Source organism: Malania oleifera, chromosome 3 (genome assembly GCF_029873635.1).
Source record: "Malania oleifera isolate guangnan ecotype guangnan chromosome 3, ASM2987363v1, whole genome shotgun sequence".
In the NCBI taxonomy this organism is placed as follows: domain Eukaryota; kingdom Viridiplantae; phylum Streptophyta; class Magnoliopsida; order Santalales; family Ximeniaceae; genus Malania; species Malania oleifera.
In genome coordinates, this window is record NC_080419.1 from 16397647 (window position 1) to 16541825 (window position 144179).

The 144179-nt window shown below is 35.9% G+C and overlaps 6 protein-coding genes across 6 annotated transcripts; 3 read left to right on the forward strand and 3 right to left on the reverse strand.

The window, feature by feature from the left end:
• Positions 1–6565: 6565 nt before the first annotated feature.
• LOC131151176 (uncharacterized) lies at positions 6566–8238 on the reverse strand. The gene is made up of 2 exons (XM_058102427.1): positions 8047–8238; positions 6566–6835 (listed from the first exon to the last, which is right to left on the reverse strand). The coding sequence occupies exons 1-2, from the start codon at positions 8236–8238 to the stop codon at positions 6566–6568; spliced, it is 462 nt and encodes a 153-aa protein (XP_057958410.1).
• Positions 8239–22369: 14131 nt separating this feature from the next.
• Positions 22370–32283, forward strand: LOC131150233 (endo-1,3;1,4-beta-D-glucanase-like). Its single transcript, XM_058100837.1, has 7 exons — positions 22370–22717; positions 23554–23575; positions 28973–29099; positions 29519–29609; positions 29764–29853; positions 31003–31103; positions 31960–32283. Exons 1-7 carry the CDS (start codon positions 22570–22572, stop codon positions 32098–32100), a joined length of 720 nt encoding a protein of 239 aa, XP_057956820.1. The 5' UTR covers positions 22370–22569; the 3' UTR covers positions 32101–32283.
• A 9973-nt stretch (positions 32284–42256) lies between these two features.
• On the forward strand, positions 42257–53285 carry LOC131150234 (ribonucleoside-diphosphate reductase small chain A). The gene is made up of 9 exons (XM_058100838.1): positions 42257–42631; positions 48172–48332; positions 49212–49260; positions 49353–49479; positions 51637–51702; positions 51816–51932; positions 52123–52285; positions 52427–52497; positions 52886–53285. Exons 1-9 carry the CDS (start codon positions 42475–42477, stop codon positions 52998–53000), a joined length of 1026 nt encoding a protein of 341 aa, XP_057956821.1. The 5' UTR covers positions 42257–42474; the 3' UTR covers positions 53001–53285.
• Positions 53286–68794: 15509 nt separating this feature from the next.
• LOC131150235 (mediator of RNA polymerase II transcription subunit 33A) lies at positions 68795–89597 on the forward strand. The gene is made up of 12 exons (XM_058100839.1): positions 68795–69406; positions 70399–70509; positions 71900–72247; positions 72638–72957; positions 73073–73164; positions 74102–74462; positions 75931–76141; positions 85188–85302; positions 85506–85667; positions 86635–87289; positions 87607–87813; positions 88214–89597. The coding sequence occupies exons 1-12, from the start codon at positions 68799–68801 to the stop codon at positions 89329–89331; spliced, it is 4308 nt and encodes a 1435-aa protein (XP_057956822.1). The 5' UTR covers positions 68795–68798; the 3' UTR covers positions 89332–89597.
• Positions 89598–90433: 836 nt separating this feature from the next.
• On the reverse strand, positions 90434–93077 carry LOC131150236 (pentatricopeptide repeat-containing protein At5g19020, mitochondrial). The gene has a single exon (XM_058100841.1). The coding sequence runs from the start codon at positions 92956–92958 to the stop codon at positions 90838–90840; it is 2121 nt and encodes a 706-aa protein (XP_057956824.1). The 5' UTR covers positions 92959–93077; the 3' UTR covers positions 90434–90837.
• Positions 93078–120732: 27655 nt separating this feature from the next.
• LOC131150237 (uncharacterized protein At5g19025-like) lies at positions 120733–133822 on the reverse strand. The gene is made up of 2 exons (XM_058100842.1): positions 133049–133822; positions 120733–121124 (listed from the first exon to the last, which is right to left on the reverse strand). Exons 1-2 carry the CDS (start codon positions 133720–133722, stop codon positions 121082–121084), a joined length of 717 nt encoding a protein of 238 aa, XP_057956825.1. The 5' UTR covers positions 133723–133822; the 3' UTR covers positions 120733–121081.
• Between the last annotated feature and the right edge of the window lie 10357 nt (positions 133823–144179).

Below are 144179 nucleotides of genomic sequence, written 5' to 3' on the forward strand. Positions count from 1 at the left end.
TCTATAACATCAAAATACTGTTATGATATACAACCTCCAAAAGTCAAAATAACACTAGGATTAAATAACAAAAACTCCCGATCCTAGTTCAATGCTTACCCTTCTAGTAGGGAAGCTCCAATCACTCAATGGCGGCTCTAGCCCGCCAGTCTCACTGGATTTCCTGAAAATCATTTAATGTTCGGGGGTGAGACACTTCTCAGTAAGGAAAAATAAACTAAATACAGCTGTGTGGCAACATGAATATTTAATGCATTTATACGTATACAGTACATTTCATAATTCTATAAACATCATCATATCGTACTGGGTAAACATATATTTTCACATCTGTTAATAAATCATAACATACATAAAATCATCTGTTATAACTGTAGTACTGAAAACAAACCTATGATGAATAGCTAGCTGATGTCATGTATTACCCCCCATGACGGGTTGTGCAGCCCGAAGGCAGGACCTGACAATGGCTGGCCGACCATTACCGAATCAAATATGTCTGTAAGTACGATGAGCCCGCCACACCCTGGTCCGGACTTCCAGGTGGACATCCACACTCTACTGAAAGCCACATCGACTATCCATCTCCCATCCCCTCGTGGGATGGTTAGCACTAATCTGACGTAGATATCTGATCTACACATATAGCTACGGTACTGAGCCTCTGAACTGAACTAAACTAACATTCTGGTGATGATAACATATAATACATGATCATACATATAACATCATTACGGCCTCGTGCCGAAAATATAGTAATTACGGCCTCGTGCCGAAAATATAAATACGTGGCCTCGCGCCAATAACATAAATACGGCCTTGTGTCGATAACATAAATACATGGCCTCTCACCGATAACATAAATACGGCCTCGTGCCGATAACATAATATATGGCCTCGCGCCAAAATTGTTTTAGGTATATATATTCTGAAAATACATCATTTATCACATAATCGTCAAAACCATCACAACATAACTCATATTTTCATAATACTTGAAATCATGCTTTGTTCGTAAAATCTTTCACATCATAATACATTTCACATGAAATAATATTCATGTCACACATATGCTGTTAAAAGTCATACTTCATATTCTAAAATCGTGAATTCCTTACATCTCATACATACATATACATTTTAATCATCATAGCAGTATTTTCCTAATCGTACATTTCATTCGTAATACACAATATAATATATGCTTTTCTGAAAATAAATTTACTCATAATCAATAATAATTTGTATGAAAAATTACTGTTTTAGTTTATTCCCTTACCTGGCTACTGAGAAATTCGTTAGGACGCAAAATTTCACGCCCTTGGCGCTCGAAATTCAACTCCTGAAATTTATATTTTCCTCAGATTAATTAATTTATTTCTCCAAAATAATACTCATCTAGCCTTCCTTAGGCTCCATATACCTCAAATTAATATTTAAACTATTATTTAATATCCCTACTTAATTTTCCAAATTTTGCCTGCGGGTCCCAAAATTACACCCGCGGAGCTCACCCGGGCCCTAAATTTCAGAAATCCTATTTCAGTTCCAAATGTTTAATATTTTAGCATTTCTAAATTAATGCTAACTAATTAAAAATAAGCCCCTTAATAATCGCCGCACCCCAAATTTGAGATTTTGACCCAACACCCTCACGAGAATTCCGTCCCACTAGACTTGTAGAGAATCATCCTTAGATTCTCGTGGTGGTGTCCGTTCGTCAATTGGGCTTATATTTTGCAAGAAATAAAAGAAAAAGAGAAAAATGGCTTACCACAGGGAATATGCTTATGCCGCCCTTACCACCGATCCGCTTCGGTAGAAATAACGGCAGCAGCGAATGGAATCCAGTAGTATCTTCGGATTTTTGATCGGACAAAAATCCATCACGAAATCGAGAAGAGAGGGAGAGAGAACGTGAGGAGAGAGAGAAAGCTGCGTTGCAGCAAATAAAGAAAAGAAAAGAAAAGTAAAGAAGAAGAAGAAGAATAATAACTTTTTAACAACAAGCTTCAAGAGGATAATAATAATAATAATAATAATAATAATAATAATAATAATATATTTAATTAATATTAATAATAATATATATTTTTATTTAATAAAATAAAAATAAATTTTAATTAATTTTTTTTTCTTTTTCTTTTAAAATTCGATTAATTAATTAATTAATAATTTATATATATATATATATATATATTTTGGAAATCAATCCACTAATCTTTTATATCTCTTTTTTGGGGTTTTTACACCCACACTGTTTATAAAGTGATTTTATATGATAGTGGATTTCTCCTGAATGCACACCTAGGTCGGATAAGGGTTTAATAGAGAAAATATCACTTAATGATGATGTACGCTGATTTAGATCGGCCGGCCAGCCAGTTAAGTCCAGTCTTTCGATTGCACAATCGAGTCATGGGGTTAAACATGACTTACGATTAACAGACCTAAGGGTTGTTTTTACAATATATGTATATACATATTTAATTACGTGTACAAAGTTATTGATGATTTGAAGGTAAAGTATAAGTTTGTATGAACATAACCATTATTGTGTCTAAATGATGATCTAAATGAAACGTATAAGGAAATATATATATATATATATATATATATGTATATAATTAAAAATTATAATTACAATTTTTTTTTTTAGTTAAAAGTTTAATTTTATAGTTATAGTTTTAAAAGTTAAAAAGTAAAGTTTAACAGTTATAATATATGATTATAAAATTTTACTGTTGTAGTTGATGCCAAAAGTTTTTATACAGACATTTTTAAATTTAAATTTATTTTAAAAGCATTTTTAAAGTTATAGTATTAATTATTATTTTGCGAAATTATGAAAGCTCATTTTGTCCACACACTAATAATAATCTTATTTACTTATTGAGTATCGTCTCACCCAAATCATTATTTTACATTTCAGATCATTTTGAGGAGCGTACAAAAAATTTGGAGTAACAAGTGCATGGGCAGGAGTAGAAAGAGATGAGTAGAATAAAAAAAAGTTAGTATAATACAATTTAGAATATGATTGTGTATTTTAAAATTTTAGAATTTTGCATTTTAATAGTTGATACATATATTTGTAATAAAACTAATTAGTGCTTTGATAATAAAAATAATTTAAATTTATTTACATCCACTGAAAAATTTATATATAGGAACTCATTCGGGTTCGGGTCCTTACACGTGGAGCGTGTGGCGTGACAGTCGACCGAACTCTATAGTAGAGTTGTTGTGCCCCCTGAGTCCGAATAAGGGCAATAGGCCAGCCAATCGTACTACAGATATGGGATATATGATATGATATTTTGATCTAACCGAGTCGGCCAACTGCGATTAGATCCAGCCTTCGGACCACACAACCTCGACCATGGGGGGAAGCATGACATAATGAATATCCTCAGGGCAACTATAAGTTACAGACATGGGTATAAAGGTTACTGGGGACACTCATGAGCTAGATGGAAATGGAAATGAACTGAAAACGGAAATGAGAAAAAAAATAAGAAATGAAATTACATAAGTTAATAATATAAATAATTAAAACAAAGTGTCTCACTTCTAAAAATGAGTAGCACTAAGGCTATCCCAAGTATAGGAGTTACGTCATGTAATAATTAGCCCAAATAGGTCAGATCGTCTCCACAGGGAATGCAAATTAGTTTTAAACTAGCGCAAAATAGGTAAAGAAAATAAGAAAAGAAATTTTACTGAACATGGTTCAGATTCGAAATTTTGGGGGTTTTGAAATTCGTGATGAAATTGAAACAAATTAAAACCTAAAACAAGAACATAACGTGCATAAACAGGAGAATAACTAACATACAGTTAAACAAATACATTAACTAAGCTAACCTAGACAAAAGTCCTTCAATAATAAACTAACCTAACAAACTACTTGAACAAATATTTAAATCTGACACTAATTTTAAATAAATGCAGCAAGCAAACTCAACACAAAGCATCACTTAGACTAGATTTAATGACTTTAATTAAAAAGAAAAAAAATAAACTGACTTTACTAATAATAATAATAAAAACCCAACAACATCTCATTCCAACAAATATTTAAGATTTAAAACTAAAGGAGATAATAAAAGCAACCACTCTAAGTGACCCCAACAAGAGTTAAACAAATATTAAAATAGCACAAAGAGAGAGAGATAGAGTAGACTAAAGGATTCTTTAACAGTAAAATAAATCAATGGACAAACTAACTTAAACAAAAATTTAAATTTCAACAATAACTCCAAGGAAGAATATTCAATGTATGATTAATTAAAACTACGTAAAACATGTGTTGAATGACAAACTAAAAACAAATAATAACAATTAATTAACGAGAGAGAGAGAGAGAGAGAGAGAGAGAGAGAGAGAGAGAGAGAGAGAGAAAGAGAGAGAGAGAGAAGAGAGATAGAGGGGAGGTGGTCGTGAGGATGAGCTCCAATACAGCAACTACTGCTGCTGTGTTCTCCTTTGCTGTGGCGCAGCTTCAACCCAGCAGCCCTCAAAAACCCCTAGCCTCCAATTACCTTATTCCTCCCCTTTTTTTTCCTTTTCTCTTAGCTTTTTTTTTTTCCACATTGCCAGCCTGCACGTGCCAGCCCAAATAACTCTTCCCCAGCACCTACATCAGCTCCCAAGAATTCGTTTCTCTTATTTTTTTTCTTTCACCCAAAAGAAGCCCCCACTTTTACTTTTTCCAATTGATTTTACTCCACCTTGCCACTACCAACCAACGCCTAACTCCAACAAACACACATATTAGGCTTGCATGGCTAGGTCACATCAAGACCCGACCCACTCTTTTTTTTTTGGTTTTTTCATTTGCTTCTCACACACCTCACTGCTAGGCCAGCGCACAAGCACAATTTCGACAATACTGATGCCCGTATCTCTCAAAGCTCAAAACATTGAAAGGTTAAAGCTCTTTCTTAGATTTCTCTAGAATTTTGAATTATCTCGATCGGAGCTTGGACGGGAAAGTTATACGTGATTTACGAACTGGTGCCGGTTTTGGCTCCTGAGAATTTTCCTGCAATAAAAAAATGCCAAAAATTCATAAATTATTCAATAGAACTCAGAAAACATAAATATGACACTTTGTTAAAATATTGGACATAATTAGACATTTAATTAAAAATAAAAACTCTAATGACCAGATTAAGATGCCTAATTACGCAATTTTAGCGCGTAATCACACCCCCCAACTAACGTTTTGCTAGTTCCTAGCAAATAACATGAATGCAACCAAATCAGGGGAGAAACACTAAAATTTCAATACTTATGAAAATTACATGCCATGAAATATGTTTAATGAGTTTAGGAACACAGGACACAAATTAATCCAAGTTACGTCTCAACTGGAAGATTTATACACCATTTAGTAAAACAACCAAGGTAATGGAATATAACAAAACTCACGTGTACAAGAGAGGATCAGAATTCCAAGATTGACCACCAGCAAACATTAACGGTTTCAATCACAATTAATTAGTCTGAGACAACCACACGATCTTACTCTAATTCAAAACCATTGTACTGGCGGCTTTCACACTATTAAACTTTAAAAGGCACCCACTTTTTTTGATTAGTTAGGACCCTGGTAGTAAATAGTCGTTTCCAGTGCATAAATGTACAAAGGTGGCTTTCACATTACTACACTTTAAAAGGTACCCACTTTTTTATTTAGTTGAAACCTCGGTAATAGGTAGCTCTTTCTAATACACAATTTTTTCTCTTTTTTTTTTCTTCTTTTTGCAACTGATCCCTGGCTTGTTTTTTGTTTTCATTTGTCTCAAACTTTTTTTTTTTTCATTTTTTTTTCTTTCTAAACCATTAGGATATGGTTCATTAGAGTCCCAAACAACTGAAGTGTATATCAACCAGAAATGGCCTAAGGTAGTCTTGCTAAGTCTTTTAACTTGTGTAGTGTGTGTAGCAAGACTCTCAACATCCTTCTCTTGGTTACAACTAAATGAAGTGGATACAACTCTCTTTTGATTCAAACTTTGACTGCACTACATCCTATATGTTCCATATCCTCAAAAACGGAGAAAAAAATTGGGCATGTAATGTTCACAAATAAGGAATTCAGTATGCTCTAAGCTCAATAACAGTATTTCCCAAATGGGACCTAACTGACATGCAAACATCACATGCAATTTTCACATTAAAATTCTATCATATGGAAGCACACTAACATGCAAACATCACATGCAATTTTCACATTAAAATTCTATCACATGGAAGCACATTACATATGCAAATTCTCTCCCCTCAACTAAAATGAAACATTGTCCTCAATGTGAAAGCAAAGGGGAAATGGGAAAAGATATGCATGAGGGAAATAAACTAACAGAAAAAAAAAGAACAATAGAGAGTCACACCCAACAAACACAGTAGAAAAAGAAAAGAAAGATGCAAATAAGAACAAATAAAATGAAAAGAAAAAGAAAAGAGTAAACGAGAAAGGTCAGAGGACTCCCTTGGGGTCTTGTAGAAGCAAGACCTCCTCATGTGGATCGAATGGAGTCATGAAAGGCTTGAGATGCTAGCCATTGACTGTGAAGCTGTGGCCATTCTTTGGATCTACAATTTTTACTGCGTCATGATAATGAACTCTTTCAATGATGTACGGGCCACCCCATCGGGACTTCAACTTCCTAGGAAACAGATGCAATCTGGAGTCATAGAGAAGCACTTGCTGAGTAGGGAAAAGTTGTTTATCTTTGATTTTTCTGTCATGTAGCAACTTCATCCGCTCCTTTGCTAAGCGGGCATTGTCGTAAACTTCCCTCATAGACTCTTCAAGCTCACATACCTGCAATTTCCTTAAACCCTTGGCATCATCAAGTGAAAAGTTAATATATTTTATAGCCCGTAAAGCGTGATGCTGAATCTCAACTTACCGTAGACTAACCTGTAGGGAGACATCCGTAAATTTGTCTTAAATGCAGTTCGGTAGGCCCAGAGTGCATAAATGAGTTTTTCTGATCAGTCTTTTCGATTAGGACGCACCGTTTTCTCAAGTATGATTTTGATCTCTCTATTGGCCAACTCAGCTTGACCATTAGTCTGAGGGTGATATGGAGTAGAGATCTTATGGGTCACTCCATACTTTTGCATGAGTTTTTCAAACGGTTTGTTACAAAAGTGCAACCCTCCATCACTAATAATCACCTTGGACATGCCAAAACGTGCAAATAACTCTTTGAGAAAACGGATAACAGCCCTGTGGTCATTTGTTCTATAAGGTATAGCTTCCACCCATTTTGAGACATAATCCACAACAACTAAAATGTAACAATGCCCAAAAGAGTTTGGGAATGATCCCATAAAATCAATCCCCAATAGTCAAAAGTTTCAAGAATCAAAATGGGAGACATAGACATTTCATTCTTTATTGTGATTTTCCCTAATTCCTGACAAGCCTCACTTTACAAAAATTTTCAACATCTTTGAACAAGTAGGCCAATAGAGTCCACTTTGCAAAATTTTTGAAACAATTTTCTTTGTAGCAAAGTGGCCTCCACACGCCCCACTATGACAAAAATGCATCACAGAAGTAAATTCATCATCGGGCACACATTTGTGAACCAATTGATCAGAACAATATTTAAACAAATATGGATTATCAAAATAGTAGTGTCGTGCCTCTGCAAGGAACTTACGCTTTTCCTGAGTTACCCAATGGTCGAGCATTTGGTCAGTGACAAGTTAGTTCACAATATTAACAAACCAAGGAGCGCGCAACACTGCAAAAAGACGCTCATAAGGAAAATCATCATTTAAGGGAGAAAGGGATACAAATATATCAGGTAACTATAAACGAGAAAGATGGTCAGCTACAACATTTTCTACTCTCTTTTTATCTCGAATGGTGATGTCAAACTCTTGAAGAAGTAGAATCCATTTGATCAACCTGGGCTTAGCATTTTTTTTTGTCAACAAATACTTAAACGCAGAATAATTAGTAAAAATAATAACAAGAGATTTAATGACATAAGAGCGAAATTTTTCCAAGGCAAATACAATAGCCAAGAACTCTTTCTCAGTGATAGTATAATTTTTCTGAGCATCATTCAAGGTACGACTTGCATAATAGATGACAGAAGGCTTGTTACCAACTTTTTGACCAAGAATGGCCCCAAGAGCGAAATCACTAGCATCAGTCATAATCTCAAACGGAAAGTCTCGCTGAGGGGGTTGCATAATGGGTGTCATGGTCAAATATTTTTTCAGTGTCTCAAAAGCCTATTGGCATGCATCAGTCCATAAAAATTCAATCTTAGTTTGCAATAAAGAACACAGGGGTTTAGCGATACTACTGAAATTCTGAATGAAGCACCTATAGAAGTCGGCATGGCCAAGGAAAGAACGAATATCCTTCATTGTTTTAGGGACAGGTAATTGGGAAATCAACTCTACCTTGGCTCTGTCAACCTCTATACCACGCTCAGAAACTAAATGGCTAAGTACCAAACCACTACTTACCATAAACTGACACTTTTCCCAATTCAACAACAAGTTCTTTTCTTCACATCTTTTTAGGATAGCAGTCAAATTTTTCAAACAGGTGTCAAAAGACTTACCAAACACAGAAAAATCATCCATAAAAATTTCACACATCTCATATAACATGTTAGAGAAAATACTCATCATGCAATGCTGGAAAGTAGCGGGTGCATTGCATAATCCGAATGGCATCCTGCGAAAGGCGTAAGTACCAAAGAGGCAAGTGAAGGTGGTCTTCTCTTGATCCTCTGGTGCTACGGTAATTTGATAATCCCTAGAAAAACCATCCAGAAAATATTAAAAAGCATTACCAGCTACTTTTTCGAGTATTTGATCTAGGAAGGGTAACGGGAAGTGATCTTTTCGACTAACCGAATTTAATTTACGATAATCAATGCACATTCTCCAACCCGTTACTTTCCTAGATGGGATCAACTCTCCACTAGCATTCTCAATGACAGTCAAAACAGATTTTTTTGGTACTACCTGTGTTGGGCTTACCCACTTGCTGTCGGAGATGGGATAGATGATGTCAGCGGCTAATAGTTTCAACACTTCTTTCTTTACCACTTCTTTCATGGTTGGATTCAATCTCCGCTGCGCATCACGAACTAACCTTGCATCTCCTTCTAGAAAGATGTTGTGAGTACAGATTGCAGGATCAATCCCCTTGATGTTTGCAATATTTCAGTCTATTGCTCCTCGATGTTGCCTCAATACGTGCAATAACTCAGTTTCCTGCTTCAAAGTAAGATGAGAAGAAATTACCACAGGAAATGTGCCCTCATCTGGGCGTAGAAAAACATATTTCAAGTCTTTGGGTAGTGGCTTCAACTCAAGTGTAGGGACTTCTTCTTCAGATGACTTCATGACTTTTAGTAAGTCAAGAGCTTCAAAAGTTGGCTTACGCCAACTACTTATATAACCCGCATCTAACAACTGAGGGGAACCATCTATCTCCGTGCACTGCCCCTCAGATTCTATTAACTCTCTAGACAAAGGAACTGTCTCATAAAAAACATCAGGCTTCTCGGGAGAGTCATTCTCAAATGCACTATCATAACTAAACACAGATAACAACTCTAAAATATCAAAATCATCTATCACATCAACTACACGTACCTCAGAGTCATCATAACCACTAGGCATCTTGTAAGCATTGAACACGTTCATCTCCAATGTCATATTCCCGAATGTGAGCTTCAGCACTCCACTTCGGCAATTGATCAACGCAATAGAGGTAGCAAGGAATGGGCATCCAAGTATGACAGGTGCCTAGGAAATGGTAAAGATAGGTTGCTACATATCCAAAACCACAAAGTCCACCAGGTAGTAAAATTTGTCGACTTGAACCAATACATCCTCAATAACATCCCGTGGTACCTTCACTGATCTGTCAGTCAACTGTAGCACAATGGAGGTCTTCTTGAGCTCACCTAACCCCAGCTGCTCATATATCGAGAATGGTAGCAAGTTCACACTACTCTACAAATCAAGTAGAGCTCTCCCAATGCGAGATTCACTAATCATAATGGAGATGGTGGGAGAACCAGGATTTCTGAGTTTCTGAGGAGTTTCACTCAATATCAATGCACTAACCTGCTCTATCAAGAAAGCCTTCTTCTTTACATTCAATTTCCTCTTCACTGTGCACAAGTTCTTTAAAAATTTCCCATACGAAGGAACCTGCTGAATGGCATCTAAAAGTGGGATATTGATTTTCACCTGCTTGAAGATCTCCTGAATCTCAGTATGGTATTTGTTCTTCTGACTAGCTATCAACCTCTGAGGATAAGGTACCACAGGTCGGTACTCCTTACTAGTTTGGCCTCCACATCAACTAACTTCTTCAATTCTGGGCTTACTGCCTCTGGTTTCTCTTGGGCCTCATTTGCCTCAACTGCAACTTTCGATGTTGGGGCAACTGTTTGCCTCTCAATAGATATCTTAGGTCGGGGGACTTCCTTCCCACTTCTCAAAGTAATGACAGCCTTTGCCGTATCAATAGAATCCTTTGAAACATTATACACTGGATGTTGTTGCTACCGATATACCTGAGGATTAGGCTGAGGCTGCGCTGGAAATTTCCCCTTCTCTATGGTACTCAACTATGTACTGATCTTATTAATGGCGCCTCGCAGTTCATTGTTAGTTGCGGCCTGAATTTGCATGAACTGCTGAAGAGTATCCTCAAGAGACTTTTTCGGTGGAATGGGTGTAACATTAGATAGAAACCCTAGAGGTGAGTAGTGCTGAGAAATCGAATATGGCTGATACGGGTGCTGAGACTGTGGTGCAAAAGACTGGGGAGGCCACTGAAACTATGAAGAAGATTGACCAGCCTAATCATACCTCTATGAAAAATTTGGGTGATTCCTCCATCTTGGATTGTAAGTGTTTGAGAAGGGTTGATTGGGAGCTCTATTAACCTAATTTGCTGGCTGAATCCAATCAAACCTACTCTCTTGCATTACCGTCATGATCGGAAAATCCTGGGCCTTATGGCTAGAGTCGACGCATAGAGAGCACACCTCAACTGATTTCGCTGCTTTCACCTTCTCTAACTCCATAACCTCTACTCTCATAGCTAATGCAGCAATACGAGCTTGGATATTAGTTTTCCCCTTTACCTCATATCTACCTCCACCACCAATTGCTCTGAGATGGTGCACTGCCGTTGGTGCTCGATCAGATCGTGTATTCCACTATTGTGCACTTTCAGCTAAGTAATCAAAGAATGCTAGTGCCTCATCTGGTTCCTTGCTGAAGAACTCCCCATTACACATAGTCTGAACAAACTGCTTACAATCAGGAATGAGGGCAGTATAGAAATAATTTACCAGCCTCCAAAACTCAAACCCATGTTGCGGACAAATATTAATAAGCTTTTTGAACCTTTTCCAACAAGCTTGGAAAGTCTCATCGCCTCTCTGCATAAACTAACTAATTTGCTCCTGTAGAAACTGCGTTCTATGAAAAGGAAAAAATTTATGTAAGAACTCACGTTGCATGTCAATCCAATCAGAAATAGAGTTAGGTCTTAGAGAATTAAACCAAATCTTCACTTTATCCTTCAAGGAAAACGAAAATAAACGAAGCTTAATGTATTCATCAGTTTCTGCTCTAGTAATGAAGGTAGTACATGCCAACTCAAAATCAGTCAGATGCTGATAAGGACTCCCAGAATCCATCTCGTGGAACTGAGGTATTACTGAAAACATACCATGCTTAATGGTGAAATTCGGTGTATTATTTGGTAAAACAATACGGGATGGTGTAGTGGTGCGTGTAGGCTGCAAAAAGTCTTTCAAAGTGCGTGGTGCAGGTGGATGTTCAACCATGATTTCCTTAAAATTCTCTTCAAAAAGATCACTCAAATCAATTTCAGTATCCTCACTTACGACAGAAACAAGAAACCTACTACCTGTATTAGGTGACAGTTTGTATAGCCTATGTGAAATGTCTCCAACCCAAAATATCAAACATCAACCCAAATAGCAGACAATCACCAACATAGCAGCAGTCAAGCATGATTAATTTTTTATTTTTATTTTTTGAAAATATTATATATATATATATATTGTTGTGTTTTAAACTTATGAGAAAAATCAAAATAAATGGAGAAATAGTAGATTAAAACTAATTCTAGCACTCTCCGGCAACGGCGCCAAAAACTTGACTCACTTCTAAAAATGAGTAGCACTAGGGCTATCCTAAGTATAAGAGTTATGTCGTGTAATAATTAGCCCAAATAGGCCAGATCGTCTCCACGGTAAATGCAGATTAGTTTTAAACTAGCACAAAATAGGTAAAGAAAATAAGAAAATAAGAAAACAAATTTTACTAAACATGGTTCAGATTCGAAATTTTGGGGGTTTTGAAATTCGTGGTGAAATTGAAACAAATTAAAACCTAAAACAAGAACATAACGTGCATAAACAGGAGAATAACTAACATACAGTTAAACAAATAAATTAACTAAGCTAACCTAGACAAAAGTCCTTCAATAATAAACTAACTTAACATACTACTTGAACAAATATTTAAATCCGACACTAATTTTAAATAAATGCAGCAAGCAAACTCAACACAAAGCATCACTTAGACTAGATTTAATGACTTTAATTAAAAAGAAAAAAATAAACTGACTTTAATAATAATAATAATAAAACCCAACAACATCTCATTCCAACAAATATTTAAGATTCAAAACTAAGGGAGAGAATAAAAGCAACCACTCTAAGTGACCCCAACAAGAGTTAAACAAATATTAAAATAGCACAAAGAGAAAGAGATATAGTAGACTAAAGGATTCTTTAACAACAAAATAAACCAGTGGACAAACTAACTTAAACAAGAATTTAAATTGCAACAATAACTCCAAGGATGAATATTCAATGTATGATTAATTAAAACTAAGTGTAAAACATGTATTGAATGACAAACTAAAAACAAATAATAACAATTAATTAAAAGAGAGAGAGAGAGAGAGAGAGAGAGAGAGAGAGAGAGAGAGAGAGAGAGAGAGAGAGAGAGAGAGAGAGAATGAGGGAGAGAGAGGGGAGGTGGCTATGAGGATGAGCTCCAACACAGCAGCTACTACTGTTGTGTTCTCCTTTGCTGCGGCGCAACTTCAACCCAGCAGCCCTCAAAAACCCCTAGCTTCCAATTACCCTATTCCTCCCCCCTTTTTTTTTCCTTTTCTCTTAGCCTTTTTTTTCCACACACTAGCCTACTCGTGCCAGCCCAAATAACTCTTCCCCAGCACCTACATTAGCTCCCAGGAATTCGTTTCTCTTATTTTTTCTTTCACCCAAAAGAAGCCCCCACTTTTACTTTTTCCAATTGATTTTACTCCACCTGCCCACTACCAGCTAGTGCCTAACTCTAGCAAACACACATATTAGGCTTGCATGGCCGGGTCACATCAAGACCCGGCCCACTCATTTTTTTGTTTTTTCATTTGCTTCTCACACACCTCACTGCTAAGCCAGCGCACAAGCACGATTTTGATGATACTAAAGCCTGTATCTTTTAAAGCTCAAAACACAAAAGTTGTAGAAATCTTTCTCATATTTCTCTAGAATTTTGAATCGTCTCAGTCAGTGCTCGTATGTGAAAGTTATGCGCGATTTAAGAACTGGTGCCGGTTTTGGCTATCGGGAATTTTCCTACGATAAAAAAAAATTCCAGAAAGTCATAAATTATTCAATAAAACTCAGAAATCATAAATATGACACTTTGTTAAAATATTGGATGTAATTAGACATTTAATTAAAAATATAAGTTCTAATGACCGAATTAAGATGCCTAATTACGCAATTTAGGGCGTAATCACAAAATAAAGCATACCGGCAGAGGGCTTATTGAGTAAGGTGAGTGCCCTGATAAGTATCAGTTGTAGCCGAACTCGAGTTATTTGGGTAAGAATACAAACGATCTCAGGGCAGAGGGAAGCTGCTTGTATGGGCGAGTAAGCTTCCCTATTCTCATGAACTTCGCTGGTAGGTTAATATAAATGAAATGCCTATTTACCCGACGCCCAATGTGTGTCGGGTCATGTGAGTGGTATCAGAGGTGTTGACATGACCGATGTGATGTGTAAGATTTAATTTTTAATATTTTTTATATATAAAAAATTGGTACAAAAATTGGGGCGTCACACCTTTGCACCCTTCAACAAACCTCGCTTAATTAATTGTTGCAAAGATTTTTCTCCTGCATGTGCCAATCGCATATGCCATAACTTGATTGTATCTGAACCTATATTTTTCTCAGAAACAACAACTGCTAAGCCAATAAATGCACTACCTTATAAATAATACAAGTTATTTTTCCTTATTCCTTTCATCACCACCAACGCACCTAATTTAATCTTTAAGGTTCCATCTTTCAAAGTGATAGTGAACCCTTTAGATTCCAAGGCACCCAATGAAATCAGATTTTTATTTAGACTTGAAACATACCTAACATGAGTCAAGGTTTTAATAGTTCCATCTTGACATTTCAACTGTATTGATCCTATTCCAGTTGTTTTACAAGTATTATCATTTCCTACAAAAACAAACTCCACTACCTAATTCTTCAAAATTAGAAAATTCGTCCCTATTGGGACACATGTGATAAGAACAACCAGAATCCAAAATCCACTCACCAAAATAATGTGACGAAGATGTTCCAACAAGAGAAAAATCTAACTCACTTCCATCAGCATTGGCTACATTGGCATTAGAATGTGCTTTGGCATTATTCTTCTGCTGTAATTTAGGGCAATCTTTCTTCCAATGCCCTCTCTCATGATAAAAGACGCATTCATTTTAGTAGGTCTCCCATGAGATTTACTCCTTCTATGAGATTTACTCCTCCTTCTAGGCTTACAACTCTGAGAACGTCCCCTTATTATTAGTGCTTCTGTTGTTTCCTTATGGACCCTCTGATCCTTCTTTTTGCATTCAATACTAATCAATGTAGTACAAACAACATCAAAAGTAACTTTATCTTTCTCATACAATAAAGTGGTGGTCAGATGTTCATAATCATTAGGGAGAGAATTTAGTAACAATATGACTTTATCCTCATCTTTCACCTTTTCATCCAAATTTAACAAATTGGCCAAAATTTTATTGAAAGCATTTATGTGGTCATTAATCGAAATACCTGGTTGATACTGGAAGTAAAACAATTTTTTTTTCAAATAAAGCTGATTTTCCAGACTCTTTGTCATAAATGTATCTTCCAATGTCTTCCACAATTTCTTTGCAGATTTCTCCCTCATAACACAATATTTCTGATTCTTAGCGAGATACAGACGAATCGTACCACATACCTGACGATTGATCTTTTCCCAATCTCTGTCACCAATATCCACTACTTTATCATCTAAAGTAATATCTAATTCTTGCTTATACAAGATGTCCATCACCTCACATTGCCACATACCAAAATTATTTGTACCATCAAATTTCTCCACCTCAAACCGAGCATTAGCTATCATCTTTGACGATGATGTTAAAGCTAAAGGGTTTGGAGTTCATGTGGACAGAGTTTCTTCTACTGCTGCACTATTTTCTGCCATCTTCTACATATTCAATATCAACAAACAAAGTAAAAGGCCTAAGATGAATAGTACGTACCAACTATGTTTACTCTGTTTTATCCTATGAAATTTCACTTTAACCAGGTCGACCTCCAGGGAGTGACCGAGCTGCAATGGTATCTGAGCACTCGCTTAGACAATGTTTTTCTTAGACATCAAACGTGGAATCAAGGATCCTAACAGAGGAACACCTCTGTATCGACACTATTCAACCTAACTTTGATACCAATTGTTATGACAGACACCTCACTTGTGTCAAACACCAACACTACAACTGATGCTATTGAATAAATAAGAAACTAAAATAATGTAGAAACTAATAATAAAAGACAGTAAAAAAAAATAAGACAAGAATTTAATGAGGTTCGGTATAGAATTACCTACGTCCTCAAACGCCGACGATCAATCCACTACTTCTTGACAAAGTACAACTTTGAGGTGTGTTTTACAAATAGAGAGTTGAACTCTTTATATAGCTCAAACCTCAAGTCCAAAAAACACTTTTCAACAACATAGGACAAATAAAGAAAAAATTCAAAACAACTTTTCTACCAATGTGGGACAAAAAACAACACTTTTTTTTATAAGTGAGACACCTTCATTAAAAGTTAATTTCATGAGAAATTATACAAGACTTGCCCCTCCACGTGTTCATGTGTCTATAAAAAAATATTAGGTTAGATAGTCTAACCAAGTCATATTTTAGACTACCAATCATATCCTTACTCAAATGACTTTGATATTGTGTTTGAGAGCATGAATTTGAAACCTAAAATTAAGATTTAGATAAACTTGAACAAATTTTAATACAATTTTATATTAGATTTTACCCAAATTCAATACAAACCTAATGTCTCTTTAAACATAGGGTAAGTGATTTTATGAAAGTTTCATTAAATAGCTATTTTTAATTTAAAATAATTAGAAATCCATAAATATGATTGGTTATCTAAATATAGTGTGATTAGACTGCATAATCTAACAATTTCTTTATCTTTTGGATAAAAAAATGTGGCAGTAGATTTTACATTCATTAATGTTGCTGCACAAAATCACACTACTTCAATTGCTTTGTCCTTTGATCGTGACCACCCAAGAATAAACAAATAAGAGTGGCTTGGAGGACCCGATGTGTACTATAGAGGATCACTCTGATGCCCAAGTTAGAGAACAGGAGGTTTAGATGGCAGCAGTAAATGTGAATGAGTAAGAATGAGATGCTTACCTCCCCTTAGGATCCCCTTTTTATGGCAATGAATATAGGTCTTTCCCCCCATATTGACATTCATGGGTTGTCAGTATGTCCAGAGGGGGTTACTAGCAACTCATGGATTGCTAGTAACTCATGGGAGGTTATGTAAGTCATCAATTGTAGCCTCCGTAACTGTATTGGTGGTTATTGATTAGTTTAGCGGGAGTTATGTGAAATACCCAACGTTATCCAAGGCCAATCTTGCGGTCGCCTGACTTCATAGACACATTTGAAAAATTTGGGCGTACTAATTTTGGCTGTATCAATTAATATAAAATGTATGAATAGAACTTATTTGTCATATATTTTAAATTTTAAAAATAAACATATAAATAACATGGAGGAACAATTCTTTTATATAATTTTTTCAATTATAAAATCTTCAATTTGTAGGTTAAAATGAAGATTTTGTTCATACAAGCCAAACTTCATATTCACTAAGAATTTCTTGTTATCCATATAAGGAACCATAAAGCTACATGTACTTAAATACATAATATTTTTTAATTGTTAATTTAAATAGTAATGGACCTCCATTTTTGGCTTTTTCGATATTATGTTTTAAATTTCATATATAAATATTAAAAAACAAATAAATTTCTCATAAAAAATACAAATAAAATTTGAGTATATCGTGTGGACCCCACTTCCCACCATCAAAGAATTATCAATTCTCTCCATGTGTGGCTCACTATTCGCAGCTAGAGATAAACGTTTTTAAAAAAATATTTTTGATGGCATCAATGCTTACGTATATATGTTTATATCGTCACCCCATACGTAATTGGGATCCAAGATTTATTACTATTATTATTATTATTACAATGAATGAGCAGTGAAAAAGTAAAAAAATAAAAAAGTAAAAAAATGCTAATTTCTCCCCATATTTAATAAAAAGATAGAAACTTGAAGTTTCAAAAATATTAAATATTTCTTATAAGATTTTAAAAACGTCATTAAAATTCCTTGAAATTTTGCCAAAAAATATATATATCTCCTAAAAATAAATTATCTTCTTACAAAAAATAATAAAAAATTTGTGTTTTTTGGCAAACTTTATAAGAAATCTCTAAAATTTTTGAAACCTCTTGGAAAATTTTGAAAATTTTAAAACTTCAAAAAAAGATTATTGTCTTTTTATCAAATTTCAAAGGATGTCAATGTATTTTGCCCAAAGCAAAAAACTCTAAATTTGATACAGTATTTAATTTATAGTACACTAATTTTGTTATGTTTTGTGCTGACATTTTTTACTTCAAATTATCTTCTATCTGTTTTTTTTGTACAAGTTTTACTTTTCATGAAAATGAGCCTTAGTAAAAAATTTAAAATTTGCACACAAATGAATTGAGTCAAATTTAATTTCTTTATATTCATTTTTGTTTTTTTAACTTTTAATTAAACTTGACAGCAAGTTGAATTGCAAATAATGAGTTTTAAAACTCTTACCAATTTCAGTTATTGAAATGCTCATGAATGATTTCAATTTTTTAGAATTCCTTACTCTGATCGGTGAGAGTTTCTTTTGATTTTGTTAGGCAAAGATGTGAAAATAAGCTCTTACTGATATTATCTTAATTTTTTTTTCATCCCTACTAAGTTAGTCTATGGACTTTCAACATTTATTGTTAGTACATTTAGGTTATGAGGTTTGAACTAAATTAAGCTTACACCCAAATATCTTTGCTTTTAAACACACTTGACACCATCAAGTCAAACTTATTAAATGACTTCAATTAAAGCCTACAATTGAGATGCTTACAAGTCAAAATGAGTTGAATCCATTCATGTCCTGCGAGAAAAATTAGGTTCTTTGTGAGGACCAGCAGGGTCCTCTCCTAATGAAAACACTCAAGTTTCATCGGATTATATGTGGACCCTATCATGTGAGATTTAATGAGAGGACCTATTTTTTTTTCCCCTCTATGTTCATACTTGATTCCTTTAACAACAACAACAACAACAATAAAACCAAGCCTTAGTCCCACTAAGTGGGGTCAGCTATATGAATCATTTTCCGTCAATTTATGCGATCATGGACTATTTCTTTTGATAGATTCAAAGATATTAAATCCTTACTCACTATCTCCTCCCAAGTTATTTTAGGTCTACCCCTACCTCTTCTACTGCCCCCCATAGTAATTAAGTCACTCTTCCTCACAGGTGCACTATAAGGCCTACGTTGCAAGTGTCCATACCATCTGAGTCGTCCTTTCCTTATCTTATCTTCTATTGGAGTTACACCTAACTTACCACGAATATGTTCATTCCTTAATTTATCTTTCAATGTTATACCACTCATCCATCTAAGCATCCTCATCTTGGTAACTTTTACTTTTTGGATATTATGTTTCTTCGTCGCCCAACATTCTGATCCATATAGCATAGCTGGTCTTATAACTGTCCTATAAAACTTCCCTTTCAATTTTAAGGGTATTCTACGATTACATAGAACACTTGAAGAACTTCTCCATTTTACCCAACCTGCTTTAACTCTATGCATTACATCATCTTCAATTTCTCCTTCAGCTTGCATAATAGATCCAAGGTATCGAAATCTACAAGTGCTATTTATTTCTTCATCATCAAGTTTAACTTTGTCTCCAATATTCCTCCTATCATTACTAAAATTACATTTCATATATTCTGTTTTATTTCTACTTATCTTAAAGCCTCTAGATTCCAAAACTTCTCTCCATAATTCTAACTCAGCCTCTACTCCATCCCTAGTTTCGTCAATTAATACAATATCATCTGCAAACAACATACACCATGGAACCTCCTTTTGAATACTCTTAGTCAATTGGTCCATCACTAAAGCAAAAAGATAAGGACTCAAAGCAGATCTTTGATGTACACCTAAGGTAATTGGAAATTCTCTAGTTTCTCCATCTATAGTCTTTACACTAGTCATTACTCCATCGTACATATCCTTAATAACATCGGTATACCTACAACATACACCCTTTTTTTCTAAAACCCATCATAGAACTTCCCTAGGTATCCTATCATATGCTTTCTCAAGTTCAATAAATATCATATGCAAGTCCCTCTTCTTTTCCCTAAACTTTTCCATTAATCTTCTTAAAAGATAAATAGCTTTTGTGGTAGATCTCCTAGGCATAAAACCAAATTGATTTTCTGAGATCTTCGTTTCTAACCTTAATCTTTGTTCAACTACTCTTTCCCATAGTTTCATCATATGACTCATAAGTTTAATTCCACAATACTTATTACAATTTTGAATATCTCCTTTATTTTTGTATATAGGTATTAAAGTACTTTTCCTCCATTCATCTGACATTTTCTTAGTTTTTACAATTGTATTAAATAAATTAGTTAACCATATAATTCTGTTATCACCCAAGCATTTCCAAACTTCAATTGGGATGTTATCTGGTCCCATAACTTTTCCATTTTTCATCTTTTTTAGTGCAAACTTAACTTCATTAACTCTAATTTTTCGAATAAATCTTATATTTTTAGTCTTTTCCTCATTTGACAATTCTAAATTTAAGCCTTCTATTTGGTTTTCGTTAAACAACTTACTAAAGTAACTTCTCCATTTTTCTTTAATATCTTCGTCCTTAACCAAGACAATATCATCCTTACTTTTTATATATTTTACATTTCCTAAGTCCTTGTTCTTTTTTCTCTAGTTTTAGCAAGTTTAAATATATCTCTTTCCCCTTCTTTTGTACCTAATCTATCATACAAACTATTAAATGATCTATATTTAGCTTCATTAACGGCCCTTTTTGCATCTTTTCTTGCCTCCTTATATTTTTCAAAGTTATCGTTGTTTCTATATTTTTGCCACGTTTTATACCAAATTCTTTTTGTCTTTATGATTTTTTTACATCTTTATCCCACCACCAACTTTCTTTGCTATTTGAGAATCTTTCCCTTGATTCGCCTAAAATCTCTTTTGCTATCTTTTTAATAGAGCTAGCTAATCTATTCCAAAGAGTATTTGAATCTATCCCATCCTCTAAGGTCCAATCCCCATCTTTGATCATTTTATCTTTAAATTTTATTATATTTTCTCCTTTTAGGTTCCACCATCTAGTTCTCCTACATTGATTTATTTTATCCTTTTTCTTCCATTTTTTAACGCATATATCTAACACTAAGACTCTATGTTGTATGGTTAGACTTTCACCTATAATAACTTTACAATCCTTGCATGATACACGATCTATCCTCCTAGTTAAAAAAAAATCTATTTGACTTCTATTTTGTCCACTTTTAAAGGTTATTAAGTGTTCTTCTCTCTTTTTAAAGCAAATATTCATTATACTAAAATCATATGACATAGCAAAGTCTAAGATCATCTCCCCAGACTCATTTTTGTCTCCATATCCATATCTTCTATGTATCCTTTCATAATTTTTATTATCTCTTCCAACGTGTCCATTCAGATCTCTTCCTATAAATATTTTCTCAATCCCTGGTATGCCTTGTATAATACTATCCATATCTTCCCAAAATTGTCTCTTAAGATTTTCTGCTAAGCCAACTTGAGGAGCATAAGCACCAATGATATTTATTATCTCTTGTCCTAATACCATTTTGATTTTTATAATTCTATCTCTTACTCTAATTACATCCACAACGCTATCTTTTAAGTTTTTGTCTATAATAATGCCTACTCCATTCTTATGCTTTTCTTTTCCAGTGTACCAAAGTTTAAAACCTGATTTATCGATTTCTCTAACTTTCTCCTCCACCCACTTAGTTTCTTGAAGGCAAATTATATTAATTCTTCTTCTAATCATTATATCCACAATTTCCATGCTTTTACCCGTAAGTGTCCCTATATTCCAAGTTGCTAATTTAATCCTAGTTTCCTTTTTAAATAAATTACAAAATTAAGACTGAGAATTTCTTGTTTATCTAATGAACAATGTTGAGGGAGGTTTTACTAAATTGAGCTTCCGAACTGCCCATAAGTGGTTTGATTCATTTGTCATCCTAATTGGAATATAATAGTTTGAATGTAGTCAAATCCATCATTTAATTCATTTACACTTATTCATGTAGATTTTTTGACATTCCTTCTCACTTAATTTGGACAAACACGATGTGATGTATATATTTTATTTTTTTTTTCAAAAATATCGAATTTAAACACTAATATAATCAGTTAAGAATGAGTATAGAATGAATGACATATTATTCATTTTGTAATCTAAATCGAATAAACTTCCTAAATTAAAAAAATAAAAGGTCTAGCACCGTTATAAAACGTGACACCACAAAATTGGTGGGATAAATTTTATGTGATGTCCACTTTAAGTTCTTAAGAAATATTAATCATAAGTATGCTTTCTCAACTTTCATCAATTTCTCAAATAAATTGAAAATTGTAATGGTTTTTAAAAAAAATAAATAATAATATATATTGAGATAAATTATGTCATCTAGTTTTATAGTTAACTTTTTTTTTTTATGATGCATTAAATAAAAATTGTTAATTAAGGAAATAATACAAAATTGGATTTTGGGTCAAAGAACTTTTCTTCTAAAGTCTAATATAAGGTAGGCAAAGGGGAGAGAGGATCCAGAGCTCTCTGTTGATTCTTCACTCGTCGGTCTTCTTCCCCACCCTCGCTTCCTTGCAATCTAGAAAATTCACTCTGCAGAGTTTTGTTCATCTTCAAGCTCTAATCCCAGGAATTGTGAAGAAGAAATGTCGGGGCCTCAGTGCTGCGAGAATCCACCAACCCTCAACCCAAGCTGCGGAGGAGGTCATGTGGAAGAGCTTGGTGGACTAAAGTCTTACGTTTCTGGTTCCCCTGATTCCAGGCTCGCCATTCTTCTCATTTCCGACATCTTCGGTACCTACCCACTGGGCCATTTCATCTTCTTCCTTCCCCTTTACCTTCCTTTTACCTCACTCTCTCCGTGCACAAATCTAAGAATTGTTCATTTTCCAATATTTTTCAATGAATTCTCTTGGGAGGCCTTGATTTTAATTTTTTTGGGAAGGAAAATTTCAAGAAATCTATATTTTTATGGAGGAAAGTATAAAAGAAAATAAAAAATATATCAAATTTGTAAATAAAATTTTAATTTTACGTATTATTAATATTTAACTTTTTTAATTTTTATTTTTAGAAAAACGAACTTTTATTTTTAATAGAGTTTTAAATATAATCCGTTTTCTCCTTATTTTCCTTCCTTTTCTTAAAATTAAACCGTAAATGAACTGAGATTGATACAGTAACAGAGATGACATCTATATTGCTCTAATAGATCAATATTATCAATCCCCTACTCTGATATCGTGTTATCCTAGGACAATTAGAATGCCCTGTGGAGCTATAGACAGTAGGAGTAGAGAGAATTTGTAGAAAAGAGTGAACTGGCATTAGCAGCTCTCGCCCCAAAAGATAAATTTATAGTTTATACTAGCTCAAAGGAGTATACAATCACAAAAATAGCCTCACACACAAAACGTGCGGAAAATATATATATATATAAAGAATATTGCATATGCACAAATTGATCTTATCTCTTGTTCTAAATTTTACCTTGATTTTGGGTTTGATCATAACAAGCAGATTATTGACCTACTATCAGTTGTCTACTCTTATCTTTTAATTTATCAATTTATTATTGTTGTTGTTTTTAGCTACCATTTTCTAATTGTGTGTATGGCTTGGTTGTGCAGGATTTGAAGCTCCAAACTTGAGGTATTGCTATTTGTCAACTCAACTTACTCAGTGAATTGGTAGATTTCTTATACCAGATTTTCCTTTGCCTTGAACACGAGTTTGTTTTTATCAATTTATTTTTGCCAGATGTTGAGGGAAAAAGGGTAGGAAGAATGGTGAGTTTGTGGCAACCTTTCCCAAGCGTGACCATAGAATTCCTGGGGGACAAATGCTAGATGGGGCTAGATAGACTGATAGACATAACCACAAACGATCCTGTGTTAGGGGCCAAATGTTGGTGTTGTAGGCCTTTAAGGAGGTTGAGCCATAACCCAACTACCAGTTTTTGGTGGAGGCTATAATGGTACTGAGTAGAGGACCTTAGATCAAAGGCAAGAACCAAACCTAACTCTCTAGGATTTTAGTTCATGGCCTCCAATCCTTCAAGCTACATGGGAGTAAGCCCATATGTGGGTAGCATTGCAGCCTCATTATGTTTGCCACTATGTGAAGTTTTTAAGGGGTGAAGGAGCTTCGTACATTATATGGATTATACGCTACCCGACAATTTGCTTTGCGTTCACGAATGTATATATTTATATTGTTATATTTGTATGGTTTGGAAATTTTCTCTTTATTTATGTGAGATTCGGTGTGCTTGGGGCAAGGATTTGTCTCGAATAAATTAGTAGCAGCACGTTAGAATGTGTTGATTTGGGTTGTCCTAGTCTTTAGGAGTTCAATAGTTTGTTTTCATTTGTTGCCTAGTTTGTAGGAGTTGTTTAGCATGATGTTAGTGGTGCTTATTTTTGTGCTTGTAACCGTTTGTTTTTTAGCCTATATAATGACCATTTCCTTATCAATGAAGTAGTGGAGTTTTAGTCCAACTCTGTTTCCCTTTGTTTTTAGTTTATCGTTTTCTTCATCCATTTTACATCACTGGTATCAAAGTCATGGTTCAATATTCTTCCTGAGATTCCGAGTACGTAGTGCTGCCGTTTGGAGCCCGATGTATGAGGGGGAGATCGTTGGGGTTATCCTACATCGGTTGTGGAAGAGCTGGGTGGTCAGTGTCGGTTAGCTACAAGAAAAGGGATATGGAATCTCTATCAAAAATAGAGTCTGCAGAATTGAAGATGAGAAGTTGGGCTTGATAGCTCAAGTCAACATGACAACCAATAGAATGTTTCCATTGCATCTCCATGACACAACTCACTTATGTCTTTCTGCAAGATTGGGAGAGAAGGAATGGCTTTGGCATTTTCGCTATGGGCATCTTAGCTTTGGCGGGTTGAAGACTTTGCAGCAGAAGAATATGGTGATAGGTCTTCCTCAAATTACAACTCCTTTTGAAGTTTGTGAAGAATGCGTTGTTACCAAACAACACCGTAATCAATTCCCACAAGGGAAATCATGGAGGGCAAAGGCTACATTGGAGTTTGTTCATTCTGAAATTTGCGGGCCAATAACTCCATGCTCTAATGGAGGTAAGAGATATATACTTACCTTCATTGATGATTTTAGTCGCAAAAGCTGGGTTTATTTTTTGCAAGAAAAGTCTGAAGCCTTTCTAGCCGCTGGTTGAGAAAGCAGTTGGCAGTCCCATAAAAATTCTTTACATAGATCATGGTGGAGAATATAACTCACATGAATTTGCAAGTTTTCGTGAGACTCATGGAATCAAAAGGCAGCTTACAGCCGCTTATACACCCCAACAGAATGGTGTTTGTGAAAGGAAGAATCGCACTATTCTAAATATGGTGCGAAGTCTCTTAATAAGGAGCTGTATTCCAAAAAGCTTCTGGCCTGAAGCAGTTAACTGGAACATTCATATATTGAATAGAAGTCCCACACTTGCAGTTCAAAATATGACACTAGAGGAAGCATGGAGTGGACGGAAACCAACTATTGATTACTTTATAATTTTTGGGTGTGTTGCATATGCCCATATTCCAGATCAGAAGAGGAAGAAGTTGGATGACAAGGGAGAAAAATGTATTTTTCTTGGTGTTAGTGATCAGTCAAAAGCTTATAAGCTTTACAATCCTAACACTAATAAAATACTTATCAGTTGAGACGTTGTTTTTGATGAAGATCAAATCTGGGAATGGAGTGAAAATGTAGTTGGAGAGCCAATTCCAACTAGTTTTGATGGAGAAGATGGTGATGAAGCAAACCAACCGCAACAACACCTTGCTCCAGCAACTGATGCATTTGAGAATCCTCAAAATGAAACTCCTGTAGCCTCTGAAGTCACTCCAACAGCACCAAAAGCAGCAGCTGAATCACGTTCTCATCGTGTTTGAAGGATGCCATCATGGATGTTAGATTATGAGGTAACCGAAATTGATCAATCTAAAGACCAAATCACTCATTTTGCTTTATTTTTAGATTGTGATCCTACAGGGTTTGAAAGTGCTGTCAAAGAATCAAAATGGCGGAAGACTATGGATCTTGAAATTGTAGCCATCGAAAAGAATGACACTTGGGAGTTATCTGATCTTCTAGAAGGGCACAAAACAATTGGTGTGAAGTGGGTTTACAAGACAAAGCTGAAGGAGAATGGTGAAGTCGACAAGTACAACGCACACTTGGTGGCCAAGGGCTATAAGCAAGAGTGCGGTGTTGATTATAAAGAAGTCTTTGGTCCAGTTGCAAGGCATGACACAATCAAATTGGTGATTGCATTAGCAGCTTAGAACTCATGGCCTATCTTCCAGTTGGACGTGAAGTCGGCGTTCCTCCATGGATATTTGAAGGAACTGGTATTTATCGATCCACCTCCGGGTTATGTGAAATCTGGAAATGAGCATAAAGTGTATAGACCAAAGAAGGCTCTATATGGATTAAAAAGCCCCTCGGGCTTGGTATAATCATATAGAAACTTATTTTTTGAAGGAAGGATTTCAAAAATGTCCTTATGAACATAAATTTTTCATAAAAGTTGAGGATGGAGGGAAAATGCTCATTGTTTGCTTATATGTAGATGATCTAATCTATATTGGAAGTAATACAACCATGTTTGAAAGCTTTAAGAAATCCATGATGACTAAATTTGAAATGTTTGATCTTGGCATGATGCATTACTTTCTTGGCATAGAAGTGTTACGGTCTTCTATTGACTTTCTTATTTCTCAAAAGAAATATGTCAGAGAAATTTTGGACAGGTTTTAGATGAAGGATTGTAATCCTGTGAATTCACGTCTGAGTTTGGTTTGAAGGTAAACAAGGATGATGGAGGAAAGAAGGTTAATAGTACTCTTTACAAGCAGATTGTGGGGAGCTTAATGTATTTGACTGCAGCAAGGCCTGATATAATGCATGTTGTAAGTGTCATTAGTAGATACATGGAGTGTCCAACAGAGATTCATCTTTGGGCTGCAAAAAGAATTCTTAGGTACTTGCAAGGTACTAAGGAGTTTGGGCCGTTCTTCAAAAAGGGTGAAAAGTCAGATTTGTTTGGCTTTACATATAGTGATAATGCAGAAGATTTTGATGATCGAAAAAGCACATCTGGGTATGTTTTTATGTTGGGAACAAGAGCTGTTTCATGGTCATCATAGAAGCAGCCAATCGTCACATTGTCAACCACTAAAGCTGAATTTGTTGCAACAACAGCTTGTGTTTGTCAAGCTATTTAGCTGAAGAAGATTCTTGAAGAGCTGCAGTTCAAAGAAGATGGACCTACGCTCATTTACTTGATAGCAGTTCAGCAATAAAGCTCTCAAAGAATCCTGTTCTACATGGTCGAAGCAAGCATATAGATGTGAAGTATCATTTCTTGAGGGATCTCACGAATGATGGAGTTATTAATCTGATTTACTGCAGAAGTGAAGACCAGATTGCTGATATTCTAACAAAGCCTCTCAAATTTCCTGCATTTCAAAAGGTCAGGGAGCTACTTGGTGTTTGCAGTTCAAAAGACTTTATCTTAGGGATGACACTTCAAAGTTTGAGTTTTATTAAAATGATGTTATGTATGGAACATCAATTTAAGGGAGGGTTTGTTGAATAAATTATTAGCAGCACGTTAGAATGTGTTGATTTGGGTTGTCCTAGTCCTAGTTTGTAGGAGTTGTTTAGCATGATGTTGGTGGTGCCTATTTTTGTGCTTGTAACCGTTTGTTTTTTAGCCTATATAATGGCCATTTCCTTATCAATGAAGTAGTGGAGTTTCAGTCCAACTCTATTTCCCTTTGTTTTTAGTTTATCGTTTTCTTCTTCCATTTTACATCAATTTGAGTGGTTGATTTCGATTTCCGTTGTACCTCCACTTGGTTCATAGTGAAAATTCTCTCCACTCTTGCTTGTTGACATCGGCTTCAAAAACAAACCGCGTAAACCAGCTGATGTGTGTGTGCATGTGTATTCTTTTGTTATATTTGTAGGGTTTGGAAGATTTTCTCTTTGTCAGTGCGAGCTTAGGTGTATTTGGGTTTAGGGTTTGAGAGATTGATTTTGATCTCCATTGTACCTCCACTTGATTCATGGTGAATACTCTGTCCAGTCTTGCCTATCAACATAGGTATCAAAAACCAACCACGTTAAACTTCTTGTTTGCTTTGTGTATTTTATTTATTTATTTGTTCTTTTTCTTGTTTATTTGTGTTACTATTGTCTTTTTGACGTAGGGTTTGTTCATAACATGGTCTGTTCTGTTTATTAGATTATATCCCATTTCAGTGAAATATGTCTCTATTTGTCATGGTTCCCTCAAATGCAGAGGATCTAGATTTAATTGACTTCATGTTGTCCTCTTGAATTTATATGGAGAGAGAGGAAGGAAGGAAATAACATCACAATTTATCTGGCTGCTCTTAAGGTGCATTATGCATCTTTGAAATAGAGTGTGTTGAGTGAAGTATTTCTATCAAAGAACTATACTAGATACATTTCCCTAGAACCAAATTTGAAGGAAATTGTAATGATTTTTGCATCATGTATCCTAAGTAGTGCCCTCACAAGTGTTGCTATAAATGACAGCTTTGCTTCTGTCAAGATGCTTGTTTGTGCATGTCCGTGTGTATTCATGCCTGGAACTTATGGCTTTGGACCATAAAGGTGATGCTGCTATAGCTGGGAAACTACCTTTGGACATTTATCATTGTGTGTGTGAGAGTGAAAGAGAAACATTGAGAAGAGGGTGGGAGAGAGGAATTGACCCCATTTAAGCACGTAATGTTGAGCTATCTTCTCCAGTTAGGCATCCCAATTGATATATATTTTTTTTGTATATTTTTCTAGCTTGTAAAGCTTAGTTACTGCATTACATATTTTATCCGAAGCTTAATGGCTTCGGAGCATTGCTTTAAAATAATGCAGAAAACTTTTATATTTAATTCTAAGCCAGCTATCGATGTGTACCTCATTGCTGCATTACATATTCTCTCATAATCATATACACTTCTGGAAACTAATAATGGCTCTACAATGAAGGAAGCTAGCGGACAAAGTTGCAACTGCTGGATTCTATGTGGTGGTTCCAGACTTCTTATATGGCGACCCTTATAATCCTGACGATTCTGAGAGGTCTATACAAGCCTGGTTAAAGGATCATGGAACGGTTGGTTCTGATCTGAATGATATATGCTTAGAAACTGCTATTAATATCAATCTTGGTGAAATAATCATGATTTGATGTTTGATATCAGTTTTGTGGTTTCCCATTCCCTTGTACTTTCCCATTCCCTTGTACGATATTTATCTCTACATAGTTGTGGAATTTTGCATTTTGTGCTGTTCAAATATGTTGGTAGACCTACTTGGTTCATCTGCTTCTCTGCCACAATGGAGTATTCCATATTATTTTGTTCAGTTTACTGGTCACTAAACTAAATTATGGCTCTTTTGTTGATGTTTGAAATCAGCAGGCTTGATTCTGCTGCTTCCTGAACAGTTTTTTAAGGTTTTGATCAGATGTTATGCCAATATTAGTTGTGATGTTAATATTAGTATCTAACAACACATTTATTTTTCTTGAAGGACAAAGGATTTGAAGATGCTAAACCAGTTATTGAAGCTCTGAAAAGCAAGGGTGTGTCTGCGGTTGGAGCTGCAGGTTTTTGTTGGGGTGGTAAGATTTTTTTTATAGCATTTTTTTTCTTATTTATACAATTTCACATCAAGTGCCACTTCTTAAGACTGGCTGCAAGTTCCGTTAATGAGTATATTGTGTAATAACTTTTTACTATAGCTGGCTAAGCATTGGATTTTTGAATTTCTATCAGCTAAAGTCGTTGTGGAACTAGCGAAGGCTGGCTATATCCAAGCTGCTGTGCTGTTACATCCTTCATTTGTTAGTTTGGATGATATCAAGGGTATGAATTTTATTACCATTTTGTTTCCAATTTTGCATTCTGGGCTCGTTTAATTTTTTGGATCTGCTTATTGAGAGTGTTTAATATTGCCATTGTATTCCTATATTGTGGCCAATAGAAGTTACTCTCCTTTCAAAAAATAAAAAATAAAAAAGAAGCTTCCAAATTCCAAATACTCTCAGTTTGGTATTCTTCTCTTTCGGCAATGCTAAAGTAAGTCTCTCTGTTCAGGTGTTTAGTTGCCCCAGCTGTGCTCAACAAAGTGGACACATCATGTATTTTCTTAAAGGCAAAACTGACAACTGGTGAAGCCTAATGTTCTCCCAGTTTTAAGACTCCATTCCCTACAAGTTGAAAGATTCCATTCCCTACAAGTTGAAAGATTCCGTGGCCCCAGAAACCATTATTGTCTCCTGCACAGATGGGAAGAGCATACCTCTGTCTCCATCCATGTAGCATCTGTGATCATATATGCTGATGAAGCTTGTTCTCCCCTTTCAGGGGCTATAGAGATTCAATCCAAAATCAGAACGAGAAAAAAAATTTTGAACCAAGCTTTGACATTAATGAAAAATTGAAGATCTTATGTTTATTGCTGAGACAATTCACAGCTATATATCATCATATTCTTTGTCTGAAGGGGGCCACATGGACGGGTTGTGCCTGTTCAGACCCTTCTGAGCCTCCACATCTTTAAATTCTTTTCCATATTTTTTGCATTGTGCCCAGGATTTTTGCAAGATAGGCTGAGAGAGACATGAGGTAGAATTTAAGCAGAAATTTGTTGGGAAAAAAAGAAGAAGAAAAGATGTTACATTGGGGGGGGGGGGGGGGGGTGGAGATTTACAGTCAATTGGCCTCCTGTAATCTCCTTTGATCCCAGAAGTTATGCTGCTGCAGGCTTGGGGGGAAATGAAGAATTTATTGAAAAAAATACATCATAGAAACTGTTTGTCAGTTAGTTGTGCAAGGATTTGAATGGCCTATATGATTGGCGAGTGGGTTGGAGTGACAAGAGTAGGGAGACTGACGATAGCATTACACTTATTTTTTGTTTTGGGATATGGCCAGGACATCGTATCTTTAGTTGTAAGCCTGGTGTGCAATTGTTTCTTTTATTGTCTAACATAGTTTTAACTCAAATTTCAGGCGTTACAGCTCCCACTGCTGTCTTGGGTGCTGAGTTTGATCAAATGTCTCCACCAGAGCTCATTAAAAAATTTGAGGAGGCTTTAGCTGCTAAACCGGAGGTAGAAATCTCAAGACCAACTACAGATTAACGTAGTACTTCTTATTGAGTTGATATGCTGCTAAAGGCTTTGTTGTCAGTTGACAATTTTTAGTTCTCATCCTACTGGTATGCCTGTTTTGTTTTCTTTAAGTTATGAAGATTGGATGACCCTCCTTTTGTTAAGGGTTGTTACGCGTTTGTTTTCATATTGATTCTGTGGACTTACTTTCATCATTTTATTCTTCCATTTACTATCTACCCCCATATAATGCTTAAACCCTTCGATATTGCGAAACTTGTCTTGCAATTATTCAATTTCAAGAATGCCTTTTGCTGTCCAGCTATTGCATGCATTTTTTTTTTATTATTATTTTTACAACAGTATAATAATATCCAAGTTAATAAAAGTTTTTTTAATGATATATATAGCTGTGTGTGTGTGCGTGTGTTTTTTTTTCGGTTATTTGTTAAGGGGGGAAAGAACAAAAGTTTGAGAAACTTCTGTTGCAATTATTCAATTTCAAGAATGCCCACCCGCTGTCTCGCTATCAGGTGCATTCCTTATTATTATTATTATTATTATTTTTTACAACAGTAGAATAATATCCAAGTAACTAAATTTTCTTATTAATATATGAACTTTGGATCTTCTATTTTCAACCCCAACTCTTCCACCTTAGCCAGGCCTCAGGGACTATAACTTAAATCTTTGATGGATTCATAGAACTCCCTTGATTTGTATTTTGTTGGCTATTTTATTTTGTAGATGTTTCATGCTTTGATTTACCTTGTGTACGAGATAGTCGGCCTGACTGTGTGCAAAAATGAGTCTGTTTTTTCCTCAACAACTCAAAATAATGGTTCGTTCTTTGCAGGTCGGTAGTTTTGTGAAGATATTTCCAGGAGTTGCTCACGGATGGACTGTTAGGTACGCTACCGAGGACCAAGCAGCTGTGAAATCTGCAGAAGAGGCCCATCAGAACATGTTGGAATGGTTTTCTAAATATATAAAATGAGAACATAAATAAATGTTGCGTGTCCTCTGCATACCATATGTATGATATGAACCATACAAGATTCATTGGTGGGTCCTTATAGCTAAATTTCATGTTATGGTTAAGAAGTATTTGAACTCTTTTAATTGTTTTCCTTGACATGTATGGATGGTTTGAAGAAAGAAAATTGAGAATGATTTTACATGTTATGTGCACATTTGAATAATATCAGATGATGTCAAATCTCTACATGCAGGCTGCTTTCTATTGCAGGACTAACATTTCGTTTGCCTGTAAAACGGAATGTGATTTTGTGTGAAGGAGATGAATATATTAAGTAATAAATTTGACTTTAGTTTCTTGAATTTTATTTTATTTTTATAGAAGATATTAAGTAATCAATTTGATATGATTTGATTTTATTTTTATACCTAATCTACATTTTTACATACGAACAATGCATGTGACAAGGCCTATTCCACATTTTCGAGTGCCTAAATATCGTAAATTGACATTGACCCTCTGATACAGCAGTTTGTCACTGAAAGTTACCATGAAGCTTGGAGATTATTAATTCACATTTGGTTTGTAAGAATATATGAAACCGAGACAACTCAAAATTATCACTTAATTTCATTATACCAGTCATTCAAATTTTCATTTCATTTTCTCAACTCATTCTATTGCATAAATCAGACATGACTTGAAACCCATTTACAATTAAACAGCTAATCATAATATAAAGGATAAACACACACACACACACACACACGCCATGTAATCCTTCCCACAAATAGTCTGTAAGACAAAATCTCTCAATTAAGGATGACCTAATACATACAGGCCTCTCTGTGTGGATATGTGGATGCATTGGGGAATGGCTATCAATTAATTAAGAGCATTGATCAATATTTTTGCATCACTCCTAATCATTATTAATGATTTGACAGTAGCACCCTATAACAAGTTTATTCTTTGATTTGCACAGACCATCACTTGACAAATTTTGTAAACCAACCCTACATGTCCCAACGGGCCTCTTCAGCACTCTTGACAGCTGATTCATAATCAGCACCCTGAAATATGAAGCCTGAAAGGATAATGAACTGCAACTTTTGGTCGTTGAATTGTAATTGCAAAAAACAGCGGACAAATGGTTCCAAACATCAATTTCTAGCCACTCAAGCTCAATGAGAATTAGACAATGATTAGCTTAAACTAAGGAAAAAGGTGCTGCTATTGAGGACTTGGTGCCTTTGATTTTCCACTAATATCTGTTGGTATTATCGTATTAATGCTGAATGTTGCAAATTTTAAAAATATATGTTTAATAGTCGTCGGTTTTATTTTAAAATTCAATATATTAGTTTTAACGTTTTAAATTATTAACTGCTACTTTAACAGTTTTTTATTTTGATGCTTGAAGTTATACTTAATTTTATTTATATAAACTGTGATCCAACTTCATTTCAATATACATTTTTTCTTCTTTGAAATAGCTTCATTTTCTACTCTTTCTTGAGATTTATAGTTTATTGGGTAACTAAATAACACTACATCTCTTATCGCTCTGGTATTTGTGAGCACACACAAAATCGAGCTAGCTGAGTAATCCTGGATCTAGCTTCATTTCAATATACGTTTTTTCTTCTTTGAAATAACTTTATTTTCTACTCTTTCTTGAGATTTATATTTTGTTGGGTAACTAAATGACACTACATCTCTTATCGCTCTGGTATTTGTGAGTGCACACAAAATTGAGCTAAGTAGCAAGAAATCAGGTTTAAGGACACCAACCTTTCCACACCTCAATTTCTGATCAGTATTTGTGTTTTTATTTTATATTAATTTTATTAGTAAACATTTTTCCTTCTATTATATTTCAACATTATCTTCTCAGACTCTTTCAATTGTTCTGGTGGGAAAACATGATCAATCCCCGCTCCTAGGATTGCAGTTGGGATTCTAACATCTGAAAAAGAATGGCATTACTCACAATTATATAGTGTGAGCCTTAAAAATGGGAAACTTACTGTTGATGTCATCAACTGTAATCCAACCAAGATGCAACAAAACTGGAGCTAGAATATCGTTAGGACTTGCCAATTTCACAACTACCTCTCCTGAAACAATCACAAGAAACCCAATCTTAAGTGGCTCAATAGATACTCTTTTCTTTGCAGTGGCTAGCCACGTGCTTTTGTTGTAATATGGTTCAATATATAGGATGCAACACAAGTAAATGAAAAATACAACCAGAAAATAATAAATAACAAGAATAACACCAAGATTTACGTGGTTCGGTAAAACTTACATCCACGGAAGCAATGACATAATAATTTCACTAAGAAAATATCAAAGTATACAATACACTTTTCAATGATCCCTCTCTCTAGTCACAATACACTTAGATAAGCATAAATAAACTTTCCTCCAGAGGTTTCCCCCCAAAAACCAACCAACATAACGTCCAAATTCAAAATTTGAATTTCTATCTTGTAGCCCAGAAAGGAAACTATCGACGGTTTTCCTGAGAATTTCCTAAAATCGTCGACGGTTTGAGATACTGAGAGCATGTCTGAGATTTTTAGTGAAACCGTCGACGATTTCAGAAAGACCATAGTAAACCGTAGACAATTTTCTCCCATACTATTATACTATGTCCTTCTCCTTTGTGTAAATTTGTGATCATAAGAAATGAGCCACCATCCACAACAATCTCCACCTTGACGAATTTCTGCCCCTTAGGAGAAAACACGAAAAATATAGACCGACACTCCACCTCGAACTTGAAACGCTTGGTTGGGTTCATCTCCCTTCTATCAATTGGAGACATAGAGTAAGTTCAAGTAATGCTTGAACTTTTCAAAAGTAACTGATTTTGTCAATATATCCACTGCATTTTCAGAAGTGTGAACCTTCTCCAAAACAAGTTCACCTGAAGTAATAAGCTCTCGAACCTTGTGAAATCTCACATCAATATGTTTAGTTCTAGCATGGTATATCTGATTCTTCTCCAAGTAAATGACACTCTGACTATCACAATGCAGCACCACTCCATCTTGTTATAATCCCAACTCTTTGACCAAACCAGTAAGCCATAAGACTTCCTTTGCAGTTTTGGCAACTGTCATATACTCCACCTTAATTGTGGACAATGCTACCAAAGATTGAACCATGAATCTTCAACATATAGGTCCTCCTACAAGGGTAAAAACATAGCCCATTGTAGACCTTCTGTCATCCATATTCTTTGCATAATTATCATCTACATACCCTATAACTAAAGGACAACCCTGTTGCTTGCCGAACATTATGCCATATCCCGATGTATGCCGTAAGTATCTGAATATCCATTTGACAGCTTCTCAATGCTGTCTTCCTGGATTAGAGAGAAACTTACTTACCACACTTATAGCATGTGCCAAATCTGGTCTCGTACATACCATGACATACATCAAACTCCCCACAACGCTAGCATAAGGGACCTTTGATATGTTTTGGATTTCCTCATTTGTACTTGGGCAATCTGCAGTAGACAACTTAAAATGATTCGCTAGAGGTGTACACATTGGTCTTGCATCAACCATGCTAAACCTTTCAAACACCTTATGCACATAACCGCCCTGAGATAGCCATAATCTCCCTGTAGTTCGGTCTTGGCGAATCTCCATTCCAAGTATTTTCTTAGCCGAACCAAGATCCTTCATGTCAGATTCCTTATATAATAGGTCCTTTAACTGATTTACCTCAGTTAAATATTTTGCAACTATCAACATATCATCGAGGTATAATAATAAGAAAATGAGGGAGCCATAATCAAGTTTGTTCACATATACGTAACAGTTATACTCACACCTTTTGTAGCCAATCTTGATCATGTAGGAATCAAATCTTTTATACCATTGCCTTGAAACTGTTTCAACCCGTAAAGAGATTTCTTCAACTTTTAAACTAAATTTTCTTTCCTTGGTTCATAAAATCCCTTCGGTTGTACCATATAAATTTGCTCCTCCAAGTCATTGTGAAGAAAAACCATCTTCACATCTATTTGTTCCAAATGAAGATCATAATGAGCTATCAGCCCCAACACAGTCATGATCGAAGTATGCTGGACTACAAGTGAAAAGATCTCATCATAATCTATTCCCTTCTTTTGTGAGTATCCCTTAGCCACCAACCTTGTCTTGAATTTCTCTCTTTCCTTTTCTGAAATTGCCTCCTTCTTCCTATATACCCATTTGCAACCTATTGGTCTTTTCCCATATGGAAGCTCCACCAATTCTTAAGTTTGATTTTTATGAAGTGATTTCATCTCTTCAATCATTGCTTCCATCTACCTACTTTTCTCCTAGCCGTGCACTGCCTCTTAAAATGTAGTTGGATTGTTACAACTAGTAAAAAATGCATAAGATACCAACCCTTCAAATCTATACCTTGGCGGTAGCCTGATAGTATGTCTAGATCTCCGTATAGGAAGATCGTCAACTTACTGGTTTCCCAAGCAAGGCCGGCTATTCCATTAGGTGGCTGAGGTGCTTGCTATTTTTGGGGCCCCCAAATTTTTTTTAATTAAATAATGTTAACATTATTTATTATGCTCTCTTCCCATACATTGACTTCCCAACTAACAAATAAATGAAATTGTATTTTAAAATGTAAAATAAATTCAATTTAATTCTTTTTTTTTTCAAGTCTAATTGACTTCTCAACTAACAACTTTATTATATTTCTAACTGTCTATTACTCTCATCTCTCTCTCTTAGCCTCTCTAGAAAAATCTTTCCATCTCTCACACTCTCTCACTCTCATTTCTCGGTCTCTCTATGATTTTTGCTCCGACTCTTGTGTTCATCATCTTCGGGCCTCCGATTCTCTGTGATTTTCATCAACCCTAATTTTGATTTCAATGTTTGTGCATTATTTTTCTATTATTTTCATTCTGAATTTTTTTTTCGTAGATTTTGGAAGTTTTGAGGTTAGAGCGTTGTATTCGGTAAGAATCCGATATCTCTAAAGCCTCACTCGCTGATCGATTTGCAATAATAAAAATAATCAGGTTATATTGTTTCAATCTATTATTTCTATAGATTTATTAAATTTATTTTTATTTATTTACATAATTTGTCAATTTATAGTTAGTGTTAATTTTGAAATTTAATTATGTCAAGGAGAAAATATGAATCCAGATATGAAAATGAAGAAAGAAAAAGAAAATAGAAGAATTAGTGTCATCTCAAAAGGGAGCTCTTGATAAATTTATTTTTAGTTCTAAACAAAATATAAATGAGTAAGATGAAAATCTTCCAAGAAACAAGCAATCAGTTCCAGAGATAGAATTAGAGTTTAATATAATAACAATAATAATAATAATAATAATAATAATAATAATAATAATAATAATAATAATAGTAGTGATAAAGATAACATTGATATACAAGAAAATGCTAACTAATGATATTTCTTTTGAAAGACATTTTAAAAATATAGAAGAAGAAAAAATAAATAATGATGATAATATTTATGATCCAAAATATTGGGAAAATATAGATATCAAATTACGAAATTTATTAGTTGAAAAAGGTCCTATTAGGGATAATGATTTAATTTTTTCAAAACAAGACATTTTTTAAATATATATTATATTCGAAAATTATCAAATGGAGAGAAACATGATATAAAATGACTTATATATTCTAAAGATTTAGATAGAGTATTTTATTTTTGTTGTAAGTTATTTGGCCAAAAATTAAATAACCAACAACTAACTAATGAAGGGTGTAAAGATTGGAAAAATCTTGGTACTAAGCTTAAAAGTCACGAAATTAGTAAAAAACATATTTTCAATATGAGTAAATGGGCTGATTTAAAGTTAAGATTGTTAAAAAAATACAACAATTGATAAAAATATGGAAGAACAATTTAACAAAGAAAAAGAACATTGAAAAAAAGTATTATTGAGAATTATTTTTGTTGTGAAAACTCTTGCTAAAAATAATTTGGCATTTCGTGGGAAAAATAAACAAATTTATCAAGAGAATAATGATATTTTTTAAAGTTTGATTGAAATGATAGTAGAATTTGATCCAATAATGAAAGAACATATTCGACGTTTTCAACATGGTGAAATTCATAATCATTATCTTGGTCATAATATGCAAAATGAATTGATAAATTTGTTAACTCTTAATATTAAAAAGAAAATTATGAAGCAAATCAATGAAGCAAAATATTATTCAATCATACTCGATTGCACTCCGGATGTAAGTCATTAAGAACAAATGTCTTTAATAATACGATATTTGAATCTTTCTACAAGTCTAATTAAAATAGAAGAATATTTTATAGAATTTCTAAAAGTAGATGATACATTAGGAGAAAGATTTTTTAATGAATTAATAAATGTCATACAAAAATTTGAACTTGGTATTGAGAATATAATAGGGCAAGGATATGATAATTGATCTAATATGAAAGGAAAACAAGGTGTACAAAAGAGACTATTATATATAAATCCTAGAACATTTTACACTTCGTGTGGTTGTCATAGTCTTAATATAGTACTTTGTGATATGACTAATTGTTGTTCTAAAGTTATAACTTTTTTTTGAAGTAGTACAACGAATATATACATTATTTTCTTCTTCTATGAAAAGATGAAAAATTTTAACCGAATATGTACCAAATTTAACTGTAAAATCATTATCACAAACACGTTGGGAAAGTCGAATAGAGAGTGTTAAGGCAATAAGGTTTCAAGCTTCTCAAATTAAAGATGGCTTACTTCAATTAGAAAAAGCTAGCGATAATCCAAAAATAAAGAGTGAATCTTATTGTATAACAACTTATGAAATGGAAAATTTTGAATTCTTACTATGAATGATTATTTGGTATGACATACTATTTGCTGTTAATTGTGTTAGTAAAAATTTACAATCAAAAGATATGCATATTGATGTCGCCGTTAATAAATTAAAAGGTCTTATTGTTTTTCTAAAAAATTATAAGGTGAATGAATTTATATCTTTTATGATTTCAACAAAAGAGATTGCACTTGAAATGAATATTAAACCTATATTTCATAAAAAAACGTGTAATTAGTAGGAAAAAATAATTTGATGAGAATGCTAATGATGATATAACACACTCAACTGAAGAATCTTTTAAGATTAATTTTTTCTTATACATAATAGATCAAGCTATTATTTCACTTGAGAGTAGATTTGAATAATTTCAAACATATGAGAATATTTTTGGTTTTTTATATGATTTAAAAATATTAAAATCATTAGATGAGAATAATTTGAAACAAAAATATTTGACACTTGAGAGAATATTTTAAAATGTGGAACACATTCAGATATTAATGGTTTTGATTTATTTTCAGAATTGAGAATTTTAAAAGAAAGTTTGGAAGAAACGAGTACACCAATTGAAACATTGAACTTTATAAAAAATATAGATTATTTTCCAAATGCATTTATTGCTTATAGAATTTTATTAACGATACCTGTGACAGTAGTCTCTACAGAAAGAAGTTTTTCAAAACTTAAACTTATAAAAAATTATTTATGATCAACTATGTCACAAGAATGATTAAATGGATTGACTATGTTATCAATAGAAAAAGAAATACTTGAAAATCTTGAATATAAACTTTAATTAGTGATTTTGCATCTCAAAAATTTAGAAAAATTAATTTTAAATAAAAATAAAAATTAAACAAAATATTAAGGGTCCTTGATTAAATCATTCGCTTAAGACCCCATATTGTGAAGAGTCGGCTCTGTTCCCAAGCTAGAGCTCCTTGCAACCATAGGACCATTGCCTTGAGCTTTCAACTCCACCTGCACAACATGTTCATCACTGCTCCAACTTTCTGTCTCTTATTTCTGTTCATCAAAATTTTGAGTACACTTTACCATAATCTTTTCATCAAAGACTACATCCCTGTTAATTACCACCTTGTTTGCCATTGGGTTCCATAACTTGTACCCCTTTACACCATCCCAAAAAGATGCAACAACGAGACTTTGGGTCAAGTTTAGACCTCTCCTTACTAGATACATGAACATAGGCTGGACACCCAAATACCTTCAATTTGGAGTAGTCTACTGCATTTCTCGTCCAAATCTCTTCTATCACTCTACCCTCTAGTGACGCCCTTGGTGATCGATTTTTCAGAAAATAAGTCATACTCATTGCCTCGACTCAAAAGTTTTTCGGTAGCCCTGCACTTAATCTGAGACACCGAGCCCCTTCAGTAAGAGTTCGGTTCATCCGTTCTATCACACCATTTTGTTAAGGTGTCCGGTGTACTATAAAGTGTCTTTTAACGCCTTGCTCCGCACAAAACTTCATAAACCGAGAATCAGCGTACTAGGTCCCATTATTCTACCTTAAATATTTGATTATCCGCAAAGTATGTATTGGCATTACCATGGAGACCATCACACTATAAAGGAAAATACCCACTCAAAGAGCAAGATTGAGGCCTTGAGTTGGCAAGGCTACTTTTCTAGATGTTCGAAAAATAAACATAGAGATAGCAAAGAGAACAAGACACTTCCTTTGAATCACTTAGAAGGACCAAATGAAAGGGAGAGTAAATGACCAATTGTAAGGGAGAGTAATCTTTGAGGAGCAGCCTTTTTTCATGTTCAAGTGGTGCAGTGTTTTCACTCCTGACCACGAGGTCAAGGGATTAAAGGCCAATGTGAAAAAAAGAAAAGAAGACACTTTTTTTTGTTACTACAATTGCTCGGCTTACTCCCTTATTATCTATTTTAAATCTTATTTAAGTATCAAAGAGATCCTTTGGAGGCTAATTTGAGTAGAAAATATTGGGTATGGGACAGGTACCACATCAACATTCTGGTTGGTACTCTCAATTAACTAATAGTCTTGTGACACTTGTATTATTGGCCTCCTTCTTCCTTCCTAAAATTTTGATACCCAATATTTTCTCCTAGGTATGAAGTTGGTTCCTTTTTGTCTATCAAAAAAGTGTAGGAGCTCCTTTTTCCAACCATCAATTAGTTTTCATAAAAGTATCACCTGCATAATGATTTTGTTTATTTTAGGAAATTCATGAAATAAGCACTTATTTGTAAGTGAAAAAAGGCTAAGCAAGACCCATGATCACTGCACATCTTTGCAAACACACAAAAAGGTGAAGAATATAAACTCCCTAGGACACCAAGCATGCTTTAATTTAATTAGTGTACACTAAGACCTAAAGTTATAATTATGCACTAATCTACCATACATGTATGTATTCATACATTTAATTAGTGTATTCTTATTTTGCACATTTGCATAGAAATTAATAGATTTTGTTTAAAAAAAAAAGAGTGAACCCTAAAAATCAATTCATTTTAAAGAAACTCATTTGTTTTTAAACTTAAGATTCAATAAGTAATGAATTTTGGACAAAAATTGGTGTGAATGATAAAACATTATTTTTACAACTTCTTGAAGTCTCTCAAATCAAAGTTATTCATGAAGCAAAGTGATTGGGCTCTATTTAGGAACTAGAATTGGTAAAAGTGAGACATTTTTGGTACCAAGGGAAGTAACTGCTGCCATTGCCGCTAGTTTTAAGCATGCTTCTCATTCTATTAATCGTTAACTTCTTACTTGTAGCTCTTGAAAGTTTGGCCCCAATAATGATTCTTTGTCATTGCCAATGATTGCAATTTGGTATTGCACTTGTTCACTCTAGAATTCATATATTTGATTAAAAGAATTGATTAAGTAGATATGTAGTCATTGTTATGCATTTTCTACTCTTTTTATGTACGGCTTAAATTTCTTTTTCTTGTACAAGAGATTCTCTTAAATTACTATAAATGACTCGAGATGAAGTAAAACATTTGTGGGTGATTTGTTAAATGATGAGAATATGATAAAATATCTAGATTTTTTTTTTTTTAGCATTTCATGGATATCAATCTTTGGAGGAAAAAAATTTCAGAAAAAAATAAATTTAATAATTAGGAGTGTAAGAGAACATTTATTTTCATTTCTCTACTCTATAAATCTTATAATTACTGATATTGACATTTTAAAATTAAACTTTTGATCTGAATGAACCTAAGGTCAGATAAATATCATTAAAAAAAAAAAAGGTGATCAAAGTTGCGGTATTTAATTCGGAAAACGACGCCGTCTGAATGTCCGTTCCAGTGAAATCCCTTGCTCCCATTTCCCGTTGGTGGGGAGAAAACAGACGGTCAAAAACAGACAGGAAAGCGCTTTCTCCTCTCGTCTCGGTTCTGTGGTTTCGCTTGCAACGGTTAAAACCGTCGGTCTTCAAAGGGGTTTTGGTAGGGTTTCTCTAAATTGGGAATATATATATCTCTTCAATACTTGAAGATAAGGGGAAGCAGAGCAATGGGTTCTCTGAAAAGTGGAGTAGAAAGGGAACGAGACGAAGAAGAAGTGGAAGAGCCAATACTGATGCAACAGTCCCAGAGATTTTGTATGTTTCCCATCAGATACACCCAACTCTGGGAGATGTACAAGAAGGCCGAAGCCAGTTTCTGGACAGGTAATTGCTACATTAGTTTCATAAGCGTTTGTTATTTTTCGTTTCTTGTGTTTTTTCGATTCTCTTGTCTGAAATTGGGATTTCCCGCCGTACCCGTTTGCCTTCAAATCAAAAAATAAAATTTAAAGCCATGGATGGAAAAGAATTTGTGGGGATGCCGGGGTTAACGATAGTAGGGTCACATTAACTTGGGAAGGATCAACAGAGTTGCTTTTAATTGTAGTAGATTATTGGTGTAGTAGCTCTGATTCAAGAAGCTTTGAATTCATACAGAACCCCTGGACCTTGTTCTTGGCTCCAATTGTAGTGGAAATCTCTACGTTGGAGCATCAAATATATGAGGCCTACAATGTCAAATGCATGCCATCTTGGCCTGTTGCCTTTGTTCAGTGCGAGCCGTCCCATGGCAGGATGGAAATATGAAATGCTTTTGTAGGCCGCACGTGATGCGATTGTGATGCTTTTGTTTGTGAAATAGCTATTTCACATTGATACTTCACTGAAACACAAGGCAAAAGGTGTGGCTAAGTTGTTGGTGGCTGTAACTGTGTTGAAGTATTCCAAGTGCTGAATTATGACAGCTGTTTCCCCCTCTTTTTATGATGAGAGGAAAACATTATAAGAACTGCATGGTCTTCAATTAAAAACATTTTTTCTTCTTTGAGATCAAACAAATTGAAATTTTTCCAATGGGATTGTGAGCAATGGATGAGAAAGTCATTTGTTTGGAAACAAAAATTCTCTGCATGAGAAAATAATGGTAAGCAAAAGAAGTTGCAAATTGGGTACCCAACTCATGCACTCAAACAAATATTTTGCATGATCGGTCCCCAAAATGAGATCTTGGGGATAGTTTGTCCCATTTACTTAGTTTAAATTGACATGACCACATGTAATTTGCTAGTCCACCTGACAAAATGGGACTGAATAACTGTATCTACCATTAATTGTGTAGGGCATTCTCCTACTTTTATGCCCATGTTTCATTTTCTAAAACACCCTTACACATTGAATATGAATGTACTGCAATATAAAGAAATATTAAGTGAAAATATAAAGTAATGAAGTTAAGTTTGCATTAAAAAAATGAAAAATGGAAAAGCTACAAGACCAGAGAATATCCCAATTGAAGTTTAGGAATGCTTAGATGATAATAAAATTATATGTTTAGCTATAATTTATTTAATAAAATTATAAAAACTAAGAAAATGACAAACAAATGGAGAAAAAACACTTTAATACCTATATACAAAAATAAAGGAGATATTCAAAATTCTAATAACTATCATGGAATTGAACTTATGGGTCATACAGTGAAACTATGAGAAAAGGTAGTTGAACAAAGATTTGAGATTAAAAATAGGTCTTAGAAAATCAATTTAGTTTTATTTTGAGTAATCTACTACATAAGCTATATATATTTTAAAAAGGTTAATGGAAAAGTTTAGAGAAAAGAATAGGATTTGCATATGGTTTTTATTGAGCTAGAGAAAGTGCCTGATAGGGTATCTAGGGATGTTCCATTGTGGCTTTTAGGAAAAAAAAAAAAGGCGTGTGTAGTAGGTTTATTGATATCATTAAGGATATGTACAATGGAGTAGTGTAGAAGCAGGTGGACAGGCTAAGGAAATATCCAAAATGAGGTTCCATGGTGCATGTTGTTTGTAAATGATATTGTCTTGATTGATAAAACTAGGGATGGAGTAGAATCGAAGTTAGAATTATGGAGAGAAGTTTTAGAGTCTAGAGGTTTCAAGATAAAAAGAAATAAGACAAAATATATGAAATGTAACTTTAGACATAGTAGGAAGAATATTGGAGAAAAGATTAAATTTGACGTCCAAGAAATCAATAGCGCTAATAGATTACAATATCTTGGATCTATTATGCAAGTTGAAAGAGAAACTGAAGAAGATGTAATATATAGAGTTTAAGTAGGATGGGTAAAATAAAGGAGTGTTTCAAGTGTGTTTTGTGATCATAAAATATTCTTAAAATTAAAGTTGTAGTTTTATAGGGTGGCTATAAAACCAATTATGTTATATGGATCAGAATATTGAGCAATCAAGAAGCAACATATTCAAAAAGTGAAAATTGCTGAGATGAGAATGTTAAGGCAGATGAGTGGTATAATGTTAAAAGATAAATTAAGGAATGAACATATTCACGATAAGTTAGGCGTGACTCCTGTAGAAGATAAAGTAAGGGAGGGGTGACTCAAATGGTTTGGGCATGTGTAATGTAAGCCAAATGGTGCACTAGTGAGCAAGAGTGAGCTAGTTATTGTGAGGGGCAACAGAAGGGGTAGGGTAAGACTTAAAATAACTTTGAATGAGATAGTAAATAAGGATTTAAAACTCTGAACTCGTCGGAGAAAATTGCTCATGATCGTGTAATTGGCAGAAAACTATTCATGTAGCCTAAACCCACCAAGTGGGACTTAAGGTTTGACTTTGGTTTGTTGTTGTATTAAATAACCTAGAACTAATTAGAACTAACATTTAAATGTGTTCCAACTAATAGATAACTACACATTAATATGTTATAGCTAACTTGTAACTAATACATAGCTACAATTCAATTCTTTCTTTGGTAACTATTTTTCAATATTGTAAAATATTTCTATAAGTTTTAAATTTCAATAAAAATTTACTAGATGATATTTCCAACAAACTTACAATAATTCATAACAGTGTGTCAATGTTAGATACTTAGTTACATAGATAAAATAAACATACAACAATTAATTAATTATGTAAAAAATAAATGAGAAGGCATTATGCATGCATCCTGTGTGTCTAACTGCCAGTACATATATAAAGAGGATGATCTCTACTTTGGTGTCTACTTTTCTTTTCCTAAAATAATTTTACATAAGTGTGTGTGTGTGTGTGGAAAAAGGTAGATAACATATTACTGGAATGAGCTATCAGAGGGTACAAACAAGGGAAACGAAAACTACAGCAGAAGAATAAAGAAAATGATGAAGCTAAACAGCAGCTGCTACAGAGCACCTTCATTTAACATCAAATTGAATTATCTGTGCAGCATAATCAATCTTTAGTTGGGATTTCTGAAAAATGCAAGAGTTCTTAGCAGCCCAAATGTGATATCTGATATATGGAAACAGACCCAACTAATTGACAAAATGATGACACAGCTGCTATCATTATGGGAACTTATCCAGGAGTTTCCCCTTGCCTGTCAGTAAGTCTAGTCTGAATTTCAGGGTAGTTGTAGAGCAGTAACAAATCTCCTTGGAGAAACTAAGAGGAGATTATCCCTTGTCTCCCTGCTATCAGTGCAGAAAATGCTGCTACTAGAATAAACTTTACCGAAGCATGGAATCTGTTGTAGTATTTAGTCTGTTAAGAATAGCAAGCATAGTTCTAAAATCAGCCGTTACAGTTACGCAACAGTACAGGTGCCTTCTGATACTGTTGTGATACAATATCTTGTAAGTGTCCTGTCTCTCTATTACTCGATACTGTTGTTACAGTATTGTAATGACCATTCTGGTCTGTTACTGGCCATTTCTGTCTAGCCTTAAGACTGGTTGTGAATTCTTTTAACAGTTTTTTAATCTAATTTTGTACTTTTTTAGAAACATTTCAAGCTTTCAAACTTGAAACAGAATTTATAAACTATATTCATAATATTTACTATCAAATAGTTGAGAATTTAACTCATATGAATTGAAGATAAGCAGTCTCTTAGTAGGAGAGCAAAAGTCATATTTTAGATGTTTTTTATTTTACTTGTTAGAAATTATATTTAATGCATACTTACTTCAATTTTCCAAAAAAAAAAAAAAGGATTAAAACTTAAATTTGAAGTCAGGTAGTCTTTAGTCTTTGCTCCATGCCAAATATTCTTTGATTATAATATTAGATGTTTATGATTTTATGTGATTATGCTATGATGTACAAAATACAAATATGTTTCATTGTTTGTGTTCTATTATTTTATGATTTCTTAGTTTAGATTAGATTTATGCTCAATAAAATGGTGGATAATAACAGCTAAACCCTCAACATGTTTAGAATATGCTATATGTAAATTGATTTAAAATTTTGGTAATAATCATTTAAGCCATTAGTATGCAAAATTTTGGAGTGAAAATATAAGTTTGAACAAGTCAATTCTCATAAACGAATTCATAGACAGAGCATCCATCATGTGTTATGTAATATCCTTAACATCTGCAATGGCTACTTTGTGACTGTTGCAGTTGCCCAGACTCCCACCATTTTTTCAAAAAACTATGATAGCAAGCCACAAAATAAAAGTATGTCTTGCATGTGATATTTAAACCAGAGAGAGGAGCTCCAAGTCACTCAGTATGCTTGGTTCTGACAAAGTTTCAGGCTGAGCTGACACTAAACGTGCCAGAAGAGGTGAGATTCCAAATTACTTTGCCTTCATTACCAAGATCAGTAGGGAAATGTAGTTTAAACTTGATATCCTTAACATTTCTGAGGACTCACTGTGTCCATTTCCAGTGATTACCATCTATGAGATCAGAGCTTGTGGTTGAATCTGGTAGACCAACTGCAGAAATTTACATAAAATAAAAAAAATAGGGCGACCCATAACTCATTAAACTGGCACATAAATATGTTACAACTGACTACTAACTAATTCATGAATACAATTATTTCTTTTTTTGGTGTCTATACTTTAGCATTCTAAGACATACTGATAAATTTTAAATTTTAATAAAAAATTTACTGAACTATATTTTATTTAACAATGCACAATAATTCATATGGTGATAGTGGGTCAATGTTGAGAGAGATAGAAAATGGATTTAACTAAGTTATGAAATAAAAAGTAATTATATGAAAAAGAAATAAAAACATATTACACATGCATCACTTGTGTTCAATTGCTATATTGTCTGATTGGGAAGCAGCAGCCTTGGGAAGCAGGGAGGCTGCAAAGGTAGGGGCACCTTTTTTTTTGCACTTTCTTTGGAGGCTCATATTACCATTTGATGGGGGTAATTTTCCCTGTAACTTTACCTAAAAATAGATAATCTTTCCCTAGATATTTACCTATGGTGTATGGGGGTTTGGGGCCAGTGGTACAAGTAGTTGCTGTTCAAGGAGGCAGTGTGACTTAGAGTGAAGATGCAGTAATGGTTGGCGCTAAGATGGTGTTCGTGTTTGTGTGCTAACATGAGAAGATGGTATCACCTGGTGTTCATGATTCTATGGATAGATCGAAAGTGGCGACTTTTCCACCGGGAGTGGTGGATGTGATATTTGTGTTGGCAGTAGTAATGATGGTGTAATGGTAAGGGTGTTACACCCTCTCCAATTTGTGGAGGTAAGGCTGTGTGGATCATGCTCTTCCCAGACCCTGTTATGATGTGGGAGCCTTGGGCGTTGGGTATTGTATTTTATTTTTTATCGATGGTGTTGATAGTTCTTTGACGGCAAAGCAGAATCTAACATTCTTTTTTTTTAATTTGATCAATTTCTATGTCCTATTCTATTTTCTACAAAGTATTCTGATAGCTTTTAATGGGCTTGCAGCTGAGGAGGTTGATCTCTCCCAGGATATGCGACACTGGGAAACTCTAACAGATTCTGAGAAACACTTCATAAGCCATGTGCTTGCATTCTTTGCTACATCTGATGGGATTGTCTTGGAGAATTTGGCAGCAAGATTTTTAAATGATGTCCAAATTCCAGAGGTAAATTCCTTGACCATGCTCCTTTTTCAGAAATCTTGTTTACGTTAGTATTTAGATATTTTTCAGGTTAATGATTTTGTCTCACATTTACTACAGTGTTTTATTTATTCTGCTCACAAGTTTTCTAGAATTTATGACACCTGATGTTGGGTCCTACTTTTTTTTGACTTTTTCATGTGTGCTTGTGGTGGCAATACCGTGAGTGATATCTTTCAAATGAGTTACTGTCATTGTTAATTGCTTCATTCTGCTGCAAATCTACAAATAAGTTGAGGTTTCTATTTGTCTAAGGCGCAACCATAGATTTTTCCAAATATGTTAGAGAATGCCTATTTTTGTGATACTGAATGTTGTCTTACTTTCTTTTGGCTGGACTTCACCACCGACTACATGTTGTATGCAACTGAAAAAATAGTAAAAGTGTTTTTTAGAATATCTGTGTTCTTGTGGGTGGGTGAGTTCAGGCGCCCCGCCCGGGGGGGGGGGGGTGGTGTTGTTGTATTCTTTTTTTAAAAAATTTGAAGTGGAGAAAAAATCACAGGATAATTTTGAGTTGGTAGAAGCCACATCATTCATTTTCAAGAGAGAATGGAGTTGGTGGCTTACTAGAAATAGGTGGTCAAAGTTCTGCTGATGTGGCATGTAAAGAAGTTCCCTATTGAAGCCTGAAGTCATGAGTTCTTGCCTTTTACGTGTTGAATGGCTAGTGTAAATTTCTATGACCTCCTCCCAAAGAGAGCTCTCCTTTTACATGCTAAATAATGTTGACATGTGAAGGAGAACATATCTGTAGTGAGGATGTCTATTTCTTCAATACCTGCTTCTACTTTTTTCTCATTGAAATTGACTATCTAACATCAAAATTCTCATTCCTTTTAGGCTCGAGCATTTTATGGATTTCAAATAGCAATGGAGAATATTCATTCTGGTAGAGCTTTGTAAGTGATGTTTCTAGCTTTTTACTCTCTCTTTCATATTCAGGCCACCTGATTCTGGATGTTTTCCACTACCTGTTCTCAGAGATGTACAGCTTACTACTGGAGACATATATCAAGGATTCGAAGGAGAAGCATCGATTGTTTAATGCCATTGAGAACATCCCTTGTGTTTCTAGGAAAGCAAAGTGGGCGTTGGATTGGATTCAAAGGTATCACTTCATTCTTATTTTATAGATATTTTCTCCTTCAAAAATCTATTCTGCTTGGTGAATTTGTTAATTATCAGTTATACTCTTGAATCTATTTGCAGCATTAATCAAGAATCCTGACCTTACTTGAGATGGTTATAGACAGTTTTTGGAATAGTTTGTCTCTGATTACTCTTTCTATGTAGCAACTGTTTCATGTGTCTCATTGTTCACTTTTATATTTCGTATGCTTCTCACTCTCCTTACTCAAAATATGTCCCTCTGCGTAGCAAATGGTGATTACAAAATATTTCCACCCCCTGAAGTAGTTCATTTGGATCATGCACAGGCAGTGTATTTAGAAGGTGTAAATGAGGCACCCTTCAGGGCAAAGGCTAATGAAAAATGCCTCAAAGTGCACTTGTAAATGTACAACTGCTCAAAAGTGTTTGCCTTTTGGTATTAGGCGTATGCTCACCATTTATGCATAATTTGGCTAGGCATACACCTTACTGGAAGAAAGGATATATATGTATTTTATCAGAAATGTAACGTAAACAAATGTTTGTATCGCTCGCAACCTCTTTAGATGTTCAACACTGCTTCAGATCATTGACCAAGTTCAGATATTCTCCAGATCTTTGTATTCTGTAAGCCTTTGTCTTCTCTGGCGACCTCAGGAATTCCTGCATTGAAGACCTGCTTCGGACCTTCCACACTCAACTGCTTCAAATCTTCGACAAATCTTCACTTGGAAGTCTCTCTCTTCGCGCTGAGAGAGAGAGAGAGCTGAGGCAGTCAACACTGTTTTTAAACATGTTGTCTTTTTGACCAGCGTTTCTAGAGAGAGAGTGAGAGTGAGCGAGCTGAGGCAGTCAACACTGTTTTTAAATATGTTGTCTTTTCAATCAGTGTTGCTCCTTTTAACCCAAAAGGTAATGGTTGGATGGCACATGGCAGTGGCTCAATATTGCATGGGCAGGTACCCAGCAGGCAGCTTGAGTTCTGAGTTTAGACTCTCTAAGCTGTTTCTTTAGGGGTAAAGTTTGTATAACATGTTTTATTTTAATTATGTGATAAAATTCATGTTATTTTTAGTAGGTATAATTTATATTCTTAAAATAAAAATTGAATCATCAAAAGGCTTATGCCTCAAAGCTTTAGAGACTTAAGCCTTATCTTCTCAGGGCGCCTTGCCTTATGCCTTCACCTTTTAAAACACACTGAAAGCTTGCACTCAGCTCACGAAGACAGAAAATTTGCATAGCATTATTCTGATTATTTGTTTGAAGCATGACCATATTGTGGTTTCTATGCAATTCACATGTGAAATTCCATATGATGGTTGATATGCTTCCAGAATGATGTTGATTAATGAAATTAATTCTAATATCCACATATTGTGTGTACATAAGTATTGAGCTCGCAACACATCAAGAGATTCTCACACGAGAACAAAATATTGAATGAGTATTGTGCATGTATATGAGTATTGTGTGCTTGTACCTTGCTGGAAAACGGTAGAGTTATCTTTTGGAGTAAAAAATACTCAAAACAAAAAAAACACATGCTATATAATATGAGCAACATACTCGCCTGCAGGCATCAGTATGTAACAGTTCTCAAATAACAGACACTGTTCTTCGTTATAAAAGTTATCAAGTATTCTCAAGTTTTAATTTTTACTCTTTAAATAATTTAGGAATGGGATGAAAAAAAAGGTATGTTTGGTGGATGTTTAACAGGGATAATTTGTTAAAAAATTGGAATATAGCAGGTGCTATAGAATTAATTCTTTGTTATTGATGAGAGTGTTCCTTTTTTGGTTTGATTGTGCATGTGCGATGATCCTGGGGAGGGAGCTTGTGTGTGGAGTAGAGCATTATCAAAATTTATTTTGGACTGGAGTTTGGTATTCAATTGTCACTTTCTATTGTTCCATGATCTCCTTATTCCCTCCCCCCTTCTTTATTCTAAGCACTGCAAATTGTACTTTGATAAACTGTGTGAGTAGAAGCATGGGAGCAATTGCTATAAACTGTGTGAGTAGAAGCATGGGAGCGATTACTATTAACTGTGTGAGTAGAAGCATGGGAGCGATTACTATTAACTGTGTGAGTAGAAGCATAGGAACAATTTGTTTGAACTGTTTCTCATTCTGCCAATTCCCATCTGCAGTTCCACTTCTTTCGTGGAGAGACTTGTTGCCTTTGCATGCGTTGAAGGAATATTTTTCTCAGGAAGGTAGTGTTCTTTAAAAAAGCAATGAGTTATAATTTTCTTTCCCTCGGATTGGATGGATTTATATAAATGCAAAAGCTAAATGGTTTATTGCATTTTTATTTTTGGGTTCTCAGCTTCTGCGCCATTTTTTGGCTAAAAAAGAGGGGGCTAATGCCAGGCTTGACATTCTCAAATGAGCTTATTTCGAGAGACGAGGGGCTCCATTGTGACTATGCTTGCCTTCTATACAGGTAACTTGTCATTTTATGAATTTATGGCTTTAATATTTGATGCTTGGACAGAAATAAAAATCTTTACTCTGGACGCTGCTGCATTTGCTGTTTGCATGGAATATTGGAATGAATATAATTTGAAGCTTTCCTTTTGTGAACATAATATATAGAATTATGGAAATGGTATAATTATTGATGTTGTTAACAGCTTGTTGCGGAAGCAACTACACTGGCAGAAAGTTCATGACATTGTTCATGAAGCTGTTGAGATAGAGACCCAGTTTGTTTGTGAAGCCCTTCCTTGCGCTTTGATTGGCATGAACTCAAAACTCATGAGCGAGTACATAAAATTTGTTGCTGACCGCCTATTGGTATGTTCCATTTTTTGGTCTTAGGTGTTAATTTATTTTATAATTTTTTAAATGATTATCACTGTGAGAGGTTTGCCCGGATGGGGAGGAATGTAATGCTATTGGTGGTTTTTTGAGCTTTTTATGTACTCATATTTTCAGGTTGCATTGGGATGCCAAAGGAAGTACAATGTTGAAAACCCTTTTGATTGGATGGAGTTTATTTCCTTGCAGTGAGTATTGATGAGTAGTCTGCCTTGGACTATCTCGATTAAAATTTTCAATTTTAACAATATAGTATTATTGATTTATTAAACATTTAACAGTGTTACAGCTTGCATCTAGTTCGATATTCTGATTATTAGGTTAGTCATGTGAACATGATGCATTGCACATGGACAACCTGGTGTACCCCACTAGAGGATGCCTCTAATGAAAAATGGATTATTTTAAAAAACAGAGATGAGTTTTGTCTCTTTTGAATTGTCAGTTGGTGAGGGGATATGTGCTCTGCCTCTCTGGGATTCAATCCCTTGTGAGCATATAAAATAACAAACGCTTTTTATAACATCTACAGAGTTTGGATTCCATGATCTTTATTTTCTTTCTTTGATTGAGCAGAGGAAAGGCAAATTTCTTTGAAAGAAGAGTGGGCGATTATCAGAAGGCATCTGTCATGTCGGGTCTACAGGGCAGCGGAAAGGAGTACATCTTCAAGCTGGACGAGGACTTCTAGCATCAAAGTGTTTCAACTCCCCCAAGTATTTTGAAGATGCTGAGATGCCAAAACTGCAAATCAAATTTTGTTACACTATTCTGCAAGCAATTTTAAGTTGTCATTATGGTCACAAGTGGTCATGTCAAGCAACTTCAGCTCTCCTTTTGATGTGAAATTTTTTGTTAGAATACTTTTGTCTCTAAGGTGTCAACTTTTAGGCCTTGTCCGGATTGTGAAGGCATTTTATTTTAATTATAAAGCAGTTTACCTTGAGGTGGAATCATTCTGTTTCCACCCTGTTTACCTCTTTTAGTTTATTCCATCATCATTATTAAATGTAAACAGGATCTGGTGTGGTGCAGCCTTTACGCGGTCCTGTGAAAATTAAAATTTCACTATTGCTCCTGAATTTCGGGGATATTGCTCCCAAATTTTGGATAATCCAAGCGTAATGTCAAGTTGTTGCACGTGGGCTTCCAGCTCGCGTGATCCTCCATTCTACAAACAGCTTCTCATCTTGAAGATGGGTCTTGGAAGTTTGACGATGAAACCAAGTAATGTTCTTGAGGTTCTTGAGAGGGTAGAAGTTAAGGAGTGGTGGAAGCAAAATCCAGTCATTATCAAAATGATTAACAATCTGTTTGGCTTGAGGAAACACTTGGCAGTTGGAAGTGTTAACCACAGGATGTATAGTTTTCTCATAAATCCGTAAAGTTTTCTCATAAATCCAAGAATTTCACTTCTAATCGTGAACCCGAATGCTCCTGATTTATTCCTATTAATCGTTATTCCGATCTTGAAAGTCAAACATAATGAGACCGAAATCCTATGGTTATCCCTTTTGAGTCCACAATGATATCTGTTGAATCATGCCAAGAGAAGGAACATACTCCTTTAGGGTTGGAGTCAAGGACACAGTCCCCTTTCTTTTTATTTTACTATAGGGGGGTGAAAGTAAGACAACCCCACTTGTTCATGCTAGGCAGGGTTTTCTTGAACAGAGGGTGTAGCCAGTCAATTTGTTAGGCGCAACTTTGGGACAATAGGATGGTGTGGTCTTATATGATGTCTCTCTCAGTTTGGTAACGTGTATATATATAGTGGTTTTGACTTTGTAACATTAACATCCCAACAGCAATGGAAGACTCCTTCTTACCTACCCTCAACCCCCTATCACTCTCCCCTGTATTAAACTACAAATCAGATAATGGTTTATTAGCCTGCAAACATGCATTGGAATCCAAGAAACTATGAGAGGATTTCACCCTTTTTTTTTTCTCTCCTCAAGATTAGATATAGAAAGGATTAGTACATTTTCTTGTGATTTCAAAGTCTTAATCATGTTTGCTTGTTGTGGCAGTCATGACTGGGATTTGGAAATAGGGAAGGTAAGGCATCCCCTCTTGAGAGCTTCCCTCACCCCCACCATCACCCTCACTCTCACCCACACTGCACGTGCAACTCTTTTTGAGTGAGGTGCAAAGGACCCTTTTTCAAAGTTTGGTAGGCTAGAAAGAAAGGAGTTGGATATAAATAGAATGAAATATTATATGGTGAGTTTGTAAAATTGCAAAACCCATTTCCATGTTATTCCATTTCACTCTTGCATACCAGAAAAATCATTTTAATTGTGAAAAATAGTTTTTATTTTAAAATTTTTTAGTTTCTAATAATTACGAAAATGTCATGTTTTTTTTCCTTTTTTAGTTTTCCAAGATTATATAGAAAATCTAGAAAATAATAAAAATATTTTTTCTAATTTTCCTTTACAAATTTGAGATACTATGAAATAATATGTTTGTAATTATTTGAAAAGTAAAAATATTTTCCAACTCTAAACAATGCCTAAGGATCTTCCATGAGAAATTATAGTGGCACTAGTCTCTCTGTCTTGTAGTTGGGCTCATTCAAAACTTAAAAAAATTTAAGAAAACGAAAGATAAGTATAGAAGATTCTATCTTTTCGTGTTTCATTATCAAAGAAAGTGAAAAAGAAAAAATTAATTTTTTTATATGTCAATAACTTTTAATTTTTCTTAACTTTCAATCTTATAATTGCATTCGATATAGAGAGAGAATCAAATAAGTGTTATTTGATTTTCTTCTTTTTCTTTTTCCTGTCACTTTTTTTTTTTTTTACCTTTGAAACAAAAATGCTTCATCCAAATGGAACCTTTGTTCTCGTCATATGATAGTAAACATCACTCTTTACTTTAATTCATGATAATAAATAATAAAGTGTATTACGAATGGCAATCGGACACCAAATCCCCAACTACACGAAAGCATAAATTTGTTTTCTAATTTCTCATTATATATACTTTTAATCTTTCAAAACCCCCTTTAAACTTTATTAACTAATTAAAATATTCATATTGCTACTTTTCTTTTTGTTGGTTTATTATAAATTATTTGTCCCATTATCTTAATTACAAAACTATCCATGGATACTATTATATTAATCAACTAAGCCTAGCAAAAAAACAAAATAAAAATAACTGAAGTCATAGTGAATATGATAAGAGCACATGGCATGCAGATATTGATGAATGATGAAACACCCATCAACCAATTGAGGCAAAGAGATATATAGGTGCAAATGTGAAAGTAAAGTTACAAGCTAGGCAACCCAAACTAATCTTACTGACTCATAAAGCAACATATTCACATCAAGCATGCTTTACAGCTTTCTAGATTTCAAAGTTGAAATTCATTGTGAGGGGAGGATACCCTATTCTTCTTTCTCACTCATAAATATCTTCATCAAAAGGGGTTACCTTCCTTTCACTGATGAACACATCTCTCTCTCTCTCTCTCTCTCTCTCTCTCTCTCTCTCTCTCTCTCTCACACACACACACACACAGAGTTAATTTTTTCTTTCTTAATTGAAAAACACTAACTTGTGATTAAGACAATAATGATTGTTAACACTATTTTTTTGTCACTAGACCAAGTCGTCTAACTAATCATGTATGCCAATGAATGTTATCTATTGAACAAAAAATTAGGTAATATATATAACATCATTGCACATTACCATGTAAACATTGTGTGATCCATACAACAATTGTTAGGTAGCAATAGCAAACGAGTCCATTAAGTCGCATATTTCTATTGTGTCAAAATCATAGGATCGGCGAACTACTTAGAACACATGCAAATTTATTAAGTAACATCATATTATAATTATTATTAGGCTTGCTTACTTTTGGAAAGCAAGTTTTACTTTTTATTTTTAATATTTCAAAAAATATAAAAAAAATACTACATTATTTTTATTTATTTATTTATTTTATTTTTATTTTTATTTTTTTGGTAAAAGAGGGCGGCACTTCCTAACTTTATTAGAAAACCCCTCACTTATGGCTGAAGAATACCGTGGTTCCAAGTTTGAGACTTTGGGACAACAAAAGCAAACTCGAAGACCCTAAAACTAACTTAACCAACATAAATCAAACCAAAAAACCAAAGACTAGCAAGCAAACAAAAAAAACTAAGAACTAAACCACTAAAAGTGGAAAACAAACAAAACTCCAGAAGATAACACAAAACATCATGAGCGCAAAGAAGGAGAACCCAACAAATCCAATCGAATCATTCCCCTAACTTGCTAAGGAAGATCATCCTGGCAACTATATGATCGAGAAATACCAGATTCACTTTGTTTGGCAAAGAAATCTGCACTTTTATTCACCTCCTTGTAAACATGTCCCACTTTGAACTGTATGCCTCTCAATGCTAGCATAAGCTCTTCCCACAATTCCCATAAGTTCCAAACCGAGCACTTCCCAGAATTTATCCACTGAACCAACAAAGCAGAGTCACAAACAATCTCCACTTGATCAAATTTGAGATCTTTGCACAGATTAATCCCTAAAATAATCGCCTTTAATTCAGCCATGTTATTTGTTCCATAACCCAATAATGAGGAAAAAGTTGCATGCTTTAAATAAACATTTTTCATCTCTTATCACGCCTCCACCACCACAATTACCTGGGTTACCTTTACAACTCCCATCCACGTTCAACTTAACCCAACCTATCCCAGGTTTACACCATCTGACTACATGAGGAAGACGAGCCCCTACATTTTTTACTTGAATATCTAAAGCACGAAGGACTGCAATATCCGTACAAGAAGCATGTGCACATTTATTTAACTTGTCTGAAATGGATCTCAGCCAATATTTAATATCAAGCCACACAGTTCTCACTGAATCATGAATTTATTCCATCCTGGCTCTACATCGACGAGTCCAGAGTCTCCAAATGATGAGACTAGGTATAAGACCTACCAAAATGCCTAACTGTGAGGCCCATCTTGCACAACTAAACCACAACATTAGACTTCTGCCTTTCCAAGTACTCCGTTGCCATACAACTAACACCAACGCCACTGCTTGCCTTTTTTACATACCTCTCTAAGCAAAACGATCAGTGCAAAACACACCTGCGTATCGAGATTCAATTTTGGAATTGAACAACAATACATCGACCCGAGGCCATCTGAACACCTACTTCTTTAATACGAGTATCAATTAGAAGACAAGCGAACCAAGTCTTCCACATACAAATTGACACCCTTTTTGGCAACATAGGATGCCAGATCCATTTTGCAACTGAGAATTCCTCTTTATGCTCCCTTATCATTTCCCAAGCACTTGCCGTGGTGAATTTCCCATCTGTTGAAGGTTCCCAAATTACTGTATCTAGACCCTCCTTGCAAGAAATAGCAGAGTTCATTACTTCCTTAGTTTGATCTTCACCCAACAAATCCACAAATAAATCAACATTCCACCCATCTCTATCCCAACAAACTCGAGTTCGTAGCTTATGGCTACTGATTTCCTGAACCTTAGCACAAAGGAGACCGGAGGCTAACCAACAATCAAACTAGAAAGAAGCCGACCCTTCTTTAATTTGAACACGAACATGCTCTAAAGCTTCAGGAATCACACAAACAATCGATCTCCAAAATCTGGTTCCTTTATATAGTTTCATTTCTCTCAAGCAGTGTTTCTTATACAAATACTTGGCTTTAAAAAATTGAGTCCACAGATGATCCATAGTTAACAATCTCCACACAAACTTCATATGCAATGATTTTTTTACCTCCTCCAAATCCCTAACACCCAAACCACCCTCACAAACAGGCTTACATATATTAGACCAAGAACACCAATTCCTTTTCCTTTTGTCATTTACTCCACTCCAAAAAAAATTCGATAACATAGAATTTATCTTTTTGAAGACAGTATTAGGAATGTCCAATACCACCAATTGATGAACCACCATTGATGATAATACATACTTAATTAAAATTAGGTGGCCCCCTTGAGATAAAAGCATAAATTTCTAACCCACTATCTTTTTCCTTAATTTATCAACTAGGGGTTCTAAAATATGGGCCGTAAGACGTCCCGATACCAAAGGAACACCCAAGTATGTAGCAGAGAAACCTCCTTCCACAAAGTCAATCGTCCTTAACAGAGATCTCTTCCGAGCAAAAGCGATTCTCTTTGACAAAAAAATACTTGACTTTTCTTTATTTATCAATTGTCCAGACCAATCCTCATACTTCTTCAGAGTCTTGATAAGCATTCGAATGGAAATTCTCTTGCCATTGGCAAAAATAAGAATGTCATCCACATAGAGAAGGTGAGATACCAAAGGCGCCTCACTGGGATGATAGTAAGCCCCTATCTTATTCTCCATAAAATTTTTCTTTAGCAGCCGAGAGAGAACTTCCTGTAAAATAATAAATAGATAAGGAGATAGAGGATCTTCTTGGCGAAGCCCTCGAGAAGGTTTAAAGAAACTTTTATAAGTGTCATTCATCATAACGGAGAACTAAGGAGAGGAAACACATTCCGCCACTAAACCACAGAATCTTTAAGAGAAACCAAAGCTTTCCAGAACCAAGTTTAAAAAATCCCAATCGACCCTATCATATGCCTTAGCTATGTCTAGGGGTGTACAAAATTTACCGAAAAATCGAGAACCGGACCGAAACTGAACCGTTTGAAGCTTCAGTTTAGTTTTTTGGTTTCGGTAATTGGTTTCGATTTTGAATTTATAAAAAACAGATTTTCAATTTCGGTATCGGTTTCACTCAAAAACTGAACCGTAAAAACCGAAAACCAATTATAATTTTAAAATAATTATACCCTGTGGGAACTTTGATTACAAGTACATGTGGGAAAAATAATTATACCCTGTGGAATATATTATTTTTTTTAATTTGAATTATTGGTTTATACTTTCTCAGGGAGTGGGGAAGGATTTTATAAAGGAGGAATGAGCTACAGTGCTACTACCACAGCATGCATCATCTTCTCCATCTCCTGGTAACCTGCACAGTGCCGAGTGTCGACTGCCATGCCTTTCGACACTCACACCCACACTAGCAATGCTCGTGCCCATCACCCACGCCAGTCACCCATGTCCACATCTCCACGCCAACGCACTCACACACAACAACACCCACGCTCATGCTCACACACAGCAACGCCCATGCCAACGCCCACGCTCACACCCACGCCAGTCGCTCACGGTCACGCCCACATTATCTTTGGTGCTCTGGCCATCCCATATCGGTTGGAAATGGGAAGAAAAAAGTTTCCTCACCCTATTTATTGAAGTTGGATCTGCTTAACCTCTTCTGTGCTGGGCTTTGCAGTCAAAGCCTTGGCCCAGTTGGAATAATATAGGAGGTTGTGGGCTGTGGCCTGACTTGGCTTTATGTAATAATTTTTTTATTTTGTTAGTTTAAAATTTGGTAAAACCAAATTAACCGAACCGAACTGTAAAGTAAACGGTTTGGTTTGGTTTTAAATCGACGGTATACTGTTCGGTTGCGGTTCAGTAGTTTAAAAAACCGAGAGGTGAGGTTCGGTTCGGTTGACGGTTTTGGCAATAACCAAACCAAGCCGAACCGTGTACACCCCTAGCCATGTCCACTTTGATCATTACATTTCCACCATTAAACTTCTGCAGAGAATGAACCATTTCTTGTGCCAAAGAAATATTTTCAAATATATTTCTACTAGAAATGAAAGCTCCCTGTTCCGGAGAAATCAATGCAGACAATAAATGTCACGACCTGCTTAATTTTCACATTTTTTTTTAAATAAAATAAAATCAATATCATAATTCCCAGCTCAGCAGATCATACTACACCTGGACCTGTGGGCACCAGGGATAAATCAGAATACAACACGGAAGTCTAGACAGCAGGAAACATATAATCATGGTATTATAAACACAAAACATCCCTCTCATTACACAAATACCAGAGTCACTACTTTCACTGTAATCCAGTATATACATCCCAAAAATAAAATCTAGGGACATGTTCCACAAAAACCTAACTGTCCCTACAAAACATACCCTTCAAAAAGGGCGGGTAACTGCTCTAAATCAGCGGGGCTTTTCCTGCTCTCCTATCTGGGGCTTCTGAAAAGTTTATAAAAAATTTAGGGGTGAGACACCTCTCAGTAAGGGAAATAAACTAGTGTGTGACAACATGAGTATTCCGTGTTATACATATACCATATAGAACATATCCAGTAACTGTTTTGTCAAATTTAGAAAAACATATACATATCAAATCATGGCAGAACATATAGCATTTTCATAAGCATATTTCATCTTATATAATAATAATAATAATAATAATAATAATAATAATAATAATAATAATAATAATAATAATAATAATAATAATAACATGAAAACATTCCTGGTAGGTTAGCTGATTGTTGTCATGTATTACCCCCACATGACTGGGTTGTGTGGCCCGAAGGCGGGACCTAACAATGGTTGGCCGACCACTGCCAAGTCAAACATACAGTCTGTAAGTTCGATAAGTCTGCCTGGCCTGGTCTGTACACCAGGGGCGATCAAACACACATCTTAATAACCACATTGACCATCCAATCTCACATCACTCCGTACAATGACGTTAACACAAATATCATGATCACGAGGACCATGGACACATAGCAACGGTACCGTACAAGTGCTAGCTTAGACCAAGCCAACCAGATTCTGATATCATATAACATATATTAAAACTGTGATACATAGATATCTCATATCATTTATTTTCACATCAATCATATCATTTTGCATCTATACGTGTATCATGAAAATCATCAGCCTGTACGTCAGAATTACACATTTTATCATAGCTCGGCCTGTACGCCGGCAAATCATAACACAGCCCATACGCTGGAAAATTACATCCATAGCACGGCCTGTATGTCGGAAAACATCGCACGGCCCGTACACTGGCAAATCACATTATAGCACGGCCCGTACGCCGGCAAACATATCATAAAAATCTCGGCCCGTACGCTGGTTTGCCCAATATAAAAATCCGTATCATAATCACAATTCTAGAAAACAGTATCTCATAACATTTTATACTCATGCCACATTGAACAGATTTTCCATATTCAATATATATCATCATTTTAACAATAATTTCCCAAATAAAAATCATATATACATATACACATATTTACTTTTTCTGAAACCAGATGTTATAGCAGTATATATAATTTCAACCAATACTAGCTTAGTTTATCCCCTTACCTGGTTACTGAGAAAGCCCTCAAAACAATCTAGTCTAACTCCCGTAGGATTTCCTGACCAATACCCTGAAAACGAAAACTCTCAGTATTTAAGTTCAGTATTTCTAAGCGTATAACAATTCCTTCAACTGTCAAAAGTCCAAATATTGAGTAGAAAACCTTACCCTAGATTTGGGATGGTTTCCAACTTGCTTCCACCAACAATCTGCTCCGGAAGATTTGGAGAGAACTTCCCCAGGAACGTCGTGGTGACTTCTGATTGTTGATCCGACGTAAATCTGGCTCGAAATCGATGAAAGAAAAAGAGAGAACCGAAGGGGAGAGAAAGAGAAGAGAGATGGCTTCTTTTTTAAGTTAAAAATTGAATTTTTACATATATATAGAACCGGATTCGTCGACGAGCCACGTCCTTCGTCGACGAATCCTTCATTAATTTCGTCGATGAAATTCATTCCTCGTCGACAAAATTTAGGCGGCTTAGAAATCTCTCTCGGTATTTCTTCGTCAACGAATCCCCTGTATTCGTCGACGAAGTCGACTGCTTCTTTCTGTTTCCTATTTCCATTTCTCCTTCTCTTTATTATAATTTAAATACCATTATTCTCTGAGTCGTTACAGTAAACCTATCATCCTTGCAACAATAATTTTTGAAAAAAATTTGTAGATAACACTACAAAGACTAATAGGCCTAAACTTGTCAAAACTCTGAGGATTCTGAACTTTTGGGATTAGAACAATGTAAGATGCAGAATAAAATCTAGGAAGAGGAGACCCAGCAAAAAAATATCTAGTTGCATCGATCACGTCTTCTTTTATAATCCCCCAGCAATCCTAGAAAAAAGCTGAACCAAAACCATGCGGACCTAGGCTACTCTTTCTCGGGATAGAAAGAATAGCATCCCTTACCTCCACCTCAGACGGTTCACGACAAAGATCAATATTCTCCTTTTCAGAAACCATAGGAGATATTATATCAACAAGGTTAGCTATTCGATTGGGTCCTACACCTGCTAAGAAAGTTCGAAAATACCTTACTGCACCCTCATGAATAGCCTCCATAGAATCCAACACTTCTCCATTTGGAAGTTTCAATGAATGAATCATAGTCTTCTTCCTCCTCTGGTTCACAAATGCTGAAAGAACTTTGTATTGTTATCTCCCGCCTCCAACCATTTCTTTTTGTCTAACTGAGAAATATGAATCTCCTCCCTTTTTTCCCATGCATCCAACTCGAGTTTAGTAAGGAAAAAATCTTCCTCCATTTCTGGCGAATACCCTTCCTGAAGCTGAGCCTCTAGAGCCTCCATACTTTCCTCCAATTTTTTAATGTTCTGCTGTACATGTCCAAAAACCTGTTTGTTCCAGTTTTGAATTGCAACTTTTGTATGTTTCAATTTACCAGCATGTCTAACTAAACTCGAACCTTGAGACTCCTCCCTCCAGGCTTCCTCCTGCAAGACTTAAAAGGCTGGTGCGTGCTCCACATATTCTGATACCTGAAGGGAGAATGACCATACCGATGCAGATTTCCATGAAATCAAATAATCAATGGGTTATGATTTGAAGTCCTCCTCTTTCCATACTCAAAATAAATATTTGGAAAAACTTGGAGAAGATTCGAATTATAGAGCACCCTATCCAGTTTTTCCCAACTCCGAGAATTACCACTGTGACCATTACAGCAAGACATGTTGTTGCCAGTACCAACCAAATCCATAAGACCACAGTTGTCCAATGTTAAATTCCTCCATAGCCGATAACGGCCTCATATGACCACCAATACGTTCCGAATCTGAACGGATGATATTAAAATCTCTCGCCACTAACCAAGGGAAATCATCCCTCTTTACAAACTCCAAATCATTCCAAAGTTCCCGGTGATCTGTTTGACAACATTTAGCATAAACAAAAGAAGCCAAGAAAATCTGGTCTACAAAACTAAAAATACCCGATATAACTTGATCAGACATATGTTGTAACTCAAAGTGCACTTCCTCTTCCCAAAATATCCAAATTTTACCCCCCACTGAAGCATTCGCACAAAAATTCGGAAAATTTAGAAAGTCATCCCATTGCGACATCAGACTTTCATCAGAAAATGGCTCTGAAAGAACCAAAATAAAAGACGAAAAATTCCTCATTAACTTACGTAAACGATTTTTCGATGTGCCTAAATCCCGCACGTTCCACACTAGAATTGTATTAATCATAAATCAAGTTTCTTTGGACGGGTAATAACACATTGAGACTTCTTCTCACTTTGCCCATTAATATCCTTCAACTTAACAATCGGAACATGTAAATCATCATTCGAACAAAAGCCTTTTTCCAATGGGAGTTTCTTTAAAGTATTTGTCTCCACCTCCCTATCCAATTCACAATTATGTGGGACACACCTGGCCATGAAGGTACACTCTTGTTCCAAAATTTATGTAACCATATTACTATACGTCATCAACTGATCATGCACTACTATACCATCTTCCACTATCAGAATATCAGTGTCAGGAGCACCTAAGACTGGTTCAACACTCACCTCCCTCTGCATAATCTCATACTGATTTGTATTTCGCTGCAAAGTCTCCACTTCAGGCCTTGGATCTTCAGGAACAAACTCCCCTTCTTCCATCTCACGTTGCGGAGCTGTCTTAACCACTGGCAAAATTTGTGATGTCGTTGCACCCTCTTGAGCCAAAGCCCCCTCTACAGGGTTCTTCAACAATGCATAGATCTATCAATTCTCTCTAAACTTCCTTCCCTTTATCCAATTTCTTCACACGCCAAACTTCTTGTCGATTTTCTTATCTACCATATTCCGTATCCTTATTTCTATCCCCAATTTTCTATTTCCTTTCACTCCTTCGGCATACCACCTTTGAATACCCCTGTCTATGACATTTCTCACAATAAAATCCTTACTTTTCGTACCTCACTTCCTACCAAAATTTTTGATTTGTAGAAACAACAATCGGGAAAGCATCCACTTGATCTGCCAATAAATCCACTTCCACGCACATTCTAGGACCCGTAGCCCTAGTTCGATTAAGCGTAGCATTGTCAATTCCTAGGTATTGACCAAACCTCGTGGCTAGAATTTGTAAGCAATCAGGCTTGTACATGTGCATCGGAAGACCAGGGAGAAATAACTATTGAGGGGCCAAGGATGGTTCCTACTTCAGGTTGAAATCCTTTGTCCATCGAAAAAGACGAAACGGAAATTCAACCAAAATCCTTCCTTCACGAGACCATCCATAAAGAAAATCTCGTTCATTCTTCATCTAAACCAGTACGTGAAAATCATTCATGAAACTAACAGAAGGGATCTCCTAAAGGCCCCACGACTTTATGATATTCAAACGGATAACGTCAATGGATGGTTTAGATCGCAAAAATTTCAAAACCAACGCAAACCGAAAATCTTCCACCACTTTGTTCATCTCAGTCTCCGAGAATATAAAACCAATATCTCCATCAACATCAACTGGATATCTCATGACTAGTTTGAAAGAGGAAGACACTACATTATTTTTTAGTTACTAGTATTTTATATGAAAAAAACTTAGAAGTCATCTTATTATTATTTTTTTTTTTCAGTTTTGCAACATTTATAAAGGAATGACAAACCTAAAGATTTTTCGAGGTTTTTCTTTTTTCAAGCTATTCAAATAAATGTTTGATGACTGAAATTTTTTATAAGTTTTTGAAGAAATTAAAACTGACAACTGTTTTTCAAGATTCTTCCAATTATTTGATTAACTGTTTAAAATGTAACACAATTAGACAAACTAAATAATATTTGTAAATGTATTCATAGAAACTTCATTAACGCACTATTGGTGAATTATCTCATATTGGCACAAAGATATGGTACAATTGTTTGTACTAGATAATTTTTTTCTACCTACCACAAAGGTTATAATGCTTGGACTGAAGTATGGGAATAAAGGCACTACACAGTTAGACCTGTCCCCAATTGAAAAGTTCATATATACATATATATATATATATATATATATATATATATATATATATATATATATAAATGCGTTTCCTTTCCTATACCTAAAGCAATAATAATTTCACCACACTTGCACTTGGGCCAACCATGATGGTGATATCACCCTCTTGTCATCATCCCTACCAACCCGAACCACTATCTTTGTTTTTCAATCCTTTATCCATCCATGAAGTCCAAATTGCAATACAACCCTTTATCAATTGGTGCACAAACTCTTGGACCCTGGTGATCTGTCATTCATCTGTGGGGTGGGCCCACATTCGAAGAGATTATGTCCGATGATTAAGTGAGCATGTCTGCTAATAATCTTGTCTACTGATAATCTTGTAGTATCTGCACGTTGACACGTAAATCTTGGATCTCACATTTTGACTAGTTATGAAAACAAAACAAAAAATTTCAAGTCCAAAATCAAAGATGCACGTCCCAAAATTCACGTGTTAGCATTTAAATGGAGTAAGACCACCATTAAGGATGCGGAGTTGATAAAAACTCTTTCATTCTCTTATGTTCAATCAAAACAAAATAAAATAAAACAATGATAAGCAATTTCATGAAAAGGTTACAATTCTAAAGATGCGGTACTCATTAGCGAGCCTGCGGTATATGAAGACTATCCAAAATTATTTTCTCCATCCATCTTGATGCTCGTTGTCCAAATGCAAAAAGTGTGACAAAAAAACCTCACTATGCATACCTTGTTGATAACTAAAAAGAATGGTACTTACTAATAGTATACTATATGTTTACAGATAAATAATGAATGGATCTCATTTTTTGAAAAAAAAATAAAAATTGAGAAAGGAGCCCAAGAGGCAAGACTTAGGTTTCATACACCCCATGGCATGAAGAAAATCACAGGGTTAAATGACAAATGTGCCCTTGTGGCTAAGGTGGAAAAAGTCAGGGAGTTTGGACCTATCCATCACATTGTGGATTCGATGGTGGGCCATGGGGTTTGGTTCGTTCCTCCACCACTACATAACAAACACAGCCTGCCAGGGTGGTCCTAGCCGCCAAGTCAAATGATGGGTATACCCTTACAAACCTCCCTTCCCTTCCCTTCTTTCCAATTGTAAATGATTATTGGCTTAGGGGCTTCATGTTAAAAACACAAAGAATCAAATGCTATGCATATGGGTTTTATGGAAAATTGAGTCTCCACAATACAATGGAACTGCCCACATTTATAAATAATTCAAATATCCTACTTTAGTAATAAGTTTTTTTTTTTTTTTCAATTTGTATTTGTATAATATACATATTTTTATTCTATGTTTAGGTTAAATATTGGATTCGAATTTACATAAATTTGAATTAAATTATATATAAAATTATGTTAAATTTTGTCAAGATGCATATAATTTTAAATTTAAAGTCTTGTCTTGAAAAAAATAAAATAAATGCGAAAAGAAATTATACAAGAATAAAAAGAATATATATATATATATATATGTATGTATATATATATATGTATGTATGTATGTACATGCACAAGCCTTTAGATAAAAAATTAAAAAAAAAATTCTTTGAACAACTGTATCCCTACCAACCTAAAATAAGTTAATAATCCGTAGATGATCCTAGAGTGGTGCATGTATAAATCTAAACTAAGACTCCTTTTAATAATTTGTTATTTAATCTAAAGTCTGAATAATTTACAATAATTCATATTATTAATAAAAAAGGTTGACCCAAAATAAATAGGTTGAAGATCGACGCAACCTTTGCACATAGCAAATGTGTAAAATGCTCAATTAGAGTGGGACAATGTATTGGTAGTATAATTTCACTATTCATATTATGTGCCATATGATGGCTGTGCCTTAAGGTCAAAAGAATCACCTTTGCCTTGATTTGTTAAATATGTGACTAAATATTCATATATGATAAGAAGAGTATACTAACATTACGTTCGAGAGTATGAATTTCGAAGGTTAAATTTGGATTTAGGTGAGTTTAAATGAATTTTAATACAATTTTGTATTACATATTATCCAAATCTAATACAACTCTAAATCCAAGTCCTCTCCAAACATTGAATAAGTCTTATCCACTTGTACTCACTCATTAGTAAGAGGAAACACTTATGGATTCAATCAATGTTCAAGTATTAATATTATAATTACAACCCCTTGGCTAACTGAGACGGTCGCAAATAGAAATATGACTCCAACACTAAGTGTATAGTACTCACATTTAAGAAGCATATACTCTTATTTGCATAATATAATCCTCATGTAAGCATAGGTGCCACCAACCACCCACAAACTAAAGTTTGAGGAAGTAACATCGTACACTACTTGACGAACACATAAAGGTTCATGATCAATCGATTATATGATTAAAGTAAGAAAGTGATGCTCAAGTATAAATCCAAGGGCTCATATGTATATTTACGAGGACCATTCAACTCACCCAAATTGAATTGACCCCACCCAAGTAGACAAATTTGAACAATATATGAGTTAGATTAGGGGTTTGCATGCACCTCGCTTGATCCAACCCAAGCTGGATGTAAATGGAATAAATGTAAGGTAATAATGATACACATTTTCACACTAGCGTTTTTGGACACAGTTTGACTAATAAACATCGTAATGCCTTCCCCAACTTTCGAATCAAGAGTGACACATGATACCATTCTCTAATAGATCACCCTGAAGCTAGCTTTAATCTCACACAAAAGCCCAACTCTAAGATTTCCTTAGGATATTACACTCTAAAATTTGATAAGACATTGAGGCTAATAGGGCGCTCGCCTGGTGTCTTCTCCTAAGCTAATTAGCTTTTCTTTCCATCACATTCTCTTTCAACAACAAAGAAACCTTTCAAGGGTCTAAATAATCATAATGAGAGGTTAACGTAATAATCATCCAAATTCTACCATAAGACCATGACAACACTTTAAGTACAACTTTAGTATCTTTGAAATTAAATTTATATTTCACGATACATCTACGTGCTCAAGCTTGCTTTGAAATTATCCATGCATCATTTTTTTGCTAAGAAAAATAATTAAGGCCATAATCCACACTCCTTGACACCTAATTATAATTAGACATTATTTTTTTTTCTATAACTTTTCTAATGTAGGATAACTTTTTATACATATCTCAAAATTGGACGGTTGTAATTACTTCCATGAACGATTTCTTAATTTAAAACGTTTTCTAACAGATTAAACTCTAATTACAAGGATGACTTTGAGAGCAATTGCATTATTGCTCCCCCTCCACAATTATAATTTAAAAAAACAAGTTTTGTATTATTTTATAGCGACCCCAAGTTCCCAATCTAATATACTAATCCCACTACTGGCCAGCCCTCACCCATGTTTACTTTCGTCCCTCTTCCTTTTATGCGACTCGGAAACAGAGGAAGAACAAGTAAAAAAGAAGAATACATTCCAATTTCCAGAACTCCCACTGCCTCTGTTTTCTTCTAAGTTCCATGCACCAAGCTCCACGCTTTGCTCTCTCTCTCTTGCTCTCTCTTTCTGCGTGTGTATGAGAGTTGATCTGACGCCAGCAATGGCGGTTTCGGTGCAGGGCAGCTTCTGGGACGTTGTCCTAGAGTTGACCAAGATGGCCCAAGAAAAGCGCAGTGACCCTTTGTTGTGGGCACTTCAGCTCTCGTCGAATTTGAGCTCTGCGGGCGTGTCTTTGCCGTCGCCGGAGCTCGCCAACCTTTTGGTTTCGTACATTTGTTGGGAAAACAACGTCCCAATTGCTTGGAAGTTTCTTGAGAAGGCGTTGTCGATGAAGATCGTGCCTCCCATGCTCGTCATAGCTCTGCTCTCTACCAGGTACTGTTTCTGCTTTTGCGTTTCGCATTTGAAGGTTTCCCTTTTTTTGGGTCTCAATTTAATGGTTCTGTTCTGGGTTATTTGATTCAAAGTTGGCATTTTTGGAAATTTTAGTTGTTTGGTATTGGAGATGCTTTGAAAGTTCTATCTTAATGTGTTCATATTGGTTTATTTTATTTTATTTTATTTTAATATTGCACACATATCAATTATTGAGTTAAAAGTGTTTTTATCCCCCTCGAGACGGCATACTTTTCTTTTGACCATTCTGAAATTGGAGAAAAGAAAAATAAATTTTGATATTATTATTATTATTATGGCTTTTTTTCTCTCCAAATGGAAGAGCCAATTAATGGAAGCAATCTTATCTGGCTCAGTTGAATGGAGTTTCAGGTCCTGAAAGATTTTCAGGAAGGATTCATAACTTTGAGTTGGTTGGCAATCAAGCTGAGCCTTATTATTCTTTGCATGCTGCAGAATTTTGAACTTTGGGATCACTTTCTTTAATCCTTTGATTTAATTCACTGATGGATATTCTTAATTTTACTTATCCTGTAAATGTTTTTGATTTGTGGGCTATTCTGGTGCTATGCTGATAGGCAACCACATGCTTCTATTTTTCGTTTTCTTATCTTATAGCAGTAGCTCATTTGTTGCGAGTTCCAGTTGGCATTAGGATCAGTTGTACATTCATTGATTTTATGTATAAGATGCTGGATGAGAACCAATTCCATGTTTGTTATAATTGTTCTCGTTGTTTTGATGTGGGGATTCACCATATTTCATTTGGCGCCCTTCTTGTTTTTCAGTTTATCAGCAATTTCGTTGCTTCATATGCATTGCTGTCTTCATTAAGTTTTGCACTCAAAATCATTGTAAAATTTTCTCTATCAAATACTCAGCAAGTTCCTCGTGGAATGTGCCGTTCTTACCTGGTAGTTCTACTCTCTTCATGGTGCATCATTGTGACCTTTATTGTTCTATTTCTACAGGGTCATTCCAAATCGACAATTGGAGCCAGTTGCATACAGGATTTATATGGAACTCCTCAAGAGACATGCTTTTGCATTTAAATGCCAAATGAGTGCACCAACTTATCCACAGTGCGGCTTTGCTCTTGTGTTATATTCTTACAAGAAGAATATGGCTATTGATATAATGATATGTTCCATATTAATTGTGTTCCTATTACTTTTTTGGCTCGCATAATTGTAGACTTGGCAATTACTTTAAAGAGTGCTGCTTAGTCACAACCTTGGTTGCTGCTCAACCTAAGTAGGCTCTCTTAGTGCTTTGGCTTCTGTGGAAGTTAGGCAATCTATATAATTTTGGGATGCAATGCTTGCTTTACTATGATGGACGTCATTTGGTTTGATTTTTGAAATTACTTTTGTTGCCGTTAAAAGCAAAAATTTTAACTTTAGAGTCAACCCAAACAATACCTTAACACTTTGATTATTTTTTAAATATTTTGGCTCAAAATTTGGCTTTTGAACAAATGCCACATTACCATGCTTTCCCCATGTTCTGTTTTTACTATAGTAGTATTGTCATTATTAAAGAATCCCATGAGGTTATGTGCCTGGATTTTTAAGTCTTTCACTAGGTTGTAAAGTTAGTGCTCAATCTTCAGCGTTTAACAGCCTATAAATCACCTTGTAAACATGATTTTGCAAATATGAAATTGAATAAGCAGGAGGGGTTGATGATTCTAACCAATTCATAAGAAAATAAATAAATAATCCGTTTTAGAGTGCTAAATTGCAAAAAAGTATTAAAGAAGCAAATGCTGGAGATTGCCCAGCGGGTATATTTATCCTAAGAGTGTAATGCATCTTGCATGCATCAACCAGTGGGTTATCTAATTCTAGATTTACAATACCAATATTTCAATTTCATATTTACCAAAAGTATCTCTAATATACGTATTTGCTATATTTGTTGCCGGTCCTAGTGCTTGTTTGGGGCAGCTTTTAAAGAAAGTGATTTCATAGTGCAAAACTATTCTTAGCCTAGTCTTCAATCAGGTTGATAAATCACATTTAGATCAATTTTGGCTGTCAAAGCATTCTCCAGAGCTAATTTTAGGATAAAGAACACTTTTTCAGCTCTATAAGAAGGTTAGCTTATAAGCAATTTATGCTCTAAAATCACTTTCAGTTAAAAGCTGCATCAAACAGGCTTCTCATCTGGTACCAAAAATGCAAGTTCTCACAATTTAGGTACATTCAATCTCTTTACTTCTTATTTTTTGAAGTGTTTCAATTGTTAATATAATGTGTGTAAATACAATAAAAGTCAAGTGAAACAGTCAGCAATTATTCTAACAATATTTTAAAGTATAATAATGTTAATTTTTGTTCTCTATGTGCTTGAACATGAAGTTGGTGTTGTTGCCATAGATATGAAAATTGACTTCTTTTTTTTTCAATAGATATTTTAGCTAATTAAGGTCATTGATTTTTTTTTTTGGCTTCCTATTTTCTTCTACAGGGTCTTGAAGTCAATTGACGCTGTTCTTCATCTTTCCTTAATATATGGTCTACAAGCAAGTGAACCTGGAGTTTTTATGGTTGAATTTATCTTTTCAATCCTATGGCAATTACTTGATGCATCGTTAGATGATGAGGGGTTGCTCGAACTTACCACAGAAAAGAAGTCTAGATGGGCAACCAGGCCTCAAGACATGGAATTAGACAATAATGATAATTATGATGAGAAGAGGACTGATTATCATGAAAGGTTAGAGCAAATGAATACAGTGATGGCCATTGAGATAGTTGGCCAATTTCTGCAAAATAAATCAACTTCCAAGATTCTCTACTTGGCACGCCAAAACATGTGAGAACTATATGTCTTTAATAATTGCTTCTCAAAATTCATGCAATCTACTTAATTTTGAGTAGGTGGAAGCAAGCTGTAACCATTATTTTTTGTTCATTGCCATTTGAGTAGATACAGCGATTTTAGGAAGAATGTTATGGCTAATAAGAAACTGAATTTCATTTGAACTTGAAAAACACGTATTTACTGAATGCAAACTTGAGTCGCACGCAATGAAGCCTTGTCTCAGCCATGTTGCCAGCCGGTTGGCTACATGTTCTTGCTTTGTCATATCATTTGTGTTAATTAAAGGCATTGTGTCTTTTCTTTATATTGTAGCCAATGTCTTCCTTGGTCTTTGGCTTGAATGGAAGACATTTAGTTTTCACATCCTTGCCACATTGTCAGGCCTACGCACTGGATGGTTTTCACGCAACAATTGCAATTGCTTGTTACAAATTCATCAGCATTGAGAAGCTCAAACTTTGTAACACCTGAGGCTCTTGCGGAGGCAATGTCAAAAATTGGCACAGTCTTGTCTTGGGAATGCAAAACAAGTTCATTGCAAAAATTCCATGCAGTTATGGCTTTTGGATCTCTTGCTTCTTCTGCTATCCTCTGTCATGGTGCTGCAAGTTCTGCTTTCTGGCTTCCCCTTGATCTGGTTTTAGAGGATGCAATGGATGGATCACTAGTTCCTGCAACAAGTGCCATTGAAATTATTACGGGTAATTTCAATTTTTGTTCTTATTTTCAAAATTTCATAGTGACCAGATTTTACAATTTTAGTACTTGTAAAGCTGTGTACTTTAGAATGATAATTTATGGTTTTGTATTGTACAGGTTTGATAAAGGCCCTTCAAGCAATTAATGGCACTAGCTGGCACGACACCTTTTTAGGTCTTTGGATTGCAGCTCTCCGTCTTGTTCAAAGGGTTAGTACTTTTTTCCTGTAGATACAAACCCCTGTTATATTTTCAGAAGATAAAATTATAATACTTCCTTGGAGTCCTGGCTGATGCTCCCACACCTCTCAGTTATTTGGTCCTTCAGTCTCAAACCAGCTTCAAATTTAGCAGTCTTAGTGTTGGAATTACGCTTTGGCCCAAGTTATCTCCAGGTTCAGAAAATTAGTTTTTTAGAAGGTTTCACTGAAAATTTTCAGTATTTTCACTGAATATTTAAATATCTTTTTTCCATCTTGACAAAGATTTATGTTGAATTTTGGTGTCAATCTTAAAGTTGGGAAGGGCCTTGGGAGAAGGGAATGGATGGTGCTAATATTTCAAATGTTTAATAAAAGTTAATTTTTATGTGGTGATCACTGGGGAGGAAACTGAAACAGATCAATGTTTGTCATCCATCTGATCAAAAGCTGACTGAAAACAATCTTGAATAAATGGTTATTTCACTGAGTATTTTGAATTTCTTCCAATGTCAACTAGGATTAGGATTGTTGGTTTAACTTTTATCTTGAGTCTTGATGCTGATCTTAAAGATGGGGAAGCAACCTGGGGAGAAGGGAGGAGAGTTGTGCTAATATTTCATATGTCAAATGAAGGTTGCTTTTTATTTGGTGAACGTTGAGGAATAGGAAAATCGAAATGGATCACTGCGTCACATCCATCTGATTAAAAACTGACTGCAGACTCTCTTCAATTAGTAATTCCAGAAAGTGGTTCATGACTTGGTTCGTTAGATATGCCATACTTGTCTTGATTCACCTTCTGCTTGGTAGCCATTGTGCTGTCATGATAAACTGGATGACCAGAATATGAGGGGCATCATTCTCTAGGTTTCAATGTGTTGTCGTATATTGTAATTTTTCTGTAAATTACACTGGATGATTTTTCTTTCTCAATTAATTGCTAGGAGAGAGATCCCATTGAGGGCCCCGTGCCTCACCTTGATACTCGCTTGTGCATGTTACTCTCTATTACAATTCTTGTGGTAGCTGATCTTATTGAGGAAGAGGAAAGTGCACTAATTAACGAAACAGAATGTGGCTCCACCAATTGCTGGAAAGAAAAGCAGGTCCCAGGAAAGCGACGTATAGATTTGGTCTCCAGCTTACAGATACTGGGAGATTATCAGGGCTTGTTGATTCCACCTCAATCCATTATTTCTGCAGCCAATCAGGCTGCTGCGAAAGCAATGATGTTTGTTTCAGGCGTCAATGTTGGGAATGGTTATTTTGAGTGCGTTGGCATGAAAGACATGCCTATTGACTGTTGTAAGTATAGATTGACTATCTTTCATCCTCAAAAGAACTTCTGTGAAAAATTTCAGTTTGGAGAAAGTTCTGATTGGTGTAAAATTATAATTTGTGATAAATGTCATCTCATACATGGTAATTGGAGTTAGTGTTTTCTAAGGGTCTGCTTGGAACTGGAAAATTGTGAGGGAGAGGAAAGGAAAATATAAAGGAATCTAGTTTTTCATGCTTGGTTATCAAAGAAAGTGAGAATGAAAATATATATATAGTAAAATCGATGAATAATTTTGATTTTTCACATTATTAACATTTATTTTTTTTCGTAATTTTTAATCATATTTGAGTAAAATTTTATTTTTTTAATGCTTTTTGATGTAGAGAGAAAATAGAAAGGGAAATGCATTTTCTTTTTATTTTCCTTTCCTTTTTTCAAACAAAATCCTTGATACAAATAGGGCCTTAAATTCTCCTGTGCCATAATTCAGTTTCTTTGATCATACCTTTAAACTTGGCATGCTTCACCATATTTTTCTTTATCTTAGTGTGCAGTGCTTGGCCTCTGGCATCAATGGTTGAAGGCCGCTGGGGGCAACTTTTGCACCAGACTAGGATCTCCAGAGCCCTGTGTCTCCCTCTTACAAGGAAGATTAGAATAAAATCTTCTTGATATTTTAAACATCTCCAAAGTAGAAAACAAGTTGTCAGAGATTTCAAGTAGTATGAGAAGATTGATGCAAAATATAGTAGTATTTCCTTAGTGGTGTTTGTCATATGGAACTACCGATCTGACCTTCAGAAGAGGATTCTTTATTTGATTTTGAAGGACCTGCATGGATGATAAATAGGTCCACAAATGAACAGACGAAGAAGAAACATAAAGGGTCAATCCAATAGGCTAGGCTAAATTATGGCAATAGTTTACTATAATGTTGATGCATTAACCTAATCTGTCATGCAAATTTCCATAAAATTAAGATATATATATTTTAAAAACACAACTCATAGTGGACAAGGTTCTGACGCCATTGTGGGGGTATCGGGAGGGCATAAGTGCACAACCTTGCCTCCACATGGGAAGTTGTTTCCATGACTTGAACCTATGACCTTAAAGACTAAGTGTAACACCCTTGCTGTTAAGCCAAGGTTTACTCTTAAAATCAATAGATATATTAATGTTCAAAATGTGTTTGAAAATAAAGTGCAATGAAAAGCAAAGCTGATTCTTGTAAGTGAGCCCGTTCCCTCTGCATAAAAAAAAGGAAAAAGGTGAATAGACAAACCCATTCTCTTCTTTGGATGCTTTGTACTGTGTCTTATTGGTATGCCCCCTATTAGTATTCTGTTCTCGTCATCTTGCTGATCAGTAGCTTAAGCTCTTTGCCCAATGCTGTTGTTTCTTCATATGGCACAGCAAAGATGTTTTTTTTTTTTTTCACTCCCTTTCTTTTTGACCATAATTGTTAATTGATCTTTTCCTACTTTGCAGCTGGAAACATCCGCCATCTGATAGTTGAGGCTTGTATCGCCAGAAATCTACTTGATACATCAGCATATTTCTGGCCAGGCTATGTGAATGGACGCATAAACCAACTACCTCATAGTATGCCTGCTCAAGTTCCCAGTTGGTCATCATTCATAAAAGGAGCCCCCCTTACTCCACTAATGATAAATGCTTTGGTTTTGACTCCAGCTTCAAGGTGAGCTCACACTTACGCCTCTCAAATTTCATTTAATTAATTAATCCATGATATTATTTTTTGTTAAAAAATATGTTATTTATTTATTTATTTATTGTGGCTTTTATCACAGCCATTGGATCGTCTCTAAATCCAACGGTTGTGTGGTGTCATATATATGTTTGTAAGCCATGGGAAAAAGAGTGTATTGCTTGTCATTTTGTGCAAGGAGAGCTAAAGGGGGCTTTCTCTCTAGGAAGATTTTTTCTTCACTGGTTTGACAGGTGAAGGGGTGTACAGGGGATTTGGGATCGGGGAGAGTCTAATTAGATCTTGTACTGCCATCGTTTCATAGTGGATTTTTCTCCAGGTGCACGCTCTGTGGACGTAGGCAATCTTGCCGAACCCCGTAAAATCTCTCGTCTACATTTTTCTGTGAATGTTCTTTGTGCTATTTATTTTGTTGATCGGAAGATTAAAATCGCTGTGCATCAACAAGTGGTATCACAACACGGTTTCGATTGGGTGCAGATCTGACAAATTAGATCAGATCGAAAGAAATTTTTTGGATAGTTTTTCCGTTGGAGTGCTCAAGATTAGAGTGATTCGTACAGATCGGATTGAGGAACGCGGATTCAGATCAGGTGTTGGAAAATTATTCCGGAATTTTTCAATTGAAAAATCAGATTGAGGTACGCGGATTAGATCAGGTGCCGGAAAATTATGCCGGAATTTTTTCAATTGAAGGCGTGGAAAAAAAAATAAAAATTTGCGGATGAAGAACATGATGAATAGTGTCAAAATTGGGTGACAGACCCGAATTCAAAATCGGGTCGGGTACGGAACGCAACGGGTTGACACGCGGGTCAAGAGGTTGGGCTGCGGGTCGGATCCAAGCAAAACCCACCGGGTCAAGGTGCGGGTCAGCATCTGGGTCGGCTAGAACACGTGCGGGTCGCACGTGCAGTGGATTAGGGATCCGAGTTGAGCAGAACGGGTTGGGTTGAGGCACGGATCCTCCTCGTGGAGCGTTGACGTCATCCTGACAGGTGTTGACATTAGAGGAGAGAAAAAAAAAGGAGAAAGAAATTTTTTTTTTCAAATGGTGAGTACTTCGACTGCCAAGTTCGAGGTGGAGCCCTTTAATGGAAAAATAATTTCAGTTTGTAGCAGAGCACTTTGAAAGATGTGTTGGTCCAACATGGACTGATTAAGGCACTGTATGGGAAAGATAAGAAGCCAGAGACCATGTCAGATGATCAGTGGGAGGAGCTGGAAATGAAAGTGGTAAGTACCATTCGCTTAAGTTTAGCTCCAGGAATTAAATATAGTGTGTTGAATGAAACATCACCAGCTGAACTTTGGAAAAAATTAGAGAATATTTATATGTTCAAGTCTTTAGTTAATAGACTGTATTTGAAGAAACAGTTGTATCAGTTGAGGATGACTGAGGGCACAGAAGTCAGAGACTACCTCAATTATTTCAATAAGATAATCACGCAGTAGTTGTGTATTGAGGTAAAAATTGAGGAGGAAGATAAAGCATTGATTCTATTGTATTCGCTTCCCAGTTCACTGGATGCTTTGAAAACCACACTACTGCTAGGTAAGGAGACTCTTACAGTTGATGAGGTGACTACTGCCATTCTGGAGAGTGAGAATTTTCACAAACCAGATTATCTAGGACATAGAGAAGGGTTGGTGGCTAATGGTGAGTCTAGCCAACAACGGGGCAGGAGTTCTAGCAGGGGTAATTGGAATCGAGGGAAATCTTGATCCAAGTCTAGGGGTAAGAATGGGAACTGGAGGAGTGGTTGTTTTTATTGTGGGAAAGAAGGGCATATGAAGGACTGTTTAAGGAGGAAAAGAGATTTAGAGGAAAAGAACAAGAAGAAGACTGAGCAGGCTATTGTAGTGGAGAGCAGTTCATCAGTTTTTGATGGGGATCTTTTGGCTGTTACTATAGGTTCCAGTTACTTAGCCGATACCTGGACTTTGGATTCGGCGTGCTCATATTATATGTGTCCATATAGGGATTGGTTTGACTCCTATGAACCAATCTCCAGAGGGACGGTGTTGATGGGTAATGATGCTTCCTGTGGTATTCTTGGTATTGGAACGGTCAAAATTAGGATGTTTGATGGTGTGGTTAGAACCATTAGGGATGTGAGTCATGTTCCAGATTTGAAAAAGAATCTGATTTCCTTGGGCTCTTTGGACAGTAATGGTTTCTCTTTTTCAATTAGGGATGGTGTGCTGCAAGTGGCTAAAGGTTCACTGGTAGTAATGAAGGGTCATCTGTGTTAACTTTGGTGCAATCTCAAGATGGGGGTGAATTGGTATTTAAAAATTTTATTTCCTAGGTCAATTCACTAACATTAGTATTACTCAATCCTGGGGTTAATCTATGCAATCAATAAATAAACATACACGTGCAGTAATAGAAAAGTGCGGAAAGATAAACAGTACACACAATATGTTAACGAGGTTCGGCCAAATTGCCTATGTCCTTGCCTTGGCTACACCAGCACAAGGATTCCACTACGACTCACTTAACGGGTGGAGTGGTACCGATTACAACCAGGTCAATTCAAGGGGTTGACCTCAACCAACACGCCTTACCAGGATGGCACACCTAGCTTTCCTAACCTAGTCTAAGCCAGTCCGGGACTATTCAATAAGGCTAGTCTCCCTCTTTAGGCCTGTGCCTGGAATACAACAAATTTGTATGAAATTTTGTACACGGAAATACACTTCTTCATAAGCAGATATGTACACCAGTATAACTCAAGCAATATTGCAAGCACTTATGATATGTAAAAATGCTCAGTGCCTCTAATGTGTGCTAAACACTTAATCAAATATAGATTATCAGTCTAGATCTAGAGTGTATATCAAAGTAAGATTTGAAACACAATATGTGAATAACACAAATCAGATCAGGGTTTCAAATATGCTAAGCAAGTTGATTCAAACAATCTCAACAAGATATTTCAATATACAAAACACAATGGAGTGTTTGAAAAACTAGCTTTTGAAAAGGATTTTGCACACAAAAATATAAGTTTAGGTGTCTTGCAATGACAATGCAAGAACCCCAATCTTTTAAGTCTTCCCACACAAGATTTATCAAGTAAAATCGGTGGAAGAACTTAAGGCTATACTCTCAAATAAAATCAATCAAACAATATACCAAATGAAAGTACTAGCTAGTAAGATTAAGCACAATCAGTTTAGAAATACTCACAATACTTAAAAGATCAAGAAATATGGAGTGTATGAGTGTTTGGGAGTAGTATAGGCTAAAAAGAGATTTTTGAAATTGAGAGAATTTTGGCCTTAATCAAAATGTTAATCCTTGTTAAATATGACAAATGAATAGGTATTTATAGGTAAAGAGAAATTTTTGACCGTTGGGGACTCAATGGGGATAATTAAATTTGTTTTAAAAGTCATTAAGAAAATTAACTCAGTTTACTCCATTAAAAAATCGGTAAAAAATATTTTAACCCACGAGGTTCGAGTGCCCGACTTGAGGTTCGGATGCCCGAACAGACTCACTCAGAAAATCATTTTAAAAGAGTTCGGGTGCCCGAAATTATGCTCGAGTGGCTGAAACAAAGTCAGTAGCCAAATGTTCGTAGGTTCGGGTGCCCGGTTCCAAGTTCGGTTAACCAAACTGATCAATTCGATCATCTGAGCCCATTTTGAACATGATTGTTCGGGCGCTTGAGTAGTTGAAAAGGAACTTGACATAGGTTCGGATGCCCGGGGAAGATTCGCTCAGTATAGGTTTGGGTGCCCGAAACATGAAGTCAACATGTTGACTTGTTCGGTCGCACGAGCCATTTTACACGGCTTGGGTTCGGTCGCCCGACCCCTCTCAAGATTTTCAATTTAAGTCCATTTTTGCTTGAATTGATTCCCTTGATATAATAAGTGATGTTGGGGACTTTTTGTGCATTTGTTTAGAGACCTAAGAACTTTCTATCCTACTAGAAAAATCCGGCGTCGATCGACCGAAGGGTGATCCCTAAGGTCTTTCTAAGGTCTGTGTAGGTACCTAAAGCCCAACTAGGGTTGATTTGAGCATACCTACCTATTATGTATGATGCAAATTATTACAAACTATAGGAGTGTACAGTTCATAATAATATTACATCCAGAATGAAGAAATGAAATAACAAATACAACACAAAATTCTTCATTCCGTGGCACGAACACCGCACGCCATCATGGTATGTCTTTCAGTCCGAATACAAGTGCACAGTAAACCTGCATGCAAGCCTTAGTACAACCATCAGTACCAAGAGTATTTGTCATGATCAAAGCTGGGCGTGACCTATCAGGTCAACAATCTAAGGAACAATTTGTACACTTTGGTGGGTAGCACAGTGACAGGTGGAGCTGCAGATACTACTTTGTGGCATATGAGGCTGGGTCACATGAGTGAGCGTGGTTTGCAAGAGCTACACAGGTGGTACTTACTGGGAGGTAATTCTTGTTGTGAGCTTAAGTTCTGTAACTACTGTTTTTTTGGTAAACAGCGCAGGGTGAGTTTCAGAACAGGAAAGTATACGAGCAAGGAGGTGCTAGAGTACATTCATTCAGCTGTATGGGGTCTAGTACAGGTACAGTCTCACGTGGTGCTATTATTTTGTCTCATTTATTGATGACTTTTCCAGGAAAGTTTGGGTGTATTTTTTGAAGCACAGGAGTGAGGTATTTAGTAAGTTCAGGGAATGGAAAACTCAGGTAAAAAAACAAACAGGAAAACAAGTGAAGTTTCTGAGATCTGACAATGGACTGGAGTACAAAAACAACCAGTTAATTGACTTCTGTAAGGAAGAGGGGATCACTAGGCACTATACAGTTCCACATGGGCCATAGTAGAATGGGGTGACTGAAAGGATGAACAGAACTTTAGTACAGAGGGCAAGATGTATGAGGATTCAGGCTAATTTGCCTAAGTCATTTTGGGCAGAAGCAATGAGTATGACATGCTACCTGGTAAATAGGTCTCCTTCTGCAGCTATTGACGCAAAGATTCCTGAGGAGGTATGGACAAGTAAGCCAATAGATTACTTTGTGTTCAGAATATTTGGTTGTCCATCGTATGTGCATGTGCAGGAACAGGAAAGATCAAAGTTGGACTCTAAGTCCAAACCGTGCGTATTTCTTGGTTTCCAAGAAGAAGTGAAGGGATACCGGTTGTGGGACCTTATGGCACGGAAGGTGGTCATTAGCAGGGATGTGGTCTTCGATGAGGAAGCCATGTTGAAGGAGAATGCTGATAAGAAGGTGGAGTCTGATTCAGCGGGAGTACCTATTCAGGTGGAACTGGACAATATTCAGAATTCAGGTAAGGGTAATACTCAGACTACTGTTGTTGATTTTGTTGCACAGGATACAGTGAGACGGGCTACAGTTTCTCAGGAAATTTCTCAGACAAGTGATATACATGAGCCTACAGGGCTAACCACCGGCAGAGAAAGGAGGAATGTTAAGCCTCCAGTCAGGTATGGGTTTGAGGACTTAGTTGCATTTGCTTTGATTACTAGTAGTGGAGATCCTTTTGATTTTCAGGAAGCAGTTCAGGGTTCTGAACGAGATAGTTGGCTTGGAGCCATGGTTGAGGAGATGGAGTCTTTCATAAGAATAACACTTGGGTGTTGGTTCAAAAGCCCAAGGACAGGAAGCTGATTGGTTGTAAGTGGGTTTTCAGAAAGAAAGAACCTACTTCAGAATCAAATGGGATAAAATATAAGGTTAGGTTAGTAGCAAAAGGATACAAATAGGAAGAAGGTATAGATTACAATGAAATCTTTTCTCCTGTTGTTAAGCATGCTTCTATTAGATCCTTGTTAGCATTGGTTGCCATGCATGATTTAGATCTGGAACAAATGGACGTAAAGACAACTTTCCTTCATGGTGAGTTGGAGGAAGATATCTTTATGGAGCAATCGGACGGGTTTGTGGAACAAGGTAAAGAACACCTGGTATGTAAGTTGAATAGGTCTCTTTATGGTTTAAAGGAATCCCCTAGGCAATGGTATAAGAGGTTTGATTCTTATATGTTGAGGATTGGGTATGTTAAAAGCAGTTATGACAGTTGTGTTTATTTCAGATTGCTTAATAGTGGTGTATATGTGATCCTTATGCTATATTTGGATGACATGTTGATTGCCTTTAATAGTACTGATGAGTTGAATGTGTTGAAAGCCAGGTTACAGGATGAGTTTGAGATGAAGGATCTTGGTGCAACTAAAAAGATCCTTGGCATGGAAATCAGGAGGGACAGACAACAGAAAAAGCTACGGTTGTCACAGGGTAAGTATATTGAGAAGGTGTTGGAAAGGTTTAATATGAATAAGGCTAAACCGGTAAGTACACTTCTAGCTGCTCATTTTTAGTTGTCTGCTAAACTGTGACCTTCTACTGATGAGGATAAGTTGATATGGCTAGTGTGCCTTATGCCAGTGCAGTAGGGAGTCTGATGTATGCTATGGTATGTAGTAGACCAGACTTGTCATATGCAGTTAGTTTGGTAAGCAAATATATGGCTAATCCAGGTAGAATACATTGGAATGTGGTGAAATGGATTTTCAGATATTTGCGTGGCACTTCTAATTATGGTATCTTGTTTGAAAGTATTGATGATTGTAATGTTCAGGGTTATGCGGACTCCGATTATGCAGGTGATTTGGATAAGAGGAGGTCCATTTCTGGCTTCATTTTTACCATGGCTGGTGGTTCCATTAGTTGGAAGGCTATGTTGTAACCTACTACAGCTTTCTCTACTACAGAAGTTGAATACATAGCTTTGGCAGAGGCAGGTAAGGAGGCTTTGTGGTTAACAAGACTGATTCAGGAACTTGGTGTTATGCAGGATAGGTTGCACGTATTCTGTGATAGTCAGAGTGCGATCCACTTGGAAAGGAATCAGGTCTACCACTCTCGCACGAAACATATTGATGTGCGGTACCATGCAGTTAGAGGTTGGGTTGAAAGTGGTAAGTTCCATTTATTGAAGATTCACACAGATGGAAATGCTGTAGATATGCTCACGAAGCTTGTTACATTAGCTAAGTTCAAGCGCTGTCTGAACTTAGTTAATGTAGTCTCTTGTTGATTATTGACAGAGCATCCTAAAGCGTGGGGATGGAATGTTGTGCTTGGCTGTGATTAAAAGCCAAGGTGGAGATTGTTAAAAAATATGTTTATTTATTTATTTATTTATTGTGGCTTTTATCACAACCATTGGATTATCTCTAAATCCAACGGTTGTGTGGTGTCATATATATGTTTGTAAGCCATGAGAAAAAAAGTGTATTGCTTGTCATTTTGTGCAAGGAGAGCTAGAGGGGGCTTTCTCTCTAGGAAGATTTTTTCTTCATTGGTTTGATAGGTGAAGGGGTGTACAGGGGATCTGGGATCGGGGAGAGTCTGATCAGATCTTGTACTGCCATCGTTTCATAATGGATTTTTCTCTAGGTGCACGCTCCGTGGTCGTAGGCAATCTTGCCGAACCACGTAAACTCTATCGTCTACATTTTTTCTGTGAATGTTCTTTGTGCTATTTATTTTGTTGATTGGAAGATTAAAATCGCTGCGCGTCAACATTTTGGTTGTTGGAAATTCATGGAACAAAGTAAAACACCCTTGGGTGATTCCCATCAAGGGATCATCTCTACTCTTTAACATTTTAATGACCCAAATCAAGTTCCATTAGTTAAGGAATGTTGCAATGCTCTCATATTGCTGTAATGGGTAAACAAATATTAGCATTCACGAGAAATGCCCAATGTTGGATTGATATGATTGTTTGATAATTGATGGGGTTAACTTGTAGATAATTGAATTCTTCAGCATGTCCATCAAATTATCATTTCAATTTTTTTTTTTGTAAACCAAATGTTCAACACCCTAGTCAGCTGGAGTTTGTGGAATGCAAGACCGATTCAGAAATCCAACTGTTTATGAGATGTTGGGTTACCCATTTTCTTGTTATTATTGTTAGTCATTCTGATTCATTTTGTTTATTGGGAATGGATTGATCCTTCCATGTAATGAACTAAGGGCAACTGACATCTAAATGACTTTTGGATCCCCTCAGTTTTCCTCCTTGACTATGACCTGGTGACAGACTGCAGCTTAGGTGGCCTATTCAGCACACCTACTTTTGGAGTAGGCTCAAGAAATTGGTTCTATTTTAATTTGGATGCTGGCTGTTTTAGTAATTAGTTCTTTAGAGGTTGTTTTGTATATATTAGTTTTGCCATGTAATGCAGGATATAACTTTGTGTGCTGGGAGCAGTTGTTGTGCAGCAGAATTTGAACCAAACTTCTCTCTCTCTCTCTCTCTCCCTCGCTTCTCTTTTCTCTCTCTTTCTCTTGCTATCCTGCATCACCCACTCTTCAGTTATGCACCCTTTGTTGCTACTCTTATGATCCATTCTGTTTATTGGCAATGGATCCTAGGATTCATACAATAAAGTAGAATGATTGATACGTGTTGACTTTATATTCTCTTATACTTTCCTCAAAGGTGACCTGGTCTTTAGTTACACCTTTCTCTTTCCTAAAGCCAGGGATTTCAGATGCTTTTTTTTTTGTAAATATAGTTTTGCCGTATAATGTAGGATATAACTTTGTGTGTTCAGAACAATTGGTGTGCAGCTGAATTTCAATCGAATTCTCCCTCTCCCTCTCCCTCTCCCTCTCTCTCTCTCCCTCTCTCTCCTTTTTCTTCTTTCTCCCTCTCTTTCTCTCTTATATTTTTTTCTCTTCTTCTCTTGCTAGTCTGCATCACCCAGTCTTCAGGTATACACCCTTTGTGGTAACTGTTATGATCCATTCTGTTTATTGGCTATGGATTGGAGGATCCATACAATAAAGTAGAATGATCAATATGTGTGCGTTTAGATTCTCTTGTACTTTCCTCAACTGTGGCCTGGACTTCAGTTACACCTTTTTCTTTCCTGAAGCCAGGGATATCAGATGCTCTTTTTTGTAAACTTACCCCAGGATAAAGCAACTGAATTTAAGCTCATGGATTTGATGGAAGCTTAGCAGAGCTAGAGAAAATATTTGAGCTAGCAGTCAGAGGATCCAACAATGAGAAGATGTCTGCTGCTACTATTCTTTGTGGGGCCTCTCTAATTCGCGGCTGGAACATACAGGTACTGAGACAGAAGCTTTATGCTTTTCATGTATATCAATTCCTCGATGCCAACTGCTCAGAGAAATGGTTTGACTAGACTTTCATACATGCTCAAAATCTTTATAACTAATTTCTTGGTTTACTCATTTGTATCTTTTTTTTTCTTTTGGAGGAATCACCTTACCGAACTATTTTAAACACATTACCTTCACATGGTTGCAGGAGCACACTGTTCATTTTATTACTAGATTGTTGTCCCCACCAGTTCCTGCAGATTATTCTGGGAGTGACAGTCATTTGATAAGTTATGCTCCGATGCTGAACATTCTTATTGTTGGAATAGCATCTGTCGATTGTGTTCAGATTTTCTCACTTCATGGCTTGGTATGTTCAGCTTTTACCAACTCCAATTTTCTATTTTACAATGAGAAATGATATTATGGTTGGTTTCAAATTTCCCCATATTCTCAGATAAGCAATATCCTTTGTGCATATTTAGCTCTCTTTCCTAAGTTTGTGTCAGGTTATGAGATGAATTGTCCATGTGCAATGGCAAAAAATGAATGCAGCAGTATGAATGATATGGTTTAAGTTGAAGGCGGTTTTAGGTCAAGGGGAGGTCCAAAAGAATGTGTCTCATGGCTATTACAAAGACCTGATTGCCCATGATTAGACTGCAGATATGACATTGCGAAAAAGGTTTCTTTTAGTCATGTCCAATAGGATGAGCCGATGAGGCTTGATGGAGCATGTTTCTAAATTAGAGGGGGTGGGAGGGGTAGAAGAATAGAGGCCTACAAGACTGCTGTCATAGGTAAGATATGTTTCAAACTTAAGAAGCTTCAAAGATGGGGAGACAGCCAAAAGCCCAAAAGAAATGTGTTTTGTGCTGGTGATGAATGACACAGTGGCCTATGATCCCTAGAGAAAATATTACCTTAGATATAGAAGAATGGTGTGAAAAGGTTCTTGTAATTTTCCCCCAAATGGTGCTTTGTCAAAGTCATTATCCTCTCTGCAACCAAATAAATAAAACTGTAAATTATAATAGATAAGAGTGGCAGATTTAAGAGAAAAAAGAAGTGTGCGTTACCTGTCCATTTTGTATTTTTTATGAAGTGTGCATTACCTGTCTAATTAAGAGTTGAACCTCAACTGAGTGGAATTGGGTGGGCGCATTTTCTAGGCCTCAAGTCAAAACAGCAGTTCTGGTAAAAGAAGGGAAAGTGTTATTTATTTATTTCTTAATCATCATTTCTTTTTCTTTTCTTTTTAACAGTAATAAACTTACTGAAGACATTTCTATCAGCTATGAGCTAATGTTGTTTGCTTTTTGCACTTTGGTTGCCAGGTTCCACAACTTGCATGTGCCCTGATGCCAATCTGTGAGGTTTTTGGGTCATGTGTGCCTAATGCTTCATGGTCTCTCACAACTGGGGAAGAAATATCTGCCCATGCTGTGTTTTCAAATGCTTTTATTCTTCTTCTAAAGCTGTGGAGGTTTAATTATCCACCTCTTGAACATGTTGTGGGAGATGTACCCCCAGTTGGATCCCAACGAACGCCAGAGTACCTCTTATTAATAAGAAACTCCCATCTTTTATCTTCTGGAAATGCCCATAGTGATAGAAATAAAAGGAGACTCTCTGCTGTTGCAAGTTCATCATCCCCACAACCCATCTTTGTGGACTCATTTCCAAAATTGAAGGTGTGGTATCGCCAACACCAAGCATGTATAGCTTCAACTCTCTCTGGAGTTCATGGAAACCCTGTCCATCAGATTGTTGATAGCCTGCTAAACATGATGTTTAGGAAGATTAATAGAGGAAGCCAATCATTGACTTCAGTAAATTCTGGAAGCAGTAGTTCATCAGGAACTGCAAATGAAGATGTTATAAGACCTAATCTACCTGCATGGAATATCCTAGAAGCTATTCCTTTTGTGGTTGATGCTGCTCTGACGGCCTGTGCCCATGGAAGACTCTCACCTCGTGAACTGGCCACAGGTTAGTCTGGCCCTGAGCGCCTTATTTTACTTTAGGTAATTTGATATTCATCCATAACTACATGGGAACATGTCATATGCCTTTTAGATTTCCTGTTTTTGGAGATTCACCTTGAGATGTGGTCAGCATATTTTTAATTCTATCCTACCGGGTATTTAGATTTTTTCACCCCTCGTATATTTCACTTGGGAATTCAATGTGATCAAGAAAGTTTGTTAGTGTGGATCAGCGTAATTCCTGCTTTTTAGGGAATTTGTGATTATTTTTAGCTTTGATTAGATATGTTCTCTTGCAATCTAAGCCTTTTATTGTTGCAGGGCTTAAAGAGTTGGCTGATTTTCTTCCTGCATCTTTGGCAACCATTGTAAGTTACTTCTCAGCTGAAGTTACGCGTGGTGTTTGGAGACCAGTTTTCATGAATGGAACAGATTGGCCAAGTCCTGCTGCTAATCTGTCCAATGTCGAGGAACAGATCAAGAAAATCGTAGCTGCCACTGGTGTTGATGTCCCAAGCCTTGCTGCAGGTACAACACCCCCCCCCCCCCCTCTCCCCCCCTCTCATCCTCCCCCTCCTTACTGCACCCCTCATCATTGTTTTGGGGAATTTGAAAGTTCTAAACAGATTTAGTAAAATAAGAAATAGCTATCTGCTATACTACTGTAGCACTGTTTGGTACACAATGAGCTCTAGAGGTTAGTGTCCCTAGTCAGAAGCCTTGAGAATATAAATAAACAGATATGCAAATATTTGCACTCAGATCTTTATTTTTTGGGGAAGCAGTCCCCATTAGCATTCCTTTGTGAGGAATGTTTTTAGTTCTTGGGGAATGTTGTTGTGGAAGTTAAACTAGCATTGTGTAGCAGGTCACTATTTAATGTTTTTCAAAGTAGTTCTATATTATACTGAGCTTATATATTTGGCAGGAGGGAGCTCGCCGGCTACACTTCCACTGCCATTGGCTGCCTTTGTGAGCCTCACCATAACCTATAAAATTGATAGAGCCTCAGAACGCTTTCTTAATCTTGCGGGCCCAGCTCTAGAGTCCCTCGCAGCAGGTTGCCCATGGCCATGCATGCCTATTGTGGCTTCTTTATGGACCCAAAAGGCAAAGCGTTGGAGTGACTTCCTTGTCTTTTCTGCATCTCGTACTGTCTTCCTTCACAACAGTGATGCAGTGGTTCAGCTTCTCAGGAGTTGCTTCACTGCCACGCTAGGCTTGAATGCCACACCAATCTCAAGCAATGGTGGCGTTGGTGCCCTTCTTGGCCATGGATTTGGGTCCCATTTCTGCGGTGGGATTTCTCCTGTTGCACCAGGGATCCTCTATCTGCGCGTTTACCGATCTATTAGACATACTGTATACATCACAGAAGAGATTGTTTCTCTCTTGATGCATTCTGTGAGAGAGATAGCATGTGGTGGGGTTCCAAGAGAGACTGTAGAGAAGCTGAAGAAGACCAAGAATAGGACAAGATATGGGCAGGTTTCACTAGCTACTGCAATGACTAGGGTGAAACTTGCTGCTTCACTTGGGGCTTCTTTAGTATGCCTATCTGGTGGCTTCAGTATGATTCAATCGCTGTTGAAAGAAACGTTGCCATCTTGGTTTATATGTGTTCACAGATCTGAGCAGGGGGAAGGGTCAGGAGGGATGGTTGCAATGCTTGGTGGGTATGCACTCGCGTACTTTGCAGTGCTTTGTGGAGCTTTTGCCTGGGGTGTGGACTCTTCTTCATCAGCATCAAAGCGCCGTCTAAAAATCCTTGGGACCCACATGGAATTTCTAGCAAGCGCGATTGATGGGAAGATATCCCTTGGTTGTGATTGGGCTACTTGGCGTGCTTATGTGTCAGGGTTTGTGAGCCTGATGGTAGGTTGCACACCCAATTGGGTGCTTGAGGTTGACGTAAATGTGTTGAAGAGACTGAGTAGGGGGTTGAGGCAGTGGAATGAGGGGGAGCTTGCTCTGGCTTTGCTGGGAATTGGTGGGGTTGGTACAATGGGTGCTGCTGCTGAGCTGATAATTGAAAGTGAGTTGTAAACTTTTTTATCCATCTGAAATTTATGTAGAATACATAATTTTTTTCCTTTTCGATGTAGCTGTATATTAAGTTAGGGAAGCTGTGCAGAAGTAAGCCTTTTTTGTAGTTACGGTTCTGAATTTTGTTTGAATGTAAAAGCTGTTTCACTGAAGAGCGGGAAGTTCTGTACAAAAAGTTCTTGAGTTGATGCAACATGAAAACATCAAATTGTAGTGGAAACTGTTATGGATAAGGCAGAAACAACTTTATACAATTTCAGTTTCAAGCATATCTGAAAGGAGGCGAGTCTAGCAAGGTTATCCTCATAAAGTAAGAATGCTGATTTACTTTAATGCTGCTTCTGGGAGCATAAATTTTGAGTCTTAGATTTGAATTTGAGTGGAATTGAATAAAATTTAATATAAATTTGTATTAATTTTTGTCTAAATCCACACAAATCTATTTGATCCAAAGTCACATAGAGTAAGGATCTTTGAGTTCAGCCAGCCAAAGACTTTGTACTCCTGTTTGTGGGAACTATAGCCTTTTTGTCTTCCAGTTTATCGGACAATGGCTAAGGTTCTATTTGATTTATGAAATGTCTAGTCATGTAAAACCTTGAACTTGTATTAAATTCAATACAGTTTTTTATTAAATTTTGTCCAAATCCACAAAATTCATTTAATCCAAAATCACGTAGGTAAGGATCTTTTGAGTTCAGCCAGCCAAAACTTTGTACTCCGCAAATGAAGTTTTCAATTCCTGTTTGTGTGGACGTTCCATTTGGTTTCTGGAATGTATATTCATGTAAAATCTTGAGCTTTGTGTATTCTATCCAACATGGAATAGGCATTTATACAGTAAAATTTGAAAATAATCATTTATTGTCTATTACACATAATGAATATACAAAATTTTTTGAAGTCATTTGCATTATGATTACAACACATCTTCTTTTGTAAGGAAATTCTTATATTATGAGTGGTCTATTCTTGAGAATATACATCCTTCTAAAATGACTGCGAAGTATGCCAGAAATGTAATTGTAGCTTAAGTTTCTAAAATGACAGCAAAGTATGCCAGAAATGTATGACGTTGTATAGAAAATGTAGAGCCGAGAGATTCATCAAAAGAACAATTATCATTTCACAGATTAATGAACACCACTCCAAAAAAATATTACAAAATTTATCCAGTATTGACCACCATTTCCATATCAAAATGACATAGCCAAATTACTTCCATGGATATAGCTGGCACAAATTTGACCATCCATAGCCCATTTGATAAAAAAAAGGCACTAAAAATTAGCTGAACCCTCAGATGGGACAAATCAAATAGGGGGAAGGCAGAGAGAGAGAGAGAGAGAGAGAGTACTTCATTGCTTTTTAAAATTCAAAAAATTAGTTCTTCAAAAATTTGAAGTCCATCTTTCAATAGTCAATGTTTTGCCCAGATGAAATAGCTATCTGCATACTCCAGTCGATCAGAACTCTCAACATTTGTAGAAGAAGCTCATTACCATATCATACAACTCCACTGCAACCAGATAATCTCTGCATTCTCTGACTTTGCATGGCTTTCCTCACCAGAAATGCATCATCCCACCTCCCTGCATCTGCGTATATGTTAGATAAAAGAACTCTACCCGCTCCATGAGATGTATCCAACCTAGACAAACTCTCTGCAGCTCTCTCGCCTATTTCCACATTCCCATGCTTTCTGCAAGCTGCCAACAACGTGCCCCATATAACCACGTCTGCCTCCATGGGCATGCTTCTAATCAATTCCTCAGCTTCCTCCACTCGCCCAGCCCTGCCCAAGAGATCCACCATACATCCGTAATGCTTGATGTTTGGATCTATGTTGTACAAATTTTTCATGCTCATGAAATGCTGCTCCCCTACTTCCACCAAACCAGCATGGCAACATGCACTCAAGACCCCAATGAACGTGATTGAATTGAGTTTAATATGGACCTGTTGCAACTCAGAAAATATTTGAAGGGACATATCTGCATGTCCATGCATAGCCAGCCCACATATAATTGCATTCCACGGTGAGACAGAAGAAACATTTCCTCGGATTTTATAGAACAAGTCTAGTGCTCTGTTGATGCTCCCACATTTGGCATACATGTCAATCAGTGCTGCAGCTAAATTGTCATTCAGAGGGATGGAATTATTACATATGTATTCATGGGCCCATAAACCTTCCTTCAAAGAGCCCAGAGTGGCAATTGAAGAGAGGACGCTAACCATCGTAACTTCGTTTGGCTGGACCCCACTAGCCACCATTTCATGGAAGAGTTCCAACGTTATATCAGGCTGCTCAATCTGAGCATAACCAGAAATCATGGCACTCCACGAGAAGACATCTCTTTCAGGCATTTCACAGAATATTTTCCTTGCCTGGTTAATCATTCCATTTCTTATATATCCCGCAATAAGTGCATTCCAAGATGAGAGATGATCCTTGCTTCCCAATTCGAATTGCAAATGAGCTAGGTTGATCTTGTAGCAAGCTGCATAAAAATGGATTATTGTTGATTGAATGAAATCATTACCATCAAAGCCCCTTCTTATGATCACACCATGAAGCTGCTGACCCTCACTGACTGCCATTGAATGCCCGCAAGCTGAAATCAAATCTACAACCATAACTTCATTTGGTCCTAACCCAGTGCATAGCATTGCCGAATACATAGTCAAAGCTTCCCTTAATCTCTCTGCTTGCACATAGCCATCAATCATTGTACCCCATGAAACAACATCTTTCATGGGAATCCTCTCAAACAAGTCTCTAGCCAAATTGATACGTCCTTCCTTTGAATACCCATTTAGCATTACATTCCAAGAAACTATATTACGCTCTGGCATGACATCAAATAAGATCCTTGCATCCTCCAAACCAGAACAAAGGCAATACATATGCACCAAATTAGTTGAAACAAGAACAAACTCTTCAAGCCCCAATTTAGCTACCATAGCATGGAGCATTCGACCATCACATATCACACCTATATGTGAGTAAGCCGAGATAACGCTTGCCATTGTCACCTCATTTGGGGTCACACCAGCATACCTCATATCCTTAAAAACCTTGGCTGCTTCAATCCAACAATCATGCTGAGCCAAACCCATTATCATGGTCGTGTATGAAACACAGCCTTTGCCAGGCATTATCTCAAACAGCTGGCGGGCAGCATCTAAATGACCAAACTTCACATATCCAGTGATCATAATATTACAAGATACAGAATCCAAGACAGAACATGAATCAAACATCAAGCGGGCAGCCGCAATCAACCCACATTTTGCATACATGTTAATCAAACTATTCTGCACAAAAATGTTCGAATCAAGGCCGGACTTGGCGACGAGGCAATGGATTTGCTGGCCTTGGGAGACCGTCTGGAGGGATGAACAGGACTTCAAAGCTGTAACAAGGGCAAGCTCGAAATCCGAGTTTTGTTTGCGATCGTTGAAGCCATTGAAGAACAGACGGAGTTGGTCTTCTGGGGGCAGTAGCTGAGGAGGAGAAGTTGTGATTGCTGTAGTGGAAAGCCATTTCAGATATGGTGGTGAAATTGAAGGAGAGAGGATTATAAAGCGAAGGAGCGATCCGGGTCTGAGGGAAATGATCATGAGACGAGATCATCACCTCCTTTCGTCGGAGAGTGTTCGGATGAAAGTAGGTTTCGCTGGTTGAGGTTTGAATTAAAAGAATTCAATGTGATTAAAAAATAAATAAGAATAATAATACTATAAATGTTAAATAAAAGATATATCCCTATATAAAACAGATAAAATTCTTTCAATATTTTTTTAAAATTATAGTAAATTTCTAACATTATTTTGAAAAATAATAACTTAATTTCTAAAAGATTCAATTTGGAAATAAAATAATGGAATTAAAATTACCCTGTGCATAATAAATTTAGATTTATTTTAAATTAAAACTTGTTTTTAATTAATCATTAAGTCAACAAAAACTAACAATTATAAAGATGCCATTGAAAATTTAAATATTTTTTATGAAATGTATATATTAGAGTTTTTATGTGTAACATTATATAACTATTAAAATTAAATATGTTGCATAATTTTAATTTGAGCAATTATGTAGTGTCGTGTCTTATATCTTAAAGATTTTTAGTATCCTTGTATCTACGTGATGACATCACATATCTATTTGTACTTTGTTGACCTTATGGGTCATATCCCATTGTGATCATGACAAATACATTGGTATTTAATGTTTACCAAGTTTGTGTGCATGTTCAATTAATAAAATCATATGGTGGCATATGATGACTCAAAGGAAAAATAAAGACCTAAAGTGTTTTAATTGTTGTAATTTATATTCAATTCATTGGGTTTGTAATAATTATTTCAAAGTCTGTAATAATTTATGCATATCATGCATGTAGAGACTATAAGCTCAAGATCATAGATGGACCTTAGGGATCACGTCGATCGACGCCGAATTTTTAAGATTAGCTCAAAAAGTCCTTAGAAAGACCTTAGGATCTTGCACAAGCACTTAGGATAATCCCCCCTATCACATATGTAATTAGGGGTAAACATAAGACTTAGGTCCTTAATTTGTAAAGGCTTCGGGCGACCGAACACGTTGAAAACACCTCGGTCAACTGAATTGTTGAAAAGTCAACAGTGTTGACTTGACTTCGTCGACCGAACCGATTTGAACTAAGTGTCCTTGGTCGACCGAACTCAAAGCCTGACTTTTTCCAACGTCCTCGGGCGGCCGAACTCCATGGTCATTTTGACATCGGACGATCAAATTAAGAGGTTTGGTAGGCCAAACTTAGGTTCAAGCGACCGAACCTCGGACATTTTGAAAATCGCCTTGTTCAGCCACTTGAACCATTTTTCAGGCACCCGAACCTCAAAAATTGTCTTTTCTTGTTGTGAGTGTTTAGGCGACCAAACCTATGACTCAGTCGATTGAAACTCTCGTGTTGGCCTAATTTTACCGAGGATTAATTTTATTAAACACATTTAAATCAAATTTAATAATTCTCCTGGTGTCCCCAATGGTCGTAATTTGTGGTATGTCTATAAATATGAGCTCATTTGCAAGATTAAGATATGATTAGGGATTTAATTAGAAAATATTTTCTTTGAATTTTTTGAGAGCCCTTCTTCATACTCTAATCCAAAATACTCCTTTACTTATTCCCTTGCAAATCTTGTTGAGTGAGATTATCTTGAGAGTACCTACAATCCCCTACACAAGCTATACTCTCTTTGTTTTGATTGAGCGTTGATTTTCTTGTGAGAGTAAGTTATAAATTTTCCCCATTGATTTTAATCCATAAATTCATTTGTGGGGAAAATTTTGAGAGTCTGTGAGTCTTTGCACTATTATTGCAAGACTCTTGAGCTTGTATTGTGTTCTTGTAGAAAGCATTTTTTGCAAGTTTGGATTGCTAATATTTCTTGTGCTTATATTTTTAGAATATCATTTTGAGATATTTAATCACTTTATTCAAAAACTTTGAAACCCTATCTTGGTTGATATATATATTGGTATATTGTTTCAAAGAAAGATTGACAATACACTCTTACACTTAATTGCTCAATGACATTACATTGAGTGGTATTGCACATATTTGCACTGAACTTATAGTTCTTATCTGATTGATGTGCATTGATTATATTGTGCTGAATCGGTACACAATTTGCTTAGTTGAGAGGCATTTGAATTGTACGTAAAATTTCATACTCATTGATTGTATTCCAGGCGCGACTTGGGGGGGTTTGATCTAATCCGGAAGGATTAGTTGTTATGGCCTTCTCCGCCCCGCAAGGAGAGTGTGTAAAGGTTGAGATCAGCCCTGTGAATTTGACCTAATTGTAATCAGTGCTGCTCCACCTGTTAAGTGAGCCGTAGTGGAATCGTTGGGCTTGTGAGCTAGAGGAGGGGACATAAGCAGTATTGGCCGAACCTCGATAACATATCTGGTGTTAGTTTTATTTTCGCAATTTACTTTCTGCAGCTGTATGTTTATGTTTTTTGTTTGAATATTTGATTGACTTTTTCATTACATAGAAAGACCCTAGGTTTGTGTTGTACTGGTTGTGGAATTTGGACCAAATCTAGGAGGAAGTTTTAAATACCCAATTCACTCCCCTCTTGGGAATACACCAATTCCAACATACTTTTAAAAGAATTTTTTTTATATAAATAAGTTTGAATGTTCATGCTTTAAATATATTCTTAATTTTTAAAAATTATAAACTTTGTTACTTACAAAAATATTTTATGCGAGATTATTCACATGCACATGTTTACAAGTACACATACACGATCTTTTCATTCTTTTAGCAACTAAGACATTTTGATTAAACCTAAACACGTATTATATTAATACATTATATAAATATAATGATATATATACATAAAATGATATGTATGTCTACATATAAATATATATATATATCATATGCATATTTTATATGTGTGTGCGCGCCCGTAATATGATATACATTATTTCTATTATATATTCTTTTATAATCTATATATTTGATGTGTCAATATTGGCTTTTTTTTTTTGTTGAAATGCAATAAGGTAGTTTTTTCCTTTTGATTATTTAATTTTGAAATCTTAATAAGTTTTTAAATTATAGGTTCATATCATCAATTTGAATATATCAAATAATTAGATCATAATAATGGGAGACGAAATAGTAACTTTTATGCTACTTAAATGAGAATAGCTAATCAAAGGCAAATGACGGACTGCAATATAATAATCTCCTAAGTAAAATAATATAGTTTTATTGATAAATAAAATATCTCTACTTAACTAGAAAATTTGGTAAATTTAGCGAACGTATATTGTCTCAATTAAAAATATTTACCGATTTCAATAAAGCTATTGTAGGAAATATGTAATATAGCCTCTAGTTGTATATTGTATGGTATTGTGCCATGTCTCATAGGTATATGACTTAATTATTGTGCCACTCGAGATATGTGACGTGGCCTCACCACATGGCCTCTTGATACATGCCTATGCCTAGTATATGACTTCTGGCCTTACAACATAGTTTCTTAATATACATCTATGGCTTTATAGTGGCCTTACACCGTGGCCTCTCAATATATGTATTACCTTAAAGTATGGCCTTCCAATATATGTCATATGGTCGGTCATTGAAAGCCTTCTCTATTTATTTTTTTATTTTTATCTCTTGCTGCAAGCGATTGCTAATGGTCTATGGGTGTGATCAGGACCAAAAATCAAGTTTTGATGTCGACAACGACAGAGGCAACCAACTATGTCCTCGTTACTGACCCCAAATGTTATTGTAGTTCGGAACATTGTCGATAGAGAAAGAAAGAATTTGGTACGAGAGGAGATATTTTGAGAAGCACATACTAATTAGGTTCTAATTTAAGTAGGTGATGACAAGTGCCTGGATCCAAATGATGATAAGCTCGAAAGCCCACAATTAAAAGGCCATAATGATAAGCCATCAAATGCTTGAAGAGTTCATGAAGCACCATCTTTTGTTTTCTTATGTTTATCCACTTACTTTAGGTTTACAGTGTGGGTGAGGAGGCAATTTGCAAGTAATACTGCATGATCCATCCGAAGAGTAACATTAGGGAATGCATTTCGTCGACAATGCTAAATTGAATTGTCTATCCAGCAATGACACATAATGCAAAATTGAAAATATAGAGTTGTGGAAACTAGGCTAGTTGAATGACATGTAGAATGTAAAAAATGAGAGGAAAGCAATTGTCCTTGAAGGCTTCATGCTCATTTACATAAATCATGTAATGACTCCAAAAATAATATAAAAAAATTAAATTTAAAATTAATTAATTATTAATTTTTTATTAAATAATATAATATAATAATATATTAATATAATTTAAAAATAATATATATAAATAAATATATATATATATATATATATGTAGTGACCCGGAAAATAATAAGAATAAGGAAATAAAGAAAAAGGGGATTTTTGGTTTGGTATGGACCAAACCGTCGATGGTTTGGTGGGGGTGCAGAAAAATCGTTGACGATTTTGTAGTTACCACAGTCGGGTAAAAAGGTAAACGATTAAAATGGTTTGGTTAAAGACCAAACCATCGACGATTTTTTGAGAGCCCAAGAAAATCGTCGACAGTTTTTGCTAGGGACAGAATATTATGTAAGGCTGCATGGTCATTTTTTCTTTGCAAAATTTTTAAAACCCTCACTCTCTCTCTCTCTCAGCTGCGAACTCTCCTCTCTCTCTCTCTCTCTCTCTCTCTCTCTCTCTCTCTCTCTCTCTCTCTCTCCTCATTTTCTCACTCTAAACTCGCCCCATTGACGATTAGACTCCGTATCTAACACCTAGCGGTGATCCTCATCAATTTGACCGGAACAGAATTATGTTTTGAGGATCCCAAGCACCACCCCAAAACTGAGGTAAGGAAATGATTAAGGTGTTGATTGGTGGTTTAATTGATTTAATGGGTGCATAAGTCTAGGAATGTGAATATGAACATAATTTTGGGGTTGAATTGATAAATTGGGATTTGTGGAATACAGGGTTTTGGTGTGAATGTCGCAGGCACAGCTTAGGTTCCTGCAGGCATTTCCTCAGGGAATGAGGTAATGGTGATAAATATTTAATTGTTTGGAATTTCATTGATAAAATAGAGTATGTGGGTCCAATAAAATGTGAATGTGATATTATTTTGGAGAAATACATGATTTCAGGGTTTTTGAGTTTTGAATGCCGCAGGAGTGAGTACAGAGATTTTTAACAAGCCTCTCAATAATCAAGTAAGGGAAATATGTTATGCCAGTTATTTTAGATATTTTTACTAGTAAAATATGATATATAGTTATAGTTATAGTTATGTGCTTTCAGAATATGATTTTTGGATAATTTAGAAGTATGAAATTGTGGGTATGAAATTATGCATTTTCAGAAAAATTCAGAAACCTAAATTTTAGGAAAAATCCTACAGATATATATATCTTATACAGCAGAAAAATACAGATTATAGTATATGAGTTTATTTAATTGTGTGGCATGAGAAATATTAGTTTAGTACAGAGTTTTAAACAATTTTTATAGTACCATGATTATATAGTTTTTACAGAACCATGAATACACAGTTTTTACAGAACCATGAATATACAGTTTTTACAGAACCATGATTATTCAGATATTATAGAATCATGGTATTTTAGCTTATATAGAATCATGGTAAAACAGTAATATACAGACATAATATTATATAGTATCATATCCCTAATGGACCATAACAGATTACAGAGTACGATACCGTAGCTAATACGGTATAAATAGTGCAACCACACATCTCAGATAGAGTGTGGAATGACAGTCGATTGTGCCCAGAGGAGAGACGAAGAGCCCTTTGGCAGTCAGGACCAGGTTGAGGGGGGGCAATCGTACTATAGAGATTTACAGTTTGACTTAGCCTAGTAGGTCAGCTAGAGTTAAGTCCAGCACACAAGCCGCACAACCCGAGCATGCGGGGTCAATTCATGCATACAATTATCCATCTAGAGAAGTTTTCATAGTTATATATGTATGTAGATTTACAGAAACCAAGATTTATCTATTATAGCTAAAAGTATGATTAAATAGAAAATTCAGAAACATTTGTATTTTAAGTGACATAGGTGTGAGTTATGATATGCCTTACCCTAAAATGTTATCTCAGCTACAACTTGATTAGTAAATGTATTATTTATATAAACTCATTTGCCACACACTGGTAATAACATATTTCGTCTTACTAAGAGGTGTCTCACCCTAGAAATTCAACCATTTCAGGAAATTCAGGCCATCATGCGAAGCAAGCTCCAAGATAGAAAGGACTTTAGTACTACCCTAGCTGCAAGGTAAGAGTTCAAGTGATGACAAGTGCCTGGATCCAAATGATAGTTATGTGTTTTCAGAATAATATTATTATATTATATATATATATTATATATATTATATATATATATATATATATATATATATATAGTTATGTGTTTTCATAATATAATTTTTGGATAATTTAGAAGTACGACATTGTGGGTATGAAATTATATATTTTTCAAAAAAAATCAAAAATCTAGATTTTAGGAAAAATTCTACAGATATATATATATATATATATATATATTTCTTATACAGTGGAAAAATACAGATTATAGTTGTAACATCCCTCAATTTCTTAACATAAAATATCACATAATAAATAAAATGGTCAACTCGAACCCGTGGGTAGCGGAGACACCTGTCAAACATAGCGGAAAACCTAGCAGCAGTAAACATAAAATCTCAAACATTCAATCATAAAACATAATACCAGAGCTTTCTATAACATTATAAAACTGTACTTCTATACATCCTCATAGACATCAAAATATCTCTAGGGTCGAACATAAAATAACTCTGACCCTATTACAAAATCTTACCCTTCTCACAGGGTAATCTCACTAGCTTAACGGCGGCCTTGACCCGCCGGTCTCTCAGGGGCTCCTGAAAAATTAATTAAGTTTGGGGGTGAGACACTTCTCAGTAAGGGAAAATAAACTAAATACAGCTGTGTGACAACATGAATATTTAATGCATTTATACGTATATAGTACATTTCATAATTCTATAAACATCATCATATCGTACTGGGTAAATATATATTTTCACATCTGTTAATAATCATAACATACATAAAATCATCTGTTATAATTGCAGTACTAAAAACAAACTTAAGATGAATAGCTAGCTGGTGTCATGTATTACCCCTCATGACGAGTTGTGCAGCCCGAAGGTGGGACCCGACAATGGCTGGCCAACCACTGCCGAATCAAATATGTCTATAAGTACGATGAGCCCGCCACACCCTGGTCCGGACTGTCAGGCGGACGTCCACACTCTACTGAAAGCCACATCGACTATCCATCTCCCATCCCCTCGTGGGATGGTTAGCACTAATCTGACGTAGATATCTGATCTACACATATAGCCATGGTACCGAGCCCCTGAACTGAACTAAACTAACATCTTGGTGGTGATAACATATAATACATGATCATATATATAACATCATTACGGCCTCATGCCGAAAATATAGTAATTACGGCCTCGTGCCGAAAACATAAATACATGGCCTCGCACCAATAACATAAATACAGCCTCGTGCCGATAACATAAATATGGTCTCGTGCCGATAACATAAATACATGGCCTCGCGCCAATAACATAAATACGGCCTCGTGCCGATAACATAAATATATGACCTCGTGCCAAAATTGTTTCAGGTATATATATTCTGAAAATACATCATTTATCACATAATCGTCAAAACCATCACAACATAACTCATATTTTCATAATACCTGAAATCATGCTTTGTTCGTAAAATCTTTCACATCATAATACATTTCACATAAAATAATATTCATGCCACACATATGCTGTTAAAAGTCATACTTCATATTCTAAAATCGTGATTTTCCGACACCTCATACATACATATATATTTTAATCATCATAACAGTATTTTCCCAATCGTAAATTTCATTCGTAATACACAATATAACATAAGTTTTTCTGAAAATAAATTTACTCATAATCAATAATAACTTGCATGGAAAATTACTGCTTTAGTTTATTCCCTTATCTGGCTATTGAAAAATTCCTTAGGACTCAAATCCTACGCCCTTAGCGTCCAAAATTCAACTCCTAAAATTTACATTTTTCCCAAATTAATTAATCTATTTCTCCAAAATAATACTCATCTAACCTTCCCTAGGCTCCATATACCTCAAATTAATATTTAAACTATTATTTAACATCCCTACTTAATTTTCCAAATTTTGCCTGCGGGTCCTAAAATTATACCCGCGGTGCTCACTCGGTCCCTAAATTTCAGAAATCCTACTTCAGTCCTAGATGCTTAATATTTTAGCATTTCTAAATTAATGCTAATTAATTAAAAATAAGTCCATTAATAATCGCCGCACCCCAAATTTGAGGTTTTAGCCCGACACCTCCACTAGAATTCCGTCCCACTAAACTTATAGAGAATCATCCCTAAATTCTCGTGGTGGTGTCTGTTCGTCAATTGGGCTTATATTTTGTAAGAAATTAAAGAAAAAGGGAAAAATGGCTTACCCCAGGGAATACGCTTACGCCGCTCCTACCACCGATCCGCTTCAGTAGAAACGACGACAGCGGCGAATGGAGTCCAGTGGTATTTTCGGATTTTCAATCGGGCGAAAATCCGTCACGAAATCGAGGAAAGAGGGAGAGAGAACGTGAGGAGAGAGAGAAAGCTGCGTTGCAGCAAATAATGAAAAGAAAAGAAAAGTAAAGAAGAAGAAGAATAATAACTTTTTAATCTCCTAAAGCTTTCTGAAGCTTCAGGAGGATAATAATAATAATAATAATAATAATAATAATATATTTAATTAATATTAATAATATATATTTTATTAATAAAATAAAAATAAATTTTAATTAATTATTTTTTTTCTTTTTCTTTTAAAATCTGATTAATTAATTAATTAATTAATAATAATAATTTTTTTTTTTTTGAAAATCAATCCACTAATCTTTTATATCTCTTTTTTGGGGTTTTTACAATAATATATGAGTTTATTTAATTGTGCGGCATGAGAAATATTTGTTTAGTATAGTATCATGATTATACAGTTTTTTACAAAACCATGAATATACAGTTTTTACAGAATCATGATTATTCAAATATTATAGAATCATGGTATTATAGATATTATAGGATCATGATATTTCAACTTACACAGAATCATGGTTATTTCAGTTATACAAAATCATGGTAAAACAGTAATATACAGACATAGTATTATATAGTATCAAATCCCTAATGGACTAGAACAAAATTATAGAGTACGGTACCGTAGTTAATACAGTATAGATAGTGCAACCACACATCTCAGATAAAGTGTGGAATGACAGTCGATTGTGCCTAGAGGAGAGATGAAGAGCTCTCTGACAGTCAGGACCAGGTTGAGGGCGCCAATCGTACTATAGAGGTTTATAGTTTGACTTAACCTGCTAGGCCAATCAGAGTTAAATCCAACCCACGAGCCGCACAACCCGAGCATGTTGGGTCAATTCATGCATACAATTATCCATTTAGGGAAGTTTTCACAGTTTTATATATATATATATAATGGTGTGCAAGTTTCTTCAAGAAGCTTGTTTAGATTTTTTTTTTTTGGAAGTGCTCTCTCTCTCTCTTCGATTCCGGGCCAGTTTTACGCCAGATCGACAAATCGAAGCCACCATGACGCTCCTGGCGAAATTCTCTACAAGTCTGCCGGAGCGGATCGTCAGGGAAACGAAGTTGGATTTCATCCCAAATCTAAGGTAAGACTTTATACTCAATATTTGGATTTTTGACAGTTGAAAAAAGTGATATACGCGTAAAAATACTGAACTTTAATACTAAAAATTTTCATTTCCAGGGGTGTTGATTGGGAACGTTGAGAATCATCCCTAAGTTGAGGTAAGACTTTTTAAGTCGAATTTGACTTAGTGGTAGTTATAGAAAATGTTGTAGGTACGAAAATACTAAACTTTAATTCTGCGAGTTTTCATTTTCAAGGTATTGAGTTGAGAACCTTGTGGGTGTGTGGAAGATTTTCTTAGGGGCTTTTCAGAAATTAGGTAAGGGGATAAACTAAACTAATTTTGTTTTGAGAAAATGTATGTATATATATATGTAGCATCTGGTTTCAGGAAAAATAAATATATTTATATATATGATTTATATTTGGAAAATACTGTTTAAATGATGATATGTTGAATACGTGGAAAATTTGTTTAGTGTGGCATGAGTATAAAAATGTTGTGAAATACTGTTTTCTGGGAATGGGGACGATATGGATTTCTATGATGGAAAACCGGCGTACGGGCCGAGATATATATATATATATATATATATATATATGTGTGTGTGTGTGTGTGTGTGTGTGTGTGTGTGTGTGTGATTTGCCGACGTATGGGCCATGCTATGTGGATATGTTTGCCGGCGTACGGGCTGTGCTATGTGGATGAGATTTGCTAGCGTACGGGCTGTGCTATATGATTTGCCAGCGTACAGGCCGAACTATGTGATTTGCCAGCGTACGGGCTATGCTATGTGATTTGCCGGCGTACGGGCCGAACTATGATAAAATGTGTAATTCTGGCGTACGGGCTGATGATTTTCATGAAATATGTATATGTGAAAAATGATATGATTGATTTGATAATTATTGATATGAGATATCCATGTATCACGATTTTAGTATATGTATATGATATCAGAACCTGGTTGGCTTGGTCTAGGCTAACACTTGCACGGTACCATTGCTATGTGTCCATGGTCTTTATGATCATGATATTTGTGTTAACGCCGTTGTACGGAGTGGTGTGAGATTGGATGGTCGATGTGGTTATTTTCAAGAAGTGTGCTATTATCGCCCTTAGTGTACGGACCAGTCTGGGTAGACCCATTGGACCTATAGACTACTGTTTGACTTGACAGAGGTCGACGAACCATTGTCAGGTCCCGCCTTCGGGCCACACAACCCAGTCATGTGAGGGTAATACATGACAACAGCCAACTAACCTACCAGGATTGTTTTATGTTATTATTATTATGACATGAGTTGAGATATGTTATGAAAATGCAGTATGTTCTGCAATGTTGAAATATATATATATATATATATATATATATATATATATATATGTTATATGTTTTCCTAGATTTGATGAAACAGTACTAAATGTGTTATATATGATATATGTTGAACACGAATTACTCATGTTGCCACACATTAGTATTAGTTTATTTCCCTTATTGAGAGGTGTCTCACCCCTAAATTTCATTAACTTTTCAGGAGCCCCGGATAGGAGAGCGGGAAAAGCCCCGCAGAATTAGTGTTGTTTATCTTTTCTCTGCGAAGGGTAAGTTTTGGTAGGGACAGTTAGATTTTGAGAGAATTGTCCCTAGATTTATTTTTGGGTTGTATATACTGAGAGTTAGTGGTTGTAATACTCTGGTATATGTTATGCACATTATGATGAGATGTATATGATTTTATACTTTCTGTTGCGTAAGCTTCTGCTGTATGTTTTGTTATATTCCTGGTACCCACGGGTCCAGGTGGATGGTGACCTACTGAGTTGAATTGTGGGATATGTAGTATTGATTTTATGATGATATTATTATTGAAAAAAAAAATATATACGTGGAAAAATGAGCAAGTCATGACAGTATGTGTGTATTTATGTACATAGTAGAACTCTGGTATTGTATATACGGTTGGATAGTTTATATTTTTCGCTGCTTAGATGGTTGATATTGATGGATAGTTTTCCTCGGTACCACTTTGGGTCTGGGATGTTATAGTGAATTATGGGTATCAGAGTAATAACTGTTGTTGCAAAAAGAATATAAATAAATATAAAAAATTGGTAATAATTATGAGGTCGTTACAAATTTGGTATCAGAGCCTAGGTTGTTAGATTCTGTAGACTTTAGTGTATAGCGGAAAATAATACCAGTATAGGAATAAATTTTGGAAGGGGATAGGAAATGCGGTAGATCAGGATTTTAGTGAGTCAATGTTGGGAATTAAGATGAGAATTTAGGGTTTTGTTCTGTAGTTTGGAGGTAAGATTCCCGTAACGGTTTCTGTGTTTTTCCTGGGGTGTCGATTTCAGGAAAACCATGGTAAACTATCATCAGATTTTGTTTCTAAATTGCAGGATTGAATCTTAAATTTAGAATAAGGACGTTAGGTTAAATGGTGATATGAGGTTCTTAGTTAGATAAAGGCATTAGTTATATTATGAAAATAGGGTCCTCACACTATGTTTTCTATTTTCAGGATAGAACCTGGGAATAGCAACATGAATGCTGGAAGTAGTGGCAATGTGGGGGCTTCCAGTATGGGTGACAATGACTCTGAATAGGTACTACGTAGTGCAGGTCAATAGGTCATGATAGGGATTATGTGGAACTTTAGGGGACAAAATTGCCCACCAGCTGACCCAGGCTGCTCTATCGAGCAATTTACTTGTATGAATCCCCCAACTTTTATGGGAGGAGCCAATCCAATCATTGCGAAGGAATGGATCCAAGAGATGGAGGGTATATTGGCAAGTTTTCGTTGTGCATACGAGCAAAAGGTTTTGTATGCTATTTTTAAAATGATTGGGGAGGCCAAGCATTGGTGGATGTCGATGAAGTTACTTGAAGAACAAAGGCCAGATTCAGCAAACCTAACATGGAACTGTTTTAAGGAAATTTTCTATGATCGATACATTCACTCTTCCACTAAAGATGCCCAGGCGGAGGAGTTTATGAACTTGAACCATAGGAAGAGGCCTACGCCTCCTAGATTTCAAGTAGGTACCAGTTAGGGGCCTTGGAGAAGGCATGGGGGCAGTGGAGGCCAGAAACAGGGAATGGGAGATCGAGTTGAACAGGGTAATCGATCACGCGCTCCTTGTCCAAGGTGTTACAGGAGACATTCGAGAGAGTGCTGAGCGGGGAGAAATGTCTACTACTGTTGTGGTAGACTGGGTCACTTGGCACGAGACTTTCATACCCACCGAAGTAATGCTCCCGCTCCCAGACCATTCCAAGGAAATATCTAGGCACCCCGAGGCAGTCAGCAAAGGAATACCAAGCAGGCGCAGGTCTACACACTAACACTGGGTGATGCTGAGGTAGCTAGCAATGTGGTGACAGATACCATTATAATGCTTTCAATTAAAGCTATTGTTTTATTTGATCTAGGGGCCACACATTCGTTCGTATCTATGGGGTACATTAAATTATATGGGGTAGAAACTCAATTGTTAGACACCAAGTTATCGGTAGCCACACTGACAGGATCAGTAGTGCGGAGTCAAAGGGTACTTAAGGTGTAATAACCCAAAGAATTTTCAGCATCTTGTCGACGAACACAGAGGATTCGTCGACGAGGATATAAAAGGAGCTCGTCGACGAGGATAGGTTTCGTCGACGAGAAGATACCGAGAGGGGTTTTTGAGACAGTCTGAAATTTTTCGACCAGGGAGGAAGTTCATCAACGAAATTATTAAAGGATTCGTCGACAAGGTGATGTGTATCGTCAACGAACCCGACTCTATAAATAGTGGAACCCAGATTTTTCAGCATTATTTGGCACAAATCCTTTCTTCTTTATCTCTCTACACCCCTCCCTCCTTCTCTCTTCGATTCAGGGTCCGTTTCATTTCGGATCGACAATCTGAAACCACCATGATGCTCCTAGCGAAGTTCTCTATAAGTCTACTAGAGCTGATCGTTGGTGGAGTTGGTTTGGATTTCGTCCCAATTTCAGGGTAAGACATTTTATTTAGTATTTGTCTTTCTCTTAGTTATAAGAAATACAATACACGAAAAAATACTGATGTTTTGTTTTGAGAGATTTGATTTCAGGGTGTTGAGTGGAGAACCCTGCGGGTATAGGGTTAGAGTATAGTAGAGATTTTTCAAAGATAAGATAAAAGAAATATGCTATGCTAGGAATTTTTATAATGTTATCAGAGATTTTATACATATATATATATATACCAGCTTATTACCCAGTTTTACAGAATATGAGTTTTAAATGCTTGTGTGGCCTAAGTAGATATTTATGTGATGAAGAACTTATATAGTTTTTACAGTATATCATACTATACTGATTACACAAATATAGACAGTATATTACAGATATTTATCCAGAGCAGTATATTACAATTTTACTCAAATTAGTATGTTATAGTTTTATACAGATCAGTATATCACAGATATTTATCCAGAATGGTATATTACAGTTTTACTCATATCAGTATGTTATAGTTTTACACAGATCAATATATCACAAATATTTATCCAGAATAGTATATTACAGTTTTACTCAGATCAGTATATTATAGCTTTATTCATAACAGTATATACAGTGTTTATAGTATGTCATGTTTCCTATTACCATAACATACAGAGTATACAGACAGAGTATATAGACAGAGTATACAAACAGATATACAGAGATAGCATCAAGCTGCTACAGATACAGTATACAGAGATTACAGTATTTATAGTACAGAAAGATAGCGTTATGGTAATTTTGGAAACATGAAGAAAATAGTAAAAGAGTATATATGTATATATATGGTATCAGATCCCTAAGGAAGATTACAAACAGATACAGTACAGATAAAGAATACAGAGCACAGTACCGTTGCTAGATACAAATAAAGTGCAACCACATATCTCAGATAATGTGTGGGTACCATCAACTGTGCTCGGAGAGTATGCAGCTCCCCAGTTCACTGGGTGGAGGGGGCGGTTTGAGAAGGTAACAGCTAGTCCCGAGCCTAGGAGTGGATGCAGTTTGGCCAGGCTGAGGTAGTGTAAAGTATATTGACTTATCTGGAGGGCCGATAAAATTAAGTCCCACCTACGGGCCGCGTCATGAGAGGTCAAATCATGACATACAGAGTTCTAGGGATAAAACACAGTCATGTATATGTATACAGTTTTACAGTATATGATGAGTATAGTATGATATTAGCAGTATGAAAAGTAGAAAATACAGATGATACAGTTATATTTTAAATTGCGAAAAGAAAGTTATGCTTTACAGATTTACTATTGTATTATAGTTCAGTTGTTATTTAAACAGTATTCATAACTTATTTGCCACACACTAGTAATAGCATATTTCCACTTACTGAGCGTCGACTCACTCCATGACTTTAACATTTTTCAGGTGAGCCATATGGGTGAGCAGATTAGGCTCGCAGATAGAAAGTTTATTTGATTACCCTGGTTAAAGGGTAAGTCTGTGCAGGGTTTTGTAGTTTGGGACATATATTTTTGGAGAGAGATGTATTATATAGTTATGGTTTAAAAATACGGATTTCTGGTATTGTATGATGTGTATGGATGTATGAATTACGTTTCTACTGTATAGGTATGATTTTATATTCAAATTTACCCTGGTACCTTCCGAGGCTCAAGTTTCATAGTGGGGGGTATCAAACTAGTTCATTTATATATATATGAAAAAATGATGTGAATTTTGAGGTCGTCACATAAGGCGTGCCTAGTAGATATTCAAAGGAGAGTATTACCAGCTGACTTAGTAGTGTTAGACATGTATGGGTTTGATATAATTTGATATGATTTTGGGAATTGACTAGTTAACTACTAATTATGCCAGTATTGATTGTCATCAGAAAGATGTGATATTTAGGCCTCCTAGAGAGTAGGAGTTTAGATTCGTAGGGTCTTGTGTGCGCACCCCACCAAAGTTGGTGGCCAGCTATTCAAGCAAGGAGACTACTCTGGGATGGTTGCCAGGGGTACATAGTTTGTATAAAGGAAATGCTAGACGAAGAATTGAAACTTGTTGATATTCTAGTAGTCAGAGAATTTTTAGATGTTTTTCCAGAGGAATTACCTAATTTACTATCGGATCGTGAAGTTTGCTGTTGATTTACTTCCAGGGTCGGTACCGATTTCTAAAGCACACTACAAAATGGCTCTATCCTAATTGAAAGAATTGAAAGACCAGTTGCAAGAATTATTAGACAAAGGGTTTATCAAGTCTAGTGTGTCGCCTAAGGGAGCGCCAGTTTTATTTGTAAAGAAGAAAGACGAGACGATGAGAATGTGTAGACTACAGAGAAATAAAGTGACAGTTAAGAAACAAATTTAACCAAAGCTCCCCAAGGAAACCCAACGAAATAGGAGTTGACGTTGAGCCTTGAATGACCCTGATTTTTTAAATTAAGACCCTAATCCTTCAATCGACTTCTTCTAATTTCAATCAAGTCTCTAAAAAATAAAAAATGTGGTTTAGAGTTGAGTCTTAGGTTTTCACGCAAACTGTTAGGAAAGGTCTATGATAATTTTAACCAACTCCTTTAGTTGCAAAATTAACCTTGTAGGGTCCCATAGTTCCAATATAATGACCCGAAAAATAATGGTATTTAAATAATAAAGAGGGAGAGAAATGGAAATAGTAACAGAAGGAGGCAGCCGACTTAGCGTCCGTCGATGACATTGCACTTTGGGATGCAATGACCAGGAAAATTTATCAGGTCCTCATCGATGAACACAGGGGATTCGTCGACGAGGGTACAAAAGGGCCTCATCGACGAAGACAAGTTTCATCGACGAAAAGATACCGAGAGAGGATTTTTTGGAAGTCTGAAATTCGTCGACGAGGGTGCAGGTTCGTCAATGAACTTTCTATAGGACTCGTCGATGAGGTAACATGTCTTGTCGATGAATCCGGCCCTATAAATAGCTAAAACTCAAATTTTTACGCACAAAATTCACAGAAACTCTCTCTCTCTCCTCTCCCTACGGTTCCACCCTCTTCTCTTTTCGATTTTGGTCCCGTTAGTCGTCGGATCGACGATCGGAGGCCACCACGATGCTCTCAGGGAAGTTCTCTCCAAATCTGCTGGAGCGGATCTGTGACACCCCGACCCGCCAAGTGGGGCCCAAGTGCCACGTGTTCCAATCACCTGTATCTGATACCATAATTAACATACACGTAGCAGCACATGAATAAATAACCTCAAATAAAATACCAGAGTTCTATATAACAACCAAAAACCAACACTACAACATCCAAATATCTGTATCCACAACCAGCATTTAAAACGTAATTCCATACAAATATATCTATATATATATCAATATCTCACAATATCCCAAAAAGAAACTACCACAAACAATCTCAGCCTAAGCCTTCAAACCCAGTCTCCAGAAGAACTTGAAAAATTGTTAATCCATTAGGGTGAGACACTTCTCAGTAAGGGTGGAATAAATTATAATAGTGTGTGACAATTGAGTTTTAATATTTACATATCAAAATAAACTGCTTCTCATATAATATCAATAACAACTGAGAAAATGTACCATTAATAACATTCCCGACATCCAATATCACACACACATTCAATATGCACAAGTACATAATTTTTATGTAGGTGAAAGTCCCCAAGGATAGGGAAGATTACCCGCCCATACAAGTAGCTTCCCTCTGCTCTGGTACTAAAAACTACCTACTAAAGCACTCACTTTACTCAGTAAGCCCTTAGGTGAAGTATTACCTCGCCGCCAGTACACACATCTTTATTATTTTAAAGGCGAAGGTTTTTGAGGATCGGGATGTCTACCCGCCCATACAAGTAGCATCCCTTTGCACTAATACCAAGAAACTACCTAGCAGAGCACTTGCCTTTCTCAGCAAGCCCCTGGTGGTATGTTTACCTTGCCGCATGCACACACATGCATTCACAATATGCTATGCTATTATTTTTATGCTATAATTAAATTCACATGCGCACAACACATCCACACAGGAATCATGCATCTCATACTTCATCTTCCAATGTCCTCAGTACGTGGCCCACACAGAGCAACTATGTACATGTCAGTACGTGGCCCACACAGGTACCTACGTACTTCTTATCTACACGTGGCCCACACAGGTATCACTAACCACACAGGGTACATAACATGGCCCACACAGGTGCCATTATCCACACATGATATAACGTGGCCCACACAGGCACCACTACCCACACAGGGTGTATAACATGGCTCACATAGACGCCATTATCCACACAGGATATAACGTGGCCCACACAGGAACCACTACCCACACAGGATATATAACATGGCCTACACAGGCGCCATTATTCACCAGTATCCAACACCATGACCTACCCGTCATACATCAGTAGAACAAGCTCCTCGACCTGCCAATGTCCTACCCCATATAAATAACAATACGACGAGCTCCTCGACCTGCCAACGTCACATCATCATTTATATATAGGTAATATAACAACCTCCTCATGCCAACGTTATATTGAGATGCATACGAATAACCACACAGTTAGTTCACACAAACGCATTAAATCATTTCCACACAGGAATCCAACAGATTAATACATTCTCACACAGTAATCCAAAAGATCAATACATTTCCACACAGTATCCCCACAGATCAATACATTTCCACACAAGAGTCAAACATAACAACTCATTCATCATTTCATAATCATTTCAAACACCCCCACATGCAAATCCAAATACCACAGTAATTCATATTCAATTTATTAGGAAAATTACTCTCATGTCACACGAATTTAATATCATAAATAATTATCCAAAATATAATCTTAAACTAAATCATCATTTTCCAATAATCAGGCTATTCTGAAAATCATATAGATAAATAATAAATTTCATATGCTCGTAAATAATCGATTCACCTTAATAAAATACTGATATAATTTTATTCCCCCTTACCTGATTCCCTGAATTATGCTTGTAGGGCTCCCAAACTTATACCCGCGACGCTCACCTGAACCCTGATTCAATCAAATCAGCCCCAATAAAATATTATTTTAACATTTCCTAATTTATAATAATTAAATAATAATTAATTTCTAAATAACACATTTATCCTAATTTTGGACTATTTCTACAATAACCCCACGAGAATTTCACTCTGCTAGACTTGTAGAGAATCATCCCTAGATTCTCGTGGTGGTGTCCGATCGTCTATTTGGTTTAAAATTTAGGAAAAATTGAGATAAAAATGAGAATTTAGCTTACCCCATGAGATATGCCCACGTTACTCCTACGACAAATCCACTTCAATAGATATGTCGGTGATGAAGAATGGAGTTCGGTGGTATCTTCGCATTTACAATTGGACGAAAATCGATCGCGAAATCATAAAAAGAAGAGGAGTGGAGAGTGAGAGAATATATTTAATTTTTTTCTTTCTCTTCCTTTCTTTCCTTTCTTATCTACACGTGAGAAGGAATTTCTTCTTTCCTACTGTTTTGTTCCAGCAGGAAAACTTACGCACTAAGTTTTCTTTTTCTTTTTTCTTTTTTTCCTTTATCCTTTCTTTAACCTTATCATATACTTATATATATATATACTTATATATACTTATACATATTACTTACATATATACTTATATATATATATATATATATAATTAAATATACATATATATATATATATATCCACAATCCTCAAATTTCTTAATTTAATTAATTTTCTTAATAATAATTAATTAATTAATAATAATAATTTATTATTATTTATTTATTTATTTTTTATTTATTTTTTGGGTCGTTACAGGATCGTTGGTGGAAGCAAGTTGAAATTCATCCCTACGTTGATGTATGACTTTTTATTCAAAATTTGATCTTTTCGCAGTTATAGGAAATGATACTCACGTGAAAATACTGAAGTTTAGTTATGGGAGTTATTGTTTTCAGGGAGTTGAACGGGGAACCCTCCGAGTGTAGGACTAGAAATTTTAGGGGGTTTCTTTCCAGTGTCAAGTAAGGGAATAAACTAAAACAGTTATTTTCCACGCGTATTATTATTATTTATCAATAAATTAATTTTCAGTAAAGCATGTATTATATTTGAATATTATTAAAAAAATGCTTATTTGGGAAAATACTACTGTTATACAGGAAATGTAATTTTAGAATGAAATGTACGAATTTACTCAGTTATGCGTGGCATGAATATTATTTTTCATGAAAAGTATTATGATATGACAATTTTATGAGTAAAGCATGTTTTCACGAATATGAAATAATATAGTATATAATGATGTTGAAAATACATGATAATTCATTTATTATTCATAATGATATGTATGAGATATTCGGCGCAAGGCCATGATTGATAGCCGGTGCGAGGCTGTGTTTTACATATGATTTCGGCGCGAGGTCGTATTTATGAAATGTTTGGCGCGAGGCCGTATTTATGAAATTATAGAAAATGTTATCAATCCATTTATGTTAAATGCTATATTATCATGTATCATATGTTATCAGAACTCGGATGTTAATTTAGTTCAGTTCAGGAGCACAGGACCGTAGCTATATAGATCAGATTTCTATGTTCAGATTAGTGCTAACTACTCCACAAAGGGGTGTGAGATGGATAGTCGATGTGGCTTTCAATGTAGAGTTGTAGACGTCAACCTGGCAGTCCAAATCAGGGTGTGGCAGACCCATCGTACTTCCAGACATTTTTGACTCAGCAGTGATCGGTTAGCCATTGTCGGGTCCCGCCTTTGGGCTGTACAACTCGTCATGGGGGGTAATACATGACACCAGCTAGCTATTCATCCTGGGTATGTTTTCAGTATTATTAGCTATACCAGACAGTTATGATTAATATGATTTATAGAAATATGAAAGTATACGTTTTTGCAATTATTAAATGATGAATGTTTTCTGGTATAAAGATTGTACTATATATCTATATTATCATTAAGTATTCATGTTGCCACATAACTGTATTTAGTTTATTTTCCCTTACTGAGAAGTGTCTCACCCTCGAACATTAAACGATTTTCAAGGAAGCCAGAAAGACAGGCGGATCGAGGTCGTCGTTGAGATAAAGTGGTACTACCTCGTTAGGAGGGTAAGTTTTGATCTAGGGGCGGGAAATTCATGTTTTGTAGGTCCCTAGATATGAGTATATTTTTTGTATTTTTTTGGAGATTGTATGTAAATACAATGTTTGAGATTATAGTTAACTCTGGTATTATGTATTTTGTGGGAATGAGGTTGATGGTTTACATTTATTGCTGCCTAGGTTCCTCTATGTATGACAGGTGTCCTCGCTACCCACAGGTTCGGGTTGACTATTTTATTTATTATGTTCTATTATATGATTAGTTAAGTAGGACGTTACATCCAAAATCAATTCCCCTTAGGTATTAGGGTTTGAGTCTTAGGAGCTTGAAAATTGAGTCCTTTTAAGTTGAGTATCTCAAATTTAGCTAATTTCAAAACCAATTTTCCTTAGTTGAGGCCTGTAGTTTCCAAATTCATTGTAGGCTGGGCTTTAAGGTCCTTTATGTTGGCCTAATAAGGCTTACAATTCTTATTTTGATGATAACAAATCAAATGATATATTTAATATGTTTCAAGTAAAAGTGTTCAGGAAAATAACAGAGCTCAAGTGTTTAAGAAAGTTCATGGATTACAAAAAGCATGAAGAATGAAGTCATATTGTGAAAAGCTCAAAGGAAAGAATGCAACTACAAAGATGGTGGAAGAACAAGTTTTGAAGACTAGATTATACTTTTAAGGATATTCTCAAATGTAAGTACTTCAAAGTAAATCTTAAGTATAAAGAAATTTGAAGCTCATAAAAATTCAAAAATATGTTTTTATATATATATATATATATACTCAAAAGAATATTTCTTAAATCCATAAAAAGAAAGGGTTTAAGAAAAGAAATTTTTTTTGAAATAATGAAGTTTTTAAACATATTTATTTCAAAATATTTGGAAAATAAAAAATATTTTTTAAAACATATATACTCTAAAAGGTATTTTTTTTATAAATAAAAAGGGCTTAAAAAGAGAAGATTTTTTAAACCATGCTTTTAAACATATTTATTTCAAAATATTTGGAAATGAATTTTAGAAATCCTTGGGAGTAATGGATGATTTCAAAAAAACTCTATAAATAGTTCTAATCTCAAACATTTTAAATTAGAGAAAAGAAAGTACAAAGAAAGAGAGAAAGAACTTTGATGAAATATTCAAAAGAATTTTGAAATTGAGAAATCCTCTAAAGTTTCCAGATCAAGTGCTTTTCAACAACTTTTCTGATCCAGAGATATTCAAAGCTTTTAGATCAAAGTAAGTTTTTTTTTAAAGGTTTTAGATCAACTAATCTTCAAGTATTCAAAATTTTATTTTCAAAGGATCTGAAATTCTTTTAAGATAAACTCTCTGATCTGAAATCGATTTACATTCTGAAATTAAGTTTTCCAACGATCAAAATTTTTATCTTCTTTGGAAAATTATTTGATAATCTATACCAAGTAATTGAGCTTGAAATTTCTTATATTTAAATTACTTTGAGGTATAAAGTGAGCTGATTGGTGTATTAATTCACTCTACTGTGAGAGTTTTCTTTTGTACACATATTCTTCGTTATCTTTCTTAAACGATTCTGAGTTGTTGAATCGTTGAACCAAATAAGGGGTTGTTATTTGGAGAGGTGGGCTCTAGCCTAATTGAAGGAGTGCATTGTAAGTTGGTATTGTTCCACCAGGTAAAGGAACTGAGATAGTGAAATCCTTTGGTGTTTTTGCCAAAGGCGAGGACGTAGGCTGTGTTGAAGCCGAACCTCGTAAAAACTCTTGTCTACTTCTCCCTACTTTAATTTACGTACTTTATTCACTTTTGTTATAAAATTTATGAGTGCAGGTTGCAGGATTTAAATTAAGTTCTTGATCAATAGAAAGTACGTTTTGATTAATCTTTTGCGGAAACCCAAAAGGGGAGTACGTTGATTAATTTGCGGAAATCTTTAATCAAGTAAAGTGAAGAATAAAAGGTTACAGGGAAAGCGATGGAAGCCTAAGTGTTATTGATTGATTGATTACGTTGATTGAATTATTATTTTAAATTCCGGTTTTCTTAAGTGTTGTTATATATATTGTATTTTGCTGGGTTATTAAAATTAGAAAACTTAAAAATCAAATAAAATTAAAAGATTTCCAATTCACCCCCCCTCTTGGGAAGCTATTCTTCATTTCACTTTAATTTTAGAATTATTGTTCTCCATGATAAGTCTAGGTCTTATTCTCAAATTTTTCAATTTTAATCTCAAAATCCAAAAAAAAATAGTTTAGAAATCAATTTTCTTTGTAATAAGTCTAGGATTTTAATTTCAAAACCCAAAAAAATTGGTTTAGAGTCCTCGTAATAGATCGAGTGTGGTCCTTTAATTCCAAAGTCAGTGTTCTTCATAATAAGTTTAGGACTTATCCTCTAAGTTTCAATTTTAATTTCAAAGCCTAAGAACTTGTTTAGTTAATCGAGCCCTTTAAGTTTCCACGAGTCCGGGAATTTTCAAAGTTGGAATTGAACTTCCAAAATCTTTAACTATTTTTGAAATTGGGTCTTAATTTTAGGACAGGTCATATTGGGTTGTTCAAGTCATATTCACTGTTTTGTTGGTGATTCAAAGATGGTCAACTCATGAAGCCAAAATTAAAATTCATTAAAGGGGGGAAGGTGCACGTGTGCACGTATAGGGAATGTGAAATAAGAAGTTACAAATAAAAATTACAACAGGTAAGTACCAGGAAATAAAATACAAAACACCAATAAGGTGTACAAATAGAAGTTGTAGGAAAGAAAAGTCGGGGGGTACATACATCAGTATACAAAATACAAAAAAATAAAAACAAATAAAAAATGCAAAATACAAAAAGCAAAAAGAAAGATCTTGCGCCCACCATTCTTGGGCCACCACCTAGCCAAAATTCCAGTGCTACAACATGGGGCTCCAATTCACCTGCACACAGAAAAGAAGAATAAAAGTTAGTTAGCCAGAAATTCACAAAATCATAAAAAGGAAATCACAAGTGAGTTTGTTAGAAGGAATTATTCCCTACCAGGTGGAGGGCAAGACTATTAATTGGCGCCAAAATGCACCCATAGGCTCCTTATAAATAGGGAGCCCCAGCACTGTAAATAGACATAGTAGAGAGCGCAGAAGCACCCTGCAGAAATTGAGAGAAAAAAAAGAAAATAATAGAGTAACTTTGTAGAATTAGGGAGAGATTTGTGCAAAATAGAGAGCCAGAGAGGGTGTCGCCAAGATTCAAAAAGCTCTGTAGAATACAGAGCGATCAGGATTGCTCTCTAAGCACACCACCCTGAGTAGAAAATAGAAGACACCCCAAGGTGTCATCCTCTTCCGAGTCTAGAATTCAGAACCGAGGAGCTGGTTCCCCACCCGACATCTAGCCAGATATAGAAAGAAGAAGGAAAAGACTAGAGGAGGGGAAGACCTAAGGTACATCTATTCAAACTTGCCATTTACTATCTTTTCAAATTGTAAATTGTGTTGTGAATAAGTGTGAGTGCAAGTGCCTTAGGTTTGAATCCGGATTTAGACCCATACTCGAACCTATACCCGAATAGAGATCCAAACCCCTAGCCATTTGACCCCAACCCATTGATCTGAACCCAGGTTTGGGCCCAATGCCCTTTTGAAAGCTTCAACTCATTTATAAAAATTGTGTTGTTTTTGACTTGTTTTTGCTTAATTGTCTTTGTGTTATTTCAAAAATTCAAGAAAATTATGAAAATTTCAAAAAAATGGAAGAAAAATCAAGAAAAATATTTTTGAAGATAAGGATCATTTTTGACACTCTTTGAAGTTCTAAAACCTCTCGAAATATATTACCTTTCACTTAGAAATTCTACAAAGATTTCAAAACCGTGGGAGTGTATTTTTGTAAACTATTTTCTCGATTTTTCATCCCGATGATTTCAAAGGGAGGCATGAACTCTTTGAAATACGATATGTCTCGGTTATGAGGGAATACCTATATAATATTTTCATTTTTTTTATTTTTGGAAAGGAGAAATCTTAAAGGCATATTATGATTAGTTTAAGGGATAATTTTCGATTAATCTGGTACCGTTCGTAAGAACGGGTGTGTAGGGGGTGCTAATACCTTCCCCTTGCGTAACCATACTCTCGATCCCGACTTTGGCAATGCAGACCAATTCTACCCTTAATTAGGTAGTACTCAAGTGTTCTACCACACTTTAAAAGGTTAGTGATGACTCCATCACACCATGTTTTCCACGAAAATATTCTTTTCAAAATTCACCCTTTTTTCTAGTTCGCAGCCATTTTTTCTAGTTCGCAACCGCACCCACCAGTGATAGTGGGTTTGGGACGTCACGACAAACAAGTATCCTCTTCCCCGTATTGATGATTTATTTTATCAATTCCAGGGAACCCGGGTCTACTCTAAGATTGATCTTCGGTCAAGATACCATCATGTAAAAATTAAAGCAGAAGATATTCCGAAGACAGCCTTCCTAACCAAGTATGACCACTACGAGTTTTTGGTTATACCCTTTGGATTAACCAATGCACCAATAGCGTTTATGGACCTAATGAAACGGGTATTCCACTAGTATTTGGACCAGTTTGTTGTTATTTTCATTGATGATATTCTGGTGTATCAAAGAGTTTTGAGGAGCACGAAGATCATCTAATGATGGTGCTATAGGATTTGAGAGAAAAGAAGTTGTGCGCTAAGTTTAAGAAATGTGAATTTTGGCTGAGGGAAGTTATGTTCCTTAGACATGTGATCTCCGGGGATGGTATTTTGGTAGATCCGAGAAAGATAGAAGCGGTGATGAATTAAACCAGACCGAGGAATGTTCAAGAGATTTGAAGTTTCTTGGGTCTAGCGGGATACTACCGATGGTTTGTAGAGGATTTTTCTAGATTATCAGGTCCTCTAACATGGCTAACGAGGAAAAATGTAAAATTTGAGTGGACCGATGAATGTGAGCAGAGCTTTCAGGAGTTGAAGTAGCGACTTGCCACCGCACCAGTTTTGACCATCCCATCAAGGGATGGAGATTATGTGATCTACAATGTTGTGTCTCTAAGAGGACTTGGGTGTGTATTGATGCAGCAAGGAAAAGTTGTGGCATATGCTTCTCGGCAACTCAAGGAATATGAAAAGAACTATCAGACGCATGATTTAAAGTTGGCTGCAGTGGTGTATGCCTTAAAGATATGGAGGCATTATCTGTATGGTGGGAAATGTGAGATCTTTACAGATCATAAGAGTTTGAAATATTTATTCACACAAAAAGAGTTGAATATGAGGCAGAGGAGATGGTTGGGGTTAATTAAAGATTACAATTGTACCATCAGTTACCACCTAGAGAAAGCAAACGTGGTAGCTGACGCCTTGAGTCAGAAATCAGGAAATGCCTCCATGTCAATAGTGGTGATGCAAAGAGCCGATTTTAATATTTTTGATGACGACGCTCTGAGGTTTTGTACCAGAGTGTGTGTACCTGCAAATGCTGAAATTAAAAGAACCATCTTAGAGAAGGTGCATCGATCCTTGTATACAGTGCACCTAGGAAGCACTAAAATGTACAGAAATCTTCGGGAATCCTTTTGGTGGAGCAATATGAAGAAAGAGATAGCTGAGTACGTAAAGCAGTGTTTGACGAGCCAGTAAATAAAAGTTGAACACCAGAGACCGGTGGGACAATTGCAGCCACTCTACATTCCTGAGTGGAAGTAAGAATATATTTCTATGGATTTTATTACAAGATTACCACTGGCATTGCATGGATAAGACGTCATCTGGGTGGTTGTGTACCGATTAACGAAGACTGTCCATTTTCTTCCCATCAAAATTAACTATTCCTTGAGCAGATTGGGAGAGTTGTACATACATGAGATACCTCCTAGACTACATGGCGTGGCAGTATCCATTATATCGGATAGAGACTCATGGTTCACATCACAGTTTTGGAAGAATTTGCAAATGGCCATGGGTTCTCAGTTGACATTTAGTACAACATTTTATCCTTAGACAGATGGTCAGACGAAAAGAATGGTACAAATACTGGAGGATATGCTGCAAGCATGTGTGCTGGACTTCGGGGGTAATTGGATCTAATATATGTCACCGATCAAGTTTGCTTATAATAACAGCTATCAAACCAGTATTGAGATAGCACCATATGAGACTTTATATGGTAGGAGGTGTCGATCCTCGTTATACTGAGATGAAATCGATGAAAGGTAATAACACATTTGATCCAAATTTCAACAAAATTCCCTTCAGCTCAGTAATGCTAACAAAATAATTAGATAATTAAAACTAAAACCTATAGCCTATATTGTTGTTGTATTTACTATTATTATTATTATTATTATTATTATTTAGTGATTACTAACACTAATGAGCCAAGAAAAATGCCTTCAACCACATGTATTGACAAAAATAGATTCAATAGATTCATATAGTCAATCCCATCTTGTGAGGCTCGTGGCTTCTTATCATCCTCGTTATATTACTAACATTAATTTTTTATTCATATTTGAGAGCATAAAATTCAAATTTAATTAAAATAGTGTATAATTATATTAATTTTTCTTCAAACCCACACAAATCTAAATTTAAATTTCAAAATTCATCCTCCCACATTCAAATTTGAATTTGTATAGATTTAAACAAAATTCAATACTATTTTATACTAATTTTAATTAAAATTTACATACTTCAAATTTAAAGCAACATAAAGCATAGCTTTCAAATCTTAGATTTGAGTTTGAGATAGATTTGAACAAATTTTAATACAATTTTATATTATATTTTACCTAAACACCATAAAAGTCCAAATCTAAGGCCTAAGGCCTATTCAAACATAGGGTGAGTTAAATTCCAAAGCGAATAAAGAGTTAAAAATGGCTAAAGATTGAAGCTGATTATAATAAGCAAAGAACATCCACTTGCTACTTAATTATATTTATTGGCATTAAAAATGCGTAAAATGCCCTTCCACAAAAAGAGGGGAGACCTCCTCACATCATAATGTGGATACAGGAAATGTCCTCCTACTTAATATATTAGGAGATTAGATCTGCCGCCAGACTGTAGGATTATAGGCCCCAAAAAAAAAAAAAAAAAGTTCTGATCAAGTAATGTTTTCTGGGAAGAAGATGAAGAGCATCCGATATTCAAGAATTTTTTATATTTAAAGAAAAAACAAAAAAAAAAACAAAAAAAGATAAAAATGGAGAAACGAGTTGAACCCAACGGCAGAACCAGCAGCAGCAGTCAGCGATGATCTGCTCCATTATGAGCCACATAGGCCAGACTCCTGCAAATAACATTGCAATTGAAAATTGTAAAGTCATCTATACAGAGTATCCAGCAAGAAAAGAAAGAAACGAAAACCAAAAATCTACACAGAATCGACTTGTTCATCACAAAACTACTCATTGGTCGCAAAGCATTCACAAAACTACATGGTTTATCTTGCTTGTCGCTAAAGCTAAACAATGTACACAATATAGATGTAGGTGGATATTTCAACATGGAGCCAAAAAAGTCACATGCACTCTATAGCACACTTGCAACAAACTTACGAGAAGCGAATGAGTGATCCACAAAACTTGGGACAATTCTTGGATGAAAATGAAACCAAGACATCAATGTGGGCCCCAGATGAGGACAGCTACTTCTCCACTCAAAGTTATTTTTTCCATCCTACAAATCACTCCAGGGTGTATTTTGGTAGTTTTCAGAAACTTCAGGGATGCATTATTCAGAAAACCTGGGGGGTATTTGGACTTTATCCAATATAAATTGCTATATTGGACAAACAGGAGAGTGACCATAGCTCTAGGTTGTAGACAAGTGTAAAGCCATTGTGTAAAATATGAAACCATGGTAATGAGAATGCTCAGAAACCAGTTTGTAACTTCCTAAACCCACTTTCCAAGGGCCAAGGCATGACAAGAATCAAATGGAACTTCCTGCTACTGAGGTGGTTAGCAGTAGCAGATGGCAAGGGGCAGAATAACGTGCCACCACTACTGGAATGATAATGGACCAGGCAGAGGACCAAACCAAACTAAATTAGGAGGAGAGCTGAAATCACAAAGATCAACTGTAATGAGCTCAGGTTGCCAGTGCTTATCCTGGTTCAAATACATTCTTTGTTATACTAGCTGCGGAAGGACCACTGTGCTTGTAAGGAACATGCTTGACAAGAACAACGTTTTAATAATTTAGACACATCCAAACTATGTAATAAAGTAACACTCAATTTTAAGATCCTCCTCCTTGCCTCATTTCCAATTCAACCCCTACCCAAGACAAAATGTAAGGAAACTGCTTTAATAAAAACAAACATTTAATAACTTGGAAAGAGACAATTTCGCATCTAAACTATATAATAAAGTAACTCTATTTTAAGATTCTCCTCCCAACCCCATTTTCAGAATTCCATCCAAAAAGCAAATTCGCAGCAGTTCTTTTTCTTTCTTTTTTTTCCGGGTGCTTGGGGGTGATAGAGGCTGGGGGTGGTTGCAGATGGGGCCAGGATAGCACCATTTGCTATTCTTTGTGGTGGTATTAGCAATATAATGACAGTTGTAGGAAGAGATGTACCCCAGTTCAGAAATATAAGCCCTACAAGGGGTTGCAAATGTCCAATTATATGTGCACTATAACAGTAACCCTCTCCTTGTCAAATTGAGATTCAAATCATGAACCAAAACCCAATTTTAGGAATTGGTAACCAAAAACATATCAAACCAAAACATTTAGTACAAAATCCTAGAAGACAAGTATACTTGTAAAGCAAACAAAATATGTTGAAAATGAAACATTTTAAGAAATATTGTTCAATCATGTTTCTAATAGTAATGGTGATTGTCTTTAAAGCAAGTGATGGCATAAGTCCCGCCATGATCATTTCACCTCAAACGTAAATGACAGAAACTACATATATAACTGAAAATTCATGACCAAACAAATATATATTTGATACAATATATATTCAGGCTTAAAAGTATTAAGATGCAACAAAAGATAGACACGTCATTGGATTGTGTACAAAATGGACTACTGGACTTTAAAAAAAAAAAAAGAAATGAGTGAACAAAAAGCCAACTGACAAAAAACCTGAACTTTGTGGAGTTTAACTGAAAAATCATATTTTATAGGCATACTTTCTCTAAGAACTAGAAAGCAAGAAAAACTAATGAAAAACCAAGATACATTTTGTTCATGGAATGAAATGAAATGTGATAGAAAATAAAAATTGTACAGGGATATAATAATTTACAAGAAAGTCACTCACGTAAATGTTTTTATTGTTCAATGGAACAATCTACCATGAAATAGGATAGATGTTCACATGGTGAAATTTAGGAATAATCATTCCTTGTTCATTCAATGTTTCAGATTAACATTTTTAAATTGTCATTTGCTTATAGAAGACAATATTTTTTTTTTACTTCTGTAAGCTATCAAACCTCCATACAATGCCCCATTATACTCCTAGGAATAGACATTCCACAAAACTAATGTAGCCTAAGAAAGACTAATAAAAAAATAGAAAACAAATCAATGTTTTAAAAGGCGTACGTGAGGCGTGCCTCATTTTGGGCATAAAACGCCCTAAGGCATAAAGCCTCAAATGTGTACTCCTCAAGGAAAAAATTGCGCCTTCTACGCCTCAACTAGGAATGCGTACACCTTTTGGGAGCACCCGAGTAAAAAAAAAAAACTAACAAGTTGATAGGGTTTTGACGCTTAAAAAAAAATACTAACAAGTTGATAGGGCTTTGACAAGCGTCAAAAACCCCCTCTCTCAATCAAGCTTCTTTCTTCCAAAGCTTCGAAATCTTTCTGACGACACCTCCACCTTCTCGTCTCTCTCCAACGAGTCGTTGACTGCTTCCAAGATATCATCTCTCTCTGACGACCCCTTCAAAGCTCTCGTCTCTTCCCAAGCTAGGGTCTAGCTTCAAAGATTCCTCTAGCTTCTCGCCTCTCTCCGATGAATTGTCAACTGCTTCTGAGGTATCGTCTCTCTCTGACAACCCCTTCGGAGCTCTCGTCTCTTTCCAAGCTAGGGCCTGGCTTCGAAGACTCCTTTAGCTTCTCGCCTCTCTCCGACAAGTCGTCGACTGCTTCCGAGGTATCGTCTCTCTCAGACGACCCCTTCAGAGTTCTGGTCTCTTTCCAAGCTAGGGTCTGGCTTCGAAGACTTCTCCAGCCACTCGTCTCTCTCCAGCGACCCTCTACAGCCTCTCATTTCTCTTCGTGACCCGCTACAACCTCTCTGCTTCGAGTATCCAACTCTCACTCTCACAAGTTTTGTTCGCTGCAGCTGCTTTTGATTCTTAGAAGTTAGAATCTTGGATGATGAGACATTGCGATGCTTTAATTTGGCTTTTTCTCTTCTTTTTGTAATGTTTTGACCTATATGATATTTAAAAATTATGTTTTTATTTTTTTCTCCATTATTCCAATTTTTTTCTCATTTTTTTACTATATATGAATTGATTTTATTTATTAATTATTTAAAAAAATACTCTCCCAAGATACTTACACCTTAAGGCTTACGCCTCGACTCGTGGAGGGTAAAACGCCTCACCTTACGCCTTCGCATTTTAAAACATTGAAACAAATAAATAGGTAAACTGAGAAGTCTCTAAAATTTCAAAGCCACCTCGAGGCTGCAGCTGACCAGCACTACTGTGTTAAAGAGCAACTACTTCAAGTCTTCAGCGGAAAAACAAGACAAGTCCCAAGACTTAGAGAAATGAAGGTAACTACTTGAATGACAGAATAAGAAAGTCCCAAAAACATGGAATGAAGAGCACAAAATCCAGCCTCCTCAAAAATATGAAACAGCAGGTGAAGAATTGTGTCTTCTTTTGGAGACTGAAAAGTATCTGAAAGGCATACGGAGGCTTCTATGCCCAGAGAGAAAGAGAGACTTAAAATGCAGCATCTTTGAATTCTTAACTGGGGGCCCTCACTAGATCCGAAAAGATCCAGCCAGTGACCCAGCTGAACTGAATTGAATCAATGATCAACTGATTCCCTTGAGAATCAATTGAATCAGCCTCAATTCTCTCATATATTTGATTCAGACGTAAGATTCGAATCATTTTGACGGTGAATCAAGTCAAATCAAACAATTTGACCAGCGTGTCAATCAATTTTAACAACTGTTCTTGCAAATATTATATTAGAACTTTATAGTATTTGGAATGTATGCTGCCAGCCTCAAAAAAACACTTTTGACTGGAGTGCATACTAGATTCCAAAAAATATCTTAAAGATTCAAACAGGGATCAGGAGCCGATCTTATACGTATTCACTTACTCATCAAGGATGTGCATTTTAGGAACCAGTGTGCCAGTGGACAAAAACAAACAACTCAGTTGACTAATTTTTTAATATAATACACCAGAGATTGAGCCAATATTATTTTTGATTTTCAGGCAACCTCAATGGCTATCTAACAATTGGAACATAACCCAAAAAAGAGAAAGAAGACAGATCTACGACCAGATCAGCGCTCATTAAGCTCTTGGCTAGTTACCATACATACTAACAACTCACTCTCAGACGAGTTGTGCGCCCCATCATTAACCTTTTTCTTCAATCATTATTCACGTTAGCAGAACATCGAGGACATAGATAAGCTAACTCTTTAAAATGCAAGTACTAACTGTACTCTCCACCCCTGAGTCAAGATTTAACTCTCCTCACCCAGACACTTTGTTCAACCTAATGAATTCATTTGTAAATTATGTCCATGACTTTTCACCCTTAACTAATGGTCACACCAGCTAACAGGCGCAAGCCAGTATTACTGAAAAAGAAGTAAAGCGGATAATAAAATAAAAATCATTTACATGTGTATGCCTATAGTTGTTTATATAAACATGCAAATGCATCAATACGGATACAAGTTCTAAGGAAATCAGCATATAACATGCCAACACAAAAAAGGCTATAAAATACCGGGGTGATTAAATGACAAATACAAGAAAATGTTTTTTTAAATAATTGAAAAAAAAAACGAACGCATTTGGAAATCAATGTTGCCTAGAATGTGGAACGTTCTAGTTCATGGGACAGGAACGAGAACAAAAACGGGATCACAATACAGCACATGCCCAAAAATGTTGAACGTTAAGGGTATACGTAATTAGATATACTGGTGAAAAATTTGTTAAGGCGCTTGTATATTTTGGAGAGGATGTTGAGCTGTTTATAATCTAGAAGAGATTTTCTGTTGTGGAATAGAATAATAATGACAGAAATAGAATTAAAATGTCATGATTCTCCGCTCACTCTTACCTAAACAAAAAAGTATGTTATGTGAAAAATATTGAACTAAAACTTTGGATCATTGGATTTGGCATTCCAGAACGAAAATGTACCTGGTTTCAAAACATTCACACCAATATGTGGTTCACTAGGGTGTTAGCATTTTCTGGTAACTATGTTGGAAACCATAAGAAAGTCAAGCAAGATAGCAGGCCAATTTCATAAGCTCAGCATGCCTTTCACAACAACATTTCCCTTTGCTTATTAACATTATTTACTGAGGGAAAAAAGGGCGGGGTGACCTTATGCCCTCATCCTAACTTTACATCATTTTTCATGTTTTGGCATTTTCATGGGTGTATTCAATGTTTAATCAGAAGGTACATTCCTTTATCAAAAAAGATATAATCAAGATAAGAATTGTCCTTCCAAACAATGTTGATAGTACATGACCAGACCTTTATTCCTCACCAGTATGTGAGCTCACACATTTTGGCATAAACTGCCTTAGGTTTTATGGCAAATAAAATATTTGCTAATGACATAAAAAAAGCCAACAATATGGCATAATACCCAAATGCCTGAATCAGAATGATGCAGAACTGATGCTCTATCAAGTTTGGATAAGACCACAAATAAAAATTCTATAAATTCCATTATGGAGAAAATATAAAAGGGCCTTTTAAAACCTAGAAAACAAGAAAAGAAATATTCTATAAAACTAAATAAGTTACTGTTTAACTACTATTCCTAAGTACTGTACATAGATTCTAAAAGACATTTCAACATCCAATGCTAAAGGCTCTCCCTCCATATCAGGGGTCTACAAAGGGCATGATGCACATAGCCTTACCTCTCCATATTTGGACACATTGTTTCTGTGACTTGAACCAGTGTCCTTTCATTGGTACAAGGCTCACCCTTTAGATTCTTAAAGATATTATGTACTTAAAATAACCCTACAATGTGAAATTATTTTTATATTTTTATATCTGCTTTGCATATTGCATCAATGTAACACAATTAGCACAGAAGTAGACAAAGGTCATAATCCAAACTCAGTGCTGTGCTAACAATTCAACTGAGTTTGAACCACCTAAGGGTCTAGCATTTACTGACAAAACTAAATTCAAGCAATGTGAAGTAACAATATGAGATAATCAGAATTTAAATGGCATCGGGTATGTTTTCAACAATCATATTACAGAGAAATTCCTCAGGATGCATACACTGAATTACTAATATAGCCTTAAGAGCATGTTATGGATTCCCATTTATAAAAATGTGGAAGTATTAGTTTTGAAAGCCAATGAGCACACAAATGACAGGCCAAATCAGTTAAAAGGCTATTTCCTGAAACTAAGTGCGACATCCACACGTCTTCACACTGAAGAGCCTTACCATTCCAAATAAAACAATCACTATCAAATTCAACTAAACATTCTGAAACAGAAAATTAATAGAAAATTCAACACAGGTTTCAGTCCTACACATGCATCAAGTGTGCCATGCCTCTAGCATTTTAAATATATGGAACTAGAAATGCATAAATCACACAAGGAACAGGATAAAGGAGAACCTAAAGTGCCAAAACTGTTCTGCTTTTCTGCTAGGTTGACTTTCAACTTCATCAATCGATTAGGTTTGGGATTGGGTTGTATTTTTAGCCTTCAAAGTGGGAATCTTCATTTGGTTGCTGCTTTTTCCTTTTTTGCTTTTGTTTTCCTTTTCTATTTTGCTTTAGTTGGGAGGATTTCTTATCCTCATACATTCTTCAGCTTAGCTTAACTTCACACCACTACACACAAACCCTGGTTGACCAGTTTTATGCCTTAATATAAGCAAAGATAAAAATCTGTTGAAGGCTGAATTTGAAACAAAGAAGGGTATCGAGAATGTGAGCTTCAAGCTACTTTGCCCAAAACCACCCATCAAAGCTAAATAAGGATTCAGCACAGGTCCCCAACAATCATAGATCGGATTCATAATTATAGCATTGCATGAAGTAAAAAGACAAAAAAAAAATACAAATATATATGCTTAAACATAAAATAGTAAAAATTACATCAAAATTATAAAATATATGAAAGTAAATAAAAACAAACTCATTTCAACCAAATGAAATTAGAGGAAAGGGCTAAAAGTTAAAAATAAAGTAGTTTCATTATACAACACCACCAAGCCTCAAGTCCCACTTGGTGAGGTTGGCTGCATGAATCATTTTCTACCATTCTGCATAATCTTGGACAGAATACTTTAAAAATGGGACTATTGTCAAATCCTTACTACCCCTCAAACAACAGTTACCTCTCCCCTCCTCATTAATGCATTATTTGGTCTATGTTTCAAGGGCCCAAACTATCTTAATCGCCCTTCCCTTCCTTTATCTTATCTTCCATCAAAGCTACAACTATGTTACCATGAATGTGTCCATTTCTTCTTTAAAGTTATATCACCCATCCCTCGTAACAATTTCATTTTTGCAACCTTTATTTTTTGGATATTTTGTTTCTTAGGGGCTCAAAATTCCAACCAATATAGAATACCTGAAGTTTTCTTTTACTTCTAAAGGTATTCTACAATCATGCAAAATACCCCAGGCACTTCATTTACCCAACTTGCTTCAGCTCTATGCATTACTTCTTTAGTTTCTGCTCCAACTTGCATAATAGACTTGAGGAACCTACTAAAAATTCTTGAATATCAAGTTTTATTTTTCTTTTATCACTCCTCCTAAAATGGCCAAAAAACTTTTAGGGTTTGTTTGGAACCTTGGATTAAGGATTTTGGTTAGAAAAAGAAAAGGAAAGGAAACTCATTTTCCACAATAATTTCCCTCTATATCAAATACTACTAAAAATGAAATTTTGTTTTAAAAATGGTTAAAAATTAAGAAAAAACAAATGTAAATGATTCATAAAATCATATGTTTATTCATTGATTTGGTATATTTTTTGTTTTCTTTCTTACTTTCCTTGATAACCAAACATGAAAAAGTGGATTCTTTCATATTTCCTTTCCTTTTCTTACGATTTTCCAAGTTCCAAACAGGGCCTTAAGGAAAAATATTTCTAGAATAATAATAATTTCTCACAAAAAGAAAATTAAGAACATTAAAGAAACTCAATATGTAATATTTTAAAAAAAAGAGGATCATAAATGCAAATTTTAAGGGCAATACGTCATTTTTAATGTTGCTGTTTGGCATTTTTGGAACGATAGATCTTAGGGACATTATCATAATTCATCAGCTTTATAGGTGGCATGACTGTAATTTTGATAATTGTGAGTTATTTTCATGGGCATTTATAGGATATAATATTGTAAAACTCCTAAGCGAATTTACTAGTCAAGTCATTTGCTTTTAAGCAAAGCCATAGGTTGGCCTAGAAGTTCCTTGCTTCCCAAGCAAAACAAGTCCAACTAAGAGTGGATGATCAGCAACTCTGGTGACTACAAGAGTATCTATTGGTATTTTCATTTTTCCACGTGGATTTCATGGCTGAGAATGGATTTTTCACAAAACCTAGGAGATTTCCGAGGTTCTATTATCTTCTGGTCTCTTCTATCTTTCTGCTTTTCTCTTCTCCTCTTTATATTCTCTCTTCATTTCATATTTGATCATGCCTAATTCTCAAGTTCTCCAACAGGAAGACCGTAAGTTCTCCAACAAGAAGACCCTAGATTAAAGCCCATAATCTCCCAAACATATATAATATTGTAAAGCTCCTACATGAATTTACTTGTAAAGTCATTTGCTTTTAAGCCAAGTCATAGGTTGGTCTTAGAGTTTACTCGCTTCCCAAGCATAACAAGTCCAACTAAGAATGGAGGATTAGTAACTTTGGTGTCTGCAAGAGTTTCTATTGGTGTTTCCATTTTCCCATGTGGATTTGATGGTTGAGATGGATTTCTCACAAAACCTAGGAGATTTACGAGGTTCTATTATCTTCTAGTCTCTTCCATCTTTCTGCTTTTCTATTCTCCTCTTCTTATTCTCTCTTCATTTCATATTTGATTCATGCCTAATTTCTGAATTTCTCCAACAAGAAGACCCTAGGTTAAAGTCCACAATCTCCCAAACACATGTCCACAACCTTAAAACCTCAAAGCCCCACAAATAAACCTAGATACTATTCCAGCTAGTGGTTGAAACCGTAGTTTCAGCATAAATACCACCACCCCCTGCTCCAAGTTTCTACCCAAACTTCACCCATTATGACCCTAACCAAATGTCGATCAGTTTTTTTCAATAACACAATCTATTTTTTACTCCCCGGCAGACCACTAAAACCCATATACAAATCTGCTTTCCAGGCATGGGAAATTTTTCCTTCACATGTCCAAGGTCAAAAAAATAAGTTACGGATGCAACCAAAATAAACTCCTCTCCAAAAGTTGTTCCAAACAATGGTCTCATGTCACATTGCTAAGAAAGAGAGAATATTCATCAGGAACAAGCTTAATGACTCAAACGTACATTGTTATGTGAAGGAAAGTTAGACCCCAAAAAATCTCCAATAATCACCCTGCATAGTTCTATTTTTCAATAGCTGCAAAATATTGACTTCATAAGAATTGCATAATTAACTGGCAAATGGAAGATTCCACTGATCTTCACAGAAGCGTGAAAGTTATGCCAGTGATCTTCACAGAAATGGGAATGTTCATACCATTTTTTAAGTCAGGATTGCAAGTTGCATAGAAAGGTGAGATTCTGGACTGAAATATGAAATGGAACTATAAGTTCTTCCAAGACTGTTAAAATTGGGTCCTGCATGGGATCATTGGAAGGGTTGGCAGAATTGAATCATAGCATTGGATTGGGGATTTAAGATTTAAAAATACAAAATAAATATTAAAAATGCAATTTTTATGTTATTTTCCATATATTTAAATATCATAAATATTAAAAAAAAATGTCTGGTAAGTGCCCAAGTAACAAGTAGCTCATATAGTATAACTCTTATGTAACAAAGAGACCGAGCACTCAAATTGTAGCATTCCTTGATCAAGCTTATAATGGAAAAAAGGAATACATGCTTATTGGAAAAAAAAAAAAAAAAAATTAAAGACAAATCAGTCAACAAACCAGCATACAACATGAACATTTATTTATTTTTTTATTTTTTTTTTTTAAAAAGAGCCAAAAAATAACAGAAGTAAAACAATCAAGCTAGCTCATTTAACATTAATGCCAACATCCAAGACACATTTACTTCTTTGGCATCACCGAGATCATCCTCTCATTAAAATCCTAGTCACCATCATCATTATTCTCATCAAATGCATTAGTGGATTAAAAATCTGCATACATCCTCAACCTACATATTGATATTTGCAACTTGAATCACCTAATGAAGATGAAGCTAAAAAAGAGTTTTGAGTTCATAATTTTTCTAATATTAGAAAAACCAATTTACTTTCTAGGTTGTGCAGGAAAAAGACCAAGCGGGTAGTACAACTAATTCAGTAAAATACTAAAAATATAATGTATTCTAGGATCTTACCATTCTACAATGATCCTACTACGATTCCACTGAAACAGATCCAACTATGATTCTACTCCAATCCCACCAATTTGCAATTTTGTAAAGGGTCAGGATCATTTTAGTAAAGTAGGGTCTAGGAGTCATACAATCCGACAATCCAAATCAGTTTTAACAACCAGTTATACAACCACCAACACCCCATTTCCAATAATTTTCTTTAATGCGCGTAGTCACAAATAAAATTGGAATAAAAACTAACTCACTATGTCCAACTCTAGTAGAACACGTTCAAAATCATTAAAAAAACATCCAATTGCACTAGCAATAATATCTCAAAAAAACTGCCGAAAGGGGTCACCTTGCGCCAGGGAACCAACCAAAACTTCATTCGATCTCCTTGATCCACCAAGAACCTAATCTATGTACCTTGATGAATTGGGCATTCATAAAACCGGTCTTCATGCTACCAAATAACTTTGAAATCAACCAACCATGAAAGAACATAGGAGTCGGAGACATAAAGGAATGACGACAAGCAATCACAAACATTCTCAAAAACCATAAAACCAACAAGAACTATTTATATTTTGAACTGAGACTTGGACACTGTTGTTTGTCACCTGACCTCCTTTGTGGGAGGGTCCAGGGATCAATCCTAGTGGGGATCCTGTTTGGTGCAGGATGCACTGTCCAAATACAAAGGATAAAACCCTGAAATCAACTTCAATTTCTCAAAATTCCAAGAATTCTCCCCAACACTTATACAATGAGAAGAGCTACTGGCTGGCCCCCTTCTCCATGAAGTGCTACTGCCGCCATTAAAACCTCACCTTTATTTTCAACTGCGCCCCCGCCCCCGCCCCCGCCGCGCCGGGGGGGGGGGGGTGGTGGAAGCAAATGAGGAATAGCAGAAGACAAATCACCATGCAATGATAAAAATAAAAATAAAAAAGGGAGGGGGATGGGAATCAATTTTATAATGAAAATAGGCAGGATAGCGAGGTCACAAGTTCTGCATCAGCAATAACACAATCTTAAACCATTGCTCTCAAGAGGGGATATACGTTCAACACTGAGAATGGTAACAAACATGTGTTTTAATAACAAAAAATGCATATACATACACGCACGCGCGCAGTTTAAGGATCAACCTGCAGTCACATTCATCCAATTTGACATAAACCCAGACTCAGATGCATGCTCCTATTTTTGCATTAGCAAACCAAGGTAGAAGAGATGCATTTAAGTAAATGCATTCACATATATTTTCCACAAAAAAAATAAAAAATAAAAAGAATAAAAACAAAGTTCAATTGAACCATAAACAAATGAAAATTGAATGAGGGGCATAATTAGCTAAAAAAACAATGTCACATGAATACTCGCACAACAATGAAACAAACAACAAAGAAAGCAGTGCACGTAATGGCAAATGAAAAATGTCACTCACTTCTTGTGTCGCCGACCGCGCTTGGGGCCCCACCCTTCGAGCTTGGCGACAGGGCATCCGCACCGCGCGCGAAACAGCAAGATGGCCCGACCATTAGGCGGAGCCATCTTCCTGAGCTCCGCCCTCAAACACTCGTAATCGGGATTGGCCTCGTTCCCGCCCTTCCAAGGCAACCTATCGATCTCCTTCGATGCCGATTTCAAGCAATCCTCGGTCTGCAGCTGCAAATCAAACTCCAAAGCCTTCTTCAAACCCTTGCAGGCGGGATTATCGCACTTCCTCGACCTGTAACCGCAGCAGATCTCGACTGCCACAATCAAAATTGTGAAGAAGATCAGAAACCCTAGAATGTAAGGAAGGGGAGAGTCGCGGAAGGAGTCGGAATGGGAGAGAATGAGAGACGGGAGGAGGAGAGAGAGGGAGTGGAAGATGTAGGAGAAGTAGGAGGTGAGAAGGAAGGAGCCGGAGAATAGAACGAGGATGAGGATGAGGAGGTCGAGTGTGGCGGACGGAGAGTGCTTGCAGAGGCTGGAATTCGAGGTGGAGTTCGAAGAAGGTTTTCTGGACTTGGGAGAGGGTGATGACGGAGGCATGGCACCTGCGGCGGAGAAGGTGTTGACGTCGGCGGCGGCGGCGGCGGTGGTGGTGATGGAGGAGAGAAGGTGAGGGCGCATGTTAGTGGATTTGCAAGAAGGGAGTGAAGTTATCAGAGCGTATGTAAGGTGGTGAAAGGTATGTGGGCTTTGGGGGAGTGGAAGGGAAAGCAGGGGTGCGCATGTTAGCTCTGTTCGAAGCCAGCTGCGCACGTTTAGTGACTGACTATCGCATTAGCGCCCCACGCGCCACGCGCCTTCAGGCGCAGTGGAAAAGTTATTCCTTTTTTCTGTTTTAACGAAGTCTATTATACTATGGTGACGATAAACTCATAAAAACAAGTGTTTGGCATGTCAATTAATTGGTTATTTTTTTAAAAAAAAAAATTAATGCAGTAACTCCCCTAAGATTTCTTAACATCTAATTAAAAAATATTACCAAGTTAATAGTTATCAATTAGAATTTTATTTTCAAAGGAGTAAATTTAGTTGTAAATTATTTATTTGAAAAAAATATTACGCCAAACACCTGTATTTGTGCGCGTGTTCAATTTTCCTATTTTTAGCGTATGAAGTCTTGCTATTCAATAGAATAATTCATACGAGAATAAAAGTTGAAAGTCCCATATTGCCCAATTCTTGAAAAAAAAAAATAGGGTTATTGGGTTCGAATACAACAGTCTTTTGGACTAACTCTGATGAAAAAAGTCTACTGTGCGGCATGAAATTACAATGAATTTGGTTTGACTTTGTATGAGTCAAGTACAAGGGAAGGGTCATCAATTGATTGTTTCTACACGTGGACGATTATTCCTAAGACCGAATCTCTTTTATTCAAGAAATTATCTTCCTCCCAACCTATAAATCAATATTTAATGCAAAAATAAAATGACATGTTTAATTAATAATTAAGTCACGTAGAAAACATCTCAATTATCATTGCTTGAGATTTTCATATTTTAGGTATCAAGTTCACATGTTATGAGACGATAAAAAGGAATATGAGATAAGAGAGGTTATCTCTCATTATGTAGTTTTAAATCCGAAATTTTAATAAACCCAATAAAATAAACCAATAATAAAATGGATATCAAACACCTAACTAAGGAACATAATAATAATTTTACCCTATTTGAATCATAACATAAAACAAAGTCTTCAAAAAAGTGAGATAGCAACTATCCTAATACATCTAATAGAAAAAGTAAGAGCTATTATAAGATGTTATTGCAATTTGTTATCCTCCCTCCTCCACAACAAAATAATAATAATAATAATAATAATAATAATAATAATAATAATAATAATAAAGTTCATTTTCTATAAAAAGGTTATTAGCTTATATTTTATATTTTACTTAGTATGATAATAGTTTATAATGTAGTATTATCTTGAAAGTAGGACTTCACAAAAGATTATAGTTCATAAAATTTCATAAATGTAAATATTTTATTTTTTTAGAATGCTTAGGAGCTTCAATTTCAAACATTGAATTTCAAATTGTACGAATTGAACAAATTGAAGAACAAATTTGTATTGTGTTAGCTCAAAGGTTTCATTAACTTAATTTTGATAAAAACAAACTATTGTATACTAATGATTTTGTGCTTGAGTCATTTTTAATACGAATAATTCATTAAAGTTGAAGAATTAAAGTGTTAAAATCCTATTTATTTGTATTTTTATTCTCTAAATTGTAATTTGTTTTATCCTATTAACTCAAAGAATATTTAAGACATGACATTAATGGACTAAAACTATAAAAATGGCAAATAAAATAGATAGAACCAAATTTTGTAGGTTGGGGTTGTCGATCAACTCAAAGAGGATGGTCAAGCAATCCAAGTAGAAGATAGAGTCAATTGACTGACCCTTGAAGGCGGTTTACCAACTCTTAAAGGCAGTCGACTAGGTCATCTAATTTTGACCTCAACGACTCAATTTTTAACTCCAATGGCCAATAAACAGTCGACTAACCTGACCAAAAAACTTGCATAATAGGCAGAAAAATGGTTAGTTTGTCTCAAAACTCTCTCTCTCTCTCTCTCTCTCTCTCTCTCTCTCTCTCTATATATATATATATATATATATATATATATATATATATATATATATGCCCATTTAAGCCTAAGAAAAGTGAGCCAAGTTGTAATAACCCAAAGAAATAAACAGGGCCTCGTCGACGAACACAGGAGATTCGTCAACGAGAACATATGAGGGCCTCGTCGACGAGGACATGTTTCGTCGACAAGAAGATACCAAGAGGGGGTTTGAGGCAGTCTAAAATTCTTCGACAAGGGGCGAAAGTTTGTCGATGAACTTCTTTAGGGACTCGTTGACGAGATGACGTGTCTCGTCAACGAATCTGGGGTTATAAATAACCAAAACTCAGATTTTTTAGCAGAAAATGGCGCAAAAACATCCTCTCTCTCTCTCTCTCTCTCTCTCTCTTTCTCTAAAACGACCCTCTCCCTTTCTCTCTTCGATCCCAGCTTCGCTTCTCGTCGGATCGACGATCTAAGGCCACCACGACGCTCTTGGGGAAGTTCTTTGCAAGCCTACTGGAGTGGATCGTTGGTGGAAGTGATTTGAATTCCATCCCAATTTCAGGATAAGACATTTTATTCAGTATTTGTCTTTCCCACGGTTATAAGAAATATAGTATACGAAGAAATAATGATATTTTGTTCTCAGAGATGTGATTTTTAAGGTGTTGAGTGGAGAATCTTGCGGGTGTAAAGCCAGAGTACAGTGGGGGCTTTTCGTAAACTAAGGGAAATATGTTATGCTAGAAGTTTTAAAAATGTTAACAAAGATTTCATAGATACATATATACCAGTTTATTATACAGTTTTTACAGAATAAGAGTTTTAATATTTGTGTGGTCTGAGTAGATATTTATCTGATATAGAACTTACACAACTTTTACCAGCATATCATGTTTTACAGTATACTCAGATATTTATTCAGATCAGTTTACATATACAAATATTTATTCATATCAGTATATTATAGTTTTTATTTAGATCAGTATATACAGTATGCCATGTTTCCTAATGTCATGACACTCAAAATATATATACAGATTATATAGTCAGATATACAGATATAGCATCAAGATGCTACAGTTATAGTATTAAGATATTACTGTATTTACAGTACAGAATTATAGCGTTATGGTTATTTTGGAAACATGATGAAAATAGTAGAAAGATTATAGTAATATATATATATATATATATATATATATATATATAAATGGTATCAGATCCCTGTGAAATACTATAGATACCCCTGTGAAATACTATAGATACAGATACAGATAACAGAGTATGGTATCGTTGCTAATACAGATAAAGTGCAATCACATATCTCAAATAGTGTGTGGGTACCGTCAAACCGTGCTCAGAGAGGATGCAGCTCCCCAGTTCGCTAGGTAGAGGGGGTCAGTTTGACGAGGTAGCAGTCCAGTTTCGTGCCTAGGAGTGGATGTAGTTTTGCTGGGTCGAGGTAGTGTAGAGTATAGTGACTTACCTAGAGGGCTGACCAGCGTTAAGTCCCGCCTACGAGCCGCACAATCCTGTCATGAGGGGTCAAATCATGACATACAGAGTTTCAAGGAAAAAACACAGTTATGTATATATATACAGTTTTATAGTAATTTGATAAATATAGTATGATATTAGTAATATAAAAAGTAGAAAATTCAGATGATACAGTTATACTTTAAACTGTGAAAAATGTAAGATATGTTTTACGAGTTTATCATTTTATATAGTTTAGATGTTAATCAAATAGTATGTAACTTAGTTGCCACACACTAGCAATATCATATTTCCACTTATTGAGTGTCGTATCACCCTATTACTTTAACATTTTTCAGGTGAGCCAGTTAGGCGAGCAGATCAGGCTTGCAGATAGAGTGATTACTTGGTTGCCTTGTTTATAGGGTAAGTTGTACAAAGTGTTGTATTTTGGGGTAGATGGTACTGGAGAGAGATGTAAAATATAACTATGGTATGGAAATATTGAATTCTGGTATTGTATGTGTGTATATGGCTATATGATTTATGCTTTCTTCTGCGTAGGAGTGTTTATTTTATACAGGAATGCTCAGTGCCCATCTGAGGCCTGAGATGCCATAGTAAAGGTATCAGAGTAGTTTACATGATTTTTTTTTTAAATGGCGTGAATTTTGAGGTTGTTACATTTTTGGTATCAGAGCCTAGGTTACTAGGTTCTGTAGACTCTAGAGTGCAACGAAAACCAATACTAGAATATAGGAAAAAGGATTTGAGGTTTTGTTCTGTGATCTGGATACAAGATTCTCATGGTGGTTTCTATATTTTTCCTGGAGTGAAGATTCAAGAAAGCCATAGTAAACTATCAACGGATCATGTGTTCAGGTTGCAGGATTTGATTTGGGGTCAGGAATATGAGGAATTGTTAATAGAGAATCTGAAGTTTTAGTTAAATGGAATAAGTTAGATCTGTATAGGAAATAAGATTCTGAAACGATGTTCTATATATTTGTATGATGGACCCAGGAGGCAGTAGCGCTCACGCTAGTAGAGATGATGGAGCTGGACCTTTTGGTGTAGAAGGCGGGGATTCAGATGTTGTGCTACGTAGTGTGGCTCAGCAAGTTATGACTGAGATTGCTCAGAGCTCCAGAGAGCAGGGAGGTCCATCACCGGCTCAGGGATGTACGATAGAGAAATTTATGAAGATGAATCCACCGGCATTTTCAGAAGCAGTTAACCCTGTTGTAGCGGAGAACTAGATGCATAAGGTAGAGAAGATTTTGACAGTACTTCACTGCACCGATAAGCAAAGAGTCTTATATGCTATGTATAGACTGGCAGAGGAGGTCGAGAGATGGTGGACAACTACTAGATTATTAGAGGAGCAGAGGACTATTCTAGTGTCGATGAACTTGGCCCGATTCAGGGACGTGTTCTTTGATAGGTACTATCCTGCCTCAGTCAGAGAGGCTCGAGTACAAGAGTTTTTGAGTCTATCCTAGGGATCGTTGACAGTTCAAAAATACGCGGTGAAATTTATCGAGCTATCACGTTTCTGCCCCTATATTGTTCCAGATGAAATCAAGAAGGCTACAATGTTCGAGAGGAATCTGAGGTGAGACATTTATAGGTAGGTGGCAGTATTGAGGATACAGGATTTCTCAGAGTTAGTTGACAGGGCTATTATAGCATAGGAGAGTCTGCCGAGAGAGACTGAGGCACCGAATTAGAAGAATAGAACCGCACCTTCGAGTTTTCAGGTGGGGTCAAGCCAAGGCCCTTGTAAAGGAGGTAGATCTGGCAGGGATCAGAGATAGATGGTAAAGCATGGTGGATACCAGAGTGGACATCCTCCCACCACTTGTCCCAAATGTGGTCGGAGACATCCGGGTGAGTATCAGCTGGGGGAGAATGTCTGTTATCGTTGCGGAAGGCCCGACCATATGGCTCGATCCTGTCAAATGCCGTCAGGTTATGCATCGGCTCCTAGACCGTTTCATGGTGGATACCAGGCGCCGCGGAGGTCAACAGAGGAATACTGTGTCGGCGAGGGTCTTTGCGTTGACGCCGGGTGAAGTTGAGATGGCCGAAGATGTAGTCACAGGTACCCTTATTGCTTTACCATATAAAATTATTGTTTTGTTTGATACAGGTGCCACCCATTCTTTATATCAGCGGGGTATGTCAGAATAACTAGGATAGAGACATAGCTATTAGATGTAGAGTTGTTTGTGGGCACGCCGATGGGATCTGTGGTAAGATACAGGAAGGTGCTTCGGAATTTTACAGTAAGTATTCAGGAGAGAATACTACATGCTGATCTCGTGGTCCTAGATATGTAGGGGTTTGATGTGATACTGGGCATGGATTGGCTAGCAACTCATCACGCCAGCATAGATTGCCATAAAAAAGAAGTAATTTTCAGATTCCCGGGTGAGCAAGAATATAGACACAGTTCACGCATGCATGCCTCACCATAGCTTGTGTCAGCAATTCAGGTGGGGAGACTACTATAGGGTGATTTTTAGGGGTATGTTGCATACATAAAGGAATCACCTAAGGAAGAACTAAAGCAAACTGATATATTAGTAGTGCATGAATTTTTAGATGTATTTCTAGATGAATTTCCTAGCTTACCACCAGACCGAGAGATTGAATTTACGGTAGAACTATTTCCAGGGTCTACACTTGTATCTAAAGCACCATATCATATGGCTCCAGTTGAACTGAGAGAATTGAAAGATCAGTTACAGGAGTTGCTGGATAAAGGTTTCATCAGGCCCAGTGTGTCACCTTGGGGAGCACTAGTTCTCTCCCTAGGATTGATGATTTGTTTGATCAGCTCCAGGGGACCTAGATTTATTCTAAAATTGATCTGCAGTCGGGTTACCATTAGGTGAAAGTTCGAGAAAAAGATATTTCGAAAATGGCATTTTGAACGAGATATGGGTATTACGAGTTCCTAGTGATGCCATTTGGGTTGACTAATACACCAACAGTATTTATGGATTTAACGAACCGGGTGTTCCATCAGTATTTGGACCTGCTTGTGGTTGTGTTCATTGATGATATACTCATCTACTTAAGGAGCTTTGAGGAGCATGAGCATCATTTGGTGTTGCGAATATTAAGAAAAAAGAAATTGTATGTAAAATTCAAGAAGTGTGAGTTCTAGTTAAGGTAAGTTTCTTTTCTCGGCCATGTGATCTCTGAAGCGGGTGTATCAGTCGATCCAAGTAAGATAGAGGTAGTGGTGAGTTAGGAAAGGCCAGGAAATGTTCAGGAGATCAGGAGTTTTCTGAGATTGGCAGGCTATTACTGACGCTTAGTGGATGACTTTTCTAAGTTGTCAGGTCAATTAACACGACTTACGATGAAAAATGTGAAGTTTGATTGGACCGATGACCGTAAGTAGAGTTTTTAGGAGTTAAAGTGGCGGTTAGTTTCAACTCCAGTACTAGTTATTCAATCAGGGAAGGACGGGTTTGTGATATATAGTGATGTGTCGTTGAAGGGTCTTGGATGTGTATTGACGCAACACGTCAGGGCTATTGCGTATGCTTCTAGACAGCTTAAAGAATACGAGAAAAAATACCCTATGCATGATTTGGAATTAGTTGTAGTGGTGTACGCTCTTAAGATCTGGAGGCATTATCTATGTGATGCGAAGTGCGAAATCCTCACGGGTCATAAAAGTCTAAAATATTTCTTTACCCAAAAAGAACTAAATATGAGGCAAAGAAGGTGGTTAGAGCTTATTAAATACTATGACTGCACTATTAGTTACCATCCAGGAAAAGTGAATATGGTAGTTGATGCTCTGAGCAGGAAAGCAATAGGACTAGTACTGGCAGCTATGGAGATTCAGCACCTGATCCTGATGGATCTGGAAAGAATTGGTGTGGAATTAGTAAAGGATGATCCATAGGCATTTATCGCCAGCCTAGCTGTGTAGCCGACACTATATGAGAAGATTAAGGCCACTCAGGGTAATGACGTGGAATTAGCAGATGTAATGGCTAGAGTGTGGGATAGCTAGAGAGAGGAGTTCAGTATCTCTGATGACTGAGTTCTGAGATTTTGCACTAGACTTTGTGTGTTTGTGGATGATGATATTAAAAGAACAATTTTAGAGGAAGCTCACAAATCACTATACACGGTTTATCCTGGCAGTACTAAAATGTACAAGGATCTGCGACAGTATTTTTTGTGGATTGGAATGAAAAGGGAAATAGCCCAATTCGTACAGGAGTGTTTGACATGCTAACAGGTTAAAGCTGAGCACCAGAGACCAGCAAGACAGTTGTAGCCATTGTTCATCCCAAAGTGGAAATGAGATCACGTCTCTATGGACTTCATTATTGGGTTACCACCGGTGCGACATGGATTGAATGCAATTTGGGTAGTTGTTGATCGTCTGACGAAAACCGCTAATTTCATCTTGATTAAATTCGATTACTCCATGGATGGGTTGGTAGAAATATATATTCGGGAGATAGTTCGCGTCCATGGTGTACCAGTACCCATAGTTTCAGATCGAGATCCTCAGTTTACTTCACGATTTTGGAAAAGTTTTCAGAAAGCTATGGGAACACAACTAGCATTCAGCACTGCTTTCTACCCCCAGACAGATGGTCAGACTAAAAGAACAATTTAGGCATTGGAAGAAATGCTTCGGGCGTGTGTGTTGGATTTTGGGGATAGCTGGACCCAGTTTATGCCGCTAGTTGAGTTTGCTTACAATAACAATTACCAAGCAAGCATCGGCATGACACCTTATAAAGCATTGTATGGTAGGAGGTGTTGTTGTCCCCTTTTCTGGGATGAGGTAGGCGAGAGGTGAGTGTTGGGTCCAAAGATTATACAGCAGGTGTCTAATAAGGTTTGATTGATTAAGAAAGGATTCATATAATGCAGAGTCAGCAGAAAAGCTATGCAGACACACGCCACCGAGAATTAGAGTTTGATGTGGGGGATCGAGTATTCTTGAAGGTGGCTCTCTGAGAGGGGTTATGAAATTTGGAAAGAAGGGCAAGTTGAGCCTTAGGTATATTGGCCTTTTTTAGATACTAGAGAGAGTGGGGTCAGTTGCCTACAGACTAGCTTTGCCGCCAGCTTTATCTAGACTACACGACGTATTACATGTAGCTATGCTAAGAAAATATGTCCCAAATCCTTCCCACATAGTTAGTTATGTAGAACTAGAGTTTAAAGATTCATTAGCTTATGAAGAAGCACTAGTACAAATTTTAGACAAAAAGACACAAACATTGAGCACCAAAGAAATTCAGTTAGTAAAGGTTTTGTGGAGGAATCATACTGTAGAGGAAGCTTCTTAGGAGCTCGAGGAACAAATGAAATTGAAATACCCGTAGTTGTTCTAAGAGGTTTAGCGGTAATCAGGTAAAGTATAGGTAGTAGGTAATGTTTCTTTTGTAGGTACATGTATTAATTTAGTTAGTAAACAGTCTTTTAGTTTTATATGTGTAATCTCCCAGAACATAAAATATGATCACGGTATTCCTTCGCCACAAGTGAGGGTAAGTAATAAAATAAGTAGACAATTTTCCTTAATGGATGGTGTTCAACACAGATAGCAAATTTCAAGGACAAAATTTTATAAGGAGGGGAAAATGTAATAACCTAGAGAAATAAACAGGGCCTCGTCGACGAACACAGGAGATTTGTCGACAAGAACATATAAGGGCCTCATCGACGAGGACACGTTTCATCGACAAGAAGATACTAAGAGGGGGTTTAAGGTAGTCTGAAATTCATCGATGAGGGGTTAAGGTTTGTCGACGAACTTCTTTAGGGACTTTTTGACAAGATGACGTGTCTCGTTGACGAATCTGGGGTTATAAATAGCCAAAACTCAGATTTTTCAGCAAAAAATGGTGCAAAAACATCCTCTCTCTCTCTCTCTCTCTCAAATGACCCTCTCCCCTTCTCTCTTCAATCCCGGCTCCGTTTCTCGCCGGATCAACAATCTGAGGCCACCACGACGCTCCTGGGGAAGTTCTTTGCAAGTCTGCCGCAGTGGAACATTGGTGGAAGTGGTTTGAATTCCATTCCAATTTCAGGGTAAGGCATTTTATTTAGTATTTGTCTTTCCCACAGTTATAAGAAATATTGTATACGAGGAAATAACGATATTTTGTTCTCGGAGATGTGATTTTCAGGGTGTTGAGTGGAGAACCCTGTGGGCGTAAAGCCAGAGTACAGTGGGGGCTTTTCGAAAACTAGGTAAGGGAAATATGCTATGCTAGAAGTTTTAAAAATGTTAACAGAGAATAAGAGTTTTAATATTTGTGTGGCCTAAGTAGATATTTATCTGATATAGAACTTACACAGCTTTTACCAGCATATCATGTTATACAATATATGCAGATATTTATTCAGATCAGTATATATAGATAATTATTCATATCAGTATACATATACAGATATTTATTCAAATTAGTATATTACAGTTTTTATTTAGATTAGTATGTACAATATGTCATGTTTCCTAATACCATAACACTCAGAATATATAGACAGAGTATACAAACAGATTATACAGTCAGATATACAGATATAGCATCAAGATGCTACAGTTATAGTATTAAGATATTATAGTATTTATAGTACATAATTATAGTGTTATGGTTATTTTGGAAACCTGATGAAAAAAGTAAAAAGATTATAGTTATATATATATATATATATATATATATATATATATATGGTATTAGATCCCTGTGAAATATTATAGATACAGATAACAGAGCATGTTACCGTTGCTAATACAGATAAAGTGCAACCACATATCTCAGATAGTATGTGGATACCGTCAAACCGTGCTCGGAGAGGATGCAGCTTTCCAGTTTGCTGGGTAGAGGGGGCCGGTTTGACAAGGTAGCAGTCCAGTTCCGCGCCTAGGAGTGGATGTAGTTTCTCTAGGCTGAGGTAGTATAGAATATAGTGACTTGCTTAAAGGGCCAACCAGCGTTAAGTCCCGCCTACAGGCTG

What these genes read in the sequence shown, in the direction of transcription:
- LOC131151176 (XM_058102427.1), bottom strand. Translation starts at nt 8,238, where the DNA reads ATGACACCCATTATGCAACCCCCTCAGCGAGACTTTCCGTTTGAGATT. An exon ending in AGAAAGAGTTCTTGGCTATT is followed by an intron (nt 6,836 to 8,046) that starts GTATTTGCCTTG and finishes AGGAAATTGCAG; the next exon opens with GTATGTGAGCTTGAAGAGTC.
- LOC131150233 (XM_058100837.1), top strand. Translation starts at nt 22,570, where the DNA reads ATGTCGGGGCCTCAGTGCTGCGAGAATCCACCAACCCTCAACCCAAGC. An exon ending in TGCAGGTTTTTGTTGGGGTG is followed by an intron (nt 29,610 to 29,763) that starts GTAAGATTTTTT and finishes AATTTCTATCAG; the next exon opens with CTAAAGTCGTTGTGGAACTA. An exon ending in CTTTAGCTGCTAAACCGGAG is followed by an intron (nt 31,104 to 31,959) that starts GTAGAAATCTCA and finishes CGTTCTTTGCAG; the next exon opens with GTCGGTAGTTTTGTGAAGAT.
- LOC131150234 (XM_058100838.1), top strand. Translation starts at nt 42,475, where the DNA reads ATGGGTTCTCTGAAAAGTGGAGTAGAAAGGGAACGAGACGAAGAAGAA. An exon ending in CGAAGCCAGTTTCTGGACAG is followed by an intron (nt 42,632 to 48,171) that starts GTAATTGCTACA and finishes ATGGGCTTGCAG; the next exon opens with CTGAGGAGGTTGATCTCTCC. An exon ending in AATGGAGAATATTCATTCTG is followed by an intron (nt 49,261 to 49,352) that starts GTAGAGCTTTGT and finishes ACCTGTTCTCAG; the next exon opens with AGATGTACAGCTTACTACTG.
- LOC131150235 (XM_058100839.1), top strand. Translation starts at nt 68,799, where the DNA reads ATGACTTTGAGAGCAATTGCATTATTGCTCCCCCTCCACAATTATAAT. An exon ending in CTCTCCGTCTTGTTCAAAGG is followed by an intron (nt 73,165 to 74,101) that starts GTTAGTACTTTT and finishes ATTAATTGCTAG; the next exon opens with GAGAGAGATCCCATTGAGGG. An exon ending in ACCTCGTGAACTGGCCACAG is followed by an intron (nt 87,290 to 87,606) that starts GTTAGTCTGGCC and finishes TTATTGTTGCAG; the next exon opens with GGCTTAAAGAGTTGGCTGAT.
- LOC131150236 (XM_058100841.1), bottom strand. Translation starts at nt 92,958, where the DNA reads ATGATCATTTCCCTCAGACCCGGATCGCTCCTTCGCTTTATAATCCTC.
- LOC131150237 (XM_058100842.1), bottom strand. Translation starts at nt 133,722, where the DNA reads ATGCGCCCTCACCTTCTCTCCTCCATCACCACCACCGCCGCCGCCGCC. An exon ending in CGCGGTCGGCGACACAAGAA is followed by an intron (nt 121,125 to 133,048) that starts GTGAGTGACATT and finishes TGTTATTTGCAG; the next exon opens with GAGTCTGGCCTATGTGGCTC.